Source organism: Adiantum capillus-veneris, chromosome 28 (assembly GCF_014529385.1).
Source record: "Adiantum capillus-veneris isolate H3 chromosome 28, ASM1452938v2, whole genome shotgun sequence".
In the NCBI taxonomy this organism is placed as follows: domain Eukaryota; kingdom Viridiplantae; phylum Streptophyta; class Polypodiopsida; order Polypodiales; family Pteridaceae; genus Adiantum; species Adiantum capillus-veneris.
In genome coordinates this window covers 95,328,900-95,473,078 of record NC_140958.1, presented here as the reverse complement: position 1 = coordinate 95,473,078, position 144,179 = coordinate 95,328,900, and positions in this window count along the sequence as shown.

Below are 144,179 nucleotides of genomic sequence, written 5' to 3'. Positions count from 1 at the left end.
ATGAGAAACTAACCCAAGTATGGCCCGAACACCTTGTTAATCCAGTCTTGAAATGTCGCATACGCGTTCACCAGTCCAAAAGGCATCCTGCGGTAGGCAAAGCACCCCCATGGAGAGATGAAGGTAGTCTTCAATTGATCCTCAAAAGCAATACCAATCTAAAATAGTGCTTACCAAATGGTGAAGTTTAAAGCTTCTCTCTCATGAGTTGATCCACAAATATGGACAAGTTTTGGGATCTAAATCTCAAGGCTACTATCTTTCAAAACATAGACTTTGCCGAGCAAAAGCAACAATTATGTGCGGGATTACCCAAAGAGATGGCTGAGTATGTCAACTCTCAACAACGGCCTGGTTCTATCACCAAAGTAATCCACGACACCATGGTTGCTTCGTGCACCAATTTCCAACAAGGGACTAGACAAAATTTCAAGCCCATGGAAAATAAAGACAAAAGTGATGCCAAGGGGAAAACCAATGCCCAAAATGTTACCATATACATGTGGTAGTGATGTGTGTGAACACACTAGGACTGCCGGGGCATTTTTTCCCTCTTTAGGAGGTTTTTTCCCCCATGCATTGTATATACGCCCATCACTCTAGGGCTATCTATCTTTCCATTGCACACTAAGTGGCACACTCTCTATTGTGTGCCTTGAGCTTCCTTCGTCTTCTCCAAGCTGTGTGTGTTTCTCTGCAACCCTAATTCCAACAATTGGTATCTGAGCAGGTCACGTCCTCTCGGGCTTAGTCGCCAGCTGCTCCAGCACACGCCTGCTCACTTTCTCCGATTTCAGTGAGCTTTGGCGAGCGTTCGCAGGTCGACAAATATTTTGGGTAAGCTCGAAGAGCTAGGTCTGCTCAGAATTTTGATTTGGGCTCATTTCGGCCTCCGTTTCCACTGCGGGCAGTACTGCACAGTCTATTTCGTCATTTTGTGCAGATTTTCTGTCAGTGCCGTTTTCTGCATAACAGGTGCCTTATAGTCTTCTACGGTTTGTGCTATATAGCACAAGTTGTTCCCGCTCCATTTCTCCTATTTTCGGGCAGTTTTCACATCAGGTGCAACATTTACCATGGCTGACAACAACAACACAGATGTGTTCAAGATGTTTGCTGCTGAGGACAGGTTGGATGGGGACAACTACCCTATGTGGGCTTATATGATGCAACATGTTCTTGTGTCAAAAGGTGTCTGGAACATTGTGCAGGGCATTGATGTATGTCCTGGTTCTGAAGATGTAGGTGATGTTGAGGATGTTGCAGGTCTTGCTGCAAGGATTGCAGCTGTTAGAGTTGTTTTGCCTACGGTAGAACAAGCTCGTTGGGATGTTAAGGATGCACAGGCTCATGCATTGATTGCGTTGTCTGTGAAGCGCACCATTATTCCTCACATCCGTTCAGCAAAATCTGCAAAACAGGCTTGGGATATTCTAGCAGGTCTTTATGCAAGCCGCAATGAGGCTAAAATTGCTTTGCTGCGTAAAGAGCTAGAGTCGAAGATTATGCATGAGGAAGATGATATGGACACTTTCCTTGCTAGTGTCAAGGATATCAATGAGCAACTCATTTCTGCAGGTGAAGTCATTTCGGACAGTTCCCTTGTGCAGACTGTTCTTGATGCCTTACTAGATTCCTACCAGACTTTTGCTAGTACTTGGAGACTCATGACCCAAGGAAATCCTGAAGTTGTCAAGTTTGATGCATTATGCACATTGCTGTTGCAAGAGTCACTTTCTAGAAAAAACAGGACTAGGCAGCGTGCAGTTGAACAGGCTTTTATTGCTTCTCAAAGAAAGGGTGGTAACAGTAATGCAGCCACTTCTTATGGTTCTGCTGCGAGTGGCAAAAATTCTGTTCCTAATGCTTCTGCTGGCAGCACTTCGTCTGACAATTCTGGTGATAAGGGCAAAAAGAAGATGCGTTGCCATTATTGTAAAGCCAATGATCACTTGATCAAGTCGTGTCCTAAGTTGAAGGCCAAAGAGGCTAAGAAGAAAGAGGGTGGTTCCACTGCAAATGCTGGATCCACTGCAAATGCAGCCATTGTTGAGTCTTCTGTGAAAGGAGATTGTGATGCTGATGTTGATGCAGAATGGGCTTTTAGCGCAGAGTGCACTTACAATCCTGCTGTCCATGATGCATGCTTGTCAGTTGCTGCAGATTCACATGTGTGGTATTTCGACAGTGGTGCTACAAAGCACATTACCTCACATCGTGAATTGTTTACCTCTCTCGAGTCTGTCCCTCATGGGAATTCAGTCACTTGTGCCAACAACGCCTCTTATCCAGTTCAGGGAGTTGGAAAGATTGTGCTCACTGCTGCTGATGGCAGTTCCTTCACACTTGTTGATGCACTTTATGTACCTGGGATCAAGAAGAATCTCTTGTCTGTATCCGCACTTGCTAGACTTGGACTTGTAGTCAAATTTGTGGATGACAGATGTACAGTTCATGATCTCAGTTTTGGTGATGAAATTGTTGCATCTGGACTTTTGTGTCGTGGGCTGTATAAGCTCACTTTGTATGACAAGTGTGGACAAAATTTTGCAAATGCTGTTGCAGATTCAAGGGCTATTTCAGATGCAAAACTTTGGCATGCACGTTTTGGTCATCTGAATTTTGCCAGTTTGCTGCGTTTGCAGAAATCTGATATGGTTGCTTCTTTGCCACCTCTTGAAGCACCTGTCAAACATGTTTGTGAAGGCTGTATTCTGGGTAAAATGCAGCGTTCTAAGTTTCCAAAGGATGGTTCAGTTAGGGCCACATGCAGGTTGCAGCTTGTGCATAGTGATGTTTGTGGGCCCATGCAAACTCCGTCCTTGGGCAATTACCTGTACTTCGTGACTTTCATTGATGATTACTCCAGGCATGCATGGGTATTTCCGCTTAAAGCGAAGTCTGAAGTTTTTATGTGCTTCAAACAATTTTTGGCTATGGCTGAAAATGTCTCAAAATGTACTATGGGCACCCTCCGTTCCGATCGAGGGGGGGAGTATATGTCTCATGAATTTAATGCATTTCTGGCTAGTCGTGGGATAAAACACCAATGTACAGTGCCTTATACACCTCAGCAAAATGGTGTTGCTGAGAGGAAAAACAGGTCACTAACGGAAATGGCACGATGTATGGTCAAAAGTCAAGCTTTGCCGCATTCTTTTTGGCTTGAGGCCATCATGTGTGCCACTTATGTACTTAACAGGTGTCCTACGAAAGCTTTGCAGTCTATTACTCCATATGAAGCATGGCATGATAGAAAACCTTCTATTGAGCACATGCGTGTTTTTGGCTGTTTGGCATATGCTTTGGTGCCACAAGTGCAGCGCAGAAAATTGGATGATAAGGCTGTCAAATGTATTTTTGTTGGTTATAGTGCTGAAAGCAAAGGTTACAGGTTGTATCATCCGCAAACAAAACGTATTCTGGTTTAACGGGATGTAGTGTTTGTGGAAGATTCTGTTCAGCCCTTGCTGTCATGTACTAGAGACAGTAATGTAAGCTCACAGGACATTTATGACACTTTGTTGCCTCTTTTCAGTGTTGGAAATACGAATGTAAGTTCCAATGAGGCAAATGTACAGCCTATGGGGGTTTCTGAAAATGTTTTAGAATAGCCTATTACTGATGCAGATGTACACGATGTACTTGATGAGGAAAGGGCTGAAAATGAGCAGGCTAGAGGTATGCCAAAATGGCTGGTGCACACTTTGCGTGACAGTAAATTGGATGCACCTTTATCTAGTCATACTCGTTCAGGCTCTCTCCATGCATCTTATGCATCAGATTGTTATGCCTTGGCTGTGTCTAGTTTACATGATGTTGAGGAGCCTCTGTCTTTTGATGAAGCTTAGAATTCAGAAAATTGGATTGCTGCCATGAAATCATAATATGATGCATTTATAGAGAATGACACATGGACTTTATGTGATTTGCCTCCTGGCAAAAAGGCCATTGGTACGAAGTGGGTTTACAAGTTGAAACGCAAGCCGGATGGTGAGATCGATCGCCATAAGGCTCGACTTATTGCAAAGGGTTATGCACAACAAAAAGGCATAGATTATGAAGAGACTTTTGCTCCCACTTGTCATATGACTACTGTGCGTTTTCTATGTGCATTGGCAGCTCATTTTGGTTGGGATGTACATCAATCAGACATTGTTATTGCTTTCTTGAATGGTGACATATTTGAGGAAGTTTATGTAACGCAGCCTCGCGGTTTTGTCATAAAAGGACAAGAGGACAAAGTGTGCAAATGTAAGAAGGCTTTGTATGGGTTGAAGCAATCTCCTCGTGCTTGGTATGAGAAAGCTGACACTCATTTGGTTAAACGAGGCTTTCGTAACAGTCCAACAGAAAGCACATTGTATGTAAAGCGTGAGGATGATGTATTTCTCATTGTGGTTCTTTATGTTGATGATTTGCTGATCACTGGACCAAATGAGAGACATATTGCTGAATTTAAGGCTGATTTGAATGCTACTTTCAAGATGAAAGATTTGGGGCTGTTGCATCATTACTTGGGTATACAGTTTAAGCAGTGTGATGGTGGTATTGCCTTGTGTCAGAAAAGTTACATAGAGACATTGCTATGTAAGTTTGGACTTGAGGATTGCAAACCTATTGCCACTCCCATGGAAACAGGTTTGAAGTTGAGTCTACATGATGCTGGCGATCCTGCTGATGTCACTCTTTACCAAACTGCTGTTGGCTGCCTCATTTATGTATGCAACACGAGGCCAGATATTCAGTTTGCAGTCTCGCAGGTCAGCAGATTTATGCATAGCCTAGGGTCTAAGCATTGGCAGGCTGTCAAGAGGATTTTCCGCTACCTTAGTGGCACTTTACATCTTGGCATGTTTTATCCCAAGGGGGGATCATTGCCGCCAGAATTACATGCTTTTTCGGACTCAGATTGGGCTGGTTATTTTGACACGCGAGTGTCCACAAGTGGTTTTTGTTTCATGCTTGGCAGTTCATGTATATCATGGTTGAGCAAGAAGCAACCTACTGTGGCCACTTCGAGTTGTGAGGCTGAGTACAGGGCAGTCTTCACAGCTACGGTTGAGTGTGTATGGCTCAGACGCCTTATGGCTGACTTGGGTGTTGGACAGGACACTGCCAACACTATCTACACTGACAGTCAGAGCGCATTGGCAGTTGCGAGGAACCCAGTTTTTCATGCTCGCACAAAGCACATTGAGGTGCATTACCACTATGTCAGGGAGAGGCTCTCAGCAGGAGAGATCAGCTTGGCTTATGTGCCAACACAGGACAACCTTGCAGATCTTTTCACAAAGGCATTGTCTCGTGAGAAGCTTGAAGCTTTCCGCAAAGCTTTGGGCTTACTCCCCTTTGTGGACTGATCCTGTCCTCAGGGCATGGCACTTCCCTTTACTCATGTGCCAGCTCTCGTTCACCGCATCACTCCAGGGGGGATTTGTTACCATATACATGTGGTAGTGATGTGTGTGAACACACTAGGACCGCCGGGGCATTTTTTCCCTCTTTAGGAGGCTTTTTCCCCCGTGCATTGTATATATGCCCATCACTCTAGGGCTATCTATCTTTCCATTGCACACTAAGTGGCACACTCTCTATTGTGTGCCTTGAGCTTCCTTCGTCTTCTCCAAGTTGTGTGTGTTTCTCTGCAACCCTAATTCCAACACAAAATTCTTACCAAGGTTATTCCAACAACAACAACAATCGAAGAGCTAGAAGCTTTTCGTAAGGACCACAAATGTTTTAAGTGTGGGGAGCAAGGCCATGGTTATCGTCCTTGCAAGAGAATGGCCCGCAATGAGACTCCTAAGCCTCTATGTTTGAAGCCCCAAAAGAGGATGCTCATTGCCAAGGATTTCTCCCTTCCTATGCTTGGGAAAAGATGCAAGATCATGATGCCTTTATTTTGTTTGACCCTGGTTCAACTCACAACTTCATATCCACAGAGTTGACCACCAAGCTAGGCATACAAGCCCACAAGATGGGATATGCATTGAAAGCCAATGGAGCTATCAAGGGACAAGACGTCTCAGTTCCTTAACTGGAAAATTAAGGCCTCATGTCCAAAGCTATGTTGACAAAAAGGATTTTTTCATCTCCCCTCTCAAACATAAGAATGTTATCGTTGGGTCACCATGGTTTAACCGCATGGCTTCCAACATGAAGTTCCCTAAAAGGATAATCTAGTTCACCTATAGGGAAGAGAGCATGTACATAGATGCTAATGAGTTGGGGAACACCATATCCTTGCAATAAAGGGAATCAAGAGGAATTAAAGTTGTCTAATTCCCTAAATGGATCCCAAGATGTTTTCATTGATGACATCCCTAGTGAGCTACCTCTAAAATGAGGGATGATGACCATGCAATTGAGCTCCTACCAGGAAGCTCACTGCTAACAAGCCTCGTTATCGAGTTTCACAAGCTCAACAAGTGGAGATCATGAGGCAAGTGCATGAATTGGTGGAAAAAGGGATGGTGAGGTCTAGCTCCTCTCCATTTTGTTCACCGTTGCTTTTAGTGCAAAAGAAAGATGACACATATCACATGTGTGTTGACTATAGAGCACTGAATAAAGATTACTATCAAAAATAGATTTTCCGTGCCGCGAGTAGAAGATCTATTTGATAATTTACAAGTTTTAGCCTGACAAATGCTCCAAACGCATTCAAACTCATGATGGACAAAAATCTTCAGGCCATTCAAATTCTCTTGAAGAGTACCGGCGACACCTCCAGGTAATCTTTCAAGTTGTGAGAGAGAATAAGCTTTTCATTAATCAAAAGAAAAGTGAAATCTTCGTACAAGAGATTCAATATTTAGGTCACATTATCTCTAAAGATGGCACCCGTAAGTTAGAGATAATAAAAGGATGGCCTAATCCAAGGAATCTATAGGAGGTACACAGCTTCATAGGTATGTGTGCATACTATAGATGCTTCATTAAAAATAAAAAATCTTGCTAATAGCAAGCCCATTACATGACTTAACAAAAAAGAACGTTAAGTATTCATGGACTGCAAAAGTGCAAGAAGCTTTTGAAGAAGCTTAAGGAGAATTTTATTTCTCAAAGTGTGCTCACGCTATTAGATCTCTCAAAGACATTTGAGCTCCAATGTGATGCTTATGGTGATTGCCTTGGAGCTATTTTGCTTCAAGAAGGGCATACCATAGCATATGAGAGTCAAAGATTCAACTTCGATAAGTGAATATTGGACAAATACAAAAAAGAGCTACGAGCTATTCTATATGCCCTAAACACATGAAAACACTATCTTTTGGGGACTCCAGTCATCCTACAAATGGATCACAAAGCCTCAAGAGCTTCATGACGCAAACCAAGCTCTCCGACAAATAAATGAGGTGGGCAAAATTTCTTTTTCAATTTAAATTTCATATTGCTCACATTGCTAACAAGAACAATCAAGTGGTCGATGCACTTTCACAACGACCAAGGGTAAATGTGGTGTCTATAGCAACTCACAATGACTATCATTTATGATAGATGAGTATGCTACTAACGGAGACTTTTATGTAATTACAGCCTTTGTAATAGGGAAGAGAAAAGAACCATTCACCTTGAAGGATGGTTATCTTCCAAATGACAATAGGCTATGTGTCAATCACCCATACAATAAGAAAGTCATGTATGAATCCCATACTTCTCCTTATGCAGGGCAAAGAGGGATTCCATAGTCTACTCTTCGAGGAGTAGAAATGTATTTTTGCTGGTCTGCTATGAAAAGTAAACATACAAGAGTATGTTTCAAAATGCGTGGTATACCAAAAGTTGAGATTTGATCGAGGGGAGCAACTTGGATTGTTTCAGTCGACGGGATTAACAAGAAAACACACTCTATGCCTGTCAAAAAGACTATTAAGGCACATCAAATGGAAACCCTCTCTAGATCTCAAATTTTCAAGCATCATGGATTTCCGACATCCATAGTATCGGACAAAGATCCTAGAATGACCAGCAATTTCTAGAAGGGTCTCTTTGAGATCTAGGAAGTAGATTAAATTTCTCTTTCAATCTATCATCCACAAACGGATGACCGAAGTGAAATAACTAATCTAATGATTCTTGATCTACTAAAAGCCTATGTCATGGAAGTGGATCAATGTTCTCAATGAGAGAAGTACCTACCTCTTATGAAGTATGCGTACAATGACATTGTACGTACTTCTCACCTTTCGAGGTTAAAGAGGGAAGATCCAGAAGTCCCTTACTACTTCAAGTACATGGGAAGATCTTCACTACTACTGATGAATATAGCCAAGACTCACAACAATATTTTCCAAAGATTAGAGAGGTTATATCCATCTCAAAGCAAAGGTAAAAAGGGCTACTGCTAATAAGCATAGAAGAGCCTTAGCCTTTAAGAAAAATAATTGGGTCTTGCTAAAGTTTCTCAACGCTCATCTAAGGCATACTACGGCAAGAATCCTTCGGGCCACCAAGAGTATTATGCTAAACTAGCAAAAAGATACTATGGTCCTTTTTAAATTCTTAAGTCAATCAATGAGATTGCTTATCAATTTAAGCTGCCCAACCATTGGCTCATACATAATGTTTTCCATGAGAGCCTATGTAAGCCTTACAAAGGAGCGCCATCAAAAGAAGTAATGGTTGCAGACCCTCCAAACATCGGAGATCAAGTACTTCAATCTGAGTCCATCCTATGACATGAAGACAAGGTATTAATAAACGGTAAGATTATCTGACGATATCTTATAAAGTTAAAGAAGTATCCTTTTAAAGATGCTAAATGGATGCAAAGAACCTAGCTTAAGGATAATATGAACCTTGTCAATGCTTACAATGATGCCTTAAAGTAAGCATATGAAAATGCATTTTAAATGAATAATGTTTTTGTCTTATAAGACCAGTTCTCTTTTGATTGTGCACAAATTTAAATAGTATGCATGCTTAGGATCATGTTTGTTGTGACGACGTCTCACAAACACCAAGTAGAACTTGTCACTCTACTTTGGAAGTATGATATGGACTAAAAAGTAGACATGCTTGCGGAAGCTATGTCTCCCAAGCACCAAATGGATTAGTCATCCATCTTGGAATGATGTCGTAGGGTAAAAAGGGATCCTCTACCCACTAAGACAAATTGACTAATGACTATGGCTTTATCTCTTTTACCTCATAGTCGAGGACGACTATGATTTCAAGAGAGAGGTAATGTCATAAATCTAAAAACTAACCAACCCAAATGATTTTCTCATATTAAACTGATCATTTAATGTGGGATAATAAACGGAAACAAGGGTTAGAATATAGACAAGTGCTTACGGATCTATCTCAACATGGGGCCAATGGTAAAGAGGTCCAAATGAGAAATGGTCTATCAAAGAACAAGGTTAACTAATGGAGCTTAAAAGACCTTAGGGTTAGCTTCATTAAAGACCTCCAATGGTTAGTGTTAAAAGTCCTTTGACCTTAGGCAAGCTAGGGCCGAGCTTGAGGTGGGAACATGACCTAAACTTACCTTTGACCTTAGGCAAGCTGGGGCTGAGCTTGAGGTGGGAACCCGACCTAAACTTACCTTTGACCTTAGGCAAGCTAGGACTGAGCTTGAGGTGGGAACCCGATCTAAACTTGCCTTTGACCTTAGGGAAGCTAGGGCTGAGCTTGAGGTCGGAACTCCGCCTAAGGTGCTTGTCATGCTTGATGACTAAGGTACTTGAGGTACTTGTCATACTTAATGAGAAAGGTGCTTGAGAAGCTTCCCATGCGTGGGAGGTAAGGTGCTTGAGTCAAAAAGAGACCCTACAAACTTAATGAGGAAGCTGCTTGAGAAGCTTCTATGCATGAAAGTCCCAAAGTGAGGGGAATCTTTGACCTAACCTTCCACTCACCCAAAGGGCACCCCTTTTCTCAAAGGACACATGGGACACATATCAGACTCTCCTTAAGCTTAACCACATGGTGTGCTTGAATGCTATTGGTTGTGCTAAAGAGGGGTCCAATGAGCTTCTAGTTCCATCCAAAATATCTAGATATTTTCAAGCTCTCTCTCTCTCTCTCTCTAAGGGGTAGGGAGGACACTTGTCAAAAGACTACCCATGTACTTGACTGCATGCTGCATGTGATTGGCTAGGGGGAGAGGGGTCCAATGAGCTTGAAGCACGTGGAAAAGCATCAACTCACCCCAAGCAAGCAAGGGGGATGCTAGGGGAATATACACCACACACACACTCATTTTGGAAACCATTCTCACTTGGAAAAAGTTGAGGAACTCCACCTCCTTCTCCAAGCTTGTGAGAAGTGAGAGCCAACACCAACACTCTTGGCTATGGAATGCAAATCCAACCAAGAGCCATGCTTCAATGCTTAAGCTTGCCATCTTCTCCATCTCATCACTATGCTATTATGTATGCTAGCAAGAAGAGTAATGATAAGTGAGGAATTATTTCTTTCTCCTATGGAATGTTTCTTCTTCCTCTTCCATATCCTCATTCCCCGCTAGCTCTCTCCACCTTCGAAGGTGTTCGAGGGCTTGGGACTGAGGCTTGGGATAGTTAATGCTTTCTACAAAGTTTATGTTATGCTTGTGATGCATGAAGCTTTCCATCTTCATTGCATCACCTAGGTCACAAAGAACACAAAGATTGTATTGTACCAAGTCTCTCTTGATGGGAGAAACTATAATACAAATGCCTATTGGAGGGGGGACCGCCTCCATATGAATCCGGTCCTCAACTATTGTCATGTTCTCTAAACTCTCTCTCTTGCAAAAGTATTGTTCATGCCAAGTTAACTAAGTACCATGTTTATGTTGCTACCATCAATTAAGTTCACCCGCTATGCTCACAAAGTAATCTCACAAAAGTGCTTCAACTAATTTCCTAATTCCGCTACTTTCAAAGTTCATAGGCCATTTACATTACACTTGTGGTGTTGATTGTCAAATAATATATTTAGTGATCATACATTTGGCACCAATGACTATAGTGTCAAGGCCAAGGAATTTGGGCTCATGTAGTCAATATGTTGTGTTAATGTATTGATTTATGTCCTTTTCATCCAATATGCTAGCACTCAATGTGGTCTCTCTTTTATTGGTAGTAGGTTTACTTTTACAGATTATAAAGGTCCTATGTTTTGGTAGCATGCCAGACATAGTTTGAAAGCTGGTAGATTGCTGCATGGAGCCAAATTATGCACAAAACTTGTAACATAGCATGTGTAGCAATTGTCACTCATGTGTTTGGTAATGTAGGTAATTGTGCAAGATCTCTAAGAAAAGTGAGAAGTTTTCCATTGAATGTGAGTAGTTATCATTAGTGATGTTGACAAGTTTATATATAATGAGCTCAAAGTTGACTTGTGTGATCATTGAGATCTCATCAATGATGATGAAAGTAGTCTCTTTTATGTCCATGGATCCCTCCTCTGTCTTGTGAATGGTTAGAGCATCATGAATGTATCTTGAATTGATATTAGATTTTCCTTACTATGATGTTAAGTTGTGTGGAAGCTACGCCAACTGAGATTGTGAGAATACCCTTGTTTTATTTCACATGCTAGTAAGTTATAAGTTTCATAAGGCCCATTTTCCCACGGCCACCTATTACATGCAAACAATTGAGTATATGCAAACTGAGAGTAAACTTTTACTTGCTTCTTTGAAAACGGTAAAACAATACATTGGCAAACACTTCTAGTAGATATGTACGATCTAGTATTGTGAATGGCATTTGTCTATTATAATTCCTAGATGATCGACATCATATGCATCTTTCGTTCTTGTGCTAGGTCGTCAATGTGTTGTCTTTTGGATTATTTGATCGAGCATTGGTTAATATACGATCATGTTTCATTGCGTTCACTTAGGGATGTGCATCCCTAGTTCTTCAGTGCTTTGAATCAAATTTTGTATTGCATCGTAGAAAGTTGTTGAATAAGAAGGCCTTTATATTGTGTCCTAGGTGGCACTCTTTGAATCTTAAAAGGATTTTTCTCCATCCTACGACACTCCCAACATATCAAGTGAATGAATGGCACATGGTGCACTATTCCAAACAATGTAATTGTTACGATAGCCAAAAAATGTCCTATTTTTTAGGGTTTTTGGTCTCACATGATATATATATTAACAAGGTGCATGACAATGCTTTGCAATTTAGATTAGATGTGTTGTCAGATCTCAGGTGGTGAGAAATGCATTTATACATTACCTCACATTTTGTAATGATGGGCATCTATAGACAATTAAATGCAGCCTCAATTATAAATATTGGCTTTGTTAAAAGTGCCACTATAATAAATCTTGGTTTTATAGGGTCAATCCATGCAAGTTCAATTTTGGAGCAGCATTTGCCGATATGTTAAGGGTCCAAATGGCTCAACCTTCATTGTGTGTCTGTGTAAGTAGTAAGATCTCAGAGAATTAGAGACACATTGATTGCTCACATGTGCCCCCCTTCTTTAGAATAAGATATCATAATGTCTATGTACAAGTTGCTAGGGTTGGTTGCATCAATTTTAGAAGATGTTGGATGTATATTGTCTGGAGCCCCTAGTTTGAATCTTGTAGTGGGTAACGTGATGTTTGGCATGCTCTATAATTAACTCCTATGATAGATGTAGCAATTCTTAAACTAATGAACTTGATTGTGGAAGAGTAACACACATTCTACTAGCAGCCTTTTTAAACATACTTGGGTTGCATGTGCATCTATAGTTGACCATGATATTAGAGGATTATGCAATAATGAACTTTGTTCAAGTAATCCTCAAGCATAGCATGCATGGTTTTAGCGACATTGATTGATATGTCCACAATAGTGAGTAACTTTGTGCGCAATTCATGTGTCACTATCAATGTAGTTATGTAATCAAGAGTGTGGATAGCAACATGGTCATCCCAAGGAGTACTCTATTTGCATATACTACAAGCGATCTATGTGTAATTGAGAATGACACAATCGTAGGCCTAAAGTAATCAGACAAAGGTTAAGGTAGGCTTTGTATTTGGTTCGAATTGGTGGGCAAGCCTAGCTAGGTTTGTGAATGTGAAGTTTAATATAAAACATGCCGAGAAATTATAATACTAGAAAATTACCAAAACACTCTTGAAAATTCGGGAAATTCCCAAAATACCCCTCAAACTTTAAAAGTTCCAAAAATACCCCACACAGTTTTGCCAAAAAGTCCCTTAAGTTTTAGTGAAATACCCAGAATACCCCTTGTTATTCTCAAAAACATCTCCAAACACTTTCATTTTACGATTCTTTGTAGGAAAATTAGTTCTCCTCAACCAAAGATTATAGAAGTAGGATTTGGATGGCACGGGGGGTTTTCAAGATGAAATCTCTTAGTACTAGTAGACACAAATGCCTCTATTTGTGAGCTCATCGGTGAATGTTTTTGTTGGAAGGGGAGATGAGGAGAACGGTTGCTTGCTTCCAATTCCCAATCTTTCTTGCACCTCTGCTTGTCAACCTTTCACCATCCCTTCTAATTACCAAGTACTCACACACACCCAGACTATGACAACACACAGAACAACACACACACACACACACACACACACACACAAAAGAACAAATTAACAAGAGAAGAGTGTAAGAGATGCAGACATAATCATGGAGGACACAGAGAAACACAGCATAGCATAAGAGAGAGGAAAGGGAAAAATTTGAGCATCTACATAAGAAAGGCCTAAAGAATGCCCCAAACTCCACGGTACCTCTTGTTGAGTTAGGTATTTGATATTTGATATTTGATATTATTGTTGATGCCAAAAATTGGAGGCCCCTCTTTTACACTTTAGTCCCACTTTAGTTATGAGTGGAACACGCCACTTATTGCATGACCCTCTTAGGGTGAGTTCTCATTGTCTTATTTACAAAGCAACCATAGTGGCTTATTCATAAAAGATCTAAAATATTATGCTATAATAAAATGACTGAGAGGATTATTATTTGCCGGTGCCTCCTCGTCAACTCCCGAAATTCCAATTTACAAACCATCATGCACTCATTGAAAATTCAAATAGACAACACATAATTAACCATTAAGCCACATATCCCAATTGTAGTTAACTACATGCAACATGAGGGTGCCCAGTCTCGTAACATCCCTCCCACAAAAGATAGCAACTTTCCTCAGTTACTCACTAAAGAATTAATTGGACCGTGAGTGATGGAAAGTGTAGAGAAGGTCTGGGAAGTTGCAAAATTTTTTTTCAGGCGTCCACTTGGCATCCTCTTGAGGGTGGCCTTTAAAGGTCAAAGATAGCGGTTATAAACCATGTCAGTGTGTGTGGTGGTGGTCTCGTGATCAACTATCTGTGGAGGGATGAGTTATTCTTCTTGGTCCACAAGTGAATGTGGATCCTGATACATGTGATGTGTAGGTAGGTGTCCTCTGAAAGGTCTTAAAAGACTAATGTGGAAAGCATTGTGAATGTGCCAATGTGAAGGTAAGTGTAAACAAAAGGAAACATCATTGATCACAACAGAAATTTTGAAAGGGCCATAAAAACGAAGAGCAAGTTTAACAAAACATTAGTATCAACACTTTTGATCCTTCGTTTTTTAATGCAAAGCGTAACATAATCACCTTCTTTGAATTGGTGTGCCTTTTGGTGCTTGTTAGCATGCTTAGTGTAAAGTTCTTGTGAGTGTTTAATGACAGAATGTACACTTGCATAAATATCATGAAAATTAGGAGTAAAATCATCAACGGCAGGCACAATGTTGGAAAGACATGAATCAAGAGTAGGCAAAGAATGACCATACACAATTTTCAAATGGAGATTTATATATGGCAGTGCGAGTGGTGTTGCTATATGCAAATTGTAGAATATGCGGGTAATCATTCCATTTCTTGGGTTGAGAAGAAACTTAAGCTTTTAACAAGTCAATGATAGTTCGATTGGTGACTTTGGTTTGACCAGTAGAATCATGATGGAATGCCGAAGTAAAATCAAGTGTGGTTCCAAGATTTTCAAAAACAATAGTCCAAAAAGCACTACAAATTTTGGAATCTTGATCAGAGATTATAATTTTAGGCAAACCATGATGTGGAAAGACAGCTTTAAGAAATAGAAGTGTAGCTTGATGTGCTGTGAGTGTTTTCCTACAAGGTATGAAGTATGCTTGTTTATAAAAATGATCAATGATAGTCCAAATCATATCATGCTTGTGAACAGTGAAGTGGAAATCCAGTAACAAAATCCATTGAAATATGTCTCCAAAGTTTTTCAGGAATAGGGAGAGGGTGTAAAAGTCCCAATTTCTTACATGTTGCTGCCTTGACCTTTTGACAAATCAAACAAGTTAAAACATACTTTTGAACATAATTTTCATAGTAGACCAATAGAAATCACGACATAAGTTTTGAAAAGTAGCATCAAATCCTCTATGTCCAACATAGGGTGGTTTGTGCAACTCTTCAATGTACGAAAAGGTTTAGTTAAAAAAAAAGTTGTTTGAAATAAAGAAAGTTTTCTTGAATAGTGTATTCCAAAAATGTGTGCACAATGTTCTCAATCATATGCAACTATGTAATTTTGAAATCATCATCTTGTGCATAAGTGTTAGGCATTGAATCAAATGAAGTACCCGTAATGGTTGATAGACTATTAAGAGAGGGTCTTTAGCTCAAAGCATCAGCTACAACATTTTCCTTACCAGGCTGGTATTGAATGTTGGGTTGAAAACGTTAAACAAAGGCAGCCCACTTAATATGTCTATCATCTATTAAGGGTTGAGACAACAAATACTTGATACTTTGTTGATCAATTTTCATGATTAAATCAGCACCCATTAAATAGTGTTTCCAAATTTTCAAAGCATGTACAATAGCGGTCAACTCTTTGTCATATATACTAATTTTTTCTTCAGACGGTTTAAACTTATGATTTTCAATGCACGTGGATGGTTATCTTGCATAAGGACTGCACCGATACCTTTTCCACTAGCATCAGTGACTACAACAAAGAATGGTCTATCAAAATCATGCAATTGCAGTACTGGTGCATTTATCAAAGCATTCTTGAGTGCATTAAAGGAACTTTCTTGCAAATCAGACCAATAATAAGGATAATTTTTCTTTAACAGGAAAGTGAGGTAATAGATTTGTAAGCAAAGTTACATACAAACTTCCTGTAATAACTGAAGATGGGTTGTCATGATCATACTCAAGATCATATCCCTCACCGTAATTAGCTTCCACTTCATTGTCATCGAGATTAGCATCTTCAATGACGTCAAGAGTAGCATCGTTGGGGCGGTGTTGTTGAAGGGTCTTTGGTTTGGATTTTGGTTGACTCCATTGGATTTGCCATTGGGTTGGGCATTGCTCTTAGCAGGACCTTTTGGGCACTTATCTGCATAGTGACCATACTGGAAACGTTTGAAACACTTTACCTTTTTAATACCATTAGAATTTTGTGCAAGACGTTGGTTGGAAGAAATTTGGTTGCCTCGTTGTTGTGTGTTGCTGTTGTTGTTGCCATAAGGTTGAGAAGTTGCGACAGAATTGTCAAATCTGTGTTTCTTGAAAAAGGTACAGCTGATGTTTGTTCCTGTCAAAGTTAGGAGAGAAATAAGCTCTCTTGTTACGGTTAGTGTTAGCAGTTTGTTTAGTGTGAGAGGGTTGTCCACCTTTCTTCTTCTCCGCATTAAGGACCAAATTAATAGTCTTTGACAGTGAATCCGGTTCAAACATACCTACCTCAACACCAATTTGTAATGCTAAGCCATATATATATATATTTACGCTTTAATTTCCTACGACTGACAAGTTCAATAGCTTGCAATTGAATTAAACAGTTCAAAAAACGATCAATATAGCCCTGTACATCTTCATTTTGACCCTGTCAAATTAAATCCCACTGGCGTCGTGCTTTAGCTTTATATCGTGCGGGCAAAAATCGAGGTAAAAACAGCTTTTTAAATGCATGCCAAGTACGTGGTCTTTTACCATGTTGTTTGGTGGCGTTCCACCATAATGCAGGGCTATTGGTGAGATGATTTGATGCACACTTTACCATTTCATGTTTGGGAGAGTCTTCATCATGAAAATAGTCATCTAATTGACTAACCCATGCTAGAACCATGCTAGCATCTTTATTGCCATCAAAACCCTTGAAAGTGAAGGCTTTTCTGCTAAATTTTTTTTTCTTGGGTGTCGGTACAGATTCTATGCATGTAGAATGCAATAATTTATCTTCAAGCTCTTGCCTTCGCATACGTTCATACGTGAGAGATTGTTGTAGATTGGCAAGCTGCTCAGCAACTATGGGTGCCTGTGGAAGGTGTGCCATGATTGCGTGCTTTTTTTTTCATTTTCTTTGGTTGTGAGTGTATATGTATATGATGATATATAGAGTAACACTTAAGAATTAAAAATAAAGGAATAAGAAGAAATAAATGGGTACTTAGCTCATAGGTTTGATGAGGCCATCCAATCCAAGTTGTGGAGTACGATAGCAAGTTCGAAAGCGGTGATCGGTTGATAATTCAGATGCAAGTTGATTGGATTTTTCAGCATCCGATCTCCAGTATCTCCAAAAGATGATGGCAATAACAATTTTAAAATGTGGTCAGTCTTTGGATATGATGAACCGGTTATGGCTAGCTCCAAATTAATGCCTTTGATATTTTTGGCAAAGTAATTTTACTCTTCATGGTAAAATTTATGTCTCTCAAATTGTCATTTGGTATTGTTTTCGGTGGAATAATGTTGGGTAACTAGACTCACAATAGTTGAAAACGGTATAGCTCGAGGAATCTTGAGCAATCCGAGGTTGAATGAACTCCAGTTGAAGGGTTATATATATATATATGTTTGTGTGTGTGTGTATATATATATATATCTTTGATTGAATGGGTTGCCTTTGAAATTGTAACTCTAGCTGAAAGGTAATTGAAGAGTGCCCAACTGAGGATCTTTGAAATGACCTGTGAAGGCGATCAATGATGGATGGCCAAGCTTTCGAGTTTGTGGTGGCTGACTAAGATGTTGAGGGGTGAGAAATGAATGGCTTTTGGGAGTTTGCTTGGGCGGTGGACCAAAGGGTAAATTAAGGCCTCCCTTTTTTTTTCATAAGTGTGTGAACACACTAGCTTTGAGAAGTTGACATAATGTAAGCAAAAAGAGCCGACAGGGTGCTGCAGAGAAACGACGAGGACGTGTTGCAGAGCCGTTTTTAGGCCTCGGGGCAGGAGAGAAAATTGATCCACAAACAAAGGCACCCCTTGTGATGCAATTTCTGCACTATTTGGTCGGGGTCAATCGTAGGGGTTTCTGCATGCATGAGTTGGATCACACAAATTTTGTCGAGTCTTTCAAAGATGGTAATACTTTGACATAAACAACCACCTTCACATAGATCTTGAGCAAAAAGAGTGTTAAGCCTCACGGACACCCTATCACCTTCGACGGACGCCTTATTATTTATTTGATTGAATCATGGATTGGGCTTGTCGTTCCAATAGGTATGTAGGTGATCGTCGATGAGAGGGGCACCAATTATCTTATTTTTACAGTAGTTTTGCAACGATCGGCCACTGTGGGCGCCCATGTGTGAATGGGTCAAACTCTTATAAAACATCCATTTGACCTAAAAATTCTCATTCTTGGAGATGCAAGCTAAGAAGTGCTCTTGCTCCATCTTTGTCTCCTTCTCCTTCGTGTGGTCATGTGTGTATATGTGTGTGTGTGTGTATGCTTGAGAGAGAGAGAGAGAGAGAGAGAGAGAGAGAGAGAGAGAGAGAGAGAGAGAGAGCATTGTGACGGCATCGACAGTGGCAAGGCGGTGGAGCGCGGCATCGGCGGTGGCTCCTTCTTCTTCACAGCACAATGATCCTTCATGACGGAAGCATTGAGCGGTGAGTGACACACCATTGTTTCTTTGAGCTTGCTAGGAACGTCTAGTTGTGTGCTTGCAGCCTTTTGAGGCTCGCACACAGTGCACAGGGAAGTTTCCAACCTCCGACACATGTGGCAAATCGCACATTTTTGGCGCCATTGCCGGGGATTGCCTTGCATTAAGCTTGAGGAGCACTAAATGCTACCTTAGGAAGCCTTCACTTCTGCCATTTCCGATTTTTTGCTGAGTTATGTGAGAACTGTTAAGTGGCTGTAATGTGCAATTTTAGCAGGTCTCCATAAGCTCTGTTAAGTGCTGCAATGTACTTGTTTTTGTTAGATTTGTTAGATCTGTAATGTGCAAGTGTTAGTAGATCTGTTAGTTAGTGTAAATCTGTAATGTGCAGTGGACAATGAGTAGATTGAGTACTCTGTGAGTGAGCAGTTTCGTTGTGTTAGGAAGTGTAGACAGTGTGCAGTAGTTAGTGCAGACAGTGTGTGAACAGAGGTAATTAGTGTTAATTAGCTGTGTTAGTTGTAAGGAGGTTAGACAGAGCTGCTATGTGCGTGTGTGAGCTCGACGTCCACGTGCAAGATTATCCACAAAAAAGTTTCTTTTTAAAGTAAAAAATATTAAAAAAATCTAAAATAAACTAAAAAATGCTCGGAAATATTGAGACCAAAAAGAAAACTTGAACACAAAAAGAAAATTTAAAAATTCTTATTTTAAAAGGATCTTCCCCCAAGCCCAAAGCCCAAGCCCAAGCCCAGGCCTCAGGCCTCAATATTATGATATCGTATACACACTACTTTATATATAAAGACTAGGACCTCAAGTGAAGGGAGGGCATGTGGGACAAGTTCTTCAAGTCCTCCACCATCCCCTTCACACTCACCCTTTGGACTTACTAATTCTAGCCTTCTCTGTGACTAGGAAAAGACTGTTATTAGGATTCCAAGGGCTTTATGTAACCGAATCGGGGGGTTGTAAAGCACGACACGTCTTTCTAGCCAAGACGCTCGTTTTGAGCTATCACATGCCATATTTTGTGGCTTGGTTAGAAAAAAAATTTAAAAAAATATTATAAACACCTAAAAAACTGGGTGACCGGCCTTCATGTGCACTCACCACGCTTCTAGAGTGTTGAGGTCACATGCACCTACACTCTGGTCGTGTGCTAGAGGATGAGCACATAGAGAGTGTCTCCGTTTACACGGGCACTCATTATTCCTCCACCTTAGGCTCTAGGCCCTCAACGGGAACCCAAGGTAGTACCACTGAGGACCCACATATTGCATCTAATGACTCTTGCTCTGACTACGACGTCATGGAAGGTTACCCGATGCCTAATCCCGATAGTTCAAGCCAAGACATGCATGCCATGCGTCCACGATCCGGGCCGAGCGTGCTTAACCTCTTGAAGGAGACTTTTAGTAGAGAACGATAGGAATGAAGGGGGTGGGAAAGTAAATTCACCATTCATGACCAATGTAAGACCCATGCTCCTAGAGAGTGTGCATGTGGATACTCCATTCTCTGCACCCTCTGACTCTTCAGAGCTATTTCCCTCCGGAGTTATATTACCTGATGGGAGAAGCCTTGTCGAAGTGCAAGAGGTTGAGTGATATATCATTGCAGCTATGGAAAAGAAAATTGAGAGCCTACACAAGGCAGAGCAAAGGAGAGAGTTAAAAGTGAAAGCCCCTATGTCAATATCCATGCTAGGCAAGCAATCAAATGCTCTTGAATTAGCAACCACTAAGGGTCAACCCATAGAGAGCCACATTGCACCTAGTTCGAAGGACACCCCTAGCACCTCAATCCTAGATGGAGCCTTTCTAAATGAAAATTGGGAGTATGAACTATGGAGACTTTAACCGACTTATACACATGTCACACCTATCATGTGGGTTGGTTAGGTGTCCTACAATTCACAACGGGTGCTACTAGCATAGAGGAACAACAACAAAGAGTTGTGATGTCATCCATAGGGTTATTGAGCTGGAGAGGTAGAACAAAGGGATCCACATGCCTTCAACGGGTCTCATGAGATTCTTGGATACATGGAAGGCTACGCAACCAAATTTATCGCAAATGGAGACTCCCTCTGTAAGCCCGATGGATCCTCCATATGTTGTTTTGCTAGGGGGGTCTCAGTACAATCTAAGCTCACAAGCGATAGCTTTACCTTTCCAAGTTTAGCTCATGTTTGTCTTGATGACACCACGGCTATCATGCCTACCCCAGTGATGGGCATGACAAAAAACACACCATGGACCTCATTTGTTAGTAAAGCACCACTACATGGTGGCCCAATGCCTACAACGGTACCTACAAGTGTTTATCAATCATATGCACCTATGGACCCTCATGCTCATGTAGTTTCTACCCCTCCCATTGTTTCAACAACTTATGCTCCACAACCATAACATACAAGCTCTTATTTCAATGGGACCATACCGGCTAGCATTAGGATGTCACATCCAACGTCTGCTATGCCTAGGGCCACACATATGAACTCTGGGCCACCACATGGCACAACATCGTACCAAACTTGGAACCAAGGGCTTCTTATACGCCAGGGCTTCTTATACGCCAAGCTGAATGCCAGCCCCCATTCCACATGTAGTCCCGAGAGTGTCTGTCCCCACTATACCTGCTCACTTACATGACTTGGCAACATTTGCTCACGCTATTGGTCGATCCATTGCTGAAAATATGTGTAACACGCTGGATAGAGAGCCTAGAAGTAAGGTAGTGCAAATAACCAATCTCACACAAAAATTTAGTGGAGACGAGGACGTGAGAAAGCATATCAAAGTATTTGAACAAATATGTGATTCCCTAGGAGAATACAATAGCTTGCATAAGAGTGATGCTATAAGCCTGACCTTGAGTGGAAAGGATGGGGATTGGTATAGAACCCTAAGGGTGGAAGAGAAAATGATTTACCCTACTCTTAGGAGATTGTTCTTGAAAGAGTACATACAAGAGGGAGTACTTTGGGGTGTAGCATCTCAACTCCAGAAAGCCCAACGAGAGGAGGGAGAGTCGGTGAGGGGATTTATTAGTCACTTGAAGCATTTGAATTCTTGTAATCTAAATGAGCGCTTCAATAATAACCAATTGCTTGATAGATTCATTAGGGGACTACGACATGAGGATATCTACAATGGCCTAGTCATTAGAGGTATCACCACTTGGGAAGCAGTCACAACCAATGCGATCCAATCGGAGGATACTTTAATGATTCAAGGAGAAGGAGCGTCTATTGAGCCTAAATCTACTAGCTCGCAAGCATTGGGGCATCGACTAATGACCCTAAAGCCTATTGCTAAAGAGCCAAAGATATCTGGGATGACTTTAGCAGATCTCACCAAGGCCATTCAAGAAAGTCTTAGATATAATTGTGCTCCGCAAAACAATCATATGTATCCAAGAAGGGAGCAACGATGGTGCTCAGTTTGCTATGGTCTCCATAGTTCAATGGGAATTACAATGCTTGTGGGAGGTATGGTCATCAAGCTAAGGACTGCATAGTATTTAAATGCACAATGGACAATAGACCAACCTTAGCATGGACGGGGACACACCTTGAGTGCTTGCATTGATGCCGGGCACACCTCTTGAACAAACGTAAAAACACATGGTCCATAGGGCCCAAAATGTTGTTCAAACAACACCCTTACCACCTCCAGTGCTAGGACCACAACCACCACATCCAAGAATCACTACTGTGAATCAAGTGGATTGTGAGTCATCTATTGCTTGTTTGGAAGGTTGGGAGGAAGATATAGATCCTAATATTGCCTATGGAATTGATGCACTTGAAGAAAGTCCACAATACTACATGGAGGACTATTGGGGACAAGTCAAACCTGTCTATCAAGTAGCGGCTCTAGCGGCAAGAGGCCAAAATATCAATTACACTGCCAAGAGATCACCTCTTCAATGCTATGAGTGTGAAGGTCCACATCGCGTAGCCGAGTGTCCTATTAGGCTACAAAATAATTCCACACTAATGCAAACCAATCAAGAGAGCATGTCTACAATGCTGATACTCATGTGTAATAGATGTGGCATAGATCATTTGATTGCCCAATGTCCTAATAATCCAAATGTGCCAAAGATCACGCCATTGAATTTAATTGAGGGTACTGAGGAGCCAACACAAAGTACGCTTGTGGTACCAGTAAATGTACTCACATGATCGATGCTCCAGAACCAAAATCATATTCTTGAAGAAAGAGACACAACATGAATTTCCCAATCTCAGAAGAAGAAGAAAACGCGAAGGAAGAGATCGCAAAAAGCAGCAAAGTCAGACCCCAATTCAAAGACCAACATAGGGACTGGTGACGACCCCGTATATATGAACAACGGTGAAGAGGATTCTGATTCAAGTGAAACCTTGGAGACCAAAACAACCATTAGAAAAGAAAAAAACAAGAAAGATTGTCATGAGCCATAATGGCTAGGACCCAAGAAGAACATATGAACTTACCCAAACCCTACAAAGGAGATCGAGAGAGTCCAACAATTAAGGAGCTTGGTAGAAGAGACCCAAAGGGATCTAGAGCTAGCACTTAGGCAGATCCAAATTACAGACACAATGTTCCCTATGAAACAACAATCTCACAAAGTCCATAGACCACTAGCCATACCTAGTGTCATCCAAGAAGACAGTGACTTTAAGTCATGGGAAAGTGAATGTACTCCCTTCTTGTTGGAGAGAATGTTTACAGACGGACTACCTGACCGAATCGAAGAAATGGAGATCCCATCTTCCCCATGTCAAGGGACTGAAGCCCAAAAGTGCCGTTAAATATTGCCAAATTGATGGATTTCATGGCTTCAAAAGTTAGAACCACCATCATGTCCAAACTATATGGAGACCCCGAGCTATTCTTAGCTCTTCGAGCTTTCCTCAATGGAGAACTGAAAGTCGGGCTACCACAATTTGCACAGATGGATGGAGCTAGGGAGGTGCCAATAGAGGAGGAACATTTAGATCCACAACCCAAACTAGATGAGAACTCTGTTGTTGAAATACCTGTTAACAAGTTGGGACAATACTTTGAAGGCGATGAATCCAATGTGACCATACCAATCACTACCAAGGGATTAACTGTGAAGGGAATCCTTGATGGTGGCGCTAGGGTTAGCATTGTGACTAAAAATTGCTAGGAAACTATGGCAAGACCTCACCTTGCGACTACAAACATAGTGGTAAAGATGGCCAATGGGACTATTGTTAAACCTATTGTAATGCTAGAGGATCTCAAGATCAAGGTCTTTGGACACAAAATAAGGCATACCTTCGTTGTCATGGATTTTTACAAGCACACTATGTCATCTAAAATGATCTTAGGACGTCCTTTCATGAGAGAGGTAAAAATGGTGCATGACTGGTTTAAAGACCATTTCTACTTGCAGTTCCAAAATTCTGTCATTCGAGTTGATCTTGTAATTGGTCGTGCACATCCTCTAGGAAACAGATTCATAATTGATCATAGATCTGACCCCACAATTCACTCGGCCCCATTGCAGTATTGTTACACGTGTAAAATGGACACTGATGTTTGGGAAGATTCTCCTTATATGGGTGTTCTACCTGGGATGATTGAGTTTGACAATGTGGATAGGGTCCACCTAGTAGCAACCATAGACACTTGAGGAAATAGGGGGATGACCTGGGTAACACCTGAGGGGGATGAAATGCCACCACTTGTACCTTTAAATGTGATAGGAGCAATGCATATAGCTTCTGATGACCTACCAGATGAAGGCTTGACTCACATTGGAACCAGTAGCATCTCAAAAGACTGTAGCCCACACAATTTGGAGTCAGAATCCTCAATTCAAATCGACTATGAGGACGAAGAATCTGAGTTAAATCTTGGTGCAAATGTGGGGACAAACCATTCGAGACCCAGTGGTACCCGAGATGACAATCTGTCTGGGAGAGGACAAACCCCCATAGGCTGTACATTTGCCTCATTGGAATTTACATTCAAAATTCCACCACTAAAAAGAGGCAACAAAGTGTCATAAATGTCCTGTGAGCTTACAATACCATCTCTAGTACATGACAGCAAGGGCTGAACAGAATCTTCCACAAACACTACATCCCGTGAAACCAGAATACGTTTTGTTTGCGGATGATACAACCTGTAACCTTTGCTTTCAGCACTATAACCAACAAAAATACATTTGATAGCCTTATCATCCAATTTTTTGCGCTGCACTTGTGGCACCAAAGCATATGCCAAACAGCCAAAAACACGCATGTGCTCAATAGAAGGTTTTCTATCATGCCATGCTTCATATGGAGTAATAGACTGCAAAGCTTTTGTAGGACATCTGTTTAGTACATAAGTGGCACACATGATGGCCTCAAGCCAAAAAGAATGCGGCAAAGCTTGACTTTTGACCATACATCCAGTAGCGATTCATCTAGTGACTCTTCACTGGATATCGGCCATAATTGGAAATTAGACAAAAAGAGTAAGAGATATAAGAGGCGTCGATATCAAGAAAATGTGCATGCTAGAATAAATGAAAAGAATTCTATCACATTATGGCTTAATTATAGAGGGGCATGTGATGCTCATCGGAAGCTGGTAGATAATTGGGGTGAGTATCTTTGAAGTGTTATGTGGTGTAGTCCACAACCCATTGACATCGCACAGCTAAAGGCTACAGAGAAGCCAAAGTTGAGCCGTACCATAAGGAGACGACAAAATCGAGAGTTAGCTCAATAATAAAAGGAAGCAGAAGACAAATCACAGTCCACAGAGAAACAAGACCCCACAGACTTACACCCTGCACCTCATCATTTCAAATCCTACACCACAGAGGAATGTAAGGTTGTGTATGCAAAGGCCCAGAGAACACCTATCGATGGAAGTAATGGAGTCTATGATGGTCTAGCGGTAGTTGAAGAAATAGAGTTAGCAGACCCTAGTGAGGAGTCCAAACCTGTTTTCATTGCCCAAGATCTCACAGAGACTGAGGAGTATGTACTTAAAGAACTTCTCAAGGAATTCAAGGATATATTTTCTTGGACATATCATGATATGAAGGGTGTTCAACCTCCATGGTGCAACACACAAACCCCATGAATAGCATGGCTAAACCAGTCCAGTAACGACCCTACACAATGAATCCTAAGTATGCAAAGATTGTTCAAGAAGAGATTGAAAAGCTTGTCAAATGTGAATTCATATACCCTATTGAGAACTCAATCTTAATATATTATTGTTGCCATTGATTATGTGACAAAGTGGACGGAAGCCAAGGCAACACGCAAGGCTGATGCAAGGTCAACTGCTAAGTTTCTCTCTGAGAACATTATTACGTGATTTGGTTGTCCCTTTGAGATTGTGAGTGACAATGCTACTTATTTTATAAATGGAGTGATAAAGGACCTCACTACCAACTTCATGATAGCCCACCATAAGTCTACACCTTGTTATCCACAAGCAAATGGTAAAGCTGAGAGCACTAACAAGACCTTGATTTCTATCTTGAGCAAAACAATGGAAGCTCATTGTATAGATTGGGATTTGAAGCTGACATCAGCTCTATGGGCTTATCGTACTTCTTATTACAAAGTGGCTATTAATTGTACACCAGTCAAAAATGGTAATGGCCAAGAAGCAGTTATGCCATGGGAGTTTGTAATTCCTAGTCTACGGGTAGCTTCACAAAAAGGTTGTGATGGTAACCCTTTAGTCGAGCATTTATATATCCTTGAGAGGTTAGACAAAGAAAGGCAATTGGCTGTGCAAAATGCACTTGTGGAGAAAGATAGGAGGAAGAAATGGTTTGACCGTCATCTAAAGAACAAAGATATCAAGGTTGGGGATAAAGTCCTTATGTATGGAGTGTGTAACAAGAAGAAAAAGTTGAAATATACCGAAAAAGTACCATATAGAGTATGCGAAATCACCCCACAAGGTACCATTCGTGTGGAAACTCTTGATGGAGTTGAAACCATTGGATTCCTCAATGGGAGAAAATTTAAAAGATATTATTATCCTTTAAGCCAAGAGGAGCTATGCGCCATCCATAAAAAAAGGCAACCAAGGCACAAGCAAAATTGAAAAGGATACAAGCTCAAGCTGAGGCTAAGGAGCAACAACAACGTATAAGATGCCAAGGAGAGGCCAACCTTGGAGTTACACATGCATTCCATGTTGAAACATAGGATGATTGGTTGGACTCTAACACACCTCTACGATACCCTATTGAGCTAAATAACACCTATAGGAAAGTGCTATATAACGCCTTATTGGACATGGGTGCTAAATATAATTTGTTGTCATATGGAGTGTGGTGTCAGTTTGGGAAATCCATCTCTATCAGAGAGTACTATCCAAGAAAGGATATCAATAAGAAAAAAAATGTGATTTTTGGAATCTGGCACACTTCTGTCAGTTATGACAACGGGATTGTGGCTCAAGACTTTTTGGTCATGCCTGTTGAAACTATGGAAGGCAGTATAAACCTAGGATGCATAGATGATAGCCACCAAATGCACTATTCATTGGGGGGTGGGAGTGTCACAACGCAGAAACCAACTCTTAGCCCTGCCACTCAACCCATAGTCCTTGAGATATTACCTCCTAAGGAAATAAAACCCAAAACATTGCATGTCCAGGAGGTTGAACCATACGTCCCTATAGCCCAACTCTTTAGAGCTTCAACTTCTGTAGTTGAAACAAAAAATGAGACACACAAGACCCATCGCAATATAACTAAGAAAACATACAAATGGGTCCCTAAAGCTTCTTTAGCGACAATTTCTGATGCTAAAAAACAAAATCCTTGTAAGAAACTCCCCACTCGCTCCAAAAAATTTAGGAAAACATTGCATTGGATTCCTAAAAGACTATTGGAAGCCCAAGGCTACTATGAAGGGAATGATCATATCTGGGTGCCAAAATGTAAATTGGTTCTTACCTATCACCCGACCCATGTGAGACAAATCCTGTAACGATAAAACCGATTGAAAAGCATAGGAACGGAAAGACCACATAACACTATAGACCTGATCCGAAGCTAGTTTAGGTAGAAAGAAAGGCTTGTTTTGCTCAGCTCAAAAATAGAAAAACAAATGAAGCTTCTTGCTCTTCATGTAGTTCATATACGGAAATAGAAGCTTTGACACAACCTCCACCTACCATTGTACATATCCATACAAACAAGAAAGAATTTGCACCTCCCGTTGTAAGTTCACCACCTACAATAACGTTGCAAGTAAAATCATGGGAGAGTACCTTACCACCCTTGCAACTAGATGAAACGCCTAGGGTAGTCAACAACTATTGGTCAAAGTATTCACCTATTACAACTTGGAACAATTGGTTTCAAAAGGTGACAACATCATTCCAAAAGGTATGATCTATCCAAGGAAGGGGGGAGTGTTTGCTTACATCCATCCCTCCCCTCTTAACCTTCCTCTTTGACCTCTCAATATTTCTAGCTTAGGGAATGTATATATATAGCCCTATACTCAAGAAAACAAAAATTTAAAAAGTAAAAGAGCAAGAGCCACCAAACAAAAAGCTGGAAACCTACAAGTTCTAGTACATGATCCAAAATCATAAAAACACATTATGCACAAGGACACGACCTTTTGACATGACCCTTATAATATTGCACACTAACCATCATCTATCTGTGTGTACATATATGACTAGTATAGAGTCATTAACTCTTACCTTGGGTGAGAGGTACCCTCTTTACTTTTCATAAATGTCTCACATAGTCTATCCGGTAATTGTCTGTGAATGGGATTTGGTAGATATGCTAGCATGTGACAGAAATCTTGAGGAATAAGAATGGCTGATACGTCTCTTGACCACGAATGGTCCATACTTAGTAGAGGACGTCTCTCTGATTGCACAAGCTTACCCTCTTGACCAAGATGACTATAGATGTTTAGTGACATTCTTAGTAGACAATTGTGCCTCTAATGATGAGGAAGAGTTACATGATTACATGGATGGCACATATGGTCTCACGGACGATGGCTACTTGCCCATCTATTCAATATCCTATTCCCTTGACTCTCTAGGGGGTGCACATAATTAGGTTAGGTTTCCTTATGTTGTTTGATTGTGTTCAATAAAGGTTGGTGCATCTTTCCACTGATGTGCCTCGTGTTTTCTAGTGTCTACAGGAATGCATTGCAAAATTGCGATTTTGACCTTCATGGAATCTTTGTCTTGTTCACTCTTTGAATCGAGCACGATCATCAACACGAACAGGTGTTTCTTGTCCATTAGCATTGCCTCTTGTTTTTTTAGTATCCATGATTGTTTGCTTTGTGTGTGATTGGTAGCATAATATTCGACACCTTTGCTTAGTATTAAACATTAGATTCAATATTATTTTTTGTCATAATTGCTTGTCTAGGTTTAAGAATCAAGCAGTCTTAATAAGCTAGTTTGACCAAGTTAGGCGTTAGAGATCTTCTCTTAATACCATGGGGAATGCCTTCCTAATAATCAATGGTTACATTAGGTTTTTAATCCAATTTAGGTAGCATTGTGTGCAATGTACTAGGGCTTTCTAGTGGGCTTAGTCACTATTGATCTTTAGCTTAAGTATTGTAAAGGGAGTTTACTAGTGTGATGAGCCGGGGGGGAGGTAACATTGTCATATGACCCCCCAAAGTTACAAAATTGAAATGCTGAAAACGAACAAACAAAAAAAATCAAAAGTGACACAATGTAAAATCTTAAGCTAGAAGAGAAATCCCAGCTTGATTTATTGCCTATGGTACTAGAGGTTCCCAGTGTGGGAGCTTTTCTTTGAAAAGCAAAAGCCCAAGGCATACAAAATAAGCACACACATTAGAATTGAATCAATGTGAAAAAAAACTTTGGGGGATCAAACAAAGGGAATAATTTAGGCGATGATTTCATAAGTAATTCCTTTTATCGTAGCTTAACTACAAGGTCTTCTAGGTATAGCCTCTAGTCAGCCCTTGTACATGAAATACTTTGCTCTCACGATTAAACAGCTTAATTGACCAAAGAGAATTGAGAAGCTTGCCCATGGTATTAATAGTTGACCTCTAGTGCCTTTTGACCGTTAAATTAGCGACCCCATAGTTGTTTTGTTTTTGACCTTTACAACTGCTTATACGTTTGATTAAATTATAGTTTACTGCTAACAAATTGTTTAATGTTATGTTACCAATCAATTTGTGTGCCTACAATTGCATATGATTTTAAATTGTCTATGAGAATGCAATTAGTGTACCAATTTTGGTTGACTTTGCAGTGATTGAAGAAGGCTAAGGACATCCAATCTTGGATGCTCTTCCACCTTGACGAACGGGCTTCATCTCAATAGCTTTGGAGGACGGAATCTACATCAGCACGTTAACCCTCACGAACATCCTATCACCTTTGATGGACACCTTATATCGTCTTGGGTGGTGCCCACTAGCCATGACTCTTGTTCTAGCAAATGTGTTCATCCAATGCATTGTCATTTTTTTAGTACAAATGAAATCTTTCTAATAACTTTAGTTTTAGTGTCTCTTTTTGTGAGATATAACATGTGGTCTTTTTGTAGCTCTATCATTCTACGTGAAAAATCACAACGAATACTTTTGTATGGAACCAACCTAATACCGGTAGCTTGCATTATAAAGGTTGAGAATCCTCATAGCTAAAAATTCTATGGAGTAGGGCCAATAGATGTATATAGTTTAGCGCTACCCCAAAGAAAAAACTATTCTCCCCCAAACCCCACTCCTTACCTATCATAATGTCCTATGAAGCATCATGTCCTATGAAGCATCATGTCTATATCTATGCAATCAATACCAACACCTATAAGACACTTCCTCATAGATATAGTGGGGTGGCATAGGGAACCTATACAAAAATGCATTTAAACGTTGAGAGAGAAAGAGAGAGCATAGAAATAGAACCCCAAAGTGTGTAGAATACACACATGAGATGATGTATATATAGAGGGGACCTGGGTGCCATATATAGAGAAGCCATATATTCAGTAGCTTCACATATGAGCTCAACACCCCCGCTCAAATAAGGGTCCCTAACTGTGGATGAAAAGACCCTTGGGGGATCAAGGGAAAAACCCACAGCTCTATAAACACCCACTGTTATATTATAAAAATCATTGAATGTACAAATGTTCATGAGGATCTACATCACTCCTTTTACAATGAATATTTTATGAGGAGCTACATCACTCCTTTTACAATGAATGTTTTATGAGGAGTTACATTACTCCTATCTTATCAAATACAATAATGAATACAAAGGTTCAATAAAGAGGTGTAAAGGCTATGGATTAGCTCGTAATCAGAAGTGTCTCCGTGAATCTGTTGTGTAGCTTGTCATCAATATGGCATCACCAAACATGTCTTCATAAATCTTTTATTGTCACCAAGTTTGTCTTCATGAAATCAATTCTTTGATCAATCCTACATATATCATAGACTCAAAAAACATAGTCATGGAAATTATTAGCATCGTTAGTAAAATAATTACGTTCACAATGCCATAAGAGATGGTTCGCGGCGCCACTCTTTTGACCACATATATACACACGACAACATATGGTACATAAAGTATGAACGTAAAAGTACAAGATGCGTGATTACATGATGCAAATGATATGTGTATATACTACATAAAACAACATTTATCAATGTAGTGATATCAATGAATATCATCAAAGTATCAACAAAACATCATCATTGTATCAATGAAAATGAATAAATCATCGTGGTATCAACGAAAAGCATCATGATATCACCGAGAATAATCATTGTATCAATGAAAGAACATCATGGTATCATCAAGAATAACCATGGTATCAGCAAAACAACATCTTGATATCACTGAGAATAATCATTGTATCAACGAAACAACATCATGGTATCACCGAGAATAACCATGGTATCAACGAAAAAACATCATGCTATCACCAAGAATAACCATGGTATCAACGAAACAACATCATGGTATCACCGAGAATAACCATGGCATCAACAAAATATCATCATGGTATCACTGAGAATAACCATGGTATCAACGAAACAACATCGTGGTATAACCGAGAATAACCATGGTATCAACGAAACAACATCATGGTATCACCGAGAATAACCATGGCATCAATGATATATCATCATGGTATCACCGAGAATAATCATGGTATCAACGAAATAACATCATGGTATCATCAAGAATAACCATGGTATCAACGAAATATCATCATGGTACCAACGAAAATCACCATGACCAAAGTACTGACAAAACATCATCATGGTACCATCAAAATCACTATGGTATCAACGAAAGATTATCAATAAAACGACGTAAACTATATCTCTAGAAGAATAATTATACGAGAATCAATGAACGAATATATCATATAACAAAAGATCATGTACCATCAGTAGCTCGATAGAATTTGGACGATCATCAACGGCTCGACTAAATCGAAATGATATGTAGCTGTCTTCTGCAGCAAAGTTACGTCAGTAACAAATATATGATTGATGAAGAGAAAATATAATTGATAAGTTCTCAATTATGAGGAAAATCAAAAGCAAAAAGTAGAATTTGCTTTTCAAACATGTTCGCAGTCCGAGAACGATCACCTAAAATTGGTACAAAATTTAGGGAAAGTTTCTTCTGCAAAGTTGTAGAACACATCGATTCCGATGGCTCTAGCAAATAGTTTTTGCAAAACCATTTTCAATTAGGAGAAAAATAAAAATAAAAACAAAAAAGCGAAAGTTGCTTTTCAGGCATGTACACAGTCCGCAAATGATAACTCAAAATCGGTGCAGAATTTGAAAAAACTTCTTTCTGCAAAGTTGTAGACCACATCGATTTCATTGCCTTTCTCAAGTGGTTTCTGCAAAAGCGTTTTTAATTAGGAGCAAAATCAAAAGCATAAAATGAAAGTTGTTTTTTGGACATGTATGCAGTCCGTGAACGATAAATTAAAATCGGTGCAGAATTTGAAAAAACTTTCTTCTGCAAAGTTATAGACCACATCAATTCCGTTGCCTACTATGGATAAGCTCAAAAGCTTAGTGAGTTCAAAATTTTGATTCGACCTCATTCTGGCCTCTGTTTCCACTATAGGTAGCTCTGCGCAGAAAATCTCATCCTTTTGTGTACAATCATTGTCAATGCAATATTTTGTGGAGCAAGTCCCTTACAATCCTCTCTGGGTTGTGATATATATCACATGTCAGTCCTTCTTTGTTTTTCCTCTTTTGGAGCAGTTTTCACATCACAGGCAGTCACTTACCATGGCCGACAAAAACACAATTTTTTCAAGATGTTTGTTGATGAGGACAAATTGGATGGGGATAGCTACACGATTTTGGCTTACATGATGATGCATGTTCTTGTGTAAAAGGCTGTCTAGAATGTTGTGCAAGGCATTGATGTACTTTCTCCTTTTGTCGATACAAGTTCTATTGAAAATGTTGTAGGTTCTAATGCGTTCGTTGCTGCTAGAGTTGTTTTGCCTATGGCTAAGCAATCTCATTGTTGGGATGTAAGAGATGCACAAACTCATGAATTGATTGCATTATCTATGAAGGACACTATTACTCCTCACATTTGCTCAGCAAAATCAATAAGATATAGGCTTGGGATACTTTCAATGGTCCTTATGCGAGTCATGATGAGGCTAAAATTGCATTGCTACGTAAGGATTTGGACTTAAAGATTATGCAAGAGCAAGATGTCATAGACACTTTCTTGCTGGTATCAAGAATATTAATGAGCAACTCATTTTTACATGATCTGAAGTTATTTTTTGACATTTCACATGTGCAGAGTGTTATCGATGCATTTCCAGACTCTTACCATAAGTTTGTCAATACTTGGAGACTTATGACGCAAGGAAACCCTCAAGCTATCAAGTTTGATGCATTATGCACATTACTGTCACAAGAGTCACTTTCAAGAAAGAACATGGCTAAACATCTTGCAATTGAATTGCCTTTTGTTGTTGCTCAAAGAAAAGGTGGTAATAATAATACAACCACTTCTCATGGTTCTTAAGTGAGTAGCATATCACCTATAGTGCTTCTACTAGCAGCAATTCATCTAGAAATTCTCGTGAAAAAGGCAAGAAGCAGATGTGTTGCCATCATTACAAGGCTAATGATCACTTGATAAAGAAACGTACTAAGTTCAAGGTAAAAGAGGCCAAGAAGAAAGAGGCTAGATCTATTACCAGTGCAGCTATTGTAGAATCTTCTCGAATTGGAGATTGTGATGTTGATGTAGATGCAAAGAGGGAATTTATTGCAGGGTGCACTTAAGATCCTTCTTCCATGATGTATGTATGCCTATTGCTATAAATTCCCATGTTTGGTACTTTGATAGTGGTGCTACAGAGCACATTACTTAGCATCATGACTAGTTTGCAACTCTTGAGGCTATCCCTCACGGGATTACAATTACGTGCAAACAATCCTCTTATCCAATCAAGGGAGTTGGAAAGATTGTGTTAATTATTGTGAATGGCAATTCTTTCACACTTGTTGATTCTCTTTATGCACCAGGACTTGGTCTTGTTGTCAAATTTGTGGAAGATAGATGTACAATTCATGATACAAAAATTCATGATAGGTGTACATTGGTGCACTTGCAAGACTTGGTCTTATTGACAAATTTGTGGATGAGAGATGTACAATTCATGATTTCAACTTTGGTGATGAATTTGTTGCATGTTGCATTTTGTGTCATGGGTTGTATAAGCTCACTTTGTATGTCAAGTGTGAGAAAAAGTTTGCAAATGCAAATGTGGATTCAAAGGTTATTTCATATGGAAAACTTTGGCATGCATGTTTTGGGCATCTAAATTTACAAGTTTGTTGTTGCATTTGCAAAAACTTGAAGCACCTTCTAAGCACGTTTGTGAAGGCTGTGTTTTGGGTAAGATGTAGCATTCAAAGTTTCCAAAGGATGGTTCAACAAGGGCTACATGCAGATTGCAACTTGTGCTTATTGAAGTTTGTTAACCTCTTTAAACTCCATCCTTAGGTAATTACCTATAGTTTGTGACTTTCATCGATGATTACTCTTGGCATGCATGGGTGTATCCACTTAAAATTAAGTCCAAAATGTTCATGTGTTTTGAGAGATTTTTGGTTATGGATGAAAATTCTCTAAATGTACTATGGGCACCCTCCGTTCAGATAGAGGGGGGAGTATATATCTCATGAATTTAATGCATTTTTGGCTAGTTGCGGGATAAAACACCAATGTATAGTGCCATATACAAGAGCCACTTTTTAGAAAAATTAAGACTAGGCATCATGCAGTTGAACATGCTTTTATTGCCTCTCAAAGAAAGGGTGGTAACAACAATGTAGCCACTTCTTATGGTTCTGCTGTGAGTGGAAAAACTTATGTTCCTAATGCTTCTGTTGGCAGCAATTCGTCTAGAAATTCTAGTGATAAGGGCAAAAAGAAGATGCGTTGCCATTGTTGTAAAGCTAATGATCACTTGATCAAGCTGTGTCCTACGTTGAAGGCCAAAGATGCTAAGAAGAAAGAGGATGGTTCCACTACAAATGCTGGTTCCACTACAAATGCAACCATTGTTGAGTCTTCTGTGAAAGGAGACTGTGATGCTGATGTTGATGCAGAATGGGCTTTTAGTGCATAGTGTACTTACAATCCTGTTGTCCAAGATGCATGCATGTCAGTTGCTGCAGATTTACATGTGTGGTATTTTGACAGTGGTGCTACAAAGCACATTACCTCACATCGTGAATTGTTCACCTCTCTCGAGTCGGTCCCTCATGGGAATTCAGTCACTTGTGCCAACAATGCCTCTTATCCGGTTCAAGGGGCTAGAAAGATTGTGCTTACTGCTGCAAATGGTAGTTCTTTCACACTTGTTGATGCACTTTATGTACCTGGGATCAAGAAGAATCTTTTGTCTATATCTGCACTTGCTGGACTTGGACTTGTAGTCAAATTTGTGGATGACAGATGTACAGTTCATGATCTTAGTTTTGGTGATGAAATTGTTGCATCTGGCCTTTTGTGCCGTGGCTGTATAAGCTCACTCTGTATGACAAGTGTGGACAAAACTTTGCAAATTCAGTTGCAGTTCAAGGGCTGTTTGAGATGCAAAACTGTGGCATGCATGTTTTGGGCATCTGAATTTTGCCAGTTTTCTACATTTGCAAAATTCTGATATGGTTGCTTCTTTGCTGCCTCTTGAAGCACCTGTCAAACATGTTTGTGAAGGCTGTATTTTGGGTAAGATGCAGTTTTTGAAGTTTCCAAAGGATGGTTCAGTTAGGGCCACATGCAGGTTGTAGCTTGTGCATAGTGATGTTTGTGGGCCCATTCAAACTGTGTCCTTGGGCAATTACCTTTACTTAGTGACTTTCATTGATGATTACTCCAGGCATGCATGGGTATTTCCGCTTAAAGCGAAGTCCGAAGTTTTTATGTGCTTCAAAAAATTTCTGGCTATAGTTGAAAATGTATCGAAATGTACTATGGGCACCCTTTGTTCCGATCGAGGGGGTGAGTATATGTCTCATGAATATAATGCATTTGTGGCTAGTCATGGGATAAAACACCAATGTATAGTGCCTTATACACCTTAGCAAAACGGTGAAAAATGTTACAGATCAGCCTATTACTGATGCAGATGTACATGATGTACTCGATGAGGAAAGGGTTGAAAATGAGCAGGCTAGAGGTATGCCAAAATGGCTGGTGCATACATTGTGTGATAGTAAATTGGATGCACCTTTGTCTAGTCGTCTTGTTCAGGCTCTCACCATGCATCTTATGCATCAAATTGTTATGCTTTGGTTGTGTCTAGCTTACATGATGTTGAGGAGCCTTTGTCTTTTGATAAAGCACAAAATTCAAAAAATTGGATGGCTGCCATGCAATCAGAATATGATGCACTTACAGAAAATGATACATGGACTTTATGTGATTTGCCTCCTGGCAAAAAGGCCATTGGTACAAAGTGGGTTTACAAGTTGAAACGTAAGCCGGATGGTGAGGTTGATCACCATAAGGCTTGACTTGTTGCAAAGGGTTATGCACAACAAAAAGGCATAGATTATGAAGAGACTTTTGCTCCCACTTGTCATATGACTACTGTGCATTTTCTATGTGCATTGGCAACTCATTTTGGTTGGGATGTACATCAATCAGACATTGTTACTGCTTTCTTGAATGGTGACATTTTTGAGGAAGTTTATGTAACAGAGCCTCATGGTTTTGTCAAGAAAGGACAAGAGGACAAAGTGTGCAGATGTAAGAAGGCTTTGTATGGGTTGAAGCAATCTCATCGTGCTTGGTATCAGTACTCGAAAAAAACTTTTTTCCAAAAAACTTGGCAAACCTACATATGTGAAACAACAGAGGTAAATTGACAAAATTTGAATGTTTTTACACCAAATTACACTATTTTTTTTCAAAATTTTGTAGGTTTTCTTACCTTCAAATATAAAATTTAGAGGTAAATTTCAAAATTTGTAGGTGGATTACACTAAACCTAGGTTTTTTTCGAGCACTGCTTGGTATGTGAAAGCTGACACTCATTTGGTCAAACGAGGCTTTCGCACAGTCCAACAGAAAGCACATTGTATGTAAAGTGTGAGGGTGATGTACTTCTCATTGAGGTTCTTTATGTGGATGATTTGCTGATGATCACTGGATCAAACGAGAGACATACTACTGATTTAGTATTAGCAGCAGGCTAACTCGGATAACTCGAATATCATTTTTCAGAGCTTCCATTGTAAAAACACTTATTATTTTGATGAATCGAGAATATTGTAACTCCTACTTTCTAGATAAACAGTGTATTGATGAGCCGGGGCTACAAGTTTCCAGATTGTATCAACCTGTCTTTAGTTAGAGCTCCCAGATTATTAGTTTTGACCACAAAAACCTTGGCTAAGGTATAAAAGCCAATTTTTGTAAGTTTTTCATAAGTTTTTGGATAATAGAAACACAACGTGACCTAACGGTGCTCACTTATCTCCTTCTCGTGCTTCCTACTCCCTTCCCGGTTGTCACATTCCAATGCAATCTGTTGCGTTGCAACCGCATGTAAGAGCTCTACGCATTGACGTAAGCATTTCATGGCAATCCGTAGCTTTTGGCATCGCCGACCCGCGGCCTAATTTCATCATAAGTAGTAATTTAAGCTTTAAAATCATAAGCTAAATATGGGTGGGGTATTGAGACACCATTGCTAAGCATTTAGATGCATTCTGGATCGAAAACGACTAGGTCAAAAACTCACCTGCTGTTAATAATCACGATTTTTGCAGTTGACCTAAAGTGAGATTTGAAACCATAAGCACGTGTGCTTAGGTCTTATAAACATGTTCCAGAAGTTTCGTAAGGTTTGGATGTCGTTTGATGCTGTAACGGATGTGATTTGTTTGTCGATGAGCAATTAGCTTTTGGTGATTTCAGTCATTTGAGTGTAGCCTGAGTTAGATGCGAGTTGTTTGTTGTTTTCCAAGATATTGACAACCTCTTATAGCCTCTATGCACTACTTGAGTCAGCTTCATCCCATGGATTGACAATTATATTCGTGGCTCTCGCTATGTCTGCAATAAGATAGGAGTGAGGTTAGACACTTGTCCCACATTTGGCGCCGTTCCCGGGGAACGAAGAGACCTAAACTAGGAAAAAATACGAGGGTCTTGTGAAGTTATCCTTTAACTTCCTCTAGGATCTCCTATAGTCAAAACTTTTTTTTAAAAACCGCATAGCTTAATATTGTCATCTTTTGCTGTGTAGAGGTAGCTTGGAAGTAAGTTGTACTCGCTATTTACCTTTTATGATTGTAGGTTTAGATTAGGATTTTGAGAATGAATGATGGACGACACAAGTCTTAAGATCAAGGCTCAAAAAACTATAAAAAACAAGAAAGCGAGTGTTTGTGGACACTTTCCACAACCCCATTGCAGTAGAACCTAAGAGTAGAGTAAGTAGAATCGGAGTTGGAATCTCAGAACATTGCTTTCTCTAAAAGAATCAATTGTGAGTTGTTTATGTGAAGTTGCACAATTTTAGGTCTACGACTAGAAATAGCACCAAAGGCTGTCAACCTCTGAATCCGATTGGAGAGTAAGCTTTAAAAGTTGTATGAACCAGTGGGTAAGCTTAAGGACGCATTGAGGTAAAAATTTCAAGAGTTTGCAAAAACTCAGATTATTTACTTTTTCTTGACATTTTAGGCCAAATTAAGTTTTGACTTGACTCAGAGGCTTAAAATAGCTCATGAAAAGACTGTCCATTGAAAAAGTTGAAAAAAGTGCTTATTTACTTTCAGCTAAAAAGTGACCAAGGTTGATACCAGAGACTTTTACAAACTCCTTTTGTAAAGGCCCATAGAATTTGGATCACCAAACTGACCAAAAACTTAGTAAAACCTGAATTGTATACTGACTGTTGAGAACTTGAGTGTAAATTGGGAAAATTTTATTCAAACTCAATGAAACTTGACTCATAGGATTATAAAAATGTGTTAAACAAGTGTACATGCTTAGTCGACCAAAAAGATGCAAAAATTTGCCAGATGTAGATAATCGCGATTATTTACTTTTGTCCCATTTTTCAACTCTTTTGACCAAACCAGCAAACCACTAGTTTTAACATGTTATGTTAAGTCCACAAATCAAATTTGGTAAGATTTGGATCATTGGATTGAAAATTGTAGCCAAATTTACAAAGTCAGAGTCTGCAGACACAAAACTGTTGACCAATTAAACTTATCCAAACTTGATGAAACTTGGCTAGGGAGCTTAAGTTGAGCTGCTTAATAGGTCTATGTCAAGATTGTGACAAAAAATTGCATAAAAATAGCAGGAGTAAATAATCACGATTATTTACATCTGCTACAAAATTGGACATTTTTGCACATTTAAGTATACCACAAGGTAAAGCATATCAAGTAGACCACACAAATCAATTTTGGTGAAATTTGGATCACAAAAGTGAGACTTAAGCCAGATTCTTGAAAACTGAGTCTACGGATACGAAACAGTTGATAACTTGAACAAATTTTGTTCAAACTTAGTGAAACTTGTTCAGAGACCTTAACAAGTTGCATACTTGGCAAATCAAGCCAAAAAGTGTAAAAAGCTGAGAAAAGTAAATAATCACAATTATTTACTACTGATACACAGAGACATACTTTTTGACTTTTGAACTTGTACAATGATAGACCAACATAATACAAGGCCACCGGGCAATTTTGGGTTCAATCGGATCCAGATTAGTATATGTTCACTCAGTTTCCAGGTTGCAGATTAGTCCTTTGGCTTTTTGCAAAAGTAGAATCTGAAAGTATTAATTGCTGATTCACTTAGCTCAATTTGAAGAGATACACATAGACCAATCACAATAGTTAGCAAGAATTGTACAGTCTTTGTGAAAGAATAGCTAACTTGATTAAAACTGATACAAGAATCAGGTTGCAGATAAGAAATTGAACGCTTGACAGAAGTTGCAATCAAGTCAAGTGGAAGAAGTTGATAACAAGTCAATCCAATGGTAAGTACTCTATCCACGGCTTCACGAGTATATATCAACCTTCGATCTGGCCGTATACTAGCAAATCAAGGCATATTTGGAGAGACCGCTAGTAGAGTATCCACCGAAGAGAGTGTGAATCAAGGTGAGCACTTGGACACTATCTTTGAAGAAGTCTCAGACACCTTTTCAGAATCATCATCTGAAATATCTTCTTATTCAACTCATTCGGAAACCGGAACGATAGTGCGATATAAGCACATACTCTCTTTTTATTAGACTAATTGCCATGGAGCTCAGGTTTACCTGGATCCTAATGAAGAGTATGCCATTTGCATTGATGACCATGACATAGAGTTTGAAGAGGAAATCAGGGCAAACAAACAAAGAAAAATGTACATGGATAAAATGAAACTCAATATTTACAAGTAGAAAACCCTTATGTGATAGACAAATGGGGGTTAGAAGTAAATACCATAATTTTAGATATGGCAGCAAAAGAAGGACCACCGACTTTAGAATTCGAGGGATACGATCAAATTAATTTGAAGCCTTTGAAATGGCTTAGTACGGATAATCCTAGGATCGGAGTCTACCGTTGGGAGGATAGAAATGTCAAAGATCTCATATGGACTTCTTATACCAAATCAGGACAATTAACGCCCATGAAGATCATCTACATCTTCAAAATCAAAGAGAAGGATTCAACAGATCTACCAACCTTCCTATTTAGGGATTGTTATAACAATAACTTTGTTATGATGACTCTTGAGGAGGTGGAGCAAACCAAATATCAAGGGTACTCCATAACGGATTGGATATTGGGCCAAGGACCAAAAAATAATCCAAGAGACGAACTCTGTGAGAGATCTTTTGAGAGTAATGTTAAAAAACTAGAAACTACCTCATCACGAAGAAAATCAGGTGACATTAAAGCCAATCCAGGGCTACATGAGTCACTATTTCCAACAGACTGGTTTGAAGGAATCGAAACAGGACCACCAACTGCCAGGAGACTGGGAGTTGAACCAAATAGACGTGTGAGACCAGCTGATTTTCAAAAATGGGTCAGAGAATACAATGGATCTGGGATCCATATGACCACTTAGCAAGCTTTAAGCAAGTGCTAAGAGCAGAACACATATTTGATTTCCATACTCAAATCGAGGGATTTGGAATGACATTAGAGGGAAAAGCACTGACATGGTTCCAAAACATTCCACCAAGGTCAATCATGGACTTAAATACATTAGCTCAAGGATTTGTAGGCTTGTAGCTGCATGTTCCAAAACGGGAATCAAACATAATACGGTAGCTCAAATCTATAGCTTCAAATAGAAACAAGGTAAGTCTGTTAGGGATTGTGCAACTAGAATGAAGCAATACATTGCAAGATGCCCAGAGCTAGAGATACCTACAGAAGAAAGACTAGTATCATTGTTTCTAGAGGGACTGCTAAACAAGGAACTTCATGCTATACTGTATAGTAAGAAACATATGACCCTAGAAGAGTGCGTGTCAGATGCTATTGACTTAGGAGACAATTGTGATATTTTTAATGAAAAAGATACCCCTAAGGATAACCTAAGTGAGAAAACAACATCCACCAAACCAGCACAAGTGAGAAACGATGAATAACATGCAAAAAGCATCTATAAGGCGACCAGGGTGAGGGATACCTCAACAGGGATAACCAATTAGGCCGCAAAAATGGTGTGCAATCGAAGGTAAATGGACCAACCATGAGACCAATGAGTGCTATTACCGACCAAAGTATGATGAAAATGTTCAATACGTGCCTATGAGGCCACAAGGACAACCCATGTACAGATATCAGCCTAGAATGAGCCCAACTCAAAGAGCACCGATGGGTATGGAAAGACCTCAACCCGTGTTGGGTCAACAACCTCCATATCCTGGACATAATGCAGTACCTGTAAAGAACATGCATTCAGAGGGAGTCATAGATAAACAAGCACTAGTGCCTATTACACCCTATGCTGAGCCTAGTCCATCTACAATAATGGTAGAAGGAGATTGGTATAATTCACATCCACCACCAATGGAAGAACCTGTGACTTATACTACACTAAAGCTTGCACCAATATACTATGTAGCTAATCAAGGTGTTAGACCTCCGATGGTAAGACCCATCATTAAGCCAAGAACTGGAAACTGTCATAATTGTGGTACAGATGATCATTGAAAAAATGAATCCCCAGAGCTTGACAAGAACCTTAAGCCAGCTGAAGCTTATTGCATACAATATTGCAGAAAGGGAGGACACTTCTCTGAAGATTGTCCAAAAAAATCTTTAAACAAGGGTAAAACAGTAGTGAACATAGTCCAAGTGATACCTAGTAGCTCATCTAAGAGTGAACTGATTGTTTCAATTAAGGTAATCACCAGAGCCCAGGCTAAGAAAATGAAACATAACTCCTCTGATGCTTCGGAGAATACTAAAATTTCCTCTCAAAAGACCAAAAGAAGCAGAAGCAAAAGGTATGAGATGAGAAAACAGAAACAAAGGGCTGAAATCAAGGAAAAAGTCAAGAAACTATTCCAAGCAAAAGTGAAAGAAACTTTAAGTGAAATCAAGAAAACTACCGTGAAATATGGAGGATCAATTTTCGTAGACAAAATTTTTGAGCCAATCAACGCAGCCTTGGAAGCTTACCAAGCGGGACTTAAAGCATGCCAAAACATGGAAATCCTTCTCTAAACATGGAAGCATGTAAGCTTGAAGCTTATCAAAATTTGGTAATAATTACTCAAGAGATGTTGGAAAAACAAAAAGCCAAGCTCGAGAGTATGGCAAAACCTGAGGAGCTTGTGATAGGAACCAATAAAGAGAAATTCAAAGTGGTGGTAGAATCCCACCTGGAAACGCCACCTGGAAACGAATCTCACTTGGAAACAAAAGAGTCAGAACTCATAGTGCCTGACAGCGAAGATGCCTTAGATGTAATTTTGTTCATAGAAGAAGACTGGCTACGACACTTATGGAAAAAAGTTAGAGAGATTAATGATGTGAGCCTAACTTTAAAGTCAGCTCCTATTGAGGAAGTTTGCTTAGACAATCTACCTCCTGATATGGGCATGGATGTACAATCCTTGTATGGGGATTTCAATTCTGAAGCTTCAAGAATGTCTAAACCATTGACTCTGAAAACACTACCCTCTTACTTGGGAGACAACGAAGATGAATCCATAGTGTGTAAAAACACTCAGATAAAGAGAGCGGAACAGACCCTAGAGGTAGACAACATCCATTCAATCATGTCTACACCCATTCAATGCACTCTTACTTTAGGAGAACTGTTGAAAACCAGATATTTATGGAATGATCTACAAAAAACTATAGAGAAGATAGGGATAACAGGGCTAATCGCAAAAAATTTGGGAAAATTGAAACACGAACGGGATAACAAAGAGATTCGATCCGTTCCAATGAGCAAAGAATACTACAAAGGGGAAGAAGGAAACACAACCCTTCCAGTGAAAAATAATGATATAGAAACCATGGCAATACTAGATAGTGGGGTAGGCATAGCCATACCCACAAAAGCAGTATGGGAATCATGGGGGTAACCAACCATTAGACAAACTCGAATGAAATTGCAATTGGTTGATGGACACATCGAAAGACCCCTAGGACTGCTTGAAAAAGTGATAGTTAATTCCTGTGGGATTGAATATTAACACACTTTTGCCATAGTGGACTTTGGAAAGAAACTCAATTATGAAATCATCTTGGGAAGACTTTCATGCGACAAGTACAACTTATCCAGGATTGGGGAAACAACTATCTATACTTGAAACAAGTGGGATCAATAACAAGGGTTAATCTAAAAGATCACACTTATAGAGATGTCATGAAAACACCCATACAAGTGCTTGATAGTCCACACACATGTGGTATGTGCCATATTTATTTTCAATTAAAAGGACAAGTGAACAAAAGGGAGAGGAGCTAGGCCTCACCATCCCCTTGTCTACCAGCTCATGCACTTGCCTCATAATCTCCTATTGTTGAGCTTGAGAAACTCTATAAGGAGGTTTATTAGGCGGTGAGCTCCCAGATAGAAGCTCTATCTTATGGTCATCATCCCCTCGTTTTGGAGGTAACTCCATAGGGATGCCATCGATAAATACATCTTAGATCTATTTATAAAATTAGACACATCTAATTCTTCTCGATTCCTACCACTTTGTTTTGTTAAAACATTAGCATCATTTAGAGACTCTTTAACAAAAATCATGTACGAGGAAGCCAAGATTTTCATTGACTTATCAAAAGTAGGTGAATTTACGAGTGGTATAGTACGACCAGACTCATTAGCATCTATATACATGCTCTTTTCCCTATAGGTGAAGTAGATTCTTCTTTTAGGGAACTTCATGTTGGTAGCCATGCGGTTGAACCATGGTGCCCCTAGGATAACATCCTCATGTTGGAGAAGAGAGATAAAAAATCTTCTTTGTTGATGTAGCTTTGGACATGAAGCCTCAACTTCCCAATCAAGGGAGTAAACAAGGCTTGATGTCACTTGAAAGCCCCATTGGCAGTTATAGTATCTCCCATCTTGAAAGATTGAATGCCTAACTTTGTGGCCAACTCCATTGAAATGAAATTATGAGTAGAGCCAGGATCAAATAGGATAAAGGTATCATGCTCCCTCACCTTCTTTGAAGCATATGAAAGGGATGGTCCTTTGCAATGAGAATCCTCTTTTGGATCTTTGACCATGGAAGCTCTAGGAGTCTCATTGTGGGAATTTCTTTTGGGGCAAGAACGATAACCATGTCCTTGCTCCCCACACTGAAAAAATTTGTGATCTTTGCAAAAAGCCTAATCTCTTCAAGAGAGAGTTTGTTTTTACCTTTATAAACCCCTTTCTCCTTGGTCTTGTTGTTGTTGTTGGAATTGCCTTGGGAAGAACTTTGAGCATTGTTCTTCTCCTTTGCATCATTTCGATCTTTGTTTTCCATGGGCTTGGCATTCCTTTTAGTCCATGTTGAAAATTGATACAAGATGCAAAAAATAGTGTGGTGGATGACTTTGGTGATAGAACCAGGCCATTGAACACATATTTAGGAAAATAGGGAAAAGTTCACAAATTTGGGACGATTCTTTTTGTCTCATGGACTTGAGGTAAGGTTGTATTATACTAGGTTGTTGCACGTATGAAAACCGTGATACAATCTTTAGTGGCTGCTTATGAGTCTGCAAGATCCAATAACCACCATTCGTATTGAATAAGATTTCTGGAAGATTACAAAGGTGGGATGCCAATATCAATGTTGATAATGACCCTAGCTATGGGTGGAATAATTTGAATCATTGCTAGAAGATTACAAAGGTGAAAGGCCAACGCTAAGAAATCATTCCTCCCCATTTGCATTGGCATTTGATGGTGCCTCATGTTCATCAAGTTTCAACTGACTCTCTTTGGCCTTGAGGATTATTGCTTTTGGAATCTTGATTTTTTCAGGAATTCGTCCACCCTTGGGCTTCCATGCCCAAATGATGCAGCTAGTGTCTTCCTAGCGTTGAGGATCATTGATGTTTTCTCTCCAATACTTGTTCCAACAATTCTTGTAGACCTCCACATCACTTGCATTCTTCTTCTTTGAAATTGGTGCTATAAATCTATAGCTATCAAGAGTTTCAAGATGGATCCCAAGCTACATTGAATCAACCCATGGAGAACGGTAGGAGGCTCAAACTCAAATTTGAGCTTAGATTATTTCTAGCACTTAGATGTACATCTAAGTGCTATAAATACCTAGTTAAAAAGAGTTTCAAAAAGCCAAAGTTTCATAGAGGCAAGCATGGAATTTTGTAGTTGGCTCGATCTCAAGTTTGAGCCTAAATGTACATCCAAGTGTTAGAAATCTATACTTGTCACATGGGTTGCAAGATGGAGCCCACGTTACATGGAGGCAACCATGGAATTTGGTAGAAGTCTCAAACTCAAGTTTGAGCATAGATGCACATTCAAGTGTTAGAAATCTACAAGCAACAAGAGGTATGAGAAAAAACCCAAACTATGTTGAAGTAGCCTTGAATTTGGAAGGAGACTCAAATTAAAATTTGAGCTGCATTATACATTTAAAGAGTTGTAAGGTGGAGCCAAGGTAATGATGATCTTTACATCAAACCTAAGTTTCCTTAAATGACCTATCTAAAGAGTCGGAGCTTACAAGAAGTTGACGCTTCAAAGTAGTTGCATGAGTGGCTCAAACTTAAGTTCGAGCCTAGTTAGTCATACAGTTTTCTTTTAGGATAAAACATTAGTTTGAGTATAGGTGGCCTTGGAGATTATGCTATGACAATTGAGCCTTGATGGACATTCAAAGTACAATGAGGTTTTTTCTTAGTTGTTTATGTGTAAATCGAGTCTTGGTGATTATGGTCTTGGTGTTTTACATGTTGTAGTAGGACAATTTTACATGCAAAAAGGTGCCAAGATATCGGTTAAGCAAGAGGGTTGGTGGAGGTGGGTCCCTCACTCATTGATCCTAAGAGGTTTTAGCCAAGGGAAGTCAAAACTATGTCCAACTTGTGAGTATTATTTTCCAAAAATCGTAAAAAAACTAGTTCTAGACACCCCTAACTTAGTCAAAATTTTGGAGTCCTTAAACGCCATTTTTAAAAAAATTGCTCATAAAATCTGTTGTTACTATAACAACAGGTTGTTTTTTTGAACAATGTTGTTCACAAAAGCGTAGAGCCGCTATCAAGCTACAGGCTCATAAAAAAAGTTTTGCAATTGGACTCCGTATGTGAAAGTTATGCTGATTTTCGTGAAAAGTTTTTTTTTTCCACTTCTTTTAACCATTAGTTTTGGTCCACACATGTGTGTTTGCTAATCTAACCTTGGTAGGGTTGGTGGAAAAAGCTATTAAAGCCTTTTTAATGCTTTTGAAACCTTCTATATTATAATAGGTTTTCTACAGACGGTGACGAATTTGACGACGACGCGCCAGGTGAGATTCTTTACTCCCGCGTCTCCCTACCCTCTACGCATCTGCTCATGGCCCCACAAGGCTCTTTCTCACACCTCTAGATTAATTCTCTCTCTCTCTCTCTCTCTCTCTCTCTCTCTCTCTCTCCTACATTAAAATAGGGTTTGGATTTTTTTGCAGATTGTGAAAAAATCGACGACGACGTGACATGTAAGGTTCTTTACTTCCGCATCTCCCTCTCTGATATGTATCTATTGGTAGTCCCAAAAAGCTCTACATTAACACACACACATACACTCTCTCTCTCTCTCTCTCTCTCTCTCTCTCTGTCTTTCTCTTTTTGATTGCAGGTGAAGATCTGTTATAGTAGTGGTTTCCAGATTTGAAATTTGAATTTCAAATTTGAAAGACTTATCCAGGTGCACCTCTTTGTGTCTCTCTCTCTCTCTTTCTCTCTCGTGTATATGTGTGTGTGTGATATCTTCTTCTAATATTTCTATGTACTTATCCTCAGCTCCTCTTAATCACTCCCTAATCTCTTCTAATCTCTCTGTGTAATCACCCTTGCCTCTTCTTAATCACTCCCTCCCTTCCTCTTAATCTCTCCTAAACCTGCATCAATCAAAATTTCATTCTACTAACCATTGTAACATGTCTTCTGAGATTACATTCACAGGTCCTAAACTTCTACTCTCCTCTCAGATACTAACCTTTTCCTCTCCTCTAATCTATTGTCCTTTTTCAATTCTGAATGCATCTCAAAATTCAGTCTTTAATCTCATTCCTATTAGTTTCTAATCTCTATTTAATCCTCTTCATTAATGACTACATACACTCATAATTGTTTGCTACCGCCTCCTTGATACACCTTTTAAACTCTTTCACTAAGTTAATCAAACTACAGCTACGTCTAAAATCACGCTCTATAAATTGAAAGTAAGTGACTATTCTCTAATTAGAGTACTTAATCAATAAGTACTCTAATTAAATTAATAAAAGCTCTAGTTAAGTACTTAATCTATAACCACTTAAAGAAAAAGATAGATTACAACACTTACTTGGTTGGGTACTGAGTGTGACATTGCCACTTGACGTAGAGTTCTTTGCTTTTGATATTTAGCTCGTTTTTGGTGCCTTGTTTCCTTGTTGAGAAACTAGAACAATGAAATGATGTAGCTTAAACCTCACCTTCTAATGCTATCAAAGCACTAGCATATTCCACTTTGATGTGGCCTCATGAGTTTATTGTGGATATTTTAGCATGATAGTGTTGCCTCATGCAAGTGCTTGAGACTTAACCAGGGCCAGAGAATAATAGCTCTAGGATCAAACTTAAGTTTGAGCCTCAACTACATGTGCCAGTGTAGCACAAGGGTTCAAAGGTAGCCTCGTCATATCCTTGGCTACCAATGGCAAGAGGCTCAAACTTTGTTCTTAAGTTTGAGCCATTCATGTCTATGCTAGTGTAGCACTACTATGCAATGCTACCCGCATGACATCGTTGAGGATACTACTAAGGACGTGGAATAACACATTTAGGCTGGAACTTAAGTTTGAGGCTTAACTTTCTATGCTCGTATAACAAGGCACTACTATACTAGCCTATCCTCCTGACATCCTTGTAGCTACCAATGGCAGGAGCCTTGCTTGCAGTGTATCCCTACTATGCAAGGGCACAACCTCATGACATCCTTGTGGCTATCAAGGGCATGGTGAAATGTCTTTAGGCTCAAGCTAGTTTGAGTATTTTGTACTGTAGCACTAGGGTGAAAGGTTAGCCTCGTGAAATCCTTGTAGCTACCAAGGATATAGAATAACATCCTTGTGGAAAATAATGGGAAGAGGCTTGCACTTAAGTACAGACCTTGCCTACATATGTCAGTATAGCACTACGATGCATGTCTAGCTTCATGACATCCTTGTGGATACCAAAGGAAAAGTAAAACACTCTGAGGCTCGAGCTTAAGTTTGAGCCTCAACTGTATAAGCTATTGTAGCACTAGGGAGTAAGTCTAGCCTCATCCTTTTGAGATACTAATTCCAATAGGCTCAAACTTAAGTTTGATCCTCACTTGCATACGCTAGTGTAGCATTAGAATGCAAGGCTAGCATGATGCCATCCTTGTGGCTACCATGGGTATATATTAGCACCTTAGGCTTGAACCTAAGTTCAAGCCTCATTTTCATATGCTAGTGTAGCACTAGGATGCAAGGCTTTCCTCATGACATCCTTGTGTCTACTAAGGGCAAGAGGCTCGAACTTAAGTTTGAGCCTTGCCTACATATGCTAGTATAGCACTAGCATGAAAGTCTAGCTTCATGACATCCTTGTGGATACCAAGGGAATAGAGAAACACCTTTAGGCTTTAGTTTGAGCCTCAATTGCATATGATATTGTAGCACTAGTGTGTAAGGCTAGCCGAGGGACATCCATGTGGCTACTTAGGGAAAGAGGCTCGAACTTAAATTTGAACCTTGCCTACATATTCTTGTATAGCAAGTCTAACTTAATGACATCCTTGTGGCTACTTAGGGAAAGTGGCTCAAATTTAAGTTCGAACATTGTCTACATATGTTATTATAACAACTCTAGCTTAATGACATTCTTGTGGCTACTTAGAGAAAGAGGCTCGAGCTTAAGTTCGAATATATATGCTAATATAGCAAGTCTAGCTTGAACTTAAGCTTGAGCCTTAACTGCATATGTTACCTTAGCACTAGGGTGTAAGGTTAGACTCATGACATCTGTGTGGCTACCAGTGCCAAGAGGCTCACAAACTTAAGTTCAATCCTCACTTGCATATACTAGAGTAGCACCAGCATGCATGGCTTGTTGCTACCAAGGGCATAGAAGAACACCTTTAGGCTCGATCTTAAGTTCAAGCCTCAACTACATATTATTTAGCACTAGGATGCAAGGCTTTCCTCATAACATCCTTGTGGCTAGCAGTATTTGCATATGCTATTGTAGCACTAGGGTGTAGGGCTAGACTCATAACATCCTTGTGGCTACTAGAGAGAGGCTCAAGCTTAAGTTCAAGCCTCACCTAGATATGTTAGTATAGCACTATCATGCAAATCTAGATTCACGAAGTCCTTTTCATGCAAGAATAGAAAAACACTTAGGATTGAACTTAAGTCTAGCCTCATGACATCCTTCTGGTTACCAATGACAAGAGGCTCAAACTTAAATCTGATCCCCACTTGCATATTTGAGTGTAGCACTAGCATGCAAGGCTAGCTTGATGACATATTTGTGGCTATCAAGGGCATAGAATAGCACCTTTAGGCTCAAAGCTTAAGTTCGAGCCTCAAGTGCATAAGGGAATAAAAAATCACTTTTAGGCTCAAACTTAAGTTTGAGCTTTTTTTTCCATATGCTAATGTAGCACTAGGGTGCATGCCTAGCCTCATGACATCCTTCTGGCCAGAAAAATCATAGAGCTTCACTTTTAGGCTCAAATTTAATGTAGCACTAACTTGCAAGACTACTCTCATGACATCCTTGTGGCTAGCAAGGGCACAAAAAAACATCTTTTGGCTCAAACTTAAGTGCGGGCCTCGCTTACACATGCTAGTGTATTTTTTAAAATGTTCTATTTAACTTAAACATGTGCTCCTTGTTTAGGTTCTAAAATTGTTCTTTTTTGTTGTTTCAGAAATGGAGGCTTCCAATGTACCAAGTATACTAGAGTAGGGTGCACAAGTTTTCACACTCGATGTTCTTGGAATGTCCACTCAAGCCAAAACTACTGCCCCAAGAATAAAGGTTGACAAGCTTGACCTTTGAATTAACAAAAGAAAAAGGAGCGAAGTGGTTTGTGGATACCTACGATGGTTCATTGCAAGACACACACACACACACACACACACACACACACACACACAAAGAGAGAGAGAGAGAGAGAGAGAGAGAGAGAGAGAGAGAGAGAGAGAGAGAGAGAGAGAGAGTTGAATTTCTTCCTTTGTGAAGCTCATCTTCATCAATGATGAAGCTCCTCTTCACAATGTAGGAGTGTCCCTTGCTTTGGTTTTGAAGGTTCAATGAAGCCTATAAAAAAAAAGTCATGGCTTTTAAGAGCCTTTGGGATGTGGTCCTTCTCTTCGATGAAATCTTCCTCAATAGGCCTCTGCCTTTTGTTGGATTTTGGCAAGCAGTGAGGTGAAGGTGGTAGTCGGGGGCTGGGCCACATGGCATCTGTCTTATAGGACCGAGGAAGCAAGGTTAGTGGTGGGATGGGGAGCACGGCCAAGGTGGGTAGCAGGGCAACTTGTCAGGGAAGCACGGGCAAGAGCGGGCACGAGCGGGCTGGCGGGGATAGGTTGCATTTGGACGCCCACAAACAGGCGATCACAGTCATGTGCTCAAGCAGTCACCAGATGGGTGTGTAGGGAACAAGAACCACCGAACGGATTGCTTGGTTGGCTCCCAGTCGGTTGGGACTGCGGTCGTCCGGACCTGAAATTGGCATGAAAAATGGTTTACCACCACCGCCTTCAACTCCCCCCATGGGCGGTTGCTTGTGTTTGAGCACCCCTTTTGTTGGCCTTTTATGGGTTCCAACCAAAGTGGGGCCGTCCTTGGAATTAGTTGGGGGTCAAGCTCAAGCACATAGTGGGCATTAAACACACACACACACACACACACACACACACACACACACACACACACACACACACACACACACACACACACACACACACACACACACACACACACACACACACACACACACAAGTTGAAGTTTTGCAGCAAAAATGCTAGAGTGTAAGTTTGATTAGCCACAACTTAATTGGGGTATTGCTTCTTGAGACCTGACTCAAATTTGGCATGCATAGGCTCAAATGAGAGCTCTTGGGACAAGCTACACATACACACACCAATGGTAAATGCCAATTTTGCTAAAATAAGGGGCAGATTCTGAATGCAAAATGCAAGTTCCTAATGAAAATTAATGAACTCTGATGCTAATTAAGCTTCCTATTAGCCAGTGAGTAGTGGACCAAGAGTCTTGTTGGAATTAGGGTTGTAGGAAAACACACACAGCTTGGAGAAGACGAAGGAAGCTCAAGGTACACAATAGAGAGTGTTTTACTTAGTGTGCAATGGTAAGATTGATAGCCCTAGAGTGATGGGTGTATATACAATGCATGGGAGAAAAAACCTCCTAAAGAGGGAAAAATTGCCCCGGCGGTCCTAGTGTGTTCACACACATCACCACCACATGTATATGGTAACAAATCCCCCTGGAGTGATGCGGTGAACAAGAGCTGGCTCATGACTAAAGGGAAGTGCCATGCCCTGAGGACATGATCAGTCCACAAAGGGGAGTAAGCCCAAAGCTTTGCGGAAAGCTTCGAACTTCTCACGAGACAATGCCTTTGTGAAAAGATCTGCAAGGTTGTCCTATGTTGGCACATAAGCCAAGCTGATCTCTCCTGTTGAGAGGCTCTCCCTGACATAGTGGTAATGCACCTCAATGTGCTTTGTGCGAGCATGAAAAAGTGGGTTCCTTGCAACTGCCAATGCGCTCTGACTGACAGTGTAGATAGTGTTGGCAGTGTCTTGTCCAACACCCAAATCATCCATAAGGCGTCTGAGCCATACACACTCAACCGTAGCTGTGAAGACTGCCCTGTACTCAGCCTAGCAACTAGGAGTGGCCACAGTAGGTTGCTTCTTTCTCAACCATGATATACATGAGTTGCCAAGCATGAAACCAAAACCACTTGTGGACACTTGTGTGTCAAAACAACCAGCCCAATCTGAGTCCGAAAAAGCATGTAAGTCTGGCGGCAATGATCCCCCCTTGGGATAAAACAAGCCAAGATGTAAAGTGCCACTAAGGTAGCGAAAAATCCTCTTGACAACCTGCCAATGCTTAGACCCTGGACTATGCATAAATCTATTGACCAATGAGACTACAAACTGAACATCCGGTCTCATGTTTCATATATAAATGAGGTAGCCAACAGTAGTTTGGTAAAGAGTGACATTAGCAGGATCACCAGCATCATGAAGACTCAATTTCAAACCTGTTTCCATGGGAGTGGCAATAGGTTTGCAATCCTCAACTCCAAATTTACATAGCAATATCTCTATGTAACTTTTCTGACACAAGGCAATACCACCATCACACTACTTAAACTGTATGCCCAAATGTGGGACGGGTGTCTAACCTCACTCCTATCTTATTGTAGACATAGCAAGAACCACAAATATAATTTTCAATCCATGGGATGAAGCTGACTTGACTAGTGCATAGAGGCTACAAGAGGTTGTCAATCTCTTGGAAAACAACAAACAACTTGCATCTAACTCAGGCTACACTCAAATGACTGAAATCACCCAAAGCTAATCGCTCAACGACAAACAAATCACATCTGTTACAACATCAAACAACATCCAAACATTACGAAACTTCTAGGACATGTTTATAAGACCTAAGAACACATGCTTATGTTCTCAAATCTCACTTTAGGTCAAGTGCAAAAATCATGATTATTAACAGCAGTGAATTTTTGACTTAGTTGTTTTCGACTCAGAATGCATCTAAATGCTTAGCAATGATGTCCCAATACCCCGCCTATACTTAGTTTATGATTTTAAAGCTTAAATTCCTACTTATGATGAAATTAAGCCACGGGTCGATAACGCCAAAAGCTACGGATTACCATGAAATGCTTACATCAATGCATAGAGCTCTTACCTGCGGTTGCAACGCAACAGATTGCACTGCAATGTGACAATCGGGAAGGGAGTAGGAAGCACGAGAAGGAGAGAAGTGAGAGCCATTAGGGTCAAAGCATGGTTTGGTGGTACAATAAGGAGTGTCCTTTACACAACATATGCTTGGTGATTCTTGTGTGTAAAAACCATGGGCACTTTTTTGAAATTGGGGAGGGCAAATAAACTTCTTTTTTAAGTGGACGTTTTTTAAACTTTAGAAGCATGCAATCCTAAGAAGAGGTGGGGGGTGACGGCGGGGCTGGGGGGTGGGGTTATGGTTGGGAGCTTTCACTCCAGCACCTCTCTCTCTCTCTCCCTCTCTCCCTCGCACGTCCCTCTCCCTGTTTGTCTCTCTCAATTTGGAACCTTCTCACCTTCCTTGCCGCCTCCATAGCCACCGAGCTGCTGTGTTCGAGTGCTCTCTCTCTCTCTCTCTATTTGCAAATGGATAGTTTGCGTAGGAGATTACTGGCTTGGTGATGCTCAGGACCTTTCTTTCGATGAGATAGAAGGTGATGCTCAGGACCTCTCTTTCAACGAGGTAGAAGGTGATGCACAGCTCCTCTCTATCGACAAGATGGAAGGTGATGCACAGTTCCTCTCTTTTGACGAGGTACAAGGTGGCCCAAGCAATGTTTAGCAGATGCACATCAATTCCATTAGCACTAGTATTCCAGTTGCATGTACCGATAATCAGGCTTTTCTTCGTGATTATTGGGCTGCAAAGAAACGCACACAGAGAAGCAAGGAAAGACATCCTACGTCTGCTCTTGGATTATGGGAAGCCAGGTCAAGAAAGAACATTTGTGCAGCGGTGGCTCAATGTTGGCGCAAGCAAACAGTAGGGATTGCAAAGAATGAACAGAAGGAAATATTTCGGCAACTCCTGGACCACAACTCCTGGACCACCAAACATTTTCCTTGCTACAACCATCAAATTTCAGCAAAGTCGAAGACAATGTTGTATCGGGTGTGCGCAACACTTTGACTCAAATCAAGGTCCCTCATTCATCAAGTGAACTTTTTGTAAAGAGAAGCTCTTTGGCAACGATTCTGAATAATAGTACAAACTCACAATCAGTAAACCAATCCAGAATGGCTAGTATCCTAGGGATCCATCGAAGGAATATAGCTGCAGCAAGCTCACGGCTAGAGAATAAAGATGAAGATGAAGTGTTGCCATTGAGTGCTTGTGAGAGACAATTACCACGAGGAACCGTTATTACCAATGAAACAAGAGATTTGGTATATGCCTTTTGGACATAAGAGAGCAGAGTTTCACCCAACAAGAAAGACATATGCAAGATGAGAATTGGAAGGAAAAGTGTCATCAAACATCCTATACATCTACTTGACGAATCTCAGGTACCAACAACTTCTATTTATCCAATACCAATGACTATGTATAGAGAACCAAAAACTATTTACAGAGTACCAAACTCATCGGATACCACCAAAGACTATCTGTAGAGTACCAAATATTCTCTGTAGAGTACCAAAGCCTATCACTATAGGACCAAAGTCTATTTACAGGGTACCCCACACTTCTGATAGTACCAAAGCCTATATGTAGAGTACCAAATACTGTCTATCGAGTACCAAAGGCTATCTATGGAGTACCAAAGCACATATGTAGAGTACCAAATCCGGTATATCAAGTACCAAAGCCTATCTATGGAGTACCAACTCAGATATGTAGAGTACCAAATTTGGTATATCGTACAAAATCCTAGCGATCAAGTGCCAAAGCCTATCCATAGAGTTTCAAACCCTCTCGACAGAGTACCAAAACCTATTTATCTAGTACCAATGCCTATGTATAGAGAACCAAAGTCTATTTACAGAGTACCAAACTCATCGGATACCACCAAAGACTATCTGTAGAGTACCAAATCCTCTCTGAAGAGTACTAGATCCTATCTGTAGAGTACCAAAGCCTACCGCTACCAGTACCATGAAGTTGGTTTTTTTCTGAATCGTTTTGTTTTTGTGCCATACGTTGAGCTCACCCAACAGTGGTACTGTCTCTTAGATGCTTGGAGGCATTGAAGCCATACTTTGTACGAAAGTTGAAGGACATTTTTACTTGCTGCTGTGTGCTTCGTGTCCATTTGCTCTATTTCAAAGAGGCCCTTAATCAAATGCGGCAGAACAAGTTTGGGCACCACGGGAAAGGTCACCTTTGCACTTGCTCCGTTTGTTGCAGAGGTGATGAGAGAGGAACGTGTTTTGCAAACCAAGCAGTGTGTCAGCACATCACCGATTTGTGGGAATCCATCATGTGCCCAAAGCCTCCAAATTGTGAATACCATGCAAAGAAATGCTTGATGGGGGACTGCTCACAATGTGGAGTATGGAGGTTGACATTTTGTCCTGATGAGATAGCAGAGGATAGTAAGGAGGTGTCTGTGAAGGTTTTCATGGAGGTTGGAACAGGACAGGTTCACAAAGGTGGGAGTGAGAAGAAGAGAAAGGACTTGATTGTACAACGAATGAAAAGTGGGACTTTTCTTAGCCTCTATTTTCAGCCCATCTGACAGGCTTCATCAGGCACAACTTTGTATTCCGCTGGCAAGCCCAACAATTCAAGGACTGTTTGCAAAATTTTCCTAGCAACGTTGTAGTATCTGTTATTGACTTTGCGGAGAATTATTCCTTTAAAGTTCAGAATGAAATTCAGTCAATGCATTGGTGGTCTACCCATGTCACAATACTTGTGCACATCACTTATTTAAGAAATGCAGCAGGTGGTACACAGAAGACGCTACACTTCTACATATCGGATGACAAGCAGCATGACACATTGTTTGTACAACATTGTTTCTTGCTGCATGACAAGTGGCTGAAAGAACGAGGACATTCTCTACAACAACATTGGGTTTGGTCAGATGGTGCGGCTTCACAATTCAAGGCCCGTAGACCTTACTATTTTGTGGCCAGGTACTATCAAATGACAGGCTTGCACATGATGCATAACTTCTCTGCATCCGGCCATGGAAAAGGTGAGCATGATGGGGCAGGGGCAGTCATCAAGAGAACTTAGATGCATGAGGAATTGAAACCATATGGCTGGTGTATGAAGTGTGCAACCGATGTTGTCAACTTTTTGAAAGCAACTTTTCAGCCAAGAGAACAGTCTTAGAGGTGTAATACGCAAAGAGTCTTTTGGCTTATTGGCACGGATGAAGTGCAACACAATCTGCAATGGGACTGTGAGCGCATAGTTGGCTCCCGCTCATTTCATTGTGCTGATGGCTATTCACAGTACAACCCCACCGCCATACGCTTTCGATCACTTTCATGCTTTTGTGATTCGTGTATGCGTGGGTTGTGGAGAAGATGTAGGAACAGAATGCACATTGAAGAATGGAAATATGTTTGCATCAAACCATTGCCAAAGTCCGGGGATACAATTAGGGATGATGAATCAGATGACAAGGAGGAGGGTGGAGATTCAACATCGATTCCGATGAGCCAAGTGTCCAACTTGCCACTATATGAAGGATGCCTTGAAATTTAAGTGGCATGCTGTCCATAGGGGATAATTTTGGAGTGAAAGCAGCTGAGGCAAACGAAGACTTCTACATTATCAAATGCACATAAGTGTTGTACCAAACGATGAAAGCACAAAAGGATAAGTGGCATAACAAAATTTTTAGAGGACGGAAGGTTGTTGAAGGTTTTTTTTATGGCCAAGTTGAAGGAAAAGCTGATACATACCGGCTATTGGATCACACATCTCTGGTAATCATCTACTCACATCTTGTTAGGGCCATACGTTTCTCGATGGAGCCTATGGCAGGATCCCTAGGTCAAATTTTACAATACAAGTTGTCTACTGAAGTATATGAGAGGATATACAATAGCATGCCATATCATGATGATGAGAGCGGCGAAGGTGTGTCCATGTTACTTGAGGGCAATGCAAAGCCCTGATTGAACAATTGAATCCGATAGTCAATAGTACCAAATCTAGTAGTCAACAGTACCAAGTGTATTCCGCACTATGTGCTTTTTAGTGACTAAGTCAACTTGATTTTTGGCCCTGAGATTTATCTGTTCTCTCTATCTAGTTCTGTGTTGGTATGTTACCTTACCTTTCATTACATTACTGTTTCAGTTGTCCTCACTATATGTGCATTAAAGTACCAAATTTGGTACTTTTTGGTACTGTTGAACTTGGGTGCACGTCTGTCCACTATTATAGTACCAAATTTGGTACCTTTTGGTACTCTTGAACTTGGGTGCACGTCTGTCCACTATTACAGTACCAAATGTGGTACTTTTTGGTATTGTTGAACTTGGGTGCACGTCTGTCCACTATTACAGTACCAATTTGGTACTTCTTGAACTTGCCATATCACTTATGGTTTACTTTATTGCTGTATCTGGTTCTGTGTTGGTATGTTACCTTTCATTACATTATTGTTTCAGTTGTCCTCACTATATCTCTACTTTTTGGTACCGTTGAACTTGGGTGCACGTTTGTCCACTATTACAATACCAAATTTGGTATTTTTTGGTACTGTTGAACTTGGGTGCACGTTTGTCCACTATTACAGTACCAAATTTGGTACTTTTTGGTACTGTTGAACTTGGGTGCACGTCTGTCCACTATTACAAAACCAATTTGGTACTTCTTGAACTTGCTGTATCACTTATGGTTTACTTTATTTCTTGGTATTTTTCAGTTTGTCTATTCGTATTTGATACGACCACCTTGAGCAATGTCTAGAACTACGTTGATAACATGAAAGGTATGCCAAACATAGATGCTATCTGCCTCAAAAATTAAAATGTTGGGCAACCTGGTTAGCTCCAAGAGGTTTCAACATAATTAGTCAGAGGTTTCAACAGTAGAGATCAAGATACCAAGACAGTCTGAACAAGAAAAGTGGTTTTCCATTATGTATAGTATCGGGTTACAAAATTCCACTATTTACATGATTATGGCAATCTCCTACCTCGGGGGATCAAATTTATAGGAGTACCCCTCCATCTGTATGAAGTAATCAGTAATGTACCTAGAAACATCGTCTTCAGTGTCAAAGACTGGGTTTTTGCGAGTGTACGCTGTTGGGTACCGATCCCTTATCCACCTGAGCAACCAAGGCAAAACAAAATCTAGCAAGTAAAATGGGTAATCGGTTCCTACTACCATGGGATCGTATGATCGGATTGCCATACAGTTTTCATAGTCATTTTTAAGAGACTTGTATCTACAATCATCTACAAGAATAGTGTTGCTGGCATCGTACTCTAGGTGCCTTGCCCACAGCGTCCATAGCTTCTTCAAGAAAACGGGCTTTGGGCACAACGGGTACCTCCGACATCCGGGGCCGCCATATTTCACAGTCCTCTTGGGAGAGAATATCTGCTAATGCCAAAAAACGAGGTTAGAGGTATGCGTAACTTATGTCCTGCAACATTCAAAGCGGGCATGCTTTACCTGCAAAATATTTTTGCCTTCTATGGTTGGGGAAGCACGCGTTCACCATGTGTAACACTTTTCAGCAGGACCACAACACTAGGCTGTCTTTCTGTTTAAGCCGTAGGATGAACTGCTCCGCATCCGGCCTTACAATACAAATTACATCCTTTTGGAGATAGACTACCCGTGGCATGTGCTCCTTTGGCAGGCACTCAAGTTCCTCAAGGATTTCGCTGCAGCTGGTTATTAGCACGCCATTAAGATCAAGCACAATCATCCGCCCGCGTCTAGCAGCCACATCAGGCTGCAGCAATGTGCTTGCCGGTGTCTCGTCTAGCCACCAACTTACTACAACACCAACAAACATAATGAGTGGGGACAAATACACAGTGCAAACATCATATTTAAAATAGAAAACTGGACCAAAAACTACCAAATTTGGTACTGTATTGCACAAGTGATAAGGACTATCCGAAACAACAAGTTCAAGAAGTACCAAATTGGTAATGTAATAGTGGACAGACATGCACCCAAGTTCAACAGTACCAAAAAGTACCAAATTTGGTACTTTAATGCACATATAGTGAGGACAATTGAAACAGTAATGTAACAAAAGGTAACATACCAACACAAAACTAGATAGAGAGAACAGATAAAGCTCAGGGCCAAAAAATCAAGTTGACTCAGTCACTAAAAAGCACATAGTGCGGAGTTCTCACTGGCTACAATTTGCATGCACGGGATAATTGATCACGGGCGCGATTGTGCTTCTTTCTTTGCAGACCAAAAGGTTCCAACAGGGTCACGGAATCAGGGGAATCACCTCTCCGCTTCAAAATAGCATCGGTAGCAATAGAGTCAACGCCCCCGTCGGTGCTGTCCACAACAGTATCGTTCGCAAGTACTTCTTCCTGCTCATCCTCAGCCTCCCTCCGATCTTTGTTGCCTTCCGACCCCTCTTTGGCCTCCCCTTCACTCCCCTTTGTGGTTTCCACCCCCTCCCCAACACCCCCCTTCGTGGCTTCTTCCTCCGTCTCTTTGGGTTCTTCCTCTCCTTTCTTGGCTGTTGCATCATCGAGCTTTGTGTTGGCAGCATCCTGGCTTTCCTCCGCATCCAACTCCACAACAACAGGGACTTTACCTTCCTCCTTGTCCTTAGTATTTTTACCATCTCTAGCCTCCTCCTCACTTTTACTTTCGTTGTCACTTGTTGCCTCACATCTTTGCCCCGTCACATTGTCTTTCCCTACATAATTACCTTGCTTCAGATCATGGTGAACATCTGATATCTCCCTTGTCACCTCATCCACGTCCCATATTCGACTTGCAGCCGGCTTTGTGGCGTGTTGATCAGCAACTGCAGCATCCTGCTCCTCTGCAAACACAAAGAAAGATAGCACATACTAACTTGTATGAAAACCTCACTGAGTTGCAAGTGCGCATATGTATTCAAAAATGCACACATATTTACTCTTGACAACTTGAAGCCCACTGGTCCAGGACTTTGCCAAATCAGAGATTACCATATTACAACCAGGCTTGACACACTGATCCCTGCTTTGTAATAGAGCACTGAAGCACAAGGGATGATATTGGTGTCGGCACTCTAGCATGAAGGTTCCGACTACATGTGCGCACTCTAAGGGCTCACCGCATACAACACACATACCAAACACCGGGATCACATTTACCAAATCATTAACCTGGGGCCTAGAATATAGCAGGAACCTCTTCCCAAGCTTGATATCAGACAACGTCTCCTTCACAAATAGGGTATGCTCTTGACCTTCCTTCCATTTTTTCTCCAGAGTGTCATACTCAGCCTGTTGACAACCAGTGGTCCCAATTAGTTTCAAAAACTACCAAGAAGTCATACCGACACTGGTACTTCTAAGTACTGTACTACCAACAAAACCCAAACTACCAAAACCACCAAAACTACCAAAAACTACCAAACTCGGGAATCATATAGTACCAAAAGCATATAAATACCCTCAATGCAGAACTAAACTACCCAAACCTTATCAAAACTACCAAAATCCACTTTCTGCAGCACTTTCAAATAGTACCTAAAAGTACCAAAACTACCAAAATCAAACTACCAAACAAGCTTTTTGCAGCACTTTCAAATAGTACCTAAAAGTACCAAAACTACCAAAACAACCAAAATCAAACTATCAAAGCCACTTTTTGCGGCACTTTCAAATAGTAGCTAAAAGTACCAAAAGTACCAAATCAAACTACCAAAGCCACTTTTTGCAGCACTTTCAAATAGTACCAAAGTACCAAAACTACCAAAATCAAACTACCAAAACCACTTTTTGCATCACTTTCAAATAGTACCTAAAAGTACCAAAAGTATCAAAACTCCCAAAACGACCAAAATCAAACTTTGAAATAGTACCAAAACAACCAAAACTACCGAGACTACCAAAGAAACACTTTTTGCAGCACTTTCAAAAACTACCTTCAACTACCAAAACTACCAAAATTACCAAAATCAAACTACCAATTACACTTTTGCAGCACTTTCAAATAGCACCTAAAAGTACCAAAACTAGCAAAACTACCAAAGCTATCAGAATAAAACTACCATAACACCTTTTGCAACACTTTCAAAAAGTACCTTAAAGTACCAAAACTACCAAAAAGTACCAGAAATACCAAACCATAAGACAGAAGGAAACCATAAACTACCTAGAATAAAAACAATCCTACCATAAGTACCTAACACTACCAATCCCACCAAACCAAGCATAAACAGTTTCATCAAAGGTACCTAACACTACCAATCCCACCAAACCAAGCATAAATAGTTCTACCAAAGGTACCTAACACTACCAATCCCACCAAACCAAGCATAAACAATTCTACAAAAAACTCCCAAAACTACCAGCACCTGTTGCTCTAGAATCTCCTTGTCGAGCAATGACGTATCTTCACCGATTCCGTATCGGCGTAGCATCCTTCGACTGGCAGCCAAATCAACTTCTATCACATTGATTTCTGCGTCATCACCAATATTGGCCTCTCTCAGTGTTTCCAGATGGGTCTCATATTCCTTGCTGTCGTCCATAATCTGCTTGACAAGTTTATTGGAACCCTCCGCCCTCAAGAGCGTTTCCTTCTTCTGCTTCAGAGACATTGTCAGCTCTTTCAGCCTATCGGCTACCCCCACACATGTCCGAGGGACTCTCCCAACCATAGCTTCAAGGTCCGCAATATAATCAGGTGTCTTCTCCTCATGACGCTATGGGGGGACTTTCTTTGTAGGGGGCATACTACCGACTGGCGTAAGTTGGGGCTTCTTGGTATTTGACGGGTGGCCTCCTTGGGACGCACCGTTTGCCTTTCTCCAATTCTCAACCTTCTTTTCCAAGCCTCCTATTCGGGAGGAACACATGTTGAGTAAACTCTCACCAAACCTGGCCCATGCAACCCTGTGGCCCGCAGGGTCCCTTGTGGCTGCATGACACTTCTCATATGCAAAACAGCGGGCAAATTTTGTAGTGATCTCCCCACATGATGGTGGGGCTTGGTACACCTTATGGAACAGGAACCTGCATTCATCCTGAAGCCGTGGCTGCACATGATTTAAGTAAATCTTTGTCTTCTTTTGGTTGGAATGCCTGAATACAGTGAGCCACTGGTCATCGGGGATGTCATCTTCCGTAAGATCCTTTGGCAGCACCCCCTCCATGCTCAATCCATACTCATCATGAAGCTCTTGTGCTGTATAGCAGAACTTTGTCAAGATAGGGTACTCCTCCATCTTGTTTTTTCCTGCGATGTGGAAACAACATGCAAGTAAAGACATACCCTCATTCTAGCAGTCCAAATACCTGATTATTCACCCTATATGCCTCATTTTAGTTGTGCAAAACAAAACACATGGAATGAAATGAATGTATCTCATTCAAGTGACAATTGAAAAATTCAGTTGTGTACAGAGCCAAATTTGGTAGTGGTTAGTATCAAATTTGGTACTGGTTAGTACCAAATTTGGTACTAACCAAATTTGGTTATGCTGGCAGCCCTACTGAGCTTCAACTTTGTGCTATGCTCATGCACAACATATACTGATTTTTGCACTTGCATGCATGCAAGTTAGCAATCTAAAGAGCAGCTTATCCATGTAACTTTGTAACTTTCCTAAACCCTAAATTCCTAAGAAAATCCCAAACATGCACATGTACTTGCTGCATGTAAAAAAAGCAAATGCAGACCTCATCAGATAAAAGACATGCAGAAGCTTGCACGCATGGAAAAGAAAATGGTAAATCACCAGAAAACGCAGAGCTCTCATAGCACCTACCTTTAAATGTTGTAGATGACCGTGGAGTCTCATCATCAGCAAAAAGAGGCCCACGCTTAAATGAAGTCTCCACGGACACAGCAGGTTTCTCCCTCTCCACAAAGGAGGCCCCCTTGCTAGCCCTCGTATTTGGGGTGTCGATGTTCCGAGGGGATTTTGCATCCATTGTCCTCTTCTTCTTCTTCCTATTGTCCGGTGACGCTTTGGCTGTTGCTGCTGATTTCATCACTGGCGTCCTCATCTTCCTGATTGTGAGTAGCCGGGGAGCTTGTTACCTGCAACTGTAGTGGTTTGTAGAAGGCGCTGAGTAAGAGAGCAAGGTGGAAGCTGGAAAATGTGTTGAGCAACTGCGCCACTCACAAACTCATGCAACTGTGATGGGACTTTTGGCACGGTTTCAAAACACCACTCACATTACTTATTGCCCCACCCACATTTTCTTTCATAGAAAGTTTAAATCATACAAATTTCCCTCCTACCATTCTTTAACATAGATGAAAAAAAAGGTTCCCTGCAAAGTGTGGACATATGTAGAAGTACCAACCAGGTAGAAGCAACATAGGTCCTTTTTTTGTACCACCAAACCATGCTTTCACCCGTTAGCTCACGCTGTGTTTCTATTATCTAAAAACTTATGAAAAACTTAAAAAAATTGGATTTTATAACTTAGCCAAGGTTTTTGTGGTCAAACTAATAATCTGGGAGCTTTAACTAAAGACAGGTTGATACAATCTGGAAGCTTGTAGCCCCAACTCATCAATTACACTATTTATCTAGAAAGTAGGAGTTACAATATTCCCGATTCATCAAAATAATAAGTGTTTTTACAATGGAAGCTCCGAAAAATGATATTCGAGTTATTCGAGTTAGCCTGCTGCTAACATTTCTCCCCTCCTCGATTGTGCCGTCCCTTGACACAACGTCATGGGCTGAAGTAGTCTTTGGGTTGACGACTCGCGAGGTAGTCTTTAAGTGTGTGTAATGCTTTCTCATATCTGAGTCTTCTCTCTTTGTCAAGAACGTGCAAGAACTGCATGGTGACTCTGTTTTTAAGCTCAATGTTTGAATAGCCAATAAATCTGGATGTGAGGTTACTAATCGCTGGCCCAAATATCTTCGTTTGCCAAGTGAAGAAACCTGTATAGAATGCTTTCTCAAATGCCAACATATTGCTTGAGGAAAAAAACATGCATCAGGCGTAGAAGCCGTAAAGGACTTCTTCAGGAGGCTAGCCACTTAAATCATAGCAGAGACCCTTATTGCCTTCAAGGAACGACATCCATGGTGCTCCTGCTTGCTCTGGCTCGTAAAAAAATTAAATACATGTCAGCAACATTGTGCAGATCTTATATAGCGTGGCACATGAGAGGTCAAGAAGGCTCTTGCAGAAAGTCATGGCGCCCGTTAATGTTTTCACCATGTATTCCTCTATTGCCGGTCCCTGCTCTGGAGCTGGCAATCGTGGATAGTTCAGCCATGTAGGCCACTTCTTTCTCAGTGCTTCATATGCTTTCCATGTCCTTACCCGTGGTACATGACAAAAGGTTGGGTCTCTCAATAGTGCAACTGATGCTCTTGTGAATAGAATTAGATATCTTGGATTCTTGTTCAACCAGCTCTTTCTCCACTTGGGGTGGCCATCCTTTGTGCCTTCTGCTTGCATATCCTTATATAGTCTTTCTTGTACCTGTAATAGCTCTACCTTGATCAAAGCGTATGGCAATGATTGTTGATGACACTATGCATTGATTTGGTTGGGAGTGAGTTGAGTGACTTTGACTGAGTGGAGAACTCTCAACTCTCAATCCATCGCTGCTTTCCATTCGGCATTTGTCTTCTGGGCAACCTCTTCCTTTAGTGCATCTTCCTCAGCTTTAGAAAGCTGGACCATGGACACTTGTTCCGCTTTAGTGAGTTGTACCTGAAAATCACTTTCTCCTTCTAGCCCTTCTGTCGGGTGTGTTTCCATCTCAGCAAAAGAGACTGAGGGAATGTCAATAGTTGGTTGATGAGAGGTACCTGCTTCTTCTTGTGTCTCTGGTTGTCCCTCCCGTAGCAGCTGATTGACTCTTTTTAACTCTGCTATCTCTTTGAGCAGTTGCTCTTCTCGTTGTACCCACATCAGTGCAAGGTCTCTTCTCTGTGATTGCTCTAGATTCAGCTATAGCTCGAGATCCTTGTTTCTTTTTTCCAAAGTCTTATAGACTTCATCTATACCTTTGATTGAGGTGGGAGTAGGATTTTCTCTTATTTGTCTCAAAAAAGCTGCCTGATCATTGATCCTTTGCTCTGAGTATTGTAGAGAAGCATTCACTACATTGAGCTGCACTGGATCTTTTGTACTAACAGAGCAGTGGTTAGGAGTTCATTTTTTACCTCTGTTAATTGTTGATCTTTGGTCTTGAAGGCATCGGATAACTTGGTTAGAAGTTCTCCGAGCTCCTCCATTTCTTTTTGTTGTTTCTCTTTTGCAAGCTAGTGTTGTTCAACTTCAGCTTTCAACTCTTTGATCTGTCCTTGTAGATCTAAAATGATATTCATCTTTTCATCTAACTTCCTTGTAGAGCATTGATAAACAGCTCAAGATCTCTAGCCTAAGCACTACAACTAAGTGCTGCTATTGGCATTTTTTCTGTCATCAACTGCATTTGCTTGGCATATTCATTTACTTGCATGATGACTTTGTCGTTTGTTTTCCATTCTTCAAACTCGATAGGCTCTCTAGATATTTCAGCCGTTTTAATTTGTGGCTCCTTGGGTGGTGCTGTGGTGGTTGCTCGTGGTTGCGGTGGGGGTCCTACTTCTCCTTGAGGCATTGTGGTTGGCTCGGCTGCTTTTGCTTCTTGAGGCTTTGTGGATGCCTCTGTTGTTTCTTGTTGTGTGGTCGTAGAAGGGTCTGCATCTATTTCTGTTGCTTTTGACTGCTCAAAACTGGCCGTTGCTTGTTCCTAGTGTTCAGGCTCTTTTTCTTTGGCTTCCTTGCCCTCATTGGGTTTCGCTATTGGTGGTGGGCGAGGGCTTGGCATTGGATGGTCTGCTTGCTCCATAGCGGGTGAGGTGGGATTTGGAGACATCTCCCCTTGGTCGTGATGTGTCTCGCTTTGTTCCCGCAGCCTTTGCTTGTCTTTGGTGCTCGGCCGCGTCTTCTTTTGCTTTCTTTTCAGCCTCTTGAGCTTCTTTTAGCTTATGGGCTTCTACCTCTGTGTACATGTGTTCAAGAAAGTCTGTGGGGTCCTCTGCTTCTTTCCTTGCAAAGTTTTTGGTTCTAGGTCCCCTTATCTCTTTTGGAATCCATCTTTCCGGGTCCTCATCTGCAGCTTGGTGGCTTCTTTCATAAATTTCTTTTTCTCTTTCAAACCTCGCCTTGTTTTGCTGAGGTTCCTCTTGGTGTGCAGCTACAACTTTCTTCTTCATCTCTTCAATTTTGGCCCTTCTCTCTTCATTGTCTGAGCTCTCACTGCTATGAGCTTTGTGGGAGCTTTCGACAGATTCTTCATTGGACTTATAAACTCTTTTTGAGGAATGTGTGGTCAAGGGAGAAGGTTGTGCAGACACAATCCATGTGTTCTGATCTAGGGCAGGCAGCAAATTGTCGCCCATGCCAATAGCATGATATGCTATTCTTGTCAGTACTTCAAGCGCGCCCAGATAGGTGATTTTAACTTCTTTCTTGGTGCCCTTCAGCGTTGTTAGCACATACTGTGCATGATCAATCGGTTTCCTGGTTGTCGACTTCAACACTTGGGTGAAGGTAGTCGCAACTGCATGATTTGGGGTGGTGTATCGTGGCGGTCTTTTTGCTAAAAAGTGGAAGTGCTAATGGTATAGGTGTGCTGGTTCTTCCACTTGACTTTGGATGAGGTCGGCAAAAGTTGCAGCAGCAGTCTCCTTGGTGAATGTGCCTACTGTCTTTTTGTCTCGAGCCCACATTGTCATCTCGTCAGACGTCAGCTTCAGTGCCTCGGCCACAATCTCTTTAGTGATTACTACTTTGCCTTTCTGCCCTTACTGGTCGATGATTTGGGCTGATCCATCCTCTTTGATAGTAGCCAACGACTCGTAGGCTTTCTAGAAATCTACGCCGCACGATTCCTGGTCGTAGAAGTCCCTGAGGCCCTGTTGGCTTCCTTTGTGTCTGGCTTGGTAGCTACATCATAGATCTCTTCTGGTAGCATTTGCAACTCTACTTGGTGTCCTTCTTCACTCTTGAACCTGCCTGTGAAGATCGTGGTGTTGTTTTCTTTAAGCTGTTCTCTTGACAAGTATGTTGCCTTGGCTATCTTTATTGAACTTGGGTCCAATTGGTAGGGTGGCAGCTCTTGCAACTTCTCTTTCTGGGACATCTTTTTCTTGGCCTTCTCTGTAGCTTGCATTGCTCCTGTTAGGGGAATACAGTACCAAAGTTAGAAAATTCTACAAATTCTGCTCTAAAATGCCTTCAGTCTGAATTGCTGACAAATTGAGTCCATTTTGCTTCAAATCAATTTTGGAATATACATAGATGCATAAAAACATGTAAAGATCAAAATCATACAGTTCATGCAAAAATTTGCAGCAAAAGTAAATAATTGTGATTATTTACAGCATGGGATTTTTTCCAACGTTTGGCATTTTTAACATGATAGGCTTGAAACATATAGCATTTGGGTGCTTTGAGTGAAGTGTGGGCTCAATTGAGTGCACTAGATGGAAATGGTGCCAAATTTAGGCTTTTAGTCTCTGAAACAATAGATATAAAGGGATTTTGAGATTTTGAGATCCAAACTTGCTCAAATTTGGTCAGTGGACTTGGGAAATCATGTGCTTTGGTCCCATAAGGTCAAAGTTGCAATTTTCCCCCATTTTGGCAAGAAAGTAAATAATTGCGATTATTAACTTTTTCATCAAAATGTACATTTTTTGGTGCAACTTGGTTCTAGGCATGATGTAGACTCTATGTATAAGATATGGGGTGATTTGGATCAAAAAATGTGACAGATAACTCAAAAATTGGATTGGAAAGACTTCTTTGCGTTTTTTGACAATTTCCAAGTTTTTCTTGATCATATTGGCTCATACTTGAAATGTGGCATGTTATAGATGTGTACAAGTGATAGGTGAAGTGAAGAGATCATTTTCAAGCCAAAAAATCACAAAAGTAAATAATCGCAATTATTACAACAGTCAATTTTTTTGCTAAACTTGACAATTTTTTGACCTAATCATATTCAATACACCTAAAACAAGTCCTATATTGAATTTAGTAAAGATTTGTCTTGTCGGCATCACTTCATGCTTTGTCGACTCTAAAATCACCAATTTTTGTGACTAGATGGCCTGTGGAGTTGGTTAGTCACCTTTGAAACTATGGACTTGTCTGCTACATAGTCCTGAAGCTACCCATCCAGTTTTGGCCCATTTGGAGTCAGTTTGACTTCATATGTCAAATTTGACGCTTTGTAACCTTTGAGCTGTTTTCTAATTTTCGAGAGCTTGCCTTGACTGTTTTCATGAAACCATCCATGTACATTGTGTATAGATCCAGTCTATAAGCTGTCTGTGGAGTCAGAATCCAATTCTGGCATCTAGCAAAAACCTAGATTTTCTACTTGGGACCCCCCTTGACCCCTGTCGAATGGTCATTTGGTGATATAGAAGTGTTCTATTATATAAGGGCATGCTAGAGTTCAAGTTTCGTCCAATTTGGTTGAGTTGATAGGCCACTATGGTCAATTTTGGGTTGTAGGACTTCGTGCACTGTTGGGTTTCTAGGGTTTTTTCCTTGAGCCTAGACTTGCTACCGGCCATATAGAATTGATCATTGATAAGCTTAGAACTTACCCCTCATGTTTCGTGTGAGATGGCGCTGTAAACGAGCGACCGTGGACTCCGAAAATCGCACGCGAAGAAGGTCGAGAACTCTCTTCTCCAAGGGCAACTAGTGGAAATGAGGTGATTTTGGGCTACCTTGGATATCAATACTCGGACTTCCCAAACTATTTTTTCCCAAATTCCCGTGTTAGTCCTACTAGGCCGTGAAATCTATGTTAGTCTCAAAAATTTCTTCAATCGGATTTCAGTAGCTCCTTCTGCAAGAATTTGCAAAAGTAGGCCTTGATAGCCTGATTTAGGCTTCCCGCTTCCATCTGTCGATTTGATTGAAATTTTTTGTGCCTATCCACCTTGTCCTTCTGATCATCAGCGTATCTTTAGTTTTTCCATCTGAGCTCATTTGCTATTTATTATTAATTTTTGACCTGTTTATTGAAAAAATAAAGAAAATAACAAAATGAGCTAAAAAAGAAAAGTGAAAAATCAATAATTAGGAAAATCCATTGAAAAACACGGCTTTATTAATTTTATGGTGGATGTTTCTATTTTTAAGTCCCAATATCAAGAAAAGTGATAAAAATAACAAAAAAAGATCATTTTTGATGATTTTCTGATAGTATATACACTATTTACACTCATCGGGGAAATTTTATCAGTCAAATTTTCCATGTTGATGATTTGTTAAGGGCATTATTAGGTAATTTTGCAAAAAATCACGCGTTAACATCAAACTTTTTCCTCCCTCTTCAAACATTGCCCTTAATTACTTAGTTCCCTTCCACCCCTCCTAGATGGCGTTCTCCGGGACGATTGTGCACATGGGTTGAAAAATCGTGTCTATGCATAGCCTTGGTTGGCTTTACCATGATTTGAATATCAATACAATTCAAACCATTATGTTGTGCAAGAGTTGGTTCTTGAGTAATTAACTCAAGGGTTTCTAATGCTGAGGTTTTCTTTTGTTGTCTTCCAAAGAGCAAATCTTGTAGCTGGTGTGCTCTTTGCTTGATTGTACCATCAAGATGCTTTGGCACTGCCTTGTACGTCTGCATCCATGAGATTCCAAGAATCATTGCTCATTCATGTGTTCATTTGGTAAGCATACAAACTGATGAGGGCATGAACATCCATGTACTATCACATTTAAGTATACTACTCCCAATGTCGGTGTTGGGTTCTTGTTGCATCCTTTAATAGTCGATATTGCTGCTGTCAAAGACTGACTTGTTGCTTTCTTGTGCCTGGAATAACTGACTGCATTTACTTGAGCTCCTGTATCGACCAATGCATTTGTGCTATGATTTTTTAGTTGTACTTTCCATTCCATCTAACCATTCATCATCTGTTGTTGATACTGCATATTTCTGTATAGACACTTCATATCTAAATTCTCCCAAATAGGAGGATCATTACATGACTTGACAAAGAAAAATGTTAAGTACATATGGACCGCTAAAGAGCAAAGTGCTTTTGACAAGCTTAAAGAAAAGCTTACCTCTCAACCTGTGCGTACACTACTGGATCCCTCAAAACCATTTGAGGTCCAATGTGATGCTTGTGGAGATTCGTTGGAGCAGTTTTGCTTCAAGAAGGGCATGCCATAGCATATGAGAGTCGAAGACTCAATTTAAATGAGCGAGTATTGGGTATCTATGAGAAGGAGCTACTAGCTATCCTACATGCCCTTGACACATGCACTATCTTTTGGGGACTCCATTTATCCTATGTACGGATCATCAAAGTCTTAAGTACTTCATGACCCAAACCAAGCTCTCTGACAAAGAAATGAGGTGGGGAAATTTGCTTTTGTAGTTCAATTTTCATATTTCTCACATTGTTGGCAAGCACAATCAAGTAGTTGATGCACTATCACAACAGCCCCGAGAGCCAATGCGGTGTCCATAGCAACTCACAATGATTTATCTTCTATGATAGATGAGTATGCTACTTACCCCAATTTTAAAGATGTAATTTCAACCATTGCTGTAGGGAAGAAAGAAGAACCATTCACCTTGAAGGATGATTATCTTCTCCATGGCAATAAACTATGTGTTACTCACTTTATTGGATAGAAAGTGATGTATGAGTCCATGCTCCTCCCTATGTGGGGCATAGAGTGATTCACCCTACTCTTTAAGGAGTAGAGACATATTTCTATTGGCCTACCATCAAAATGGACATACAAGACTGTGTGTCAGAATGTGTGGTATGCCAAAAGACCAAATATGATAGAGGGAAGCAACCTGGGTTACTCCAGCCATTGCCAATCCCTAATTCACCATGGGAGAGTATATCCATAGATTTTTGTTAACCCTCACGGCTCACGGACACCTCATCACCTACGATGGACGTGTATTATGTATTTGGTAGAGTCAGGTACCGGGCTTGTCGGACCAATAGGAAAAGGGTAAGAGTGATCGCCGATGAGAGGCGCACTCTAACTGGGACATTCAAGGGATTAGTTGGCTAAGCATGGGCGCCCAAGTGTCAATGGGGTGAGCTCATATAAAAGCCAACTAAACCTAAAATTCACTCATTCTCTCATTTGTGCAATAGAAGAGTGCTCTTGCTCCATCTCCATCTCCATCTCCATCTTCTTCTTCCTCACCTCCTCATGTGTGTGTGTGTATGTGTGAGAGAGAGAGAGAGAGGGAGAGTGTGTGTGCGATCGAGCATTACGAAGGCACAACGGCGGCGAAGCTATTGAGCGCGGCACGACTGCAGCTTCTTCTTCATCGCGACGAGGAATCCTCCACGGCAGGAGCATAGAGCGGTGAGTGACACACCATTGCCCTCTTTTGAGCTTGCTAGATTAGTCTTGTTGTGTGCTTGGAGCCATTTGTGGCTCGCACACGGTGTATCGGCAAGTCCCTTGCTTCGACAGTGCGGCAAGGAGCGCACATTTTTGGCGCCGTTGCCGGGGAAACGCCTTGCACTAAGCCCAAGAGGCACCTTGTGCTTCTCCTATGAGTTGTTTGTAGTAGGAAAGAAGAGGAAGAGGAAGAGGAATGAGTTGTTTTTCTGTAAATTGTTAATTTCTGTGCCGTCTGCAAGTTCTGTGATTTCTGCATAATGTTGTGTTTTCTGTTTGCACACAGTCTTTGCACAATTAGTAGTCGTTAGCTTGTTTGCAGTGAATGAATAAGCAGGAAGGCAGTTAGCAATTTCTGCTTGTACACAGTCTGCACACAGTTTCTGTCAAGGTTTGCCTGCACACAGTTTTTTGCACAGTAAGGTAGTGAGAAAGGAAGTAGGTGGACAGTTAGGTCACTGTTAGTAGGCAGTTAACAGATTAGTTAGTGGTTAGCAGCACTGTTAGTAAGTAGATAAGGTAGTGAGCTGTCTGTGAGCTGTGAGCTGTTGACTGGGAGGTAAGGTAGGTGAGAGTGTGTGTGGCCAAGAAAGGGTCACCAAATCTGCGCGCGGTCGTCGGTCAAAAAAAAAAAAAAAAAAACTTTAAAAAAAAAAAAAATTAAAAAAAACCGGGATCGGGATCATTTCCCCAAGCCCAAGCCCAAGCCCATGCCTCAATCCTCAGTCTTATGATATATTCTAGACTCACTCTTATATATATACCCTACCCCCTCAAGAGGGAATGAGAGCATGTGGGGCAAGTCCTCCACTCTCCTCCCTTCTCTTCCCACTTGCACCCTTAGACTTTCTAATTCGGGCCTAGTTCCCTATTAGAAATTGACGGTTTTAGGGATTCCGAGGGCATAAAGTGACCAAACGGAGGGCTGTAAAACACGGCACGTCCCTCTGACCGAGACGCTCGTTTTGAGCTATCATATGTTCTATTCTATAGCTGGGTCAGAAAAAAAGGACCAAAAAATCAAAAAATAAGAAAAGACTTGGGTTGCAAAACACCCAAAATTACTAGGTGAGCAGCCTTCACGGGCCCTCACTGACACTTCTAGGGGATCCAAGTCATATGAACCTACGCTCTGGACGAGTGTTAGAGCACGAGCATATTGGTAGTGCCTCCATTTACGCGGGCACCCATTATTCCTCCACCCTAGGTTCTGGACCTTTGGCCGGGACTCAAGGTAGCACGATCCAAGATCCTCATATCGCGTCTAGTGATTCTTCCTCTGACTACGAAGTCATGGAGGGGTATCCTACACCAAACCCTGATAGTTCAAGTCAAGACATGCATTCCATGGGCCCACGGCCCGGGTCCAGCATGTTTAGCCGCTTAAAAGAGACCCTTAGTAGAGCTACTCGCTCCGAACATGCGGTTAATGAAATAAATGAAGGGAGTGGGGAAGTAAATTCGTCATTCCTGCCTAAAATGGACCCTATGCTTCTTGAGAGTGTGCATGTGAATGTTCCATCCACTGCACCTCCTGATCCCTTAGGACTATCTCCCTCTGAGGTTTTACTACCCGATGGTAAGAGTCTTGCCAAAGTGCAAGAGATTGAACGCTATATGCAAGCAACAAGGGAGAGGGAAATTGAGAACCTACGAGGGCTAGAACAAAGTCGAGCTCTGAAAGCAAAGGCTCCTATGACAACAATCATGCCAGCCGAGCAACCGAGTGCTCCCAAGGTAGCAGTCACGAAGGGGCAAGCTATGGGGAGCAATAATGCTTCCACTTCAAGGGAAACCTCCAGCACGCCAGGCCTAGATGGGATATTCCTAAACAAAAATTGGGAGTATGACCTACAAGTAGAAGCTTTAACTGATCGGTACACAGGACACACTTATCATGTGGGTTGGTTAGATGTTCTACAATCCACATCGGGTGCTACTAGCATAGATGAGCAACAACAGAAAGTCTGTGATGTCCTCCATAGGATTGTCGAGTTAGAAAGACAGAACACAGGGATCAACATGCCTTCAACAGGCCTAATGAGATTCTTGGATACGGGAAAGGCCAACCAACCAACCCTGTCACAAATGGAGACTCCCTCAGTGAGCCCCATTGATCCTCCATATGTTGTTTCACCAGGAGCCTCAGTACAATCTGAGCCCACAAGTGGCAGCTTTACCTTTCCAGATCTTGCTCATCTTTCTCTTAATGACACTACGGCTACCATGCATATCCCAATGGTGAGCATGACAAGAAGTACACCATGGAGTTCATTTGTTAACACTGCGCCGATGCCTAGTAGCACAGTGCCCCCAACTATACCTACATGTATGTATCAATCATGTGCACCTGTCGTACCTCAGCCTCATGTAGCTCCTACACCTCCGATTATTCCAAGAGCTTACAATCCACAATGGAATTATCCAAGCTCTTATACAAGTGGAGCCATGCCATTTAATAATAACATGCCATATCAAGCACCCCCTATGCCTAGGGCCACGCCTGTAAACTTTGGACCACCGTCTGGTACACCACCATACGAAATTTGGGACCCAAGAGCCGTGCCTATGCCAAGGCCAAGGCCAACTCCCATCTCACATGTGGTTCTAGGAGCACATACACCCATTATACCTGCTCAAATAGGAGATTTGGCAGCATTTGCTCAAACTATCGGTCGCTCTATTGCGGAAAACATGCGTAGTGCACCTGATAGAGAGCCTAGGAGCAAGGTAGTTCAAGTAGCTAAGCTCACACAGAAATTCAATGGAGACGGAGATGCTAGAAAGCATATGGAAGTCTTTGAACATGTGTGCGATTCCTTGGAAGAGCACAATGAGCTACATAAGTGTAAGGCTTTGAGTTTGACCCTAAGCGGAAAGGTTGGAGATTGGTATAGAACCTTAAGAGTAGAAGAAAAAACGATCTACTCTGCTCTTAGGAGACTGTTCTTAAAAGAATACATACGAGAGGGAGTACTTTGGGGTGTAGCCTCTCAGCTCCAGAAAGCCCAACGAGAAGAAGGTGAATCCGTGAGAGACTTCATTAGTCGCCTAAAGAATTTGAATTCTCGATGCAATCCAAACGAGCGATTCAACAACAACCAATTGCTCGATAGATTCATTAGGGGACTACGGCATGAAAGTATCTATAATGGCCTAGTCATTAGAGGTATCACTACTTGGGAAGCAATCACCATGAATGCAATCCAATTGGAGGATAATTTAAATTGTCCTTGAGCCACTATCAGTTATGTGCATACGTAGCCAAAAAAACGGAATGATTACTCAATATTTTTGCAATTTGCATACAACACCACCACTCATTCTGCCACTAGAAAATCACCTTTTAAATTTGTTTATGGACATTCACTTTCAACACCAACTTCTCAACTGTCTAACTTTGTTCCAACTTTTGATAATTTTGTTGTTGATTACCATTATTTAGCTAATGTTTGTGTCGCCATAAAACACTCACAAGAACAATACATTAAGCATGTAAACAAGCACTACAGGAATCATGTTTTCAAAGCAAGAGATTATGTTATGTTGGGTATTGAAAAGCGTAGGATTCAAAGTGTCGACACTAATAAACTTGCTCCTTGCTTTTACAAACTCTTTTGCATCTCACATGTTATCAATAATGTCATAGGTAAACTTGATTTTACTTCTCACTCGCACATACACAATGCTTTCCACATTAGTTTATTGAGACCATTTTGAGGGGCCCCTACCATTTCATCCACTCTGATGAACCACCAGGTTAGTGGTTTAGCTGACATGTGGATTGTAGATTAGAGCTGAAGGCGGTTTGTGGAGCAGTCTTACATTTTTGTCTTAGTTTCTGTCGTGGTTTCTGCCTAACAAATTGTACATAGCTTACTCTGAAATAAGTTGCCTTATAAATAATGCTCTTGGGAAGCACCTCTTGTAAAAATATGGAAGAGAAAAATATGCTTGTAAAGAAGGGTTTAAAACTGGCACAAGTTACTTTGTATGCCGTTTGTACATTTGTTGCCATTTAGTTACTCAGAACTGTGATAGAAAGAACCAAGAGGAATAACAGGCCCGTGGATGATCTCCTCTAGAGATTTTTCCTTGGTCTCCTGCACCACCAACCATCCAAACACCACATGGCTATAGTAAACATGTGCATCGATTCTAGATGCTTGTTGGAATTATAATTTGATGGCCAAAGATCTGCCGCCTCTACGTCAACTGCCAATGGCCTTGCCCCTCTGGCATGCGGATGCCTGCACAAATGACTACATTTGCTCTAGACTATTCCAGAGCGCTACACACCATAGGTGCACACCTACCTGTCCCTTGACCTGCCACACGACAGCCTCTAGCCCCACAACACCCCATTCTTGCAGCGTCGCCTGTGGCAAAGCCTGTCTCGACCATAGTCTGCCTCGTCGCAACTATGTTATGCGCTCCAACAACCCCTCCTTTGCCTTGCCCTTGAGCCAAGTTTGCCCGCAGAGATCATGATAGGGGTGAGGTAAGTAGTCCGCCGATTTTGAGGAGATATACTAGGTCAATGGAACTTCTTGCTTACACGTCATTCATAATCGACATCTTTTCTTGGACTTATTTTGCAGCTTTTCCTTGTTCTACAAGGAAGGAGGTTGTATTTGGCCGTATGTCTGAGGGGTACTAGAGCTTTTTTTTCCGCTCAACAATAGACCCATCCAGAGTGTGTAGTTGGTCTACTAAACCACCAAAAAGAGGGCCAACTTGTATAGGTTGAAATTCAGAGCGAGGCTAGAAAGCTGTCATAATAATCAATATCTAATTCTCCTAAATGATTTTCTCATATTAAACTGATCATTTAATGTGGGGAAGTGCCAAGGGAGAAAAAGCTAGAATATTGGTTAAGTTAGCAGACCGGCCACAGTAGGGATCCAAAGGAGGGAAAATAGGGATCCAAAGGGGGGGCCATCTGCAAAAGAGCCATGTGAAACAATGGGCCAAAAAGACCCTAAGGTTCAGCCCATTAAGACTTCCAAAATGCTAAGGTTCCAAAATTCAAAGGTTGAGTCCAAAGGTCAACCCTAGGGAAAATTGGATGCTTTTTGTGTGCCCTAAAAGTCTTTACACATCCCTACATGGGAGGGGGCGAGCCCCAAAGCTAGGGGATGAGAGAGAAAGCCACACACACACACACAGGCTCCCTTTACACAAAGGGAATGAGGGACACATGTCAGCTCCCTAGGCCAGATGCCCACAAGGTGTGCCCACTTCCTATTGGAAGACCCTTGAAGTGGACCAATGAGAATTAAGCTAGAGTAAATCTAGTTTAATTAATTTAAAAACATTTAATAAAAGAAACCAATGAGAATTAAGTCTCCTAGAAGACTATTGGGCAGTCTCCCAAGGGGTCCAATGAGCATTCAGGAGCCCCATGGCTTGCCTGATTCCTATTGGCCAGGAGGCAAAGGGGTCCAATGAGAGTTTAATTTAATTATTTAATTACCTAAAGCTCTCACAAAAGGGGAAATGGGGACACATGTCTAAAGGCTATCACTTATGCTGCTTAATTCCTATTGGCTTGACCTGGGGAGGTCCAATGAGGCAAAGGCCAGACTTATTTAGCAGCTAGGGCTCGCCCAAGAGAGAGGGGGGGCTGATTTTTGCTTGGCATGGACACACACACTCTCACACTTGACCATGTGTGAAGGGAAGATACTCTATCTCCTCCCAAGCTTTAATGGAGAGCTCATCACCTACTCCAAGCTTGTGAGATAGAAGCCTACATCAACACTCTCTTGGCATGTGGATGCAAATCCAACCAAGAGCCAAGCTTCAATGCATGCTCATCTTCTCTACCAAGCTAATTACTAAGCTAAGCTATGCTAATATGAGTGATTATGTGAGGAGATGTACTTCTTTCTCGTAAGATACTTCTTTTTCCTCTCAATCTACTCTCATACCCTGCTAGCTCTCACCATCTTCGAAGGTGTGTGAGGTCTTGGGTCTGAGAACGGGGATAATTCAAGTTGTGTTTGATTAAGTGTTTTGCTTGGTGTATGAAGCTTCCATCTTCATTGCACTAGCTAGTCTTGAAGGAACACAAAGAATTGTATTGTACAATGCCTCTCTTGATGGGAGAAACCATAATACAAAGCCTTTTGGAGGGGGGACCGGCTCCATGCAAATCCGGTCCTCAACTGTTGTCAATAGCTTAATATCTCTCTCTTTTGAAAGTATTGTCGATGCTATCTAACTAGGTGTTATGCTTTTTGTTGCTCTCTCCACCCAAGCACTCTTGTAATTCTCATTAGGAATCTATTCTAATGAAATGCCCACTATGTTCATGCTAATTTCCGCTACACATAAGATTTTAGGCCTTTAAATGTTACATTGGTATCAGAGCTCAAGGTTTCTCTTTTCTTGCTCAAGAAGGGAGGTCCTCAAGCTAGCTACAAATGGTTGGTATTATTAATTGCCTGTGAGTAAGTAGAATAGGGATTTTTCAGCCTTGCAGTGCGCCTGCCTTTGTGCAGTTAACGGGGCATCACCGTCGAGAGCTATGGTCTTAATAGTGGAGTCCTACGGGGCTTGCCTACGGCTTAACCACTATTGAGCTATTAGAAGCTTGACAGGAGCCGGTGCTGTCTTGGTGTCGAAAGACCCTCTCTTCTATTCCTTGCAATTAATGGTATTCGAGCCGCGGGTACAGTAGCTTGAGTGCTTTTTCTAAAGGGATAAAGAGGAGTAGCAACTAGGGCTTGAAGTGCCAAAGTACACCTAAAAAGTTTACACCTAAAAGTTGTTAGAATGGCTGACAATAGTAAAGAGAGTGAAATTAATGTTGATAACTTTGATTTTGCTCATGAGCAAGCTACTAATGATGCTTCAATGCTTGTTAACTATCTTGTTTCTAGGCTTCAACAAGCCATGGGCAATCCATCTCTCCAAAGTGAAGTGCAACGGCAGCTCCGTGCTCACGGGATTCTCCAAGCTCATCACCATGACGAGAGAACACCTAGGAAGCCTCCTTGTGAGACTACCAAAAGAGGTCTCTCTCCGATTCGGGAAGAAGAAGAGAATCCATATGAAGGGCTCAAGAACTTACTTCTAGATGATGCATCTCCTTCCCAAAGGAGAATTCAAGAGCCTCCACCGAAGGAACGAGAAAGAAGCGAGTCTCCCGCCACCTCGGCGGAGATGGCTCCACGAAGACGGCGGGCTAAACGCTCTCCATTACCACCAAAGCGGAGAAGACCATCACACTCTTCTCCACGCCATAATTCAAAGAGGGATGATAAAAAGCAAGAGAAGAAAAAGGCGAGAAAGAGGACACCCTCTTCTCCATCTTCTTCATCCTCTTCCTCTTATGAAAGCTATCGTGAAGACGACAAAGATCAAGACAAGAAAAAGGCGAGAAAGAGGTCACCCTCTTCTCCACCTTCTTCAAATTCTTCATCTTCTGAAGAAAGTGATGGTGCAACTTTTGAACCATCAAAAAGAAGAGGCCATAGGAAATCCTATGCCGCATGGAAGAGGTCGTCCAAGCTGAAGAAATTCAAAGAGGGAGGGAAGAGCATCTCTTTCCTTACCTATGATGGCACCTTCGGTGCTACAAACAAAGTTTTGGCCTTTATCCAGCAATTCGATGCGGCGTTTGGAGATGAGGGCTTCACGGAGTCCTCTAAGCTACGCCATGTAGCTATGCACTTTCAAAAGTCCACCAGACAATGGTGGTCTAGCCTACGAGCCAACGGTGAAGCTCCACGAACATGGAAGGCTTTAAGAGCTTCCATTATGAAGCAGTTTTTGGCCACCGATGCCAAAGACAAAGTACTCACCGAATGGCGAAGCTTAAAGCTCTCTCCCAATGAATCCATCCACAAATATGTAGACAAGTTTTGGGACCTACAACTCAAGGCCACTGTCTTCAAAAAGTTGGATTTTGGAGAGCAAAAGCAACAATTTTGTGCGGGCTTAACCGAAGAAATGGCGGAGTATGTCAACTCCCAAAGGCCACGTACCATATCGGCGGTAATACACCATACTATGGTGGCCTCGCGAATCAATTTCCAAACGGGGGGAAAAAGAAATAATAAGCCCCCGAAAAACAAGGGTTCCAATGAGCCTAAGGGGAAGGACAATGTCCAAAAGTCTCCTAAGGGCAATTCCAACAAAGCTAAAGAGAAGGGAGTTTACAAAGGAAAGAATAAACTCTCTCCTGAAGAGCTTGAGCGTTATCGTAAAGATAACCGGTGTTTCAAGTGCGGCGAACAAGGGCATGCGTACCGCGCTTGTCCCCAAAAGAACAACCGCCAAGATCCTCCTAGAGCTTCTTTGGTTGAAATCCAAGAGGAGGAGATTCATCAAACTCACCACAAAGGATCTCCTCTATGCCATGCTTGGGGAAAGGTAAGAGAACATGATGCTTTTATTCTCTTTGACCCTGGTTCTACTCACAATTTCATATCTATGGAGTTAGCCACCAAGCTAGGCATACAATCCTACGAGATGGGAGATATCCTACCCGCAGACAGTGCCTTCAAGGGGCAAGAAGCTTCAGTCACTCCCTTAATCGGGAAATTGATGCTTCATGTCCAAGGCTATGTGGACAAAGAGGATTTCTTTATCTCTCCTCTCAAGCATGAGGATGTAATCCTAGGGGCACCATGGTTTGACCGCCTGGCTGCCCATGTTAAATTTCCTGAAAGGAGAATCTCCTTTAAGTTCAGGGAAAAGGACATGTATATAGATGCTAAGGAGATGGGTAACACCATCCCCATTGTACATACACCAGCTTTCAACAAGTCAATAAAGAGCTCTATTTCCGTGTACATGATTTTTGTTAAAGATTCTCAAAATGAACCTAATGCTTTAGCAAAAGAAAATAAAAGCAACCAAAAGGAATTAGAGTTATCCAATTTTCTCAAGGGGTTTCAAGATGTCTTTATTGACGACATCCCTTGTGAGCTACCTCCTAAACGAGGTAATGACGACCATGCAATTGAACTTCTTCCAGGAAGTTCACCGCCTAACAAACCTCCTTATAGAGTTTCTCAAGCTCAACAAGAGGAGATTATGCGGCAAGTGCATGAGTTAATTGAGAAGGGCATGGTTAGGCCTAGCTCATCTCCATTTTGCTCACCTGTGCTATTAGTGCAAAAGAAAGACGGCACATATCGTATGTGTGTCGACTATAGAGCACTAAATAGGATCACTATCAAGAATAGGTTTCCCGTTCCACGGGTAGAAGACCTATTTGATAAGCTACAAGGATCGACCTACTTCAGTAGGATTGACCTAAAAAGTGGCTATCATCAAATAAGGATAGTTGATCAAGACATTGTAAAGACCGCATTTCGTACTACATTTGGTCTTTACGAATACATTGTCATGCCTTTTGGCTTGACTAATGCACCAGCCACATTCAACCGCTTGATGGAGAAGCTGTTCAGGCCTCATCGAACCTTCACTGGAGTGTTCTTTGATGATATTATCATCTACTCTAATTCATTGGAGGAACACAAGCAACACCTCCAGGTAATATTTCAAGTTTTAAGAGAGAGTAAACTTTATGTTAATCGAAAGAAAAGTGAATTTTTCTTGCAAGAGATTCAATATTTAGGTCACATTATCTCTCAAGATGGAATCCAAATGGATCCATCCAAGTTAGAGGTAATAAAAGGATGGCCTAAACCAAGGAATCTTCATGAACTAAGAAGCTTTATAGGTATGTGTGCATACTATAGACGCTTCATAGAAAAGTTCTCACAAATTGCGGGACCATTACATGACCTAACAAAGAAAAATGTTAGGTATACGTGGTCTGCTAAGGAGAACAATGCTTTCGAAAAGCTTAAAGAAAAGCTTATCTCTCAACCTGTGCTTACACTACCGGATCTCTCAAAACCATTTGAGGTCCAATGTGATGCTTGTGGTGATTGCCTTGGGACTGTTTTGCTCCAAGAAGGGCACGCCATAGGCTATGAGAGTCGAAGGCTCGACCCTGTTGAGCAAGCTCTAGGCATATACGAAAAAGAACTCCTTGCAGTTCTACATGCCTTAGACTCATGGAAGCACTATTTATTGGGGACTCCTTTCATTCTGCGAACGGATCACCAAAGTCTTAAGTACTTCATGACGTAGACCAAGCTCTCCGACAAACAAATGAGGTGGGCAAATTTCCTTTCGCAATTTCATTTTCATATTGCTCACATTGCTGGCAAGCATAATCAAGTAGCCGATGCACTCTCAAGACGACCGAGAGTGAATGCGGTTTCCATAGCAACTCACAACGATCTATCTTCAATGATAGATGAGTATGCTATTGATCCCGATTTTAGAGATGTGATTTCAGCCCTTGCATTAGGGAAGAAAGAAGAACCATTTACTTTACAAGATGGTTATCTTCTCTATGGCAATAGACTATGCGTTACTAACTCACTACGTGAGAAAGTAATGTATGAATCTCATGCTCCCCCATATGCGGGGCATAGAGGGATTCAGTCTACCCTAAAGGGAATTGAAACATATTTCTATTGGCCTACCATGAGAGTGAACATACACGAGTATGTTTCCAAATGTGTGGTATGTCAAAAGACAAAATTTGATAGAGGGAAGCAACTTGGATTGCTTCAACCCTTGCCAATCCCTAATTCACCTTGGGAGAGCATATCCATGGATTTTATCTTTGGATTGCCTAAGTCTATCCATGGGAATACGGGAATATGGACGATAGTAGACAGGTTCAGTAAACAAGCTCATTTTATACCTGTCAAAAAGACTATCAAAGCCCATCAAATGGCAACCCTCTTCATTTCACAAATTTTCAAGTACCATGGCTTGCCAATGTCCATAGTGTCGGATAGAGATCCTAGAATGACCAGTAATTTCTGGAAGGGTCTCTTTGAGAATTTAGGAACAAGGCTAAACTTCTCTTCGGCCTATCATCCACAAACTGATGGCCAAAGTGAAATAGCTAACCTAACCATTCTTGATCTACTAAAAGCCTATGTAACGGAAGTAGATCAAAGATCCCAATGGGAGAAGTACTTACCTTTAGTAGAGTATGCTTACAATAACACTGTACATACTTCTACAGGAAAAGCACCTTTCGAGGTAATTGAGGGAAGATCAAAAAGTCCCTTGCTACTTAAGGTACATGGGAAGATCTTCGCTGCAGATGAGTATAGCCAAGACCTACAAGAATCTTTCCAAAAGATTAAGGATGCTATCTCTATCTCACAGCAAAGGCAAAAGGCTGCTGCTGACAAGCACAAAAGAGCCCAAGCCTTTAAAGAAAACGATTGGGTCTTATTAAAGTTTCCCAAGGCTCGATTAAGGCACACGACGGGCAAGAATCCTACGGGCCACCAAAAGTACTATGCTAAACTAGCAAAAAGGTATTATGGTCCCTTCCAGATTCTTAGGCCAATCAATGAGATGGCCTATCAACTTAAGTTGCCCAATCATTGGCTCATACACAATGCTTTTCATGTGAGCCTCTTAAAGCCTTACAAAGGAGAGCCACCTCAAGAACTAACTATTGAAGACCCACCGGAGATCGAGGACCACGAGGAGGTGCTGCAGCCCGAGTCCATTCTCCGACATGAAGACAAGGTATTAAGAGGCGGTAAGACTATCCGACGATATTTTATTAAGTTTAAGAATTATCCTTTTGAAGATGCTAGATGGATGCAAGGCATACAATTAAAGGATAACCTAAACCTTGTCAATGCTTACAATGCTTCCCAAGAGTAAGCAAATGTACAAAATGTTAAAAAAAATGAACAAAAATTTTTGTCTTATAAGACTCTCTTTTTCTTGATTTGTGCACAAAAATGAAGTAGTATGCATGCTTAGATCAAGTTTGCGGAGACGACGTCTCCCAAACACCAAGTAGAGCTTGTCACTCTACTATGGAAGACTGATAGGACTAATGTGCAGACATGCTTGCGGCAGCCTCAGGCTCTCAAGCGCCAAATGGACTAGTCATCCATTATGGAATGATGTCGTAGGGTAACATAGGAATCCTCTACCCGCTAAGAAAAGGACTCATGCATATGCTTTATCTTCTCTACACCATAGTCGAGGACGACTATGATTTCAAGAGAGAGGTAATGTCATAATAATCAATATCTAATTCTCCTAAATGATTTTCTCATATTAAACTGATCATTTAATGTGGGGAAGTGCCAAGGGAGAAAAAGCTAGAATATTGGTTAAGTTAGCAGACCGGCCACAGTAGGGATCCAAAGGAGGGAAAATAGGGATCCAAAGGGGGGGCCATCTGCAAAAGAGCCATGTGAAACAATGGGCCAAAAAGACCCTAAGGTTCAGCCCATTAAGACTTCCAAAATGCTAAGGTTCCAAAATTCAAAGGTTGAGTCCAAAGGTCAACCCTAGGGAAAATTGGATGCTTTGTGTGTGCCCTAAAAGTCTTTACACATCCCTACATGGGAGGGGGCGAGCCCCAAAGCTAGGGGATGAGAGAGAAAGCCACACACACACACACAGGCTCCCTTTACACAAAGGGAATGAGGGACACATGTCAGCTCCCTAGGCCAGATGCCCACAAGGTGTGCCCACTTCCTATTGGAAGACCCTTGAAGTGGACCAATGAGAATTAAGCTAGATTACTCTAGCTTAATTCTCATTGGTCCACTTCAAGGGTCTTCCAATAGGAACTGGGCACACCTTGTGGGCATCTGGCCTAGGGAGCTGACATGTGTCCTTCATTCCCTTTGTGTAAAGGGAGCCTGTGTGTGTGTGTGTGTGTGGCTTTCTCTCTCATCCCCTAGCTTTGGGGCTCGCCCCCTCCCATGTAGGGATGTGTAAAGACTTTTAGGGCACACACAAAGCATCCAATTTTCCCTAGGGTTGACCTTTGGACTCAACCTTTGAATTTTGGAACCTTAGCATTTTGGAAGTCTTAATGGGCTGAACCTTAGGGTCTTTTTGGCCCATTGTTTCACATGGCTCTTTTGCAGATGGCCCCCCCTTTGGATCCCTATTTTCCCTCCTTTGGATCCCTACTGTGGCCGGTCTGCTAACTTAACCAATATTCTAGCTTTTTCTCCCTTGGCACTTCCCCACATTAAATGATCAGTTTAATATGAGAAAATCATTTAGGAGAATTAGATATTGATTATTATGACATTCTAAAGTAAATCTAGTTTAATTAATTTAAAAACATTTAATAAAAGAAACCAATGAGAATTAAGTCTCCTAAAAGACTATTGGGCAGTCTCCCAAGGGGCCCAATGAGCATTCAGGAGCCCCATGGCTTGCCTGATTCCTATTGGCCAGGAGGCAAAGGGGTCCAATGAGAGTTTAATTTAATTATTTAATTACCTAAAGCTCTCACAAAAGGGGAAAGGGGGACACATGTCTAAAGGCTATCACTTATGCTGCTTAATTCCTATTGGCTTGACCTGGGGAGGTCCAATGAGGCAAAGGCCAGACTTATTTAGCAGCTAGGGCTCGCCCAAGAGAGAGGGGGGGCTGATTTTTGCTTGGCATGGACACACACACTCTCACACTTGACCATGTGTGAAGGGAAGATACTCTATCTCCTCCCAAGCTTTAATGGAGAGCTCATCACCTACTCCAAGCTTGTGAGATAGAAGCCTACATCAACACTCTCTTGGCATGTGGATGAAAATCCAACCAAGAGCCAAGCTTCAATGCATGCTCATCTTCTCTACCAAGCTAATTACTAAGCTAAGCTATGCTAATATGAGTGATTATGTGAGGAGATGTACTTCTTTCTCGTAAGATACTTCTTTTTCCTCTCAATCTACTCTCATACCCTGCTAGCTCTCACCATCTTCGAAGGTGTGTGAGGTCTTGGGTCTGAGAACGGGGATAATTCAAGTTGTGTTTGATTAAGTGTTTTGCTTGGTGTATGAAGCTTCCATCTTCATTGCACTAGCTAGTCTTGAAGGAACACAAAGAATTGTATTGTACAATGCCTCACTTGATGGGAGAAACCATAATACAAAGCCTTTTGGAGGGGGGACCGGCTCCATGCAAATCCGGTCCTCAACTGTTGTCAATAGCTTAATATCTCTCTCTTTTGAAAGTATTGTCGATGCTATCTAACTAGGTGTTATGCTTTTTGTTGCTCTCTCCACCCAAGCACTCTTGTAATTCTCATTAGGAATCTATTCTAATGAAATGCCCACTATGTTCATGCTAATTTCCGCTACACATAAGATTTTAGGCCTTTAAATGTTACAAAAGCTCACAACGACATGAGGGTGATCAAGATCACCTTCCTGATGGTGGATACATCCTTGCTAGACCATGTTGGATGCAAGAAGCTTCTCTATTACAACACAGGTGGCGTGTGTGCCTGCTTGCCTCAGCAATGTGGTTGGCACCTCCATGCTCATGGGCCTGAGCTCAGCGAAGGGTGACTCCATGCTATTCGTTGGCTTGGAGGCAAGTGTGCATCCTATCTCCCCATGTAGTGATGTCCATCATCATCCTCGAAGTGTTTGTATATGTGGCCTTCTTCTCCATCGGCTTGGGCCCCATCAGCTACGTGCTCACCTCAAAGTTGTTGCTTAGCCATGAAATTGGACCATTTTACGACAGCTCTATAGAGTTAATCAATCATCATATATATTTAATAAATACACATGTACATCTTTTTTTAAAATTCTCCAATGCACTTTGTACTTGTTTAATTTAGTACTAGATGCTTGATGTCAATCTGGGTATCTCCTGGTATGTTATATAGCAACGTCCACCAAGCAAGACTACCCACTTTTTACAAACTAATACCCCCCGGCCCCCCCCCCCCCCCCCAAAAAGTCCACGTTGACAATTGCTCCCACTCTGTCTGCCGTTGCTCCCCTTCTACTAAGCTCAACGAGGCTTTTCGTGGCACCGCCTATGTTTCCCTCCACTTGTCACTGACTTGGTGTGGCGCGAGTGTCAGTCCCGCTCCTGCAGCTTCCACCTCCACCTTCCTCTTCATTCTCTCCACGCCTCCCTTGTTGTCAATATTCTGCTCAAGTTGCGCAGAGAGAGAGAGAGAGAGAGAGAGAGAGAGAGAGAGAGAGAGAGAGAGAGAGCAATGCTTACTCCACCTGACGACACACCTCCACGACCCTTCCCTGAGCTCTCTCTGCTGGACTCGTTGTAGACTCTTTTATAGAGAAAGAGGTTAGCCAATAACCGCGAGACGCCATAATGGTTTCCAGAGAGAGCGTTCTAGAGAGTTCGAGACATGGAGAGAGAAGGAGATAGCCGCCCGCTGCATTTGCAAACAAAGAGCACTCGAGACCGACTTCTTTCCTGCTTCCCTTGCCGCCACCTGGAAAGCATCATCTCCAGATTCTGGATTTCAACCATTTGTTCGAAAACAAGCACACATATTAGTTCTCGTTCACAATGTGGCATCTAAGTCTTTGAAACGTGTAAAACCCTTGCAAGATTTACTCACTTCTATAGAACAATTTTGCTTCAACGCGGCACAAGCCTTAGTGAACTAGAGTGCTTTGTTAGCTGCATTCGTATTGAATTGAGATCGAACAAAATATTGAAAACTGAGAGAGAGAGAGAGAGAGAGAGAGAGAGAGAGAGAGAGAGAGATTTTTCATGAAAGCGTGTTAGATTTTTCTACCTGAGAGTGTTTGGGATACCGATCTTCGTCGTTATTCACAAGTGTACCTCTGCATAAATTGGATACCGATCGTAGAGCTTCAGAGGGGTACCTCACCAAAAACCACAAGGAGTGTTAGAGTTTTGTCAAGCTCAATGTTCATGACCATACAAGATGTCAATGTTATTTTTGTTGTTCCATTTTTATGTTTAAAAAAAAAGAAAGCATGCAAGTCTCCTTGCATGGGGAAGTTTGCACAGTCCTCCCCAATTTTTATAATACAAGGGAACGTGCCATTCCGACAGCAACGTGCAATTTTCAGTGTGTTCATTAACCGCGTTCTCAATGTCAAAACTAAACAAATGATAATTCTTACTCACCGCACGATTTAATGTCTATCGCCAATGCACTTCCTTACATCAACGATGTTGGGCATCACCTGCACTTAACCCGCTGCAAGAGACGACATCCCAGGGAGGATACCCTTCAAGAAGTTTTTGTGTTATTGTGAGGGCACCACATTTTGTATACATATTGATCAAACCACCACCAAGCATGAAATTGTACTCCCAACAAATGTTGACTAGCGATCACATCGTGAATTCCGATACCCATGTAAGAGTCTTTCATAAGGCCACAGGCATTCAAGGTGTTAGTGTAGGTGAATGTATTTGGAGAAAGAGGTTTCGTAAAAACAATGGTGATGACATTCCGGAGGGAAGCCCATCAAGAGATTTTTTTGCTATCATGGGAGCACCACATTTGACATACAGTTAGACCAAAGCACCACCAAGTACGATATTTCTTCACCAACAATCCCTTATCAACAATCTTCATATGAGAAACCCTCACTTGGCATTTGTCTAAAGCAGCTCAGAGCACTCCAAGAGATCTCACTTCACATGTGGTGAATGCCTTCAAGATGCACGCATAGGTGATTGCATTTGGACAAAGGCCCTCACTTTGCATCCACTGAGAATAGCCGAGAGCTTTCCGTCCTTGCTCCTATTATGCGTATCCTGCAATCAGTTAACACCTTTCTGAATAGTAAGCTCCTCAAGCATCTGCAGAAAACAGCCCAGAGCTGCCAGTGCGGCCCTTGTCACGCATATCCTGCAATCATAGTGTTCCAAGAGACAACATCCCGCACCACATTTGGCATACATATGGACCAAGGCATTGCCAAGCATGGCCATTTTTGGCATTAACCCCTATTAAAGTGAATTTTCAAGCCCATATCGACATCTTGTGTACATCAAGATGCACGCATATGTGATTGCATCTGGAGAGAGGCTCCGACTTTGTGCACGTATCCCGCAATCAGTTAACGTTGTTCCGAAGAGTAAGCTCCTCAAGCACTTGCATAAAACAACACAGAGCTCTTGACATGGCCCTTGTCGGGCATATCCTGCAATCATAGCGTTCCAAAAGACAACATCCTGCACCACATTTGGCATAGATATTGACCAAGGCATTGCCAAGCACAACATTTTTTTGCAAAAACCCGTATTAAAGGGAATTTTCAAGCCCATATTGGCATCTTGCATACATCCACATGCCTTCAAGATGCACGTGTATGTGATTGCATATGGAGAGAGGCCCTCACTTTGCATCTGCTGAAAACAACAGAGAGCTTTTTGGCCCTGCTCCTGTTGTGCATATCCTACAATCAATGCACTCTATGAGACGACATTCGAGAGAGGAAGCTCCTCACGCACATTTTCTGCTTTCTGAAGTGCACCACATTTAGCATATGTATCGACCAAAGCATTGCCAAGCGCGACAATTTCTTGCAACAACTCTTGACTAACAATAAGAGAGTGAATTTTTAAGCCCATATCAACATCTTGCGTACAGTCGCTTGCTTTAAGATGCCTGCGTAGGTGATTGCATCTATGGCTACGAAGGTGATTGCATCTGCTGACCCGCATGCCTTCAAGATTTCTACGTAGGTGTTTGCATCTATGGCTGCGTACATGATTGCGTATGCTTACCCGCATGCCTTCTAGATTCTTGTGTAGGCATAGTTGATTGCATATGGAGAGAGACCCTGCTTGCGATTTCATTTGCTGTCCCACATGCCTTCGCGATGCTTGTGTAGGCATCGGTGATTGCATTTGGAGAGACCCTCCCTGCCATCAAGACACGAAGCTTCTCAAGCATGTTTCGTGTTTTCTGAAGTGCACCACATTTAGCATACGTATCAACCAAGGCATTTCCAAGCACGAGATTTTTTTGCAACAGCCCTTGACTAACAATATCATAGCAAATTTTTAAGCCCGTATCAACATCTTGCATAGAGCCACATGGCTTCAAGATGCACGCGTAGGTGACTCTATCTGGACAGAGGCCCTCACTTTGCATCCGTTGAAACAGCCAAGAGCTTTCTGTCCCTGCTATTGTTGTGTGTGTCTCGCAATCAATGCACTGCAAGAGACGCTATTCGGGACAGGAAGCTCCTCAGGCACGTTTTGTGCTTTCTGAAGTGCACCACATTTAGTCTCCATGTAGTATACATATCGAACAAGGCATTTCCAAGCACGACAATTTCTTGCAACAACACTTGACTATCAATATGAGAGTGAATTTTTAAGCCCATATCAACATCCCACAGCTTTCGGCATGGCCCATGTCGGGCATATCCTATAGTCATAACATTCGAAGAGACAACATCTCGCACCACATTTGGCATACCTATCGACCAAGGCATTGCCAAGCACGACATTTTTTTGCAACAACCACTATTAAAGAGAATTTTCAAGCCCATATTGGCATCTTGTGTATAGCCACATGCCTTCAAGATCCACGCGTGTGTGATTGCATATGGAGAAAGGCCCCCGCTTGGCATTCGGGAGAGAGACCCTACTTGCAATTGCATCTGTTGACCCGCATGCCTTCAAGATGCCTGCGTAGGCGTAGGTGTAGGTGATTGCATCTGAAGAGACCCTACCTGACATCGAGATAGGAAGATCCTCAAGAATGTTTTGTGAGGCCCTCACTTTACATCGGCTGTAAACAATCGAGAGCTATCTGTCCCTGCTTCTATTGTGCGTATCCCCCAATCAATGCACTCTAAGAGACGGCATTAGGGACAAGAAACTCCTTAGGCACGTTTTGTGCTTTCTGAAGTGCACCACATTTAGCGTACGTATCGATCGGCCCCTCTTTGCATCCGCTGAAAATAGCCGAGTGCTTTCTAGCCCTACTCCTGTTGTGTGCATGTCGTAATCAATACACTCCAAGAGACGTCATTCGGAACACGAAGCTCCTTAGGCACGTTTGTGCTTTCTGCACTATTGCATATCGACCAAGGCACTGCCAAGAACGACAATTTCTTGCAAAAACCCTTGACTAACAACATCAGAGTGAACTTTTAAGCCCATATCAACATCTTGCGTAGAACCGCATGCCTTCACAATGCCTACGTAGGTGATTGCATCTGTTGAGAACAATCTATAGCATCCTGAAATCACTACATTCCAAGAGTCCACACTCCGGACTCTAGCGCTACTGTTGTTGTGCACATCCCCAATCAGTGCATTCTGAGAGGCGACATTCCAGACAAGAAGCTCCTCAAGCACCTTTTGTGCTTTTTGAAGTGCACCAATTTGACATACATATCGACCAATACAATGCCAAGCACAACATCTTTCTCAATCCGCACCAAATTTGGCATACATATCAACCAAGATAGTGCCAAGCATGACAACTTTTTCCAATAGACTCTGACAAACAACATAATTGATTTTTGTGTCCATATCAGCATCTTGTGCCACATGCCTTCAAGATGCATGCATAGGTGATGTCATCTATAGAGAGGCCCTTGCTTTGCATCTGCACTTGTTCTAGTTCCCTTCGAGGCGTAACCATGCCGACTTCTCAAGACGGAGAACATCAATCAAGTGATGCCCTTACTCTTATTAAGGAGAAGATGGCAACAATTTCAACAAGCCTTGCATCAATTCACACTCGCTTGGATCAGATGCAAATGCAAACCTCTTCATAGGTGATCACCTACACACCTATTGGAACGACAAGCCCGGTCCATGTCTCAATCAAATAAGTAATATGCGTCCATTGAAGGTGATAGGGTGGCCGTGAGGGTTAACACTCTCTCTCTCTCTCTCTCTCTCTCTCTCTCTCTCTCTCTCTCTCTCTCTCAGGTGTGTGTGTATATGCTTTACTAGTGGTTGTATAAACCAAAGGCTTTGGAACCCAAATTTTCTCACCCAAAGCATGGTTTCTCAGAGACAACTAGACACAAAGTATTTTTCATGCGAGCAACAAAAGTCTCAGCATGTGTCACAAGATGGGCACCACGTGCTAATAGAAAAGAAAAAATTTTTAGCACTTCAATAACAACTGAACTGAAAGAGAGAGACGACACGCGACACAAAGTGCCAAAATTCCACCCCAGAGAGTATTGGCCCTAAACCTTGGCGCCCCTTTCGGTATTTCTTTATATTGCATCAACACGGTACAAGCCGGTGCTCTAGACTGCACCTTCTCTAGGAAGCATGCCAGAGAATGAGCGCTAACCTCATATTTAAAGGCCTTTGGCCTGAAAAGTAGTTACAATGCAAAGCCTTCAAAACTCAAAGGCTTCTAGTCCAAAAGCAATGCCAAAAAGCTACCAGCGTAAATCATGGAATTTTGTACAACTGCCACATCAGCAATGAGCGTAAAACACAAAAATCCATACAGTGCCATGTCATCATGTAGTAGAAATTTTGGAGCATCCGTACAACTGCCACATCATCAGCTTTTGTGTGAGTCCTTCGTTATTATTATTCCTTTATGTCATTAGGGCCCCATCGGACGAGGTCCCCATAGGTTGGTAGGACTTCTTCTTCTGTTACTTGTTCTTCTTAGGGTTTAGGCCCCTCGGTCGACTTCTGAAAGTTGGCTCCATTCTTCAAGGCTTTGACACGTCAGCAGTTTGTGACATCTCCCCTTCTTGAAAGAGAGTAATCATCTGCGATTACAACATATCTGCAAAACAACTCAAGTTAGCTCAAAAATTTCCGAGGGTCATTCAGTTTGCTCTTTTTGTTAAGAAGTTAGCTTCTTCTTTCGTCCAGATCGAAACTCTTGATATTTCGGCGTAGTAAAATTAGCCATCACACCCAGACCATACTGATCTTCCACAGGTGTTGTGATGCCCTAAAATTACATACCCAGGCAATCTCATCCAATTAGGAATATTCAGTAGTTGGCACATCACAATGCAACACAAATGCTTACATATGCAAGTTACAAGACATAGAAACATAAAGGCACTGATGAACACTCCCCCCCGTAAATAACCATGCAAGTCCGGGCCATGAGCTGTTCAATGACTTCCTCATCACTCCTCCCGCAAATAACCTAAAGAGGTCCGGGTCATGAGATATAGAGGCCTTTTACAACCAAACGCCCCCCAAACCGCATCTTGCATTGTTTGAAGGTGTTGAGAATAACCACTACTCCCCCCGTAAATAACCATCTAGGTCCGGGCCATAAGTAATAACACTTTTCAATCATTCAATACTCCCCCCGCAAATAACCACAAGGGTCCGGGCCAGGAGTATGAACAAGCATTCTCGAACATCATTTCTCCCCCTCCACCAGGGAGTAAAAACACCAATCATTGAAACCAGTTGTCACAACCCGGTGATGTGGCATGGTGGCTGCCCAATACACACACACTCTACTCCGTGGCATGGACAATCTGGTTGAAAATGCTAACGTGGCCGCTACCCTGAAATTGCTGATGTGGCACTGTTGTAAGGACAGCCCGTAAAAGCTAGCACAAAATATGGGAGGCTGATGTGGTAGTAGCGTACGAAAATCACTACACGACAGTTTGAGTTTAGTGTTGGGAAAAGCTTACACAAACTTTGGATGCTTTATTGAACACAAGATATAGAGAGAGTTAGAGATTTAATATATTAAAAGCCTGATTTATTGCCAAAGAATGGCTTGAGAGATAAAAAAGATGGAATCTGCTTTATTTTACTAAGCTTTTGAATTTACTAGCTTTTGGGGCTGTGCTTTTGGCATCCCTTGTACTCGTTAAATTTGTGGGCAGGGCCTCACAAAGAGCATCTGGACGCAAAGTTTGAGTGTGAGCGCATGTTCTCACTCTTGTACTTTGAACACAGATTAATATAAAAAGAAATACCAAAAGGGGCACTAGACTTTGGGGCCAATATCTCTAGGCACGGAACTCCGCTCGAATCAATTGCGAACTGTGAACTATTTGAAGTGATTATTTGTGGTGTCATGGTGGATTCTTGACTTGGAGTGTCCAAGTCTGTAGACAGGTTTAGTAAGCAAGCTCATTTTATACCTGTCAAAAAAACAATCAAAGCCTGGCAACCCTCTTCATATCACAAATCTTCAAGTACCATGGCTTGCCAATGTCCATAGTGTCAGATAGAGATCATTCTACAAATACCAGATCACTCTCATAGAATGGGGTTGTGGAGCGGAAGAATAGGATAGTGGGGCGCTTCACTATGGTAAAGGCAGCCACAAACCAACTCACACGAGGGTATGTAACCCTAGCGATGCTAGAGCGGAGACGTCACCAGACACACTTCCAAGTGCCCCACAGTGGTATTAGAGCGCGACCGATTTCTCTCCTACATGAAATCCGATCCTTTTTTTTTCCGCGACACCTATGGCTTCAGGCAAAGATCAGTCGACTCCCTCAGCCTCCGTAGATGCGGGAAGGGATCACAACAAAGATTCACACAAGGAGTATGGCCCGTCTTGGCCTACTCAGGCAGAGCATCAAGAGATGGAGTGTCAAAAATTGGTCAGCGATGCAACAAAGATGACGCTTAATTTTTCCAAGGACCCAAAATTGGCAAAACTTCTTTCAAGAAGGTGCACACGCAGTGGCAGAAGACCACAAAACCACCCCGAAAACCCGCTCTCAAGAAACCTCCTACGCCCAAGAAGTATACGGAGAAAGAATTAGAAGAGGTGGTTGATGCACGAATTGCTCAGCTTTTTGACATGCAAAACAAAGCTGAAAAGCACGACAGAAAGCAGAAGAAAGGCACTGACTTCCCGAGTTATTTGGGTCGTGAGTCTACTTTTGAAAAAGCAAAAAAGTAGAAGAAGCATGTCAGATTTCAAGAAATACCTCGTTCTTCTTCTTCTTTCTACTTTTGACAGTTCTTCTAGCTCATCTGATTCAAGCGAAGAAGACAGAAAAGATAGAAAGCAAAGCAAAAAGCAAAGCTTTGGAAAGGGCATGAAAAAAGGCAAAGAAGCCTAAATCTTGCCCCGTGATTGATAGTTCTACAGAGGACTTGTCTACAAACAGTTCCGACTTTGACGACAACAAATTTTATGCAAAGAAGAAGAATTTTTACAAAGCCAACCGAGTATGACTTTCTGGAAGACAAAAGCAAGAAAGTCCGAGAGTTTAAGAAAGGTGGACAATCAATTAAATTTGACACGTTGTCGTGCCGTGGCACGTACATAGTGTGAGATAAAAACATTCACCTCACTTCTTGATACATGGAAAGAAAAGCAGTAATGTACTTATCGTGATATATGCTAAAGCGGCTACTTCGGTCGCTATCATGTACATACCTATCCCCGGAGTCGTGGCCCTGGATGTGGCGCACTTGCGTGCTTTTCCACTTGATAAGATGCTTAATTTGGTTTGACAATGTACATAGTCCAAGTGTTTCATGGTGGCACATTCATCTCGTCTATAAAGAGTGATGCGGGTAAAAACTGTAAAAATAGTAGCTAGCAGACGTCGTGTTTGCAAAATTGCTTGGAAAGTGACGTATATTGATGGAAAATGATGCTTATCTATGCTTTTTATACTTATGCAAGTGATCCCACAAATTTAGGGATTTTTTTGACTTCGTTTGGGATTTTTCGCATAAAAAATGAGCTGAAAATGACCTAGTTTTGGTCCAAAGTGGCAAAATGGCCCAAAATTTGTCACATCAGCTCAAAGTTCTGTGGGTAAGAGAGAGAGGGCTTCTTTTTATAGACAAGACCATAAATTTTTCTCTACTGTGTAATGGCTTCCATGGTTGCTCAATCTATGTGTAGGGCAGTCCCGCCTCTTCGCAATCTTGTATCTGAGTTTGTGAGGGAGTGAATTAGGGTTTCCCCTTATCAAAATGGTGTGTGGGCTTCACTTTCAAAGCTCGTAAATCTCTGCAAATCAGAAAATTGTCGTCATGAAGGTGGAATCTCGAGCATTCCTTTCAACTGTTTGATGTTACGAGTATGTAATTGGGGCCGAGGCTACATGATACCATGAAAGAGGTTTGGGTTTCAATTGAGATTTGTGCTTGTATGAGCATTAAGGTTTCATGCTGAAACTTTACTGTTTTTAAAATGGTCTTTTAAGTGGAATTGAATGTGATTCGGTGATCCTCTCATCATAATCTCAACTACGAAATCAGGCATTATCTTTAAGAAGTCTTGCTGTGCGAGAAATCTTAGATTCTTTAGTATAGTTCCCTAAAGCATAGATGTTGTCGAATTGCTGTAGGAACTGCAATGCTTTCTTGCGATCTTTCACCTCGGAAAAAGTGAAAAATTTGACTATCGTGCTGCCATCTTTGAATCTTTGGGTTGGTTAGGCGCATATCCCGAGTATGGATAATAAGGGTATCCATATGGGCTCCAACCATTGTAGCATGGTGGGGGCAATGGCAGTGGCAAAGGCGGTTGTACTGGATCAGGGTCAGATGGTTGCACCATATGAAAGCGCAAAGCAGAAGGTACCGATAGGTGCACGTCGCGATGTAGTGCAGGATTGGGACAAGAAGCAGGAGGCACAAAGCAGCAGAGAGCTAGTGCTAGAGAGAGAGAGAGAGAGAGAGAGAGAGAGAGAGAGAGAGAGAGAGAGAGAGAGAGAGAGAGAGCTCACATTTTTTAGGAAAACTCAATAAGTGAGTTTTGGATTTTCCCACTTTTATTGTAAGTGGATTTTAAAAAGGTGTCCAAGTTCAATATGAACCTGGACAAAGTATAAAAATGTACAAAAAGGGGTTATTTAGGCCTTTAACCCATTAACCTCTCTCTTAAAGGCATAAAGGACGCCTTTAAGTTAACCAACTCCCACCAGTTGTATGCAATGCTCATGTTGAGCCTTAACAAGACTCTTGGTGAGAACATCTGCAGGGTTATCCTGTGTATGGATCTTAGTTAAGGTGACTAGACCATCCTCCAAAACCTGTCGTATGAAGTGGTACCGCACATCTATGTGTTTGGTACGCGCATGAAACATGGCATTTTTTGTTAAATAGACGGCATTCTTGCTATCACAACCCAACACGGGTATATGAGCACGCATGCCAAGTTCTTTTGAAAGCCTGCCCAACCAAATGGCCTCCTTTGAAGCCTCTGTGGGCTGAAACATATTCAGCCTCAATAATACTCAACGCCACAATTTTTGCAACCTAGAACACCAAGCACCACCAGCAATGGAAAATACATATCCGCTGGTAGATTTCCTGGTATCCATGTCACCTCCCATGTCTGCATCACAATATCCCTGCAACTTTAAGTCACTTTTGCCATAACAAATACACTTTGATTGGGTGTACCTTTCAAATATCTTAGAATGCATTTGAGAGCTTCCCAATGCGCTTTGCCAGGATTCGACATGTATCGACTAACAACTCCCACTGCATAAGCAATGTCCAGATAAGTGGCAACCATAGCATACATAAGAGAACCACAAGCTGATGCATAAGGGATTACCTTCATTGCTTTCAATGCCACCTCATACTTTGGGCAATTTGTTTTGCTAAGCTTAGTGTATGGAGGTAAAGGTACTCCAAGAGGCTTAGCATCAGCCATATTGAATCTGTTAAGTACTTTTGCAATGTACCTTCCTTGAGATAAAAACAACAATGTCAGCTTTCTATCTCTTTTAATATGCATGCCCAAAAAATATGCTCTGCATCACCCAAATCCTTCATAGCAAATGCTGAATTTAGCTTACGTTTTAGAGCATCAAGAGTAGTCTTATGTTTCTCATCCAGGAGCATGTCATCAACATAGAGAACAAGTATGATGGGACTACCATCTTCATCCCTTTTCGTATACAAACAATAATCTGCATGGTTGCGTTTAAAGCCTTGAGACAACATAAAAGTGTTGATGCATGATTTTTAGGACCCCTTCTGAAGATGCAATAAAGGCACAGTCAGTTGTTGGGGAAATGAGGATACTCTAGTCCAAGGGATCTCGAAAGAGAAGAAAAATCTACTTCACAAGCACCAAAGAGTAAAAAGTGCCATGGACAGAAGATATGTGGGAACGAGCTCTTATGTATGCCTACAACCTATATCTTATAGAATAGCCCATTCTAGGTGTGAATTTCTAGTGAAATTTACACGAGGATGTTCGTGTGGACTCACAGCACAGCATAGTCCGTTTTCACTTTTTTACCGACAGTAAATATTTTTTACCACAGTACATATTTTTCACCTACATGGTAAATACAAATCACTTTTTACCTACAGTAACTTTTTTACCCATGGTAAATATTTTTTACTGCACCATAAGTATTTGGTAGGTAACAGTTCACTGTTACTCGAAGCAGTGATTGGGCATCAACAATGCAGTTACAGGAGGAGAAAAGAGGAAAATCTTATGGTAAAGGTGAGTCAACAGGGATAAAGACATTTGAGTTGAAAAGAGACATGCTGATTTTTTCAAAGAACACATGTCAAAAGAAGCCATGGTTAAGGATTTTTTGAGAATTTGATATTCAGGAGGACCCAGCTGCCACCCCCCCCCGCAGGTCCCCCCCTGACATGTGCAGAACCTCCAGTTTCAACAGCCACCTCACCTGCTCTTAAATGCTGGTCAAGGCCTTATCCCCATGTGTCACAATCAGAAAAATCAGCATTTACCCTCCCCTCTCACATCACTCTAGAGAATATCTTGATGGTGACATATCAGGTGACCTCAATTTGTTGACCACCCTAAGCAAAAAGTAACCCCAATCAGCGGATTTAAGCATGTTTATCCCTAATCCTAAACCCTCTCAGAAACCTATATAAGGAGGCCTTCTCTCACTCAAAACCAACACTTCACCCACTTCACCAAGCACCGAAGCTATGACGACATTGCTCACAACGAGGAGCTATGGATGGAGCTCTACTCTCTCTCCCTCTCTCTCTCTCTCTCTCCCTGTAGTATGCTACATTACTAGCCCTAAAACCTAAATAAGGAGTCTTCTCTCATGCTCCATGGCCACCATCCTCGCCATCATTCTCTAAGGTATTGATGTGTTGCTAGTAGGATCATACCTACTTGCTGGGTTGATTGTTTTTGACAAGGGATTATGCCATCCTTGGCTTGCTTCTCTATATCCTTGTTATGTATGATCAGATGCCGTTGTATTGTTAAGCTGATGTCTTGTGTATATATATGCTACATAAGGTCCCTAATCTTCGTTTCTATGTGTTTTGCCATATGTTTTAATGCCATCATAATGCCCGAAGTCTCACTTGCCTATGTGCACTATGTGTGAGGTCCCTAAACCTCTTAATTTAGGGTGGTGCCCCCTTTGTTTTGTTCTTTGCTTGTTTGCATGAGGCGTGGTTTGTGGAGTGTGCACGAGTACAGAGGCCACCCGATTGCACTGCTCTTTTTTCCGCTATCATTTTGGTGCCCCCACTGAGGAGGGCTACACAGACCTTCAGTCCACAAGCAATGAAGATGTGCAATCTACAACATGGACGAATGGCGTGAGGAGTTTGCAAATTGGAGAACAGAAGAGGAGGAGGCTTTAGAGGCCTTAAAAGCTTTCATCGAGGTCTTGTTACCGGGTTGCAGTGTCATTGAAATTCAAGAAGTAAGTTCTTCTACATGCCTTGTTCGTGAGTGTCATTGAAATTCAAGAAGTAAGTTCTTCTACATGCCTTGTTCGTGATCGTCGCCAACGAAGGAGAGTGAGAAGAAGAGCTTGATATACCTCTCCTCTCAACCTATGAGTGCTCCAAAAACCTCCAACGCACACGAGCTTGAAATATTCTACATCAACATACACGAAGGTACTGTGACACACATTAAGGGAAGAGAAAGCATCACTAGACCTCTCTTTCCTGAGGAGCCGACTAAGAGGAGGAAGATCACCTCTACACCTAAGTGGCCTAAGGCCGCAGCGCGTGCTCAAGCGTAAGGTAACATTTGGCTTAATCTCATATATAAGGGATTACATGACCACTACAGGCAAGAAAAAGGCTAGTGAGCAACCAACTTCAACCTCCAACTTGCAACCACGACTCTCACCCCTAAATCCTCCTGAAGCAAAGAGGCGAAGGCTTGCCTACAAGATTGCCGCCCGTCTGCGAATGCTCCCAGTGCACTTTGTGAATCTAGACACCACCAATCCGAAGCCAACCTCCTGTCCGCGTGAAGATCACTTTGGATATTGTCCAAAGTGCTTTGGAGACCGGGTGAAAAGCCTCCCTGCCCTACCTTTGCTGCTAATTTTCAAGAAGTTATCTCAATCTAAGGAAACTATCTTAGTTGATGATGTGCTGCACATTAATGGTGTCACTTTCATTCGTCATGCTGATTATGGTAATAGCATCCAATTGTTGCTTTCTAAAAGGCTCAGCATTGTACAAAGTGTTGCCATCAAGCCTTACGTCTTCACAGATGCATCAGGAAGAGTCGAAGTGATCCGAGGTGCTGACCTTCTGTGGCTGATCAGGCTCATTGGTCCCAAGGTGGTGCAACTAAGCTAGGCTCTTCTGTGTAAGTATGGATGCCAATAATGAGAATGATGATCCCCACATGTTTCCTTTCCATTTTGTGCGTCATATCCGTGTGAATATTTGTATTGATAGAAAAATCTTTTATCAGCAAAGAATAGCCCTGTTGTTTGGAGCCGAGAGACTTGGGGAAATCTTGCGCTCTCCTCATCCTGTCATTCTACCCTTACTAGACTATTACCATTCCTTTGATGTGTCGATCTTCATCCTATTTTGAGCTAAGTTGTGCTAAAGCTCCAAATTGTAATTACCATACTCAATGTTAAAATAAATTGGAGCTGTTTGTGTAATTGTTTACTCTCTCACTTATGGCCTTCCCTAATTTTTATGGTAAGCCTGGGGAGGCTGCTCCAGACTTTTTGGATAATTTGGAAATGGCCTTTCTGGTATCGGGAAGGGATGACGAAGCTACTCAGTTAAGGGCCTTTCCTTTGGTCTTGAGGGAAGGTGCAAAATTATGGTATCAAACTTTGGCACCTGAAGAAAGAAGAGACTGGGAGTCCTTAAAGATGGCCTTCATCGAAGAATTTCGCCGCCATGAGCCTCCAGAGGAGATATGGAGACAGCTCTTAGAGCTACGCCAAACATCACCCAATGACTATAGAAGCTATGAAGGAAAGTTTTCCAACCTGTGGGAGAAATGGTGTGCATCACTAGGTGAACGAGAAAGGGCGCCAGAATGCCTAAAGAGGGACTGTTTCCTGGCAGGGCTTTACCCCATCTTTCGAGAAAAGGTAAAAGGTAAATTCCCAGATACCTTTGATAAAGCTATGACTTATGCAAGGGAGAAGGATAGGAAGTTAAAATTCCAAGCTCAACTAGAAGGGGGAATGGAGCCTCCACCGCTAGCTCAACCTACGGCAAGGGTAGTAGCAGGGACAGGAGCAACAGACCAAGAGTCCTCTCAACAAGAATTACTTCAACAAATCACCAATCAACTAGAGAGCCTGTCCATCAATCTGGTTCAAGGTGTAAGGGCTCCCTAGCCAGGAAATGAACGAAATAGACAAGAAGGACAAAGGCAAGCACGTGAGTACATTTGCTACAACTGTGGAGAGGTAGGTCACGGCATGTATTATTGCCCCCATCCACGACGCTATCAAGGAAATGGTAATCAAAGATGGCCTCCTCGCCAGCAAGTCACTCCTCCTCGAGCTAGGCCACTAAATGGACAAAATGCACACGTGGCTCCACCAATCCAAATATTGAGACCCCCTCCTCCACCACCACAAGCACCAGCAGAGATCCCTCCACTACCATCGGGAGGGGAGGACAAGGCTGTCTCTGTTATAAGTCTTGACAATGGTAAGGATAAAGGGAAAGAAAAAATGGAGGAAGCTGTTGCCATGCCAATAAAGAGAGTTAGGAGACAAAGAACTGATGAAATGGAAGCTTCAGAGCCGGGTAAAGGGAATGAGGGTTCCTCCCAAGTGATAGGAGACAAGAAAAGGAAGATTAGGTCAAGGAGGCACATAGGAGTAGAAGACTTTCCACTTGGGGTAGGATCCATACCTTACGACCTGGTAGCAGATGTGAGTAAGCAAGGACCAAAGATTTCATGGCAGCAACTCCTCCACCTTTCCCCAAAGATGCGTAGAACCTGGTCTAAGATGGTCAACACCAGGAGGGCTAAGGCAAAGTCAGTTGGGTCTATTAGTGCAAGAGGCATTAAGGATATCGTGCCAGTCATTGATGCAGAGATTAAGAGTCAGCGAGTCTCCAATGTGTACGTAGATGGTGGAGCCGAGATTTGTGTTATGACAGAGAAATTAATGCACAGGTTGAGAAATTAATGCACAGGTTGGGTTTGGAAGTAAACGAGCAAACTTCCTTACAAGCTAAGATGGCAAATAATGTAAGGGTGGCTTGTGTGGGAAAGGTTAATGGAGTGAAGGTTTCAGCTTTTGGTGTTGCAATCTCAATTGATGTTTATGTGATCCCAACTAAGGGGGAGGGCTATCCGCTAATCCTTGGAAGACCTTGGCTTGAGGCTATGAAAGCTAGGCAAGATTGGGAGACACGTTCCCTTGAGTTGCGACCAAATCATAAGGTAAGTGGCAAGAAACAAAAAATTGTGTATGACATGAAGCGGGGTAGACAACAAGACCTAGAGATGGAGACTTCTATGGATGAATGGAGCACAAGCAGTTGCTCTTCATCTAAGGATGAGTCATCTGAGGAGGATGCTAGCTCTTTGGAAGTCATGGGTATAATACTGCGAAACCCAGAAGGAGGAGGTGGTCAAGACTCTCTAAACAAGGAAGAAGCCACAGGCTTAGAGGAGATGCTAGCTGAGGACCTACTAGAAGAAGAGAGAGAACCCTATTTGCAGGTACTAAAGAAGCATGCTGGCCTCTTTATAACTGATTACGAGCACATTAAAGGAGTGACGGTAACCCAACACCATATCCAATTAAAGGAAGGTGCCAAACCAGTGGTGCAAAGGCTAAGGAGATTAGGGCTAGTGCAACAATATGTACTCTTAAAAGAAGTAAAAAGATTACTCAAGGCAGGATTTATCTACCCAATGGAAGATTCTGAGTAGGTGTCTCTAGTTGTGGTAGCACCAAAGAAAAATGGGAAGTGGAGGGTATGTGTGGATTACAAGCCTCTTAACGCAGCCACAAAAAGGGACCATTTTCCTTTGCCTTTTCAAGATGAAATACTAAATGAAGTGGCTGGTCATGAAAGGTACACAGTGTGTGATGGGTACTCAGGCTACTTCCAAATCAGAATTGCAGATGAAGACCAAAGAAAGACTACCTTCATAACACCTTGGGGGTGTTTTGCTTATAGAGTTATGCCTTTTGGTTTAACTAATGTCCCAGCTACTTTCCAGAGGTTTATGAACTTGGTGTTTCAACCTTACTTTGGTAAGTCCATACGAGTCTTCATTGATGATTTTTGCATTTACAGCTCTAGGGAAGTACATCTGTCCAAGGTTGATGAAGGTTTTACCCGTCTGGCCCAATTGGGTGGGCAATTGAATAAAGACAAGTGCCACATAGGTGAGAGCAAGGTCACTCTACTAGGCCATGTTGTGTCTCAAGATGGTATTGAGGCTGACCCTGAAAAGGTAAAGACATTGTTAGCTTAACCTACTCCTTCAAACGTGAAGCAACTAGTCTCCTTCATTCAAAAGGTTCGCTACATGGGACGATTCATACATCTCCTTTCTCAGGCAATCTATCCTTTGCAGCAGCTCACTAAACACACTACATTGACATGGAGTGAGGAGGGTGAAAGGTGCTTTCAAGAAGTTAAAACCATTTTGAGCTCATTGCCTGTCGTCCTACAACCCACATGGGGTGAATTATTCTATGTAAATCCTAGTGTAGGTCCAGAAGCTCTAGGAGCTGTCTTGATGCAAAAAGACCCAAAGACATCTCTCATGAGACCAGTCTACTTCTCTAGTAGAGTGATGACAGCTGCTGAAAAGGGTTTCAGCACAACTGAGCAATTGGTGCTAGCTCTTAAGTTTGCAGTGGAGAAGTTTCGGGCTTACTTACTTCCGAGACAATTTGTGGTGATCACAATTGAGGAGGTTTTTCCATATGCCCTACAACACATGGAATTGTCTCAAAGAATAGCAAAGTGGGTGGTGCAGCTTCAAGAGTTTGACTACACACTACAAGTAGAGGATTCCACCCGTGCTTGTTTGGCAGATGTCCTCACACAAAGGTGTTATGAGAAGGCCAAGAAAGAGACACCTAGTAAGGTACCGCCTATCCCGGAGCCTGAAGTTCTACTGGGAGCACATAGTCTGTATTTTGATGGGGCTTACAAGAGGACCAAAGACAAGGCATCAGCATGCATAGTAATATTAGGTCCAGAGAAGGAGAAGATCTTTGCAAAAGGGATTCATCTAAAAGAGGTTCATTCTAACAATGAAGCAGAGTACCATGCCCTTGTTTTAGGGTTGCAATGTTGTCTTTCTCAGGGCATCACAAAGCTAAATGTTTTTGGTGACTCCATGTTGATTGTTAAGAAAATGGTTGGTGTATGGGCCTGTAAAAATGACAAATTGTCTGTTAAGATGAGGGAAGCAAAGGCCTTGTTGAAGGGTTTTAAAGAAGTTCGAGTGCACTTTGTACCTAGAGATCAAAATCGAGAAGCAGATGCCTTAGCAGGTGAAGAACTACAAACTCTCATAGTAGGTGCTATCCTTGTGAAAAGTCCTTTATACCAGGGAAAGGAGGAGCTGCATGATTTACTTTACTTTCTTGAGCATTGTGAAGCACCCTCTGGTATGAGTAAAAGTGAACGTAGGTGGTTGGCAAAAAAAGGCTACCAGCTATAGCTTAGTGAATGAGGACTTGTATTGTAGAGGGAAAGATGCTGTCTTAAGGAGAGTTCCTGCATCCCAAGAGATAAAGGATTTTCTGTTTAGTTGTCATGAAGGTGTGTGTGGTGGCCACTTTGCACAAGAGATTACTACCAGAAAGATTTTACAAGCAGGGTTCACGTGGCCAAGCCTCCATCGAGATGTACAACATTGGTGCCGCACATGTGAGGTTTGCCAAAAATCTGGACCAAGGGGTCTTACCCATGAAAATCAGCATCCAATCAAAACCTATGGGCCATTTGAAAAATGGGGGATAGATGCAATAGGGCCACTACCTTGCACTCAATCAGGGAAGGAATACATCATTATGGGGGTGGAGTACATGACCAGATGGGCAGAAGCTCGTCCCACAAAGCGCATCACAGCCAAGGACGTGAGTGATTTCATTTTTGAATGCCTTTGTTGCCGTTTTGGCACACCTTTGGAGATTCTCTCGGATAGGGGACTGGGATTTTGAGCTGATTTAGTCGGGCAATTGATGAGCAAGTTAAAAATCAAGCGCAGGCACTCTACACCATACTACCCTCAGTGCAATGGTCTTGTGGAAAAGGTAAATGGTCTTATATGTAAAATCATCACTAAGCAAGTGCATTTACATCCTAAGGCATGGGACAAACACCTAGATGCAGCACTTTGGGCCTACAGAACATCCTTTAAAACATCCTTGGGGTATACACCTTTTCACTTGGTTTATGGGCAAGAGGCATTATTGCCTATCGAAGTGGAGCTAGCGAGCCTCCGAGTTCTAAAAGCACATCAAGAGGATAGTCAAGAGAAGCAAGGGGAAGGAAGAATCATCGATTTGGAGAGGTTAGGGCTAGATCGAGAGTCAGCAGTGAAGTACTATGCAGCCCAGGCAGAGAAGAAACGAAAGAAGTTCAATCGCAACCTTGTCAAGAAAGGTATCAAGGAAGGTTCTTTAGTGCTCAGATACGACAATCGCTTTGATCGCAGGAAGGATGGTAAGTTCTTGCTTAAGTGGGAAGGCCCTTTTGTAGTGATACAGAGGTTCTCAAATGGTAGTTACCAACTAGGTGACCTAGATGGTAAGGTACATCAGACCCTGGTAAATGGTTGGCGATTGAAGGCCTACCAATGTCGTCTTTCACAGCCATATGCTGGTGAAATCAATGCTAAGGATGGTTCAGAGGAGACCTCATCATATTCGAGCTCCAACTAAGGTAACAATCATGTACATAGTCGTTTAAAAAAAAACTAAGGTTTGATATTCAGGAGGACCCAGCTGCCACCCCCCCCCCCGCAGGTCCCCCCCTGACATGTGCAGAACCTCCAGTTTCAACAGCCACCTCACCTGCTCTTAAATGCTGGTCAAGGCCTTATCCCCATGTGTCACAATCAGAAAAATCAGCATTTACCCTCCCCTCTCACATCACTCTAGAGAATATCTTGATGGTGACATATCAGGTGACCTCAATCTGTTGACCACCCTAAGCAAAAAGTAACCCCAATCAGCGGATTTAAGCATGTTTATCCCTAATCCTATACCCTCTCAGAAACCTATATAAGGAGGCCTTCTCTCACTCAAAACCAACACTTCACCCACTTCACCAAGCACCGAAGCTATGACGACATTGCTCACAACGAGGAGCTATGGATGGAGCTCTACTCTCTCTCCCTCTCTCTCTCTCTCTCTCCCTCTAGTATGCTACATTACTAGCCCTAAAACCTAAATAAGGAGTCTTCTCTCATGCTCCATGGCCACCATCCTCGCCATCATTCTCTAAGGTATTGATGTGTTGCTAGTAGGATCATACCTACTTGCTGGGTTGATTGTTTTTGACAAGGGATTATGCCATCCTTGGCTTGCTTCTCTATATCCTTGTTATGTATGATCAGATGCCGTTGTATTGTTAAGCTGATGTCTTGTGTATATATATGCTACATAAGGTCCCTAAGCTTCGTTTCTATGTGTTTTGCCATATGTTTTGATGCCATCATAATGCCCGAAGTCTCACTTGCCTATGTGCACTATGTGTGAGGTCCCTAAACCTCTTAATTTAGGGTGGTGCCCCCTTTGTTTTGTTCTTTGCTTGTTTGCATGAGGCGTGGTTTGTGGAGTGTGCACGAGTACAGAGGCCACCCGATTGCACTGCTCTTTTTCCCGCTATCATTTTGGTGCCCCCGCCATCCTTGGCTTGCTTCTCTATATCCTTGTTATGTATGATCAGATGCCGTTGTATTGTTAAGCTGATGTCTTGTGTATATATATGCTACATAAGGTCCCTAAGCTTCGTTTCTATGTGTTTTGCCATATGTTTTGATGCCATCATAATGCCCGAAGTCTCACTTGCCTATGTGCACTATGTGTGAGGTCCCTAAACCTCTTAATTTAGGGTGGTGCCCCCTTTGTTTTGTTCTTTGCTTGTTTGCATGAGGCATGGTTTGTGGAGTGTGCACGAGTACAGAGGCCACCCGATTGCACTGCTCTTTTTCCCGCTATCAAGTGTCAAGCTTCTTATACCATTGTCGTGATTATTGTCTCAAACCATACAGAGCCTGTCACAAGACAGGCACCACGAGCCAATAGAAAAGAACAGACTGAACATAATTTAGCACTTCAATAACAACTGAACTGAAAGAGAGATACGACACACGACACGGAGTGGCGGAATGCCACCCCATAGAGTATTGGCCCCAAACCTTGGCACCCCTTTCGGTATTTCTGTATATTACATCAACACAGTACAAGCTGGTACTCTAGACTCTGCACCTTCTCCAGGAAGCATGCCAGAGAATGAGCCCTAGCCTCATATTTAAAGACCCTTGGCCTATGAAAATCAATTTACATGAAAATCCTTCAAACTCAAAACCTTCTAGTCCAAAAGAAATGCCAAAATTTGCCAGCGTAATTTATGGAAATCCGTACAGCCTGCCACATCATCAGCCAGCGCAAAACACAAAAATCCGTACAACCTGTCACATCATCAACCATTGTAATTTTCAAAACTTCTGTACAATTGCCATGTCATCAGCTTTGTGTGAGTGTGTGTGTGAGTCCTGCTTTATTTTAATCCCTTTATGTCACTAGGGCCCCATTAGACAGGGTCCCCATAAGTTGGTAGGACTTCTTCTTCTTCTGCTACTTGTTCATCTTAGGGTTTAGGCCCCTAGATTGGCATCTTTAAGTTGGCTCCATTCTTTAGGCTTTGACACTTCAGCAATTTGTGACATCTTCCCTTCTTCAAAAAAAAGTAATCGTCCGTGATTACAACATATCTGCAAAACAACTCAAGTTTGCTCAAAAAAAAAATCGAGGGTCATTCCGAGGGACAATCAGTTTTCTCTTTTTGTTAAGGAGTATGCTTCTCCTTTCCCCTCTTTTTATCAAGGAGTTAGCTTCTTATTTTGGCCCTTTTGATAAAGGAATGAACTTCTCCTTTCATCTCAAGCACCTCAAGCACGACAAGCACCTCGAGCAGGACAAGCACCTGGAGCTTGGGCCGGGTTCCCACCTCAAGCTCAGCCCTAGCTTACCTAAGGTCAAAGGACTTTTACACACATTTATTGGAGGTCTTCAATGAAGCTAACCCTAAGGTCTTATGCTCCATTGGTTATCCTTGCTCTTTGATAGACCATCTCCCATTTGGGCCCCTTTACCATTGGCCCCGTGTTGAGATAGATCTATAAGCACATATCTATATCTTAACACTTGTTCCTGTTTATTCTCCCACATTAAGTGATCAATTTAATATGAGAAAATCATTTGGGTTGGTTAGATATTAGATTTTATGACATTACCTCTCTCTTGAAATCATAGTCGTCCTCGACTATGAGGTAGAAGAGATAAAGTCTTAGTCATTAGTCAAGCGTACTTAGCGGGTAAAGGATCCCTTTTTACCCTAAGACACCTTTCCAAGATGGATGACTAATCCATTTGGTGCTTGGGAGACATAGCTGCCGCAAGCATGTCTGCTCTGTAGTCCATTTCAATCTCCCAAAGTAGAGTGACAAATTCTACTTGGTGTTTGAGAGACATCGTCATCACAAACATGATTCTAAGCAAGCATATTAGTTAAATTTGTGCACAATTAAAAAGAGGACTAGTCTTATAAGACAAAAACATGAGTCATTTTAAAAGAAATTTGTACATTTGCTTACTCTAATGTAGCATTGTAAGCATTGACAAGGTTCATACTATCCTTAAGATGTATTCCTTGCATCCATCTAGCATCTTCAAAATGATAATTTTTGAACTTAATAAGATACCGTCGGATAATCTTACCATGTCGTAGTACCTTGTCTTCATGTCGAAGGACAGCTTCGGGTTGTAGCACCTCTTCTTGGTCTTCAACTTCGGGAGGGTCTTCAATAATTGGTTCAGTTGGTGGCTCTCCTTTGTAGGGCTTAAGTAGGCTTACATGAAAGGCATTGTGGATAAGCCAATGGTTGGGCAACTTGAGTTGATAAGCCGTCTCATTGATAGGCTTCAAGATTTGGGAAGGACCATAGTATCTTTTTGCTAGTTTAGCATAATACTTTTGATGGCCCATAGGATTTTTACCTGTCGTTTGCCTTAATCAAGCCTTAGGAAACTTGAGTAAGACCCAATCATTTTCTTTGAACATTAAGGCTCTTCTGTGCTTATCAGCAGCAGCTTTTTGCCTTTGTTGAGAGATGGATATAGCCTCCCTAATCTTTTGAAAAGATTCTTGTAGGTCACGGCTATACTCATCGGCGGCGAAGATCTTCCCATGTACTTTGAGTAGCAAGGGACTTTTAGGTCTTCCCTCAATGATCTTGAAAGGTGCTTTTCCCGTAGAAGTATGTACAGTATTATTGTAGGCATACTCTACAAGAGGTAAGTACTTTTCCCATTGTGAGCGTTGATCTACTTCGGTAACATAAGTCTTGAGTAGATCGAGTATTGTAAGATTAGCTATCTCACTTTGGCCATCCGTTTGTGGGTGATAGGCCGAAGAGAAATTCAATCTTGTTCCTAGATTTTCAAAGAGACCTTTCCAGAAATTACTGGTCATTCTAGGATCTCTATCTGACACGATGGATGTGGGTAATCCATGGTGCTTGAAAATCTGAGATATGAAGAGAGTTGACATTTGATGTGCCTTAATAGTCTTTTTGACAGGAATAAAATGTGCTTGCTTGCTAAACCTGTCGACTATTGTCCATATTCCTGTATTCCCATGGATAGACTTGGGTAATCCAAAGATGAAATCCATGGATATACTCTCCCATGGTGAATTTGGAATAGGCAATGGCTGGAGTAATCCAGGTTGCTTCCCTCTATCATACTTGGTCTTTTGGCATACTACACATTTTGATACATACTCTTGTATGTCCACTTTCATGGTAGGCCAATATAAGTACGTCTCTACTCCTCGGAGAGTAGGTTGAATACCTCTATGCCCCGCATATGGAGGAGCATGGGATTCATACATAACCTTCTCACGAATGGAATGTGTAACACATAGCCTATTGCCGTGGAGAAGATAACCATCCTGCAAGGTGAATGGTTCCTCTTTCTTCCCCAAAGCAAGGGCTGACATTATGTCTCTAAAGTCAGGGTCAGTAGCATACTCATCTATCATAGAGGATAGATCATTGTGAGTAGCTATAGACACCGCATTAACTTTTGGTCGTAGTGAAAGTGCGTCGGCAACTTGATTGTGCTTACCAGCTATGTGAGCAATATGGAAATTAAATTGCGAAAGAAAATTTTCCCACCTCATTTGTTTGTCGGAAAGCTTGGTTTGCGTCATGAAATACTTGAGACTTTGGTGGTCGGTTTGTAGAATAAATGGAGTCCCCAATAGGTAGTGCTTCCATGTGTCTAGGGCATGTAGAACAGCTAAAGGCTCTTTCTCATAAATGCCCAAGACTCGCTCATCACTATTGAGCCTTCGACTCTCATATGCTATGGAATGCCCTTCTTGAAGCAAAACCGCTCCAAGGCAATCACCACAAGCGTCACATTGGACCTCAAATGGCTTTGAGAGATCCGGAAGCACGTGGACTGGTTGGGAAGTAAGCTTCTCTTTGAGTTTTTCAAAAGCATTTTGCTCCTTAGCAGTCCATACAAACTTAACGTTCTTCTTAGTTAAGTCGTGTAGTGGGCCTGGTACTTGAAAGAATTTTGCTATGAAGCGTCTATAGTATGCACACATACCAATAAAGCTTCTTAGCTCATGTAGATTTCTTGGGTTAGGCCATGCTTTTATTACCTCTAACTTTGATGGATCCATTTGGATACCATCTTTAGAGATAATATGACCTAGGTATTGAATCTCTTGAAGGAAGAATTCGCTTTTCTTTTGGTTGAGATAAAGCTTGTTCTCCCTCAATGCTTGAAAAATCACTTGGAGATGTTGCTTATGTTCCTCCAAAGACTTGGAGTAGATGATGATATCATCAAAGAACACTCCAGTGAATTTTCGATATGGTCTAAAAATTTTCTCCATCAAACGATTGAACGTAGCTGGTGCATTAGTCAAGCCAAAAGGCATGACTAGATATTCATAAAGACCAAACGTTATGCGAAACGCTGTCTTTAAGATATCTTCATCCACTATCCTTATTTGATGATAGCCACTCTTAAGGTCAATCCTACTGAAGTAGGTAGAGCCTTGTAGCTTATCAAACAGATCTTCTACCCGAGGTACGGGAAATCTATTTTTGATAGTGATATGGTTTAGTGCTCGATAGTCCACACACATACGGTATGTACCATCTTTCTTTTGCACTAAAAGGACTGGAGAACAAAAGGGAGAGGAACTAGGCCTCACCATCCCTTTGTCTACCAGCTCTTGTACTTGCTTCATGATCTCCTCTTGTTGAGCTTGTGAGACTCGATAAGGAGGCTTGTTAGGTGGTGAGCTTCCAGGAAGGAGCTCAATACGATGGTCATCATCCCCTCGTTTTGGAGGTAAGTCCATAGGGATATCATCGATGAACACATCTTGGAATCCTTTTAGAAAATTAGACAAGTCTAAATCTTCTTGATTCCTATCATTTACATTTGATGAAACATTAGTATCTTTTAGAGACTCTTTGACAAAAATCATGTACGCAGAAACTGAGCTCTTCATTGACTTATCAAAAGAAAGAGGATTTACAAGTGGAATAGTGCGACCACGCTCACTAGCATCTATATACATGTTCTTTCCCCTGTAGGTGAAGTAAATTCTCCTTTCAGGGAACTTCATGTTGGCAGCCATGCGATCAAACCATGGTGCCCCTAGGATAACATCCTGATGTTGGAGAGGAGAGATGAAGAAGTCTTCTTTGTCGACATAGATTTGGCCATGAAGCCTCAACTTCCCAATCAAGGGAGTAACGGAGGCTTGTTGTCCCTTGAAAGCTGCATCAGCCACTACTATATCTCCCATCTCAAAAGCTTGAATGCCCAACTTGGTGGCCAACTCTATTGATATGAAGTTGAGAGTAGAGCCAGGGTCAAACAAGATGAAGGCATCATGCTCTCTTACCTTTCCCCAAGCATAGGAGAGTGATGATCCTTTGCAATGAGCATCCTCTTTTGGAGCTTCGATGGTGGAAGCCCTAGGAGTCTCATTGCGAGTATTCTTCTTGGGGCAAGAACGATAGCCATGTCCTTGCTCCCCACACTTGAAACACTTATGGTCCTTGCGAAAAGCTTCAAGCTCTTCAGGAGAGAGTTTATTTTTACCTTTGTAAACTCCCTTCTCCTTGGACCGATTGTTGTTGTTGTTGTTGTTGTTGGAAGTGACTTGGGAATTGTTTTGAGCATTGGTTTTCCCCTTTGCATCATTTTTATCTTTGTTTTCCATGGGCTTGACATTACGTCTAGCCCCTTGATGGAAATTGATGCGTGAAGCAACCATGGTGTGGTGGATTACTTCGGTAATAGTACCGGGCCGTTGAGAGTTGATGTATTCGGCCATCTCTTCAGGTAATCCCACACAGAATTGTTGTCTTTGCTCGGCAAAGTCTATCTTTTGAAAGATAGTAGCTTTGAGATGTAAATCCCAAAACTTGTCTACATACTTGTTGATAGACTTATGAGAGAGAAGCTTCAAGCCGCGCCATTCGGTAAGAACTTTATCTTTAGTATCGCTTGGAAGAAATTGCTTCATGATGGAAACTCGTAGAGTTTTCCATGTCTTTGGGGCTTCTCCATTGCCACGAAGGCTAGCCCACCATTGACGAGCTGATTTTTGAAAAAATTGGTTCATTTCAAGCATGAAGTAAATATTGTGATTATTAACTTTCATCTCAGATTTGACCAAGGTTCATACCATTGACTCATTGTATGTGTACAAACAACTTTTGTAAAGGCACAAAAGATTTGGATCACCAAACTGGAAAAAAACTAAAGTTTGTACTGACTTTTTGAAACTTGAGTGTAAAGTGACAAAAAATTGTCCAAACTTGATGAAATTTGATTAAGCTTAAATTGATGTGATAAACATGTGTACATGATCACTTGACGAAAAAGATGCAAAAAGTTGCCAGTTATAAATAATCACGATTATTTACATCTGTCCCATTTTCAACTTTTTTGATTAAGTTAGCATACCACTAGTTTTACCATGTTCTAATAAGCCCACAAAAAAAATTTGGTAAGATTTGGATCATTGGATTGAAAATTATGACCAAATTTGCAAAGTCAGTCTGTGGAAAGAAAATTGATGACCATTTGACCCAAAATTGTCCAAACTTGATGAAACTTGTCTAGGGACCTTAACTTGAGGTGCTTAACAGACCTGTGTCAATATTGGGACAAAAAATTGCAAAAAAAAAAAGCGAGAGTAAATAATCGCGATTATTTACATCTGCTTAAAAATTTGGTATTCTTGCACCTTTGGCATACCACAAGGTCAAGCATATTAGGTAGACCACACAAATCAATTTTGGTAAAATTTGGATCACAAAAGTGAGACTTAAGCCATATTCTTGAAATCAGAGTCTACGGACATGAAACAGTTGATAAACGTGAACAGATTAAGTCCAAACTTGTTGAAACTTGTCTAGGGACTTTAACTGGTTGTATACTTGGCAAACCAAGCCGAAAAGTGTAAAAAACTGACAAAAGTAAATAATCATAATTATTTACTACTGCTATATAGGGACATTAGTTTTGACTTTTGAACTTTTACAGTGTTAACCAACATAATACAAGGCCACTGGGCAATTTTCGGTTTAATCGGATCCAAATTGGTACATATTCACTCAGTTTCCAAGTTGCAGATTAATCCTTTGATTTTTTGTCAAAGTCGAATTTGAAAGTCAATTGCTGACTCCCATAGCTTAATTTGAAGTGATAGACATAGACCAACCACAATAGTTAGTAAAAATTATACCGTCTTTATGAAAGAATAGCTAACTTGATCAAAATTGTACAGGAATCAGGTTGTAGACGAGGAATCGGAAATCCGATAGAATTTGCAATCAAGTCAAGTGGAAATCGACAACAGGTCAATCCAAAGGCAAGTACTCTATCCAGGGCTTCACAAGTCTTTATTATGAACCTTAGATCTGGTCGCATACTAGGAAATCAGGGCATAATTGGAGAAACCTTCAGTAGATATCCACCGAAGAAAGCATGAATCAAGGCAATTCCTTGCGCACTATCTTTGAAGAAGTCTCAGACACTTTCTCAGATTCAACCTCTAAAATGTCTTCTTACTCGACTCACTCAGAGACTGGAACGACAGTGCGCTATAAGCATATACTCTCATTTTATAAGATTAATTGCCATGGAGCTCAGCTCAGGTTTACCTGGATACTAACAAAGAGTATGCTATTCGCATTGATGACCATGGTATGGAGTTCAAAGAAGAGATTATGGCAAACAAACAAGAAAAAATGTACATGGATCGAAATGGAACTCAGTATTTACAAGTTGAAAATCTTGACGTAATAGACAAGTGGGGGTTAGAAGTAAACACCATAATCCCAGATATGTTTGCGAAAGAAGAAACACCAACCTTAGAATTTGAGGGATACGATCAAGTAGATTTGAAGCCTTTGAGACGGCTTAGTACGGATAATCCTAGGATCGGAGTGTATTGTTGTTGGGAGGATAGAAATGTAAAAGATCTTTTGTGGACTTTGCATGCCAAACCAGGACAACTAACGGCCATGAAGATCATCTTTATCTTCAAGATCAAGGATAAGGGATCACTAGATCTACCAACCTACTTGTTTAGGGATTGTTATAACAAAAACTTTGTTATGATGACTCCTGAGGAGGTAGAACAAATCAAATACCAAGGGTACTCCATAAGGGAATGGATATTGGGCCAAGGACCAAAAACCATTCCAAGAGACGAACACCGTGATCTTCTGAGAGTAATGTTAAGAAACCAGAAACCACCTCATCACGCAAAAAACCGGGTGACACTAAGGCCAATCCAGGGCTACATGAGTCACTATTTCCAACGGGCTGGTTTGAAGGACTCAGAACAGGACCAACTGCTAGGAGACCGCAAGTTGAACGGAATAGACGTGTCAGACCAACTGATTTTCAGAAATGGGTCAGAAAATATAGTGGATCAGGGGATCCATACGACCACTTAGCAAGCTTCAAGCAAGTGCTAAGAGCAGAACGCATATTCGTTTTCCATACTCAATTCGAGGGGTTTGGAATGACATTAGAAAGAAAAGCATTGACATGGTTCCAAAACATTCCACCAAGGTCAATCATGGACTTGAACACATTAGCTCAAGGATTTATAGCTGCTTGTTCCAAAACGGGGATCAAACATAATACGGTAGCTGAAATCTACAACTTTAAACAGAAACAAGGTGAATCTGTGAGGGATTGTGCAACTCGAATGAAACAATACATTGCTAGATACCCAGAGCTAGAGATACCCGCAGAAGAACGACTAGTATCATTGTTTTTAGAAGGACTGCTAAACAAAGAACTTCATGTTATACTTTATATCAAGAAACACACAACCCTAGAAGAGTGTGTGTCTGATGCTATTGACTTGGGAGACAATTGTGATATTTTGAATGCAAAAGATGTCCCTAAGGATAACCAAAGCGAGAAAACAACATCCACCAAACCAACACAAGTAGGAACGGCTGTGCTGCAGCACCGCTTTCAGCCATAGAATACATGCTCAAAAGGATGAATGACATGATGAACAATATGCAAAAAGCACCTATGAGGGGACCAGGACAAGGGATACCTCAACAGGGACAACCAATTAGGCCACAAAAATGGTGTGCAATCGAGGGTAAATGGACCAATCATGAGACCAACGAGTGCTACTTCCGACTAAAGTATGATAGGAATGTTCAGTACGTGCCCATGAGGCCACAAGGACAACCCATGTACATATATCAACCTAATATGGCACCAAATCAAAGACCACCGATGGGTATGGAAAGACCTTAACCTGTGTTGGGTCAAAAACCTCCATATCCAGGACATAATGCAGTGCCTGTAAAGTACATGCATTCGGAAGAAGTCATAGATGAACAAGCACTAGTGTCTGTTACACCTTATACTGAGCCTAGTCCATCTACAATAATGGTAGAGGGAATTTGGTATAATTCACATCCACCACCAATGGAAGAACCTGTGACTTATGCTCCACCAGAGATTTCACCAATGTATTATATAGGTAATCAAGGTGTCAGACCTCCTATGGTAAGACCCATGATTAGACCAAGAACAAGAAACTGTCATAATCGTGGTGCAGATGATCATTGGAAGAACGAATGCCCAGAGCCTGACAAAAACCTCAAGCCGGTTAAATCTTATTGCATACAATGTTGCAAAAAGGGAGGACACTTCTCGGAAGATTGTCCTAAAAATCCTTTAAACAAGGGTAAAACAGTAGTAAACATAGTCCAAGTGATACCTAGTAGCTCGTCTGAGAGTGGTATGAGAGTAAACCGATTGTCCCAATCAAGGTAATCACTAGAGCCCAGGCTAAGAAGAAGAAACATAACTCCTCAGATGATTCGGAGAACACAAAAGTCGCCTCTCAAAAGACCAAAAGAAGCAGAAGCAAAAGGTATGAGATGAGAAAACAAAAACAACGAGCTAGTATCGAGGAGAAAGCAAACCAGCTATTCCAGGAAAAGGTGAAAGAAACTGGAAGTGAAAACAAAGAAACAACCGTGAAATCTGGAGGATCAATTTTGGTTGATAAAATTTTTGAGCCTATTAATGCAGCCTTGGAAGTCTACCAAGCAGGACTTAAAGCAGGCCAAAACATGGAAAACAAATGGAAGAACTATCCTTCTCCAGACATGGAAGCAGCTAAGCTTGAAGCTTATCAAAATTTGGTAAGAATCACGTAAGAAATGCTAGAAAAACAAAAACCCAAGCTTGAAAGTATTGCAAAACCAAAAGAGCTTGTGTTAAGAGACAATCAAGAAAAATCTAAAGTGGTGGTAAAATCCCACCTTGAAACACAAGAACCAGAACTTATAGTGCCGAACAGTGAAGATGTCTTGGACATAATTCCATTCGTAGAAGAAGAGTGACCAAGACACTTACGGAAAAAAGTTTGAGAAATCAATGATGGGAGCCTAATTCTAAAGTCAGCTCTTATAAAGGAAGTTTGGTTAGACAACCTACCTCCTGATAGGGACATGGATATACAATCCTTGTATGGGGATTGCGGATCTGAAGCTTCGAGAATGTCGAAACCATTGACCTTGAAAACATTACCCTCTTACTTCGGAGATAATGAAGATGAATCCATAGTGTGTATGACTACTCAAGTAAAAAGAGCGGAACAGACTCTGAAAGTAGACAATATTCATTCAATCATGTCTACACCCATCCTTGGGAGAACTGTTAAAAATCAAACCATACTTATGGAATGATCTACAGAAAACTCTAGAGAAGGTGGGGATAACGGTGGTACAGCTCAATTTGGCCGACCTCAGAAAGTGGCAGTGGGCAGGTGCACGACAGCAGGTAGGTTGATGATCGCAGGCTTGGTCATGTACTAGATGCAACTTGGAGCAGGTGCGGTGGAGATATGTATGTCAAATGCGGCAATTTACAGGTTGATGGTTGTTTTTTGGGAGCTCTACTAGCCAAAAACTTAAAGGCCTGTGTGCCGATTCGGTGGACAAGCTCACCAGGATCGAAGATTGCGATGGTCGTGGCAATCATCACTTTGTCTTCGGGATCTCAATACCCCGATAGTGTCTATGTGGAGCTACATGTGTTTGTTTGTGGCCATGATGGCCTTGGCACAGAGACAGGAGTTCTTGTATTAAGGTATGTGTAGCTATATGCACGCATGATCGGACGCGGGTTGGCCGCGGGTTGCCTCTCGTAGGAAGGCGGCCCAAGTCGCAAGTTAACTTTTAAAATTTTTTTTGCCATGCTAAAAAAAAAACGAGGGCGGGCTGTAGTTCATGAAGAGAGGGCTTCTAGTTGCATGGAAGAAGGGCGGCAGGTGGTAAGAAAGAATGGGCGCCATTTGTGGAAGGTGGTGGGTTGCCATAAGGGGAAAGACAGTTTGCATGAGAAGGGGCTGTCGGGGTTCCATAGAGGAGGGAGAGATGCAGTAGCCGCCATAGAGAAAGGGGAGAGCAGGAAAGAGGATTTGAGGACTGGCAGAAGCCGAGAGGTTGTCGCAAGGAGAAGGAGTTTCCACCATGCATGGGAACAGGGAGGACCGCTGGTAGCGCCATGAAGGAGAGGATCGAGGGCGAGCTGTAGACGGCCGGGGTGGCCAACTGGCTACAGTTGGATAGCAAAAGGGTGAGTAGGCCAAGAGGGAGGCGCCACAGGAGGGTTAAGGAGGCCATGAAGGTGAGGGGCCGCCTAGGGCATGGAACAAGAGGAGCAAGAGGAGGCCGTAACCAAAAACAGGCCAAGTGCTGCTGAGGGAGAGCCGCCAAGAGGGCGGCCAACTTGTGGAGCAGGCGTGGGCCAAGGAGGGCCGCCAGAGGTGCACGGGGTTGCATGAGGCAGTAGACAGGTCGAGGGGGGCTCGGGCCGATAGGTGAATGAAGCCAGTAGGGGGAGGGGGTTGAGGACTGCAGAAGGGCCGAGGTGTGTGAAGCCCCAAGGAAGGGGCCAGGAGTCGACTTCAGGAGGGGCCAGGACGAGGGGCTCCATCTATTGGAAGAGCCTCCATGGGCTGCTAAGAGTGATGATGCCATTGCAAGGAGGTGAAAGGGCCACTTGGTGGCACATGAGGAGGATGCAGTTAGGAGAGAAGGGCCACCATTTGCAGTAAGGGAGGGCTGCCTTGGGGTAGTCTATGGAAGGAAGAAGCCACCAAGAGGAGCTCGGGAAGGAGGTCAATAGGGAAGGCAAGCTCGAGAGCAGAAAAAAAACCGCCAGGGTTTTGTGTAAGCGTGAGGGAAGCATGGATGCTGCAATGTACATGGGCGATAGCCCGCATCATTGTTCCAAGGTTTTTTATGCATAAATGAATTTACGGTTGTTAGTCGGCTCCAGTCTATTCCTCGTCTTGTGTTTTGCCAAAAATCCGTGGTAGCTGTGGCTCCGGATAGTATGAGTGTGTGTCTGCAAAGAGAGAGGGAGAGAGATTGTGTGAGTGAAGTCTTGGGGGTGGTCGAGACGTGTGTCGTCTCCCTGTGTGAGTGCGTTTACAGATTGGGGAGTTGTATGCATCCAGTGGTGTCGCGATATGATGGTGTTTTTGATGGCCTTATTGTACTGAAGTGCTTATGTGTGAATGTGTGTATTCGGTGATTGTTCGAAGGCGGTCTGTAGTGTGAAGGTCGACAGAAGGTGTGCATGTGTGTGAATCTGTGTGGGTAGGGGTGCAGACTATTACCTTGGGCTATAGGGAGGCACTAGATTGTGTGTCGGGTGTTTCCATTTCCTCCCATCCCAATGGGGCTAGTCGCAAAAAAATTGGAAAAATTGAAACACGAAATGTAGAGATTTTATCTGTTCCAATGAACAAGCTGGAGAATATTACAAAGAGGAAGAAGGAAATACCACCCTTCCAGTGAAATACAATGACATAGAAACCATGGCAATACTGGATAGTGGAGCAGGCATAGCCATAGCCACGAAAGCAGTATGGGAATCCTCGCGACAACCATCCATTAGACAAACTCGAATGAAATTGCAATTGGCTGATGGACACATTGAAAGACCATTAGGACTGCTTGAAAAAGTGATGGTTAATTCATGTGGGATTGAATATCAATACACTTTTTCCATAGTAGACTTTGGGAAGAAACTCAATTACAAAATCATATTGGGAAGACCTTTCATGGGACAGGTACAGCTCATCCAAGATTGGGAAACAACTATCTCTACCTGAAGCAAGTGGGATCTATAACAAGGGTTAATCTAAAAGATCACACTTATAGAGATGTCATGAAAACGCCCATACAAGAGTTAGATTCAGTCTCTTCGGCTGAAACAAAGCTTCCTTCGTGGTTAAACAAAGACATTCCTATTTGGATGTGTGGAGCTTCAGAAAACGGAAGCTTAAGACGAGAAGAATGTACCTTAGAAAGGAATTGCACAGATGAAGCCTATGTAGCTGAACCCTTTCGAGAACATTTGTTTGAGCCATTTTAGTGGATTCAAACATTAGTAACAATGGATGTATGTGTGAATACGTCTGCCTACTCAATTTTTTAATGAAGATGGCTATGAAATAATTCCCATCCAAATGATTTCCACCCTCCACATTGAAGATGAAATTGAGGAACCCAAGGACTTGATGAAAGCTCAACAAGTATTTTCAGACCTCTACTATGATGCAACAAATGGGTTAGAAGAACATTCACCTACCTCAGATGATTCAGGGTCGGAAAAAGAACATGTGAAAGCTAAGCTAGGAAAAGTTTCTTGACTTTCCTAACCATAAACTGAGAAGACAGAAATGGTATAGACGCAAAAGAGACAACAAAAACATGAAAACTAGACCTATGCCATCAGTCTCGAGTAGAACACAATTGCTGATGCAGATAGATGTCCATGATTGTGTCAATGACAAAATCACTGTTGTATATCCTTCAAACTAAAACCCATAAATATCGAAAACATCGAGAAAAACGAGGAAGGATACTCAAGAAAAACCAAAAAAACAAGAAAAGGAGTCAACCATGACATGAGTTGACCGGAAAAAGAAATATCAAGAGTTAAAAAAAGCTCTAAAGGAGATATATACGACTAAAATGGAAACCACAAAAGAGGATAGTAAAGATTTAATGAATGTTCCATCCCATTACAAGAAGTATACTCTCCAGGATCAAAAAATCATACTCGAACAACCTGTTAGGGAACTATGAAAACAGGGCGAGTCCTATGAAGGGCCTGAAACCGCAAAAAAGATAGATCTGGCTGAACCAGGAGAAGAGCCTAGACCTACTTACATTACAAATGACCTAACAGAAGATGATGAAGAGATTTTTTTAAGCTTACTGAAAGAATATCAATATATTTTTGCTTGGTATTATTGGGACCTCAAGTGTGTTGATCAAAAAATCTGTCAACATACCATGCCCATGAGAGATGATACAAAACCAAGTAGACAAAGACCATACACATACAATGAAACATTTGCCAGGAAGATCAAAGAAGAGATTGAAAAAGTAAAGGAAACCAAATTCATTTACAAAATTGAACACAAAGATTGGGTGTCTCCAATTGTGGTAGTACCCAAGAAGAATGGAAGATTACGAGTGTGTGTCAACCTCAAGAAAGTGAATGCAGCTACCATTAGAGACAACTTTCCTCTTCCAATCATTGAGCATGTTTAGAACAAGTTGCAGGTAAATAAGCTTATAGCTTCTTAGATGGATTTTTGGGATACAATCAACTTTTGGTTGACCCAAAAGATCAGCATAAAACTGCAACGGAATGGGGTATTTTTCCCTATTGGGTCATGCTGTTTGGGTTAACTAATGCTCCTGCCACATTTCAAAGATTGATGAGCCATGCTTTTAAAGAATATCTTAGAAAATTCTTGGAAGTATATATGGATGATCTATGCATACATTCATCAACCCAGGCTGATCATTTTGAACACCTCAAAAAGGTATTTGAAAAATGTAGACTTTATAGGATTTGCTTAAATCTTGAAAAGTGCACATTCATGGGTAGACAAAGAAAAATTCTTGGACATATAGTGTCTAAAAATGGCATAGCTATTGATATGGAAAAAATTCATGCTATTGTTGATTTGCCTAGACCAACAACAGTCAAGGGGGTTCAAGCCTTCATGGGGCATTGTGGATATTACAGACGATTCATTTACATATACGTTGTCAAGAAATTTGTGATCTTGCCAGGAAAGCACCGGGCTTTTGGCTGTGAGAGTTTGTGAGAGAACTCTAAAGACTATATGAAGGAGTTAAACCATCGATGCCATGAAGTCTAGGGTTTGGAAGGAAGTGCAATAAAAGAAGCTTCATTCTTTCTCTCTTGTACTCACACACACAAAGAAAGAACACAAAAGAGAATATCAAAACAACACAAAAATAAAAACATCAAGGCTATGGTCATAATGTATCATAGGTATTATGAAAAGGTTAATAGATGAGTTAATGGCGTTCAATCTTTGCCGACCAAACATGCTACAAATTGTTCTTTGGAATTGTAGTTTTGTGCTTACCATAATATATATATTTTGTCTAGTAATTGGGATTAATTGTGTGTACAAATCCTCTTAGTTCATAGCAAGATAAGTACACTTACATTAAAAAAAAAAGTTATAGTCTATAAGAGGTAGTATGATAGGATTCGATGAAAGAAGTATTTCATTGAGCCTTTCTGGGCCAAAGAGAAACACTATACGTTGTTGAAAGTGTATTTTACGGATAATCCATACGTTAATTCTAATAGACCACACAGAGTGGAAGTGATATAAATTTTCATCAGGTGGATTATTTATCTAGGATAGTATGTGAGAAATGTAGATATGAGAGAAGTGAAGAGATGAGAAGTTTCCCTCCCAAGCCCTATTCTTGCCCGTAGGCAATAAGGATACTACGGGGAGAGATGTACCTGTAGCAAGGAGAACCTAGAATTTGTAGAGAGAATGAATTTCTAAGAGTGAGAGAGATAGGTTTGGTTAAGGAGATGAGATTAGGTATATATATGTTGGATTAGAGATGAAAATGAAAACAACAAGAAATCAACAAAGTATTAATGTAGAACACATCTTACTTGTCAAACCCTTCGGCACCAGTTTTGATGGAGAGATAAGAAGAGGGAAGAGTTCAACTTTTATTGATACACCAAATCCAAGACCTTCTTTGATTAGAGTTGATCTTCCAAGGATAGCTTACAAGAAAAGCTAGTCTTCCTCTATAAGAAAGTGTAGGCTTAAGCTTATGTTAATGGCTAAGTACAATTAAGTATTACTACTCATTCCCTCATGAATTCCTCTCATCAATGGCTTGAATGGCTTGAATGCTTCAATGGTTTTCAAGGAAGAAGAGGTCCCCTTTTATAGGTGAAGGGAACCCCCAAGAATTTACATAATAAGAGAGGAGCCAGTGTGAACAGAAACTGGAAAAGTTGAAAATAAGCTGTCCCTGCATGATGTGGGCAGACTGGGGTCCAGTATTTTGATCATATCTCCTCAACCGTGGCTCCAAAAAAAAAGTAAAACTATGCTAAAAATTCAGCTCATTATCTATGACTCCCATTTTATATACTTTTTCCAATTTGGATTGGAACCTTGTGTAAAAAATTCATCAAAATAGGATACAGTTTTGGTAGCAAAAGTCTTCTTGTGATCCCCTTAGCTTAGACTTTTATTGATTCCAATGGACACCTCATGCCATATGAAAGCATGACATTGCTCCTTGACAAAGTTTTGTAATCATGCTTACAATAATGCATTAAAATAAGTGTATCTTTGAAATCATGCCACCTAGTGTCCCACAAGGATTTGATTCCCTCCTAGTAGCTATTTAAAAAGAAATATAAGAAAAATATGAAAAATACATAGAATATATATATATCAAAATTTAGCCTAGGTCTAGCTAGGGTGTAAGATGATAATGACATAGTAGAAATAAAGAATGAATGTTTTTTGCCCCAAGGTAAAGAGGCGGAGCTATTGACGCTTTTTTCCATAGCACTTTTTGACGGTAAAGTAAGAATATGTTACCCTTGAGATAAATCATAGAATGAGATAGAAAGCTTATTATTGTACTTAAATATGCATATGTACATTTTAGGAAATATAATTATGTATCTAGAAAGTTACAAGATAACTCTTGTAGCATGCGTTCAACTTGGAGAAGGTTGCCCACACACCCCTGTGTCCAGCCCATAGACTCTCATGAAACTCTTGTATGAGCTTTACTTGAGTCTCTTTTTTACATATAACCCATTGTGGTGTAGCACCCTTTTGTTTAAGATGCTTCCACAAGTAACCATCCCTCAAAAAGTACCCATATGCTTTCCTGCGTATCCTCTTGAATTCTTGTTCAGACCAATCATCCTGTTTTGTTAGAGTACTCAAGTAGCTTCCAATAAGAAGCCAATCACCTTCATAGATCTTTCAAGAACAATTCAAGTGAATTAGTCATGCAGACATTGTTACCTTTGACATGAGAGATAGAATAGAACTTTGTGCCGACATCATCTCCCTCATAAATCATTTGTGACTCATCTTCATACCTTGCCCTTGATAACATATCTTCCACTGTATTGTTTTTACCTGCAATGTGCTTAAACTCAGGGTTTAAGGACTTAATGTAAGCAATCCACCGCAACATAGTAATGTCTGGCATTGAACAACTTGTAATCATGCCAAGAAGTGGTAGCCAATCTATTTCTACAACCACACATGCACCAATTAGGTACTCTTTTGCATTTTTCAAGGCTGTAACCATACCCCATAACTCTCTCTTTATCTGTGGATAGTTTCTTTGGAGAGCATTTAGTACCTTTGCTCCAAATCTTAACACATACCTCCGTCCTTCTTCGTCATCTTGCCCTAATGCCCATCCAATCCCTGTAGGACTGGTGTCTACTGTCACAATTATCGGCTTTTGACACTCATAGTCTACCTTTCTCAAAGTTGGTGCTAACTGGAGCAACTCCTTTAGCTTTTTCATGGCTTTTACATGTGCCTGTGTCCATTTAAACTTTTGATTCTTTTTAAGCAATTGATAAAGAGGATCAGCTACATGTGCATAATGTGGAATCCAAATAACATAAAAGACACATGCTCCTAGAAAACTTTTAACCTCAGTGATGCTAGTGCATGCTTCTCATTCTTTGGATGACATCTACCTTTGTTGGACAAGGTTTCCTACCATATGGCCCGCACATGTGCCCCACAATGAGCACTTCATTAACACCAAACATAGACATTTTCCCTGACAAATTAAGATTCACTTCCTCCAACCTAGACAAAATTTATCACAATCATTTATGTGATTTACCACAAACCTGCGACATCCCCTGAAATCCAAAGATTCATCTTTCTCACTTTCTTCACATCCTTTGATAGGAAAATCATCAACGAAAGGCATTGTGATTTGAGGAATAAAGTCACGTAAGACCTTATTTATCCCATTCATCATATGTGCAACCGAGTTGGTTGCTCCCTGTGGCAAGGTACACATCCTTACCAAACCCAAAGGTGTCCTCATGGTTGTCAAGTCTCTGCTTTTGATTGCAAGATGAAATTGATCATACCGTGAGTAGAGATCCTAGATTGAGTAGATTGCCCTCCTTGCAAACGCCTCCACAAACTCATCGACAATTGGACCCTGTACCTTGTTCATTGGTTGCATATCTTGGATGAAGCGTAGAGAACCATTCTTCTTTGGAACTGTGAACCACCTGTTTGAGTATGGAGCACAAGAAGGCTCCAAAGTTCCCATTTTGATCTTCTCATTCAGTAGCTCCACTAACTTTGGCAAATGAGCCTTTGAAACCGGAATAGGCCGCAGATTCGAAGGCACATGAGGTATTGTAAAAATTACCATAGGAGCTACAATAGAAGGATCAACACATCCTATCTCCTGTGGCTCAAATGAAAAAGCCTTACCATGCTTTGAAAGAATTTCTTTGAAGCACTTTGTCTCCTCCTGTGCTTCACCCTTACCTTCTTTGCTACACTCTTGTGTTTAGTTTCAACATGGACTTTTGGGCCAACTGTTTGGTTTTCTTTAAAGGCTTCTATTACTCGATACATTTCCATAGAGAAAACTTCCACAACTTCATTTTCAAGATGCAAACTAGACCCCATTATAGCATCAAGCTCACCCATAGTATCTACAAAAGAAACTTGTTCACACAAACCCAAAACATTTTCAATAGGCTCTAACAACCCACTCTTTTTCATGCCTATTTGTACATTATGCACACATTGCCTCTCACATCTCTTCAAATCTTCAAGTTTTGTAAAACATACTGATCCATTCCTTGTTACCAAGGAGCTCATTGAGAAAGTTTCACCTATTTTTGGATCAGGCGAGACCCTTTTTCTTTCTGTACCACTGCAATCCCGCTTTACAATGGTACTTGGCCAAAACCCATCATTTCCCTATGGTCATGAAACTCTTTGCTCACCTTTGATAGAGGATGATCTCTGAGGTTGTTACAATTTCTTTCATGGTTTACACAAACTGTGAGAAATTGGACAGCACGTTTACCATCTTTGCTGCGTATCCTAGCATATGATGAACCATCATCCATTACCTTTGTTTCCATTCGAACTCCCACAATGTAGGGCTGTCCAAGGATGAGATGATATGAAGATATATCCTGTACAAAGAATTTTTGGTCAATCTTTACATCACCTATTGTCACCTTCACACCTGGACATGATGCATACAATTCACCGGATGAATTGTCTGCCACTTTTACTATCCAGCCATGGTCTGTGTCCATCGGCCATTTGCACTTGTTGTAGAGACTCTTTGACATTATGTTTATTTCTGAACCATGGTCAATCAAGACAACAAATGGCTCTTCAAGATCACCTACCTTGACCAAAGTTTCTGTAGTAGCCCTTGCCCAGTGACTTCGTTAATAGTAGCTCCTAGGAATAGCTTCAACTTCTTCATCATAATTTGAGAAATGCACTTGCTTCACTCTCCCACTAGATTGGTAGCATCCTACCACAGCTCCATCATCCTCCTTATTTTGCAACTGCATCCCTTGTGTCTTCAAGGTTTCCCCTTCAACCTGTGGATGAGAAACTTCATCAAGAGTTTGCCTCTTCCTTTTGATGATGTCAATGATCTCCTCATGGAATTCACACTTTCCAATGCCAAGAACTTCTCCCAGAGTAAACTCAATCTTGCTATTCAAGATCCTTTCCTCCAAGACTTTCTTAAAACCTGTAGCAACCTCAATATCAAATTGTAGTTTATAAGTTGGAACTTTTGTCTTACCTTTTGTTGGCTCTTTCTTCTTTCCTGTTGTAGAGTCCTCCATGAGTACTTTAGGTGGAGATGCTCCTTGTGTCGAGGGTGTTTGAGAAGGCATTGAGTCGCTTCTTCCCCCACTTCTAGAAGCTCTTTTTGATGGTCTTTCATCAGCATTCTCACGTCTGCGCTTCTCTTCTACAATAGCCTCATTTTGTTGGCATTGTAATGTAGGCATGCACTGACAATGAGTCCACTGGATCATTCCATCCTGTTTCTAGATGTATGCAATCACCTGCTTTATGTAGAATCGCTTTTGTTAGCTTTACCTTTTTAGCTAATTGCATGACATTTGGCCAAATTTGACCATGATGGTCACTCACCTCTTCATCACTAAGATGCTCAATTTTTACTCCATAAGTAGTTGCCTCAACTGAAGAGGTGGCATGGTTAGTTGCCATATCTTCAACTAGGGTTTGCATTCCCCCCTTCCCAAAGTTAGTTCTCAAGGGTAGACCTATCTCTCTTAAGTGGATTTTACCATCCTTAAAAAAGACAACATCTTTTGACAAAGCATCACTAAAACCATCACAATCCCTTCTTACATGGTTTATACTATCACACCAAATACATCTATTAACAATCCCTTCTTTGGGCTTTTGTTTTTGCCTAGGAAGTGGCCCTGACGGTTGGCCTTTTTCTTCAAGCTTTGCAAGCTTCACCTTCAAGTCACGCATTCCCTTCACAAGCTCACCTAGCATGGACTCATCAAACGTAGGAGCGATAAAAGTAGGCTTTACCATTTTGTCAGAAGTTGAGGTGGAAGGACTTGTAGTGTTTACTACTATCTTGTCCCTTCTTCTTTGTCGTTTGGCAAGCAGTGAGACAACACCTTCAACTTCATTCCAGTCGGTCTTTAGTCCTTGCTCAGCATCTCTATCTTCAAGAAGAAGCTCCAAATTTTCTTGAAACTCTTTGCCTGCAGCTTGTATGAAAAGATCTATCTTCTCTGCATCTAGTGTGGCCCTTTCTGTCCTGGTGAGTTGTGCATAGCGCCGCTCAAATTTCCTAAGTAGCCCCGTTATTGATAATCCTCCCTTTGGCTTGACTACCCATTCTAAGAATGTCCTTTTGTCACTCTCTCAGAGTCCTCCATGAAATATTCCTCCTTTAAAGCTACTTTGAGTTCTTCCCAGTTTCTCCCATGCCCATCTTTAATTGCCCTAACATGTTGCCTAATTTCTGGAGCAACAACTAGCTCAAAGCTTTGAATCATCTCACCTTCTAACATGCGATGCAGCTCCATCTCCTTCACATACTTGCGTAAGTACTTGGTTACATCTTTGCCATTGAACTGATCCATTATGTTGACGATCGCTTGTATGGCCTTGGTTGCTGAAATCTCCCTTCTTTTAGTGGCATGTTGTTGTTGCATGAACATTGCAAATGCTTGAAACATTTGCATTGTTGCTGGGTCAGAATGCATACCCTGTTGCTCAACATGATCACCCATGGTTACCCAAAAACTCTCACCCTGGAAGATTCGCATCGAGTTCACCAAAAATATGTCAAGAAATTTGCGGTCTTGCCAGGAAAGCACCGGGCTTTTGGCTGTGAGAGTTTGTGACAGAACTCTAAAGACTATATGAAGGAGTTAAACCATAGATGCCATGAAGTCTAGGGTTTGGAAGGAAGTGAACTCAAAGAAGCTTCATTCTTTCTATCTTGCACTCACACACACAAAGAAAGAACACAAAAGAGAATATCAAAACAACACAATCTTGTACTCACACATACAAAGAAAGAACACAAAAGAGAATATCAAAACAACACAAAAATGAAAACATCAAGGCTATGGTCATAATGTATCATAGGTAATATGAAAGGGTTAATAGATGAGTAAATGGCGTTCAATCTTTGCCGACCAAATAGGCTACGCATTGTTCTTTGGAATTATAGTTTTGTGCTTACCATAATATATATATTTTGTCTAGTAATTGAGATTAATTATGTCTACAAATCCTCTTAGTTCATAGCAAGATAACTACACTTACATCAAAAGAAAAGTTATAGTCTATAAGAGGTAGTATGATAGGATTCGATGAAAGAAGTATTTCATTGAGCCTTTCTGGGCCAAAGAGAAACACTATACGTTGTTGAAAGTGTATTTTACGGATAATCCATACGTTAATTCTAATATACCGCATAGAGTGGAAGTGATAGAAATTCTCATCATGTGGATTATTTATTTAGGATAGTATGTAAGAAATATAGATATGAGAGAAGTGAAGAGATGAGAAGTTTTTCTCCCTGGCCCTATTCTTGCCCGTAGGCAATAAGGATACTGCGGGGAGAGATGTACCTGTATCAAGGAGAACCTAGAATTTGTAGAGAGAATGAATTTCTAAGAGTGAGAGAGATAGATTTGGTTAAGGAGATGAGATTAGGTATATATATGCTGGATTAGAGATGAAAAAGAAAACAACAAGAAATCAGCAAAGTATCAATGTAGAACACATCTTACTTGTCAAATCCTTCGGCACCAGTTTTGATGGAGAGATAAGAAGAGGGAAGAATTCAACTCTGATTGATACACCAAATCCAAGAACTTCTTTGATTAGAGTTGATCTTCTGAGGATAGCTTACAAGAAAGGCTAGTCTTCCTCTAGAAGAAAGTGTAGGCTTAGGCTTATGTTAATGGCTAAGTACAATTAAGCATTACTACTCACTCCCTCATGAATTCCTCTCATCAATGGCTTGAATGGCTTGAATGCTTCAATGGTTTTTAAGGAAGAAGAGGTACCCTTTTATAGGTGAAGGGAACCCCCAGGGATTTACGTAAGAAGAGAGGAGCCAGTGTGAACAAAAATTGGAAAAGTTGCAAATGAGCTGTCCCTGCATGATGTGGGCAGAGTGGGATCCAGTATTTTGATTATATCTCCTCACCCGTGGCTCCAAAAAAAAAGTAAAACTATGGACAAAAAATTCAGCTAATTATCTACGACTCCCATTTTATATACGTTTTCCAATTCGGATTGGAACCTTGTGTAAAAAATTCATCAAAATAGGGTACAGTTTTGGCAGCAAAAGTCTTTTTGTGGTCCCCTTAGCTTAGACTTTGATTTGATTCCAATGGACACCTCATGCCATATGAAAGTATGACATTGCTCTTTGACAAATTTTTTAAATCATGCTTGCAATAATGCATTAAAATAAGTGTATCTTTGAAATCATGCCACCTAGTGTCCCACTAGGATTTGATTCCCTCCTAGTAGCTATTTAAAAAGAAATATAAGAAAAATACATAAAATATATATATGTTAAAATTTACCCTTGATATAGGATCTAGCTAGGGTGCAAGATGATAATGACATACTATAAATAAAGAATCAATGCTTTTTGCCCAAGGTTAAAGAGGCGAAGATATTGACGCTTTTTCCATAGTACTTTTTGACGGTAAAGTAAGAATATGTTACTCTTGAGATAAATCATACGATGAGATAGAAAGCTTATTATATAGTTTAATATGCATATGTACATTATAGGAAATATAATTATGTATCTAGAAAGTTATAAGATAACTCTTGTAGCATGCGTTCCCACTATGTACGTGTCACAACACGCAACGTTATAATTGCAAAACCCATGTATAGCTTGATTACACACTTTGAGAGGACTGAGACATGTGAAGAGTCCTTCGTGAAGCTTAAGTAAGCTCTCACCTGAGCTCCAATATTGAAATCACCAGATTGGGATAAGATATTCCACATACATGTAGATGCTTCCAATTTTGCCATTGGTTGTATACTAGCTCAACCAAGAGACGAGAAAATCGGTTTAAGAATAATCGGTGCTAGCCGATAGTTGAACATGGCGGAAAAGAATTATACCACCATAGAAAGGGAAGGATTAAGAATAATCTATGTCGTTAAAAAGTATAGACATTACCTATTAGTCAACAAGTTTGTGTTCTTTGTAAACCAACAAGCTTTATTGTACTTGGTCAACAAGCCATGCAACACTTGAAGAATAGTGAGATGGTTCATCATTCTTCTAGAATTTGAATCCACTGTGGTTGTACAAAAGGGCACTACACATCAAAGAGCAGATCATTTATCAAGGATTGTTTCAAAAGAATCACCCAAAGGGGTAGACGTTGATCTACCAGATGCCTATTTATTCTCCATGGAAATGATACCTCGATGGTCGGAAAACATGGTATCATTGATGACAATAGCTCAAGTGGATTCACAAATACCACTTTCTATTACAATTGGATTAATCGAGCAATTGGCTATGTATCAATTACTAGCTGATAGGCTATACAAAAGAAATCGAGATGGGATATTGCTCTTATGCATTAATCTTGAAGAGAAAAACCAGTACCTAAGTCAAGAACATGTTACCGTAGTAGGACTTCACTTTGTGGAAGACCAAACTATGCAAAGAATTTTGAGATTTGGAGTATTTTGGCCAGCTATGAAAAGTGACATTTGCTCATTTGTAAAGGATTGTCTTCAATGTCAAAAAGAAACACCCATACCTCATGTAACATTGTTCCAAATGTCACCTGTTCCTAAGTGGAGCAACTATCTAGTTACTTACTTATCAAGCCGAACATTTCCTGAGGATGTGAGTAAATGCCATCAAAGAGAAATTGAAATTGAAGCAAGAGATTATGCTCTTATTGGAAACCAATTGTATCGGAGAGGTAAGGATCAACATTTGCATCTTTGTGCAAATGATGACGAGTATATTCCGATTATAGAACAAGCACATTATGAATTAGTTGGAGGTCACTTTAGACCATCACAAGAGCAATCTTAATGGCATGCATATGGTGGCCAACACTTTTTGCAGATGCCAAAGAGTATGTTCGAATCTCTGATGCTTGTCAATGAGCAAAAATTCCAACACGTGTAGATAGCATGCCCTTAAGACCAATGATAGGGGCAAGAGCTTTCGCAAAATGGGGTATAGACTTTGTTGGGCCAATACAACCACCTACTTATAGAACCAAGCTCAATATACCAATGTAGCTATGGACTATTTGACTAAGTGGGCCGAGGCTAAAGCAACTCAAAAGAATGATGCCAGAACCACTACAACATTTTTATATGAGTATGTATTTCACGAGATATGGAATGCCAATAGAAATTTTTAGTGATAGGAGAACTCATTTACTCAATGAGGTTATCGAGTATTTGCTTAATGAATTTATGGTCATCCATAACAAGTCAGCTCCCTATCACCCACAAGCAAATGGACAAGCTGAGCATACGAACAAAATTCTTAGCTCGGTATTAACTAAAGTGGTTAGTTCAGGAAGAACAATTTGGGAAATGAATCTCCATGTTGCTCTATGGGCTTATCGAGTTTCATTCAAAAAAGCTTTAAATGCTACACCCTTTAACCTTGTTTATGGTATTGATGCCATACTACCAATAGAGTTTCTATTGCCGACATTAAGGTTAGTAAAGAATCTTGAGTGGTCTGAACATGAATTGTCAGAAAGACTTGAAGATTTAGAAAAGTTAGATGAGAAAAAGCTAACGGTTGTAGCTCACATCTATGCACAAAAGCGGAAGCAAAAACAGTTTTTTATTTCCCATCTAATTATGAAGATCTTCAAAAAGGGGGATTTAGTTCTAGTCTATTCCCTTAAGCAACACATTCCCAAGTTTAAGAAAAGGGAGACGGACCATTTATCATTGAAGATGTATCTCCAAGTGGAGCAGTTAAGTTGTCCACCCTAGATGGTGAACCAATGGCTAATTGGATTAGTGGATGCCGTTTAAAGAAGTATAATTTGCCACTAGCCAATGAATTGCTAGAAAGGATGCATGCAGCCAAGCAAAGAAAGATAAATGGACAGAAGGTTATTGATGAAGCCCAAGAGGAAGCTCGGCTCCAGGTACTCAAAAGAAATGCTGCTCTCAAGAATCATCAACCTATTCCCATCAACACCCTGGAAATAGATGACCGACAATGGAAATTACCAAAAGATGCAGTGTCAGTAGACAAGGAATGGCTCGATGGAATGGATCTTCAAATCAAAGTAGTCAGTTATTCCACGTACAAGAAAGCAACAAGTCAGTCTTTGACGATGGGAATAGCGACTATCAAAGGATGCAACAAGAACCCAACACCAACATTGGGAGTAGTCAACTTGAACGTGATGGTACATGGATGTTCATGTCCTCATCAGTTTTTATGCTTACTAGATGAACACATGAATGAGACAATGATTCTTGGAATTCCCTGGATGTGGACGTACAAGGAAGTACCACATTGGGATACGAATCAACTCAGGCTATCACCTAAAGGCAGACAACTCATTGTTCCAATTGCACCAAGCAAAGAGAAATGAAAAGTAAATCAGCAGCAGAGTAAACCACGAAGTAATCAATCTTCTTCATCCTCTCGACAAGTAAATGCTATAAGTAGCATGCAAGGAGTCAGGCATATTTGGGTACCAAAAGCACAGCTAAAGGACAAACCGATTCAAATCTGGGTGCCCAAAACATCATCGACAGTACCAAAGAGGGTTCCAAAGGTTAAAACACAGAGACGAGCATCTTCGAGTAAGGACCTAACAAGAAATGGGTTTGGAAGAAAAAGGCGCACTTATCTTCTCCGTAAATCGTAACACTAATCAAGCAATAGAGAGTTAAGTCTCAGAAGACTCCACCACACCATTCCGCACCAAGCAAACCAAGCTACCAATGGCGAGAAAAAGCTTGACAACGATTGTTGTCGATACCAAAACCTCAAAAAATCAGTGTGTTGAAGTATCTTGATGGTACAATCAAGCAAAGAGCACACAAGCATCACAAAGCCTCAACATCAGAAACCCTTGAGTTAATTACTCAAGACCCAACTCTTGCACAACATAATGGTTTGAACTACATTGATCTTCAGAGCATGGTAGAGCCAACCACGGCAATGCATAAGACACGATTATTCAACCCATGCACACGTTCTTTGTGGAGTATGCCATCTAGGAGGGGTGGAAGGGCACTAAGTAATTAAGGGCAATGTTTGAAGAGAGAGGAAATTTTTTGATGTTAACGTGTAATTTTTTACAAAATTATCTAATAATGCCCTTATAATTCATCAACAAGGAAAAATTCAATGATATTATCTTCCCGATGAGTGTAAACAGTGTATATACTATCGAAAAATCATCAAAAAATAGTCATTTTAATTATTTTTTGTTAATATTGAGACTTAAAAATAAAGAAATCCAACAAAAAATAATAAAGCTATATTTTTCAATGGATTTTCCTAATTATTGTATTTTTACTTTGCTTTTTTAGTGCATTTTGTTATTTTCTTTGATTTTTTGTCAAAAATGAATAATAAATAGCAAAGGAGCTCAGATGGAAAAATGGAAGACACACTGGTGATAAAAAAGACAAGACGAACAAGAACAAAAAATTTCAATGAAATCAGAAGATGAAAGCGGGAAGCCTAAATTAGGCGGCTAGACCTACTTTTGCAAAATTCTTGCAGAATGAGCTACAAGAATCCGATTGGGGAACTTTTTGAGTCTAACATAGATTTCACGGCCTAGTAGGACTAACGGAAGAATCTGGAAAAAAATGGTTCGGGAAGTCCGGGTATAGATATGCCAGATAGGCTAAAACAACCTCATTTCCACTTGTGGCCTTTGGAGAGAGAGCTTTTCGACCTCTTTCGCGCGTACTTTCCGTAGTCTACAGTTGTCCGTTTTCAGCGCCGTCTCACACGAGACATGAGGGGTAAGTTCTTTACTCATCAATGATCCATTTTGTACGGCCGGTAGCTAGTCTAAACCCTTTAAAAAAACCTACAATCCGAGCAAGTGCACAAAGACCTACGATCGAAAACTGACCATAGCGGCCTGCGAGCTTAACCAAATCGGATGGGATTTGAACTGTAGCATGTCCCAGCATATTAGAACACTTCTATATCAACAGTTAACCATTCAGCAAGGTTCGAGGGAGTCCCTAGTAGAAAAGCTAGGTTTTTGGTAGATGCCAGAATTGGGTTCTGCCTCCACAGACAGCTTGCATACGAGGTCTATACACAATGTATATGATTGGTTTCGTAAAATCAATCAAGCAAAGCCCTCGAAAATCAAAAAACGGCTTGGAGACTACAAAGCGTGAAATTCGACATACGAGGTCAAACTGACTCCAAATGAGCCAGAATTGGACGAGTTGCTTCACAACTATGTTGCGGTCAAGTTTATAACTTTAAAAGCGACTGGCCAACTCAACAGGCAGTGTAGTCACATAAATCGGTAATTTCAGAGTCGACAAAGCACAAAGTGATGCCGGCAAGACCAAACTTTACCAGATGCAATTTAGGACTTGTTTTAGGTGTATAGAATTAAAAGTTTCATCATCACATTATCTATTACTTGTACACACCTAATACATGCAAAACATCAAGTATGAGCCAAAATGATCACATATAACTTGGAAAATTACAAAAAAATGAAAAGAAGTCTTTGCAAGCCAAATTCTGAGTTATGAGCCACATTTTTTGATCCAAATCGCCTCATATCACATACACAGGGTCTATACAATGCCTAGAACCAAGTTGTACCAAATTTGTAACTTTGACATCATACATCCAAAGTGCATGATGTGCTAAGCTCACTAGCCAAGTTTGAACAAATTTGGAGCTCAAAATCTCAAATTTCCTTTATATATATTGTTTCAGAGACCTAAAGCCTAAATCTGGTACCATTTTCATCATATGCATCCAAATGACCCCACATTTCACTCAGAGTATCTATTTGGTGTATACTTCAAGCCTGTAATGCTAAATTTGCAAAAAGTTAAAAATTTTACTTAGCTGTAAATAATCACGACTATTTACTTTTGTTGCAATTTTTTGTTTGGACTTTATAATTTTGTTCCCTACATATTTTTATGCATCTATCTAAGTTACATTATTCGTTATTCGGGAGACGGATAATACGCGAATAATGGACATATTATTCATTTATGTAAATTATACAGCCATATTATATGGTGCCATATCAGCATACATGACCAAACGTATAACTTCTTAGTTTTTCGATCGAGATTCATAACGATCGAATATATTAGTATATAAAGCAACACGTGACAACCAATTTTCACACCATCATTCACAAAGTCAGTGTTTTCCATGTCAGTATTCTCACCAAACAATTAAAAGAGTAATATGTAAAAAAAGAAAACAATTTGAATTAGATAAAAATTAAAATTCAATGGATTTTAAGTTTTGTGTTTCATCAAGTTTGTTTTGAATAAATTAGTAAATAGTTGAAAGTTTGTATTTTGTGAAGAGTTTAATCTCTCACCTGATACAAAATGTAACTATAAAAATCACTTGTCAATGTGTTCAATTAATTGACACTTGAAAGTGACCAATTAAAAAAATTAGGATATTATCGTTGTGTGTAGAGTGTACTCTCATATGAGATAATTAGTTTAAAAATATAATTACATAAAAATTAATTTTATGTATTGAAAGTTTGTATTTTGTGAAGAGTTTAATCTCTCACCTGATACAAAATGTAATTATAAAGAATCACTTGTCAATATGTTCAATTAATTGACACTTGAAAGTGACTAATTAAAAAAATTAGGATATTATCGTTGTGTGTAGAGTGTACTCTCACATGAGATAACTAGTTTAAAAATATAATAACATAAAAATTAATTTTATGTAATTTAAAGTTTGATTTTGATGTGTAGAGATTTTCTCTCACTTCAAAATGAATATAATGAAACAAAATTATATTTTTACGTCTTGTGTAGAGCTATTCACACTGTTATGCTCTCACTACAGTAAAAATTTAGGAAAAACATGTCCAAAAATATTGATATTCTCTTATCTTTATTTGGACTGTAAAATCTATCGTATTGTGTGAGAGCATACACATGCTCGCATTGTAGATAGATAATTGCTTAAAAAGCTATGGTAAAGTGTAAGAACTTTTTGTTCGCACTTTACATAGATATGATAATTATCAAGTATTTTAAGTGATAATTATCATTTTGACATTTAAAAATGTCACTTATAGCTCTTGTAGCTATAACAATTAATAATAATAATCATTTTAATACTTGATTTAATTGTAATTATTGATTATCGTAATGTGTTTAAGCTACAAGCTTGCACTTTAGATAAATCGATGCAATTTATATGTATTCCAATGGTATTGTTTTTTATTATTTTATTTTTGTTCAATCATTGTTTTTAATTATTTTATTTTTGTTCAATCATTGTTTTTAATTATTTTAGTTTCGTTCAATCATTGTTAGGTAAATTAATTTAATGTTTAAATTGATTTTGATTATGAAAATGATCATTGAATTTGTTTTCACTAGCAAATTACTTTTGTGCATCATGGTGAAAGGACAAGAGTGGAGTTATGTGCATGAGTTGAAAGCTGGGAGATATACATCTCGACTCAAATGTAAATCTTGTGGCCACCAGTTCAGTGGTAATGCATCGAGAATTAAAGAGCATTTATTTAAAGTCCCTAGCAATGTTGAAAAGTGCGGGGCACCACCAAGAGATATTCATGAAAAATTTCCCATGTATTCTCGCAAAGTAAAGTTGATTCTTGTAGCTAAACATAAAGGTGATGTTTCTAAAGATATTCATGCGAATATTAAACCATCTGTATGCAATGAGGCAACAAAAAAGGTGTTTACCACTCAAGTAAATGATCATAGTTCTCAATTGAACCCTCTTCATGGAGATGCTTCTACATCAGGAGGAGTTCCTAGCACAAGAAAATCCAGCAAAGCGTCATCCAATGGACAGACAATGCCTGAAGCATTAGGTAAATAATGGTTGATTGAGTTGCATTTAAAATAGACATAAGCATTTGTTGCGTGTGGCATATCGTTCAATGCTATGCGCAATCCAATATTACAAGATGCTTTGATGAGTACAACCAAAAAAGGATTTGTGCTTCCTGACTATAACAAGATGTGAACTGAATATCTTGATAAAGTCAAAGACAGTACTGAAGCCATTCTCAAACGCATAGTGCTAGAGTTTGTTCCAGCATATGGATGCACCATAGCATTGGATGGATGGACTAATTGTCAGAAAAAACCTTTAATCAATGTAATGCTTATTAACCCTAGAGGGGCTATGTTCGTGGAAGCAATTGACAGCTCATTGAAAGAGAAGACTATCACCTACCTAGCAGGTATGAGCATGCAATTGCAAAGGCAAGTGGACTAAAGAATGTGACTGCTATTGTCACAGATAATGCGGCCAACTAGAAAGGAGCAGGAAGAGCTATTCAAGTCAAGTATCCGGAGATTTCTTGGGTACCATGTGCAGCTCACACTCTAAATTTGCTTTTAAAAGATATTGGTAAAATGGCATGTGTGAAACAAACTTTATTGGATACAAATCATGTGGTGAAATTCATTAGAGAGCATCAATTTTCGTATGCTCTTTTTCGAACCAAATCACCAAATAAAGCTTTGCAAATATTTTGTGCGACAAGGTTGGCTACGGCATACTATGTTCTTGCTGCTTTGCAAGAGTTGAAGCCTGCATTGATGGAAACCTTAGCAGACAGAAGATGGGATGGATGGCTCATCAAGTATTCAAGTTATCAGGAAGCAACTGATCGATGTGCGCAAATAGTAAACTCGCAAGTCTTTTGGCGTAATGTAGAAAGAATAGTAACTGTGTCAAAGCCATTTGTAGATCTTTTGAGAGCAATTAACACAGATTCTTTTATTTTTGGTCGGGTCTACTGGTATATGTCAGAGGCTATACGCAAGCTAAGAGAAAATGTCAGTTTTGGTGCAAAGGAAAAAGCTACCATGATTACAATTGTTAACAAGCATTGGTTGCAGTTGCATACGCCATTGCATGGTGCAGCTTTTGTATTGGATATTAAGTTTCAAATGCATCAGCAATCTTCCAACAAAGAAGTTATGTCTGACTTCAAAACAGTGTGCTCCCAACTCTTAGGGCACGAAGATGGAAAAGTAGATTTTCATCAGCGAGTAGATTATGCCAACAGAACTCGTATGTTTCAGGATCCATGGCATATAGATGCCATTGGAAAAACAAGTGCACCTTTATGGTGGAAGGAGTACGGTGGAGAGAAAGTGGAGTTGCAACACATTGTAGTTAGAGTTTTATCAGTAGCTGCATCAAGTGGAAGTTGTGAGCGAAACTGGTCAGCATTCGACTTTGTGCACACTAAAAAGAGAAACAGACTTCATTCTAAACGTGCTGCTAATTTGGTGTATGTTTTTTGCAATATGAGACTTATTCATAAGCCTCAAAACATTGCAACTAGAGCCGCTCAAAAGCAATATAGAGTCTTCCAAACGCATGAAGCTATTTCTGCAGAAGTTGATGATGATGATGATATGGAATGGGAGATAGTTTCAGAATGCTCAGATATGGACGAAGTAGATGATATGGTTGCAGTTTTTAAAGATGGAGATGATTTGTGAGAGTACCACTGTAATACTTACTCAACAAGTTTTTGTATATGATGAAAGAAAGTGTTATCTCGTTGTCGTTCACATCAAAACCTCTCTCTCTCTCTTTCTCTCTCTCTCTCTCTCTCACACACACACACACACATATTCACTCACACTCAAATATATACACAATTAAGAGATGTGGTCTCTTCAATTGAAAATAATAAACTGCCGATAATATCTTGTCGAATAAAAATTACATAAAGGCGATGTAGGTTTGAAATTACAACAAGGTTCTGGGAAATCACTCAATCGAAAAGAGTTTGATATAATTTTGAGATTACAAAAAGCTTTTGAGTGACTTATGAGTTTGATAGATGTGCTATAAGTTCGTCTATGGTAAAATCAGGGGATGGTGCAGCAACATCTTGATGTGAAGTGGTAGTATCATCTGGCAAAGGTCCATACAATGATTCATATCATTGAGCTTTGCTTGAGCATCACTTATCTCTATTTCAAGCTCAAGAATCCAGCCACGAAGCATGTCCGGTGTTTCTCCTTGGCTTGCTAATTCAGTCAGTGTTTCTGACTCCTCAAGAAGTAAAACAATAGGACGCTTTCGAGGAGGCATTGGATTATCTGCATTGCGTACTGCCACCTTTTCTGCAATGCGTCCACGTCCAATGCCAGCGGTGCCTGGACGATCTGACCAATCCACTCTCTTCAACAAAACATATCAAACAAAGCATTGCTGGATAAAGTAAATTGCTACTTTGTTGTTGTTTGGTAGACATATCTCTTGTCGTATAAACCTTTGCAGCAATACACGTGCTAGTCCTTTATGTTGCAAATCAGAGAGATTTAACGGAGTTATATCTTTTGCATTGCCAATTATTTGAAATAGTTGATGGTGTACAAAGTGATTAGGACAAATATTTTTGAACTCTTTAAGGGTTAATGGTTCGCCATGCAGCTCAGATTCATCTTCTTCAATGTTGGCAATAGTAGAAAGATTTGCTTGTCCACATCTAACTTGTTCTTCTTTAAAAATTGCCTGAGCTTCAGCGTGGTTGAGTTCTTCTTCCGTATCTGCATATCAGGTGAACATGTCATTACTTTTAAATAAAAATTCAATTAATTTGACAGTATATCGAATGACAAACATAGAATTTTTGCTCAATTAAGCATACAATTAAATCTGACACCTAAAGTAAAACAATGATGAAATCATGAGACTGTATTTTCATTAATCATCAACTGGTCGTAAGCCAGATGTCATTACAATGTTGTAACCCACTCTATGGGCACCATTTAAACATAAGGAGAGATAAAAAGGATTAGGCCGGGTTTTGGGGTCAACGCGCTTGCCTCTTTCAAGATGGGCAAGTACATTACTCAAAAAATGTCTCTTGCTTTGTTCTTGGGGGTTTGGTAAGCACTTCAAAATGCGTTTATATGTATGACACATGGAATAAATATCCATAGCTTTGGTCCAGGAGGGAGGATTACTAGATATACATTCGAGGGCTGCCCATGGATAATCTCTCTCATATTGTTTTCTAGTTTCTATTTTCATATCGCGTAGAGGAGGAAAACCGGCTGTCGTATTTGTTTTGGTGCATGAACCCCAATCCACAATGCCGGCGTAAACACCTTTTTTGCCAAAATGCAGCATCATATTGCGAGAGTGTAGATCATTGTGGAGGTAGTTATACGTATGTATATACTTCAGAGTTTGGAGGAGAGCATTGATGATCTGCAAAATATTCTTCTGGAATAGCTCTATTGTTCCATTTGTGAGTATGTAATCGCGAATGACAGGTTGGCTTAAGTCTGTAGTGCATTCTATTATCCATTGCTCCACATGGACGCCATTCCAAAATTGTGAAATGAGCATAGGTCGCTCCAAGTGGCGCACCATGGCAAGAGGGTAGATAATACCACGAAGTGAAATATCCAAAATTGTTGCTTCGTCTTTGACCTGTTGCTCCATGGTGAGCCCATGTAAGTGTACTTTGAACACTTTTGCAGCATACACTTGATCTTTGAAAGCGGGATGTGTGACACCCACACGCTTCACATGTGCCCATCTTCCCTCTCCCAGCTGTGGAGCTTGGATATTGAAGACGGTTGTGTTGGGTAAAAGGTGTAAAATAGGTGGTAGCTGAGAGAGGTCTAATGCAGCAACGAATGATGCTACAGACTCTGTTCTAAGAAGGATTTCTAGCTCAATAACAGCTTCGAAAGATCTGTCTTCCACTCTTGCATGCTTTGCTACTCTTTCTAACTTTTCCTTGCTCTTGAACTCTGTATAAAGTTGTTGCACAAGATGTATGCACTCAGCTATGTTTGGCAAGGAAGTAATTGCAGGATTTTTTAGTTCCTGAAAGGTCTTCATGATGTGTCCAATGGTTTGTTTGACCATATTTACTAAAGCACTTGATGTCATGAGGGCTATGTCAAAAATAGCTGGTGCAAACTCTGCCTGGAGCTGCTCAAACACAGACTTGGTCAGAGTCTCTGTAAGCTGATAAAAATGCTCCGGAGCGACAGGGTTTAAACAATGTCTAATCTCTGCCTCTCACATGTAATGAAAGTGTCTCACAATCACTTTGGAGACGAAATTTTGTTGATGTTTCTCTAGCTTCGTGTCTGCCATATCTGTATGACAAAATTATAAATTAAGAATCTTACGATAAGATTGTACACCATAGTTATTATATAATGAGTGTTAACCCTATATATATTAAATGATGATACAAATTTATTAAACAATATGAAATTATTGTAAATTAAATAGAAAATCTTATGATTACAAACCACATTGTGCGAATTGACCATGAAAATTAAATGAGAGAGAGAGAGAGAGAGAGAGAGAGAGAGAGAGAGAGAGAGAGAGAGAGAGAGAGGAAAATCGTACATGTGAGCAGCCCAACTAGTGTGAGATATTCTCAGCACAAGTCCTGGATGCTGTTGTAAAATAGATTGATAGTTTTTATCAATCTAATCCCTGATAAAGTGTGTGGAACTCACAACACAACTATCAGCGGATAAATTAACAATTCCAGATGTAAGTTACCTATCGTATGTGTTTACGTCCAAAACAACACCAAGTCATTTAATGATGAAAAATGATGTTCCTTTGGAATATGAAACACACAGGTAACCAGTATGCCACATTAAGATGAAGAGGGCATGAAAATATGTTTCTCTTCACTCTTAATATAACAAGTGGTAACGCTTGTGTTTCTATGTAGCACATATGATAGAAAAACTTAATCTAAAATTGTAAATTTTATAAGCTATTTCTAATGGAGTGTGTGGAACGCACAACACAACCATCAGCAAACAGCTCAACAATCTCAAATGTAAATCAATTGTTGTATATATCTACGTTCAGAGTAACACCAAGTCATCTACTGATGCACAATAATGTTACTACAGAAATAGTAGCACAAAAATAACGAAAGTCACATTAAGATGAAGAGGGCATGAAGTATGCATCTCTGTACTCTTAAAATGACGAACGTTAATCTTTGTGCTTCTATGTAGAATAATCAACACTGATTTACTTTAAGATTGTAAATTTTATAGGCCACTCTGAAGTGAGAGGTGTAGCATCATGCCTACTACACTCCACGAATCGACCTCTAATCCTAACTCATTCTATGGTGAGAGGTATACTACTACACCATACGAGTGAGAATCTAAATTTACCCTAAGCCTTCTCCTGGAGTGAGTCGTATAACTACACACCACGGGAAAGGAGACTATATTCTACACACTTCTGCAGTGAGCCATATGGCTACACACCACGAAGTGGCCTACGACCTGCAAGCCAACTTTGTGGTGAGAGTCGAAACTACTGCACCACACAAGTCTGGCACAACACAAAAAAAAGTTAGTATTTACTGAAAACAAAAAAATATACCTGAAAACCACTGTAAACTGAAGGGACTGTCGCTATCTGCTAATCTCTCAAAAGCTCCAAGCTCTACAAACTCCCAAAAGCTCCAAAATGGTTTTTGATCGAATACGACGACAGTTGTATATATAAAGGCGTTTTCGATCGAGATATTTTTGATCGAAAAAATTTTCGATCAAAAAATATCTCGATCGAAAACTGTTTTATATGGGTATTCGCGTATTATTCGGAAATACGGCATATAATGACGTTTTATACGTCTAATTTTTGTTATACGGATGTATAAATGCAACCCAGGCATCTATGCTTATTCAAAAATTGATTTGAAGTAAATTGGACCAAAATTGGCAGCA